The sequence below is a fragment of the Saccopteryx bilineata genome, chromosome 1 (assembly GCF_036850765.1).
Source record: "Saccopteryx bilineata isolate mSacBil1 chromosome 1, mSacBil1_pri_phased_curated, whole genome shotgun sequence".
In the NCBI taxonomy this organism is placed as follows: domain Eukaryota; kingdom Metazoa; phylum Chordata; class Mammalia; order Chiroptera; family Emballonuridae; genus Saccopteryx; species Saccopteryx bilineata.
The window spans coordinates 368,739,572-368,861,887 of NC_089490.1; the positions used below are offsets into that span (position 1 = coordinate 368,739,572).

A 122,316-nucleotide genomic window follows, 5' to 3' on the forward strand; every position below is an offset into this window, starting at 1 on the left:
ACATAGAACCTAGCAGAGTACCCAGAATAGAGAAAGAATATGAAACAAATTATGTTGTAAACATTTTATTAGAATCAAACAATGATTAGTAATCAAAAGGTAAAAACCAAACACTTGCATTGTAACTAGTGATTTACTGTAATTACACGTTAAGTTCATTGCTTGACTCACATTACAAACACAATTCCAAAATGCATCAAATAAAAAAATTGCTTGTCTCAAATCACATGACCAGAATTGATATATTCCTAGAGGTTTAATCAAGTACAGTTAGCAAGATGTAGAAATACAAAAGTGATTTCCAATTCGACAGTTAACCATAACCTTCACCAAAACACTTCTCTCTAGGCCTTTTTTCATCTGTAAATGGTAATTCTTAGTTCTAAAAAGTCAATAGAAAGGGGAAAAAATTGAATAGCATTTAAAAAAAAAAAAGGTCATGTCTTCCTTGGTCATCTTCTCCTTAGTCTGAAATCATCCCATCCCTGCCCCAAACTCAAAATCACACCATTCTCAGTTCTCTCAAGTCCCAATGCTCTCCAGCTCGCACCTCTGCTTTACCGAGTTCGTCATCTGTAATGCACCTTTCACCCATTATTAGACAGTAACTCTTCCTATCTCCCAATTATTGTGGAGCTGGCAGCTGTTAGGATCTCAGCAACGGAGACCGAATTCAGAGGAGCCTGTGAAGAGTGGGACCACTCAGTCTGCTGAGGCCAAAGTGCTCAAGGCTCAGAGAGACTCGGAAGTGGAGCAGGGCTCAAAGTTATGTGGGTTAGTTTTAACAACAGCTAAATTTTTAACGCGTTATGCCAGTACTCTACACTGTAGTCCTCACAACATTCCTAGGAGATGGGTACTGTTACCGTTCTCACTTTAAAGATGAGTAAACCGAAACTTATATAATTTGGCCGATGCTACCTACCTTTCAGGGGCAGAGGCTGAATTCGAACTCAAGCCAAAAATGTATGACGTGCCCCCAACCTTATTAGACAGAGATCCGTTTCCCCATTCAGGAAGCCGGCCCTGCTAAAAGCCAAGTTAATGCCCACGCGGGATGCAAGAGGGAAGTCTGCTCGAATCTTGGAAAGTGCTGGTCTTAAGGGGAAGGGTCCCCTTAAGAAGGGCGGGGGGCTTTTCCCACCCGACAAAAAATCACTCCCCAACTGGGAGGGGGTTCCCTCCGAGTGCCAACGCTGCAGGCGGAAGGTTAGGCAGATGGATGAGGAGCAGCTGGCGGGTGGGCGGGGACCCGAGGAGGAGGACTGGGAGGGAGGGAAGGCGGGAGCCCTCGAGAACCAGGAGTCCTGGACGTGGGCCAGCCCGGTGGAATGGGACGAGCAAGGCCTGCTGAGAATGGAGTTGACGGGCCAAGCGAGTCGAGAGGCGGCGGGCCCCGAGGGGGGACAGGAGGCAGAGGGTCCCCGGGAGGGAGGGGAAGAGGCGCGGCCGGAGCGGACGGCGGAGCCGGGGCCGACGGCCGGGGACAGCGCGGGCGGAGAGGAGGGGGCGGACACCCGGCCCGCGGGGCCGGGCGGCGGGGAGGGGGCGGCCCCTGAGGGCGGGGCGAGGGCGGGCCTTGAACTTGGGCGGAGGAGAGACGGTCGGGGACAGAGGGTGGGAGCGGGCCGGCCGCCGGAGGGGCCCGGGGGGACTGGGGGCGCGGCCCCGGGGAACGTCGAGGGCGAGGAGAGGGAGCCGGAGGAGCCGCTTTCCGGCTTGTTCCTGGAGAAGCAGTGGGAGGGCCCCCAGGAGCGCTGCCGGGAGAGGGCGGTGAGGCGGAGGGACAAGGGCTCGGAGCGGGCGGGGCTCAAGTATTCACAGAAGACCCAGCGGCTGGGGGTCCCGGGGGCGGAGGAAACGTCGGAGCCCGAGGTCTCCCGAAAGGGGCTGAAGGGAACCCTAGCCGAGCGTTCTCCGGGGCGGCTACTCCGCGGGTCCTCGGTCAGAATCAGCATCCGCCCGGGAGCTGGCCAGCAGTCGCTGCATCCTGCCGCCTCCGTCAGTGTCATTAACGAGCTGGCGAAAATGGGCGACCCGAACGTCCTGGAAATGGTGCAGGAGGAAGGTAAGCAACGGCCGCGCGGTGCGGGAGGAGGGTCGGGCTCCGCGCGCAGACCCAGTCGTCGCAGGCGCAGGGATCCCGGGGGACGTTGGCGGCCCTGCGGCCTGGAGCCCGGGGACGTTCGCCGAGTCGCCGGCGCTGTGCGGGACGTGGATTGCAAGACGAATAGACTGAGCCCCGGGTGGGTGGGTGTCAGCGCCCCTTGGTTTCCTCCGCTGTTCTGGAAGCGCTGGACCTTGGTTCCGAGACCGCCCTCCTTTGCTCCGCGGAGCGGTGGGAAAATGCTGGGAGGCGAGGTGAGCGCGCTGGGCGTGGGGGCTTAGGGGTCCAGGCACCGGATACAAAGTCGCCTACGACAGCCACAGCTTAGGGTGCATGACAGGGGGCCCATGTGTGGGGAGCTGGCCCTTGAGTGCTTTTGCTTCTTTCTCTTTATGCCAATTACTGCTCGAGTTTTGCAATCTTGATTAATTTGGGAGAGGCAGAGGCTAAGGGTTGAGATTCTCTCGCACTTGGGAACGCTGCTTTACTACCAGCTTTCATTGAATCTTAAGTTGAGAAATGTTCCTCATTGTTTTCTAAGGCCTTTGCACAGACCTACAGGCTGTGGACCTATTTTAGTACACACCTTTTCCTAAAAATGCAGCTGTTCTTCTGGGGCTATCTCCAGGACCCTCAGTGATGCTCAGTTCCCTTGCTGACACTGTTTTCTTGTCTTGTTTAGTATTAGATCTAAAGATGAAAACAATTCTTTTAAGTGCTAAAATATCTAAGCAGTTTTACTATTTAGTCTTCAAAGGTACCAAGAAATGTAATGCATTATTGCATCCATCACCACTCTCTTAACAGTTTTATTGATATGATTTACATAGTATATAAGTCACTCATTTAGAGTGTATGATTCAGTGGCTTTTGGTATACTTACAGAGTTTTGCAATCATCACCCTAATTTTAGAACATTTTCATCACCCCAAATAGAAACCTCTTAGTAGTCACTCCCCATCCCCTTTTATCCTATTTTTTCCTCCCAGTTACTATATGAATTTACCTATTCTGGACACTTCGTGTAAACAGACTCAGATAATATGGGGTCATTTGTAACTGTCTTCTTTGCCTTAGCTTGATTTTGAAGTTCACCAATGTCGTAACTTATATCAGTGCATTATTTTTGATTGCCACATAATATTCCACACTTTATCCTTTTATCAGTTGGTGGACATTTAAGTTGTTTCCACTTTTTCTGCTAACTTAATGAATACTGCTAGGAATGTTCATGTGCAAGTTTTTGTATGGAATTATGTTTTTAATTTTTTGAGTATAGACCTAGGAGTGGAACTGCTGGATCATGTAGTATCTCTATAGTGAAAATTTTGAGAAACTGTCAAACTGTTTTTCAAGTATCTGTATCATTTTATAGTCCCACTAGCAATATTTAAGAGTTTCTATTTTTTTACATCCTCCTTAACATTTATCTGCCTTAATTGTCACCATTCTAGTGGTTTTGGAATGGTATTGCAGTGTGGTTTTGATTTGCATTTTCCCAGTAAATAATGTGTCACATATTTTTCCCAATGCTTATTAGCCATTCACATATCTTCTTTGGAGAAATGTTTATTCATATCCTCTGCCCACTTTAAAAAATTGAGTTATTTGTCATTTTATTTGCATTGTAAAAGTTTTTTATATATTCCATATATATATGATTTGCAAATCTTTTCTCAAATTCTCTGCAAAGCAACTGATCCTTTTTTAAGTCAAAAAATAATTTAAGGATAGAGGGAAATAAAATTATTGAAAAATTTCAGCTTTGACTAATGGCTTTGCTAAATGATGCAGTAAATTTGGTAAGGGAAATGATTGGAGTTCAGTGATGCAAAAGAAATCAAGTGACTTTTGAATGTATAAAATTAGAAGTCCTTTTCTATACTTATTTAATGGTTTCCTCCTTTGCTGAGAATTATTTTTGTTGTCATTTCAGTAATTCGAAGGTCTTAATAGGTATATTTTAATTTAAAGCATTTAATAATTCCTTATAGTCAGTCCTCCTGAAGTAAAGCTATGAGAAGGTACAGAAATATATCCTTCATTGAAAGAAGAGTGCAGGAAAAAATGTGAAGCATATAACTATCTATGTGTATTGAAAAAGAATCAACATGGCTTTGCAGAGATTGACCATTATTTTCTTTCAGATGTTAGAAGTGTGATCTAATTTAGCCTCGGGATAATCTTGCTTACTAGAATGTATCCTTAAATTAGTATTACTTCAGTGTGTATCATGTTGCATCTTGAGTTCTTCCCAGGAAAGTTTTAGAACTTTTCCCAAAAGAATTTCAGTTTTCCCTTTTCTTGGCAAAGGCCTTTGTAATTTAATTATAATCTCTTTCATTGTGATTGAAGCTTTGCTGCCAAATTGGGTGGAGATAGGAGAAAAGGATATTGATGTGGAATACCATATGTATTTGATGGTTGGTTCTGATGACTGCATTTGGCTAAACTACTGTTGCCTGTTTTGTTCACAGATCCAGAATCCAAGCACAGCAGGGTGGTGTGGATTGGAGAGCAGGGTCTAAGGAGCAGGGTGGTCCAGGCCGCTCAGATAACACTTATTTTTCTAAATGTTTTTCTTTCCCCTTTTTTTCTTAAATGAGAAGCGAGGAGACAGAGAGACAGGCTCCCTCATGCACCCCAACTGGGATTCACGGTGCAAACTTCCTAGGAGGCGATGCTCTGCTCATCTGGGGTGGTTGCTCTGTTGCTCGGCAACCGAGCTACTTTAGTGCCTGAGGCAAGGCCATGGAGGCATCCAACTTGCTCCAACTGAGTCATGGCTAGAGGAAGGGAAGAGAGAGAGAAAGAAAAGATAGAGGGAGAGGGGTGGAGAAGCAGATGGTCATTTCTCTTGTGTGCCCTGACTGGTGATTGAACCCGGGATATCCATATGCTGGGCTAGCACATTACTACTAAGCCAAACAGTCTGGGCCTAAATGTTTTTCTTTTTCTTTCTTTTTTTTTTTTTTGGTGTGTGATAGAGAAAGAGAGAGACTGAGAGAGGGACAGATATGGACAGACAGGCAGGAAGGGAAAGAGATGAGAAGCATCAATTCTTTGTTGCAGCACCTTAGTTGTTTGTTGATTGCTTTCTCATATGTGCCTTGGGGCTACAGGAGACTGAATGACCCCTTGCTCAATCCAGTGACCTTGGGCTCAAGCTGGTGAACCTTGCTCAAACCAGATGAGCCCACACTCAAGCTGGTGACCTCAGGTTTTCGAACCTGGATACTCCTCATCCCAGTCCAATGGTTTATCCACTGTGCCACCGCTGGTCAGGCTAAATGTTTTTCAATATGTCAATTATTTTCCTAGATTGATTTTACTGCCCATTATTAAGACCTCTGTTATTGCTAGGGTTGTATGAAAAGTGCATTGCAGTAAGGATGTCTATTTTTTTTTATTACAGTTTACATTCAATATTATTTTGTATTAGTTTTAGATTTACAACATAGACGATCATATACTTTACAGTGTTCCCTCTAGCATTTCTGGAATCCATCTGGCACCATACATAGTCATTACAGTATTATTCAGTATATTGTCTATGCTGTACCTTATATCCCATGACTATTTTGTAACTACCAATCTGTGCTTCTCAGTCCCTTCACTTTTTTCACCCAGTCTCATAACCTTCCTTTCTTCTGGCAACCATAGTTTGTTCTTTGTATCTATGTGACTTTTCCTATTTTGTTTGTTCTTAAGATTACTTATATAAGTGAAAACACAATATTTGTCTTTCTCTTACTTATTTCACTTGGCATAATACCCTCTAGGTCCATCCATGTTGTCTCAGATGGTAAGATTTCATTCTAATTTATGACTGAGTAATAATCCATTGTGTATATGTACTACCACTTTTTTTTTTAATAATTTTTCTGAAGTGAGAAGTGGGGAGGCAGAGAGACAGATTCCCACATGCAACTGACCAGGACCCACCCGGCATGCCCACTGGGGAGCAATGCTTTGCCCATTTGAGGCGTTGCTTTATTGCAACTGGAGCTATTCTAGCTCCTGAGGCAGAGGCCATGGAGCCATCCTCAGTGCCTGGGCCAACTTTGCTCTAGTGGAGCCTCGGCTGTAGGAGGAGAAGAGAGAGATAGAGAGAAAGGAGAGGGGGAAGGGTGGAGAAGCAGATGAGCGCTTCTCCTGTGTGCACTAGCCGGGAATCGAACCTAGGATTTCCACATGCCAGGCTGACGTTCTGCCACTAAGCCAATCAGGCAGGGCCTGTACCACCACTTTTTTACCCACTTGTGTATTGATGGGCAGTTGGGTTGCTTCTGTATCATGGCTATTGTAAATAAAGATGCAGTGAACATAGGAGTGCATATAGTCTTTTGAAGTAGTGTTCTTGAGTTTCTTCAGATGTATTCCCAGAAGTGGAATCACTGGGTCATAAGGCAGTTCCATTTTTAATTCTTTGAGGAATTGCCATACTGTTTTCTGTAGTGTATGGGTGCACCAATCTGCATTCCCACCAACTGTGCACAAGGGTTCCCTTTGCGGGTTGCAACACCTTAGTTGCTCATTGATTACTTTCTTTTTTTTTTTTTTTTTTTTTTACAGAGGCAGAGATAGACAGGGACAGACAGACAGGAACGGAGAGAGATGAGAAGCATCAATCATCAGTTTCTCGTTGCGCGTTGTGACTTCCTAGTTGCTCATTGATTGCTTTCTCACATGTGCCTTGACCGCGGGCCTTCAGCCGACCGAGTAACCCCCTGCTGGAGCCAGCGACCCTGTGTCTAAGCTGGTGAGCTCTTTGCTCAAGCCAGATGAGCCCGCGCTCAAGCTGGCGACCTCAGGGTCTCGAACCTGGGTCCTTCCGCATCCCAGTCTGACGCTCCATCCACTGCGCCACCACCTGGTCAGGCTGATTACTTTCTCATATGTGCCTTGACTGTGGGCCTTCAGCAGATCAAGTAACCCCTTGCTCGAGCCAGCAACCTTGGGCTCAAGCTGGTGAGCTTTTGTTCAAACCAGATGAGCCCGCGCTCAAGCTGGCGACCTCAGGGTCTCGAACCTGGGTCTTCCACATCCCAGTCAGATGCTCTATCCACTGTGCCACCGCCTGCGTCAGGCAGGGCTCCCTTTTTTTTCCACATCCTTACCAGCACTTGTTTGTTGATTTATTTATTTATTTAGGAGAAAAAGGGGAGAGAGAGAGAAGCATCAACTTGTTGTTGTTCCGAGTTATATACCTATTGATTGTTTCTCAAATGTGCTCTGACCAGAGCTTGAACTGGCAATCTCAGGGTTAAGCTGGTACTTTTGGGATAGAGCAGACCCTGGGATTAAGCCTGCGACTTCGGTGTTCCTGGATAAGGCTCTCTCCATTGCATCACCAGCCAGAGCACTTGATTGTTGGTTTATTAATGATAGCCATTCTGACAGGTGTGAGGTGATACCTCACTGTGGTTTTAATTTGTATTTCTCTGATGATTAGTAATGTTGAACATCATTTTTTGTTTGTTTGTTTAGGAAGAGATACATAGAGGGACAGATAGGGATAGACAGACAGGAAGGGAGAGATATGAGAAGCATCAGTTCTTTGTTGCAGTACCTTAGTTGTTCATTGATTGCTCTCTCATATGTGCCTTGATGGGGGAGGGGGTTCCAGGTATGCCAATGACCCTTTGCTCAAGCCAGCAACCTTGGGCTCAAGCCAGCAACCTTAGGCTTCAAGCTAGTGATCTTTGGGCTCAAGCCGGTGACTTTGGGGTCATGTCTATGATCCCATGCTCAAGCCAGATGAGCCTGCACTCCAGTCAGTGACCTTGGGGTTTCGAACCTGGCTCCTCTGCATCCCAGGTTGAGGCCTTATCCACTGCTCTACCACCTGGTCAGGCTGAACATCTTTTGATATGTCCTTTGGCCATCTCTATGTCCCCTTTGGAAAAGTGTCTGTTCAGGTCCTTTGCCTATTTTTAAATTTGTTTGTTTTGTTTGTTTGTTTGTTTTTGGTGTTGTATGCATTCTTTCTAAAGTTTGGGTATTAACTTCTAATCAGATGTATTGTTCTCCCATTCAGTGGATTGTCTTTTCATTTTTTTGGTTTTCTTTGCTGTGCAAAAACATTTTAGTTTTATATAGTCCTATTTTTTTTCTTTTGTTTTTCATGCCGAAGGAGATATATCAGAAAAAATATTACTAAGAGAAATGCCTGAGATTCTACTACCTATGTTTTCTTATAAGAGTTTTATGGTTTCAAGCCTTACATTTAAGTCTTTAATCCATTTTGAACTATTCTCAAAACGTTTTTAGAATTGATAAATTCAGTAAATAGCAGGATACAAAAAAATATCCAAAAATTAGTTGCATTAGTATATGCCAGTAGTAAATTATTAGCAAAGGAAACTAAGAAAACAGTTCATTTACAACTGCATCCAAAAAAATGCCTAGGAATAAATTTAACCAAGGAGGGCGTATTTTTTTTTAACGTCGACAATTCAGTAGATTTTTGGAAACTTGGCTCTAAGTATATGTTTCTTCCTGGAGTTTAATGACACAGTTATGAAAACAAAAATGTTGGTTGAAGAAGGCTGAGAAAGACTACTTTTACTTCTGGTATTTTAAAATATAAACAGGTTTCTTAGAGTAAATTTAATGAAACAGTTAAGCCTAGATCTTATATATTACGTATTTCCTAAAGCATCTTTAAAAAGTAAATATGAGAATGATAAACAATTGACTTACATGTAGTAGGCTTTCTTCCCAGAGAGAGAATGTTAACATTTTGCCTTTAGACATGACAGTTAATATTTCTTGGATATGTTACATTTTCTCAGTTTATTTTCTTGACAGTTGAATACATTAGTAATCAGTGATCTCCAATTAGCTGTTTTCCCACTAAAATTTTTTTTAATGTTTATTTCAGAGATTTTAGAGAGAGGAAAGCAGAGAGCAGTAGAGAAACAGGAATATTGATCTCTTCCTATATGTGCCCTGACCAGTGATTGAACCAGCAACCTCTGAGCTTCAAGAAGATGCTCTAACCAACCAAGTTATCTGACCAGGGCCCCCACTAATAATTTTTAAAATGAAATTCCAAGGGAAAATGTCATAGAACACTTAAATAGTTATGTAAATAAATACTGCTAGTAAAATATCAGTGTCGGTGGAGTTGAACTATTAACTGGTTGACATAAGAATGATGTTCTGATTTGAAATATTAATTCTTCGGCTGATTTATGATACATCTAGCATTGGAAAGGACAGTTTAAGGGTTTAACAACAGGAAAGGCAGTTTCAAAGTTGAATGTAAAGTTGTTTACATCTTTATAGCCACGTTAAATATTATATTTAATCAACCACCTGTTCTTTGGTAATGTGAATATTTGATGACATATATAATTGGTCTTTAAACCACACAGCATCTGCGTGGGTCCACGTATACGTATGTGTTTTTTCAATACATATTGCCAATGAGTATTCCTTAGGATTTTCCTAATAACTTTTTTTTTGGTTTTTTACTTTATCATAAGAACACAGTATGCACTACCAATAACACACAAAATGTGTGTTAATCAACTGTGTATATTATCTATAAGGCTTTCTGTCAACAGTAGGCTTTTAATAGTTGAGTTTTTGGAGAGTCAAAAGTTATATGAAGAGTTTTGACTATAGGAGGCAGGTGTCAGTTCCCCTAATCCTTGTGTTGTTCAGGGGTCAAGTGTGTTTTCATTTTATGCAGCTGGAAGGAGTGTAAACTGAGAAGAACATTTGGTAAATGCAAGGTCTATTTTTGGGCTCTGGGTTTGCAGGAGTGTGTATTCTTAGTAATGTGCTTTCAGTGAGAACTTGAAGCTCATTCTTCAGGCTGACTTTACTATGGCATGTGTGAACATCTGATTTTGTGTGTCTATTCAGTGCACACAGCTCAGTTGTGAACTGTACATCTATATAGTACTCATGATGGGTACTATATAATGTTTTATACTATTTTTCAAATGTTTTACTTATATTTTTAATCTTAATAGATGAGAAAACCTACATTTGAAAAGGTTAAGTGTTTAGCTGTAGGCACAATCATTTCCCACTTTGCTTACGATAACTTTAACTTTTAACAAAAAGAACTGAATACGAAAGAAATTTTTTTATCTTTATTTTGGCACTCGAAAACTTATCCTAAAGAAATTAAAAGCTTTGAAAATGACCAAAAGACTAGATTACGTCCTGATAATAATAACAAGAATAACTAACACTGATTGACCTCCTCTGTGCCCGTGACTGCATGAAAGCACTTTACATGCATTATCTCATTTAAGGCAGGCATGAACCCTGTGAGGTAAACATCAATGCCACTTAAGCGATATTTGATAACTTGAAATTTATGCTGTATTCTTAACTGCAACCAATTTGGGTCAACTCCAGGAAAAGCTGCTGATAGAATGTTAAATCTCACATGGTAAGAACTAAGAGATAGCGATGGGCATCCCTGTTCGATGTTTTCTTCTCAGCAGTTTTGTGGTAATGTATTTAGTAACTGCATTTATCAGTTTAGTTTATTTCTCAGTTGGTACAGTTATATCCTACATATCAGTATTTGATGTTTTTCTCCACAATTATTGACAGTTTTTGGTACTGACTTCTTTTGGAGGCTATTTTGAACAACTTAACTCCCGGAAGATCTTGGGCATTTTCTTCCACTCCTTTTTTCTTTGAACTTTTTGGTTTGAATTTTAAATTTCTATTTTCTCTAGGTGCAGACTCTTAACATATTCTGATAAATTGGCCATTTTAACATGTTTGGTTTTTTTTCTTAATTTAGAAAGAAGAATCAGTAGGGAAGTAGACTACACTTTTAACACAAGTGAGGTAAGTTTAATATATATATATATTAGCATCCTGTAAGTCAAAACAAAAAATCGAGACTAGGTTAGAAATGTACTTCATATGAATACTTAGGTCTTTGTACTTCAGTTATTTACTTACACTATATTCTTTTTATTTTGTCCTCTAACATATTCATTTTTAGTAAGTAAAGCAAATTTCATGTTCATGCAGATTTAATATTGGGTCTCTCTAGATGTGTGGGAGCAGACACGAGCTTGGACTGTTTTCAGGCTCCCTGTGACATAAACTCAGAATGCCAAGTCTTCATACGCAAGATAATAGTATTTGGCTGAACACTTTGTTAGAGATAATGCAGTATAATACCTGACAGGTTTTTATTTGTTGTTGCAGTTATTAGTATGTGTTTAATTGTTATTGATGACTCTGCCAGGGTTCAAGTGATTCAGCCTAAGTAAACATATTAAATAACAGAATAAATAATAAAAATCAAATACTACCTGGAAAAATACAAATTTTTCTTAACCAAAGGCCTCTTATTTTATTTCTATAAACTTGCAAAAAGATACCAACAATTAGGAATTTTTGTCTATAGAATATAAGCATTCTGAAGGTATTTTAGATAAAGTAATCTTTCTGGTGGGCTCTGTTTGACCCAGAGGAATAGTGTCAGAGGTACATGTCCCTGAACTGGGAAAGGGGTGTCCAGCAAGATAAAAAAAAAATCTTTAAAAATAGCTTTTTAGGAATGACTGAAATTCCCACCCTGGGAAAGAAAACCTACCAGAGTAGGTTGGCTGTGTGCTAGTTAGCTGGATAAACTGGCTGGACAAGCCGGTTGACTTAAGAGTCCTAGAAGTTCTGTGATTCCTTTAAAAGCTCAGTTACCAAAATGCTGAGAGAAAAAGAATAGGAAAACTGACAGGACTATCAAAAATCATATAGTCCAGTAATTTTTACAGTGTAATTTGTACACCATCTGAATAAGAATTACATGGAAAATTTTCTTAAAATGCACACTCTTGGGGCCAACCTCAGATTACTCATCATGTAGCATTCAGGATAAAGTTAAGAAGTCATGATTTTTAAAAAAAAGCACCTAGGTGATTCTTGTTGCCATTAAAATTTGAAAAGCACTGTCATAAAGTAGTCTCCACAACTAAAGTGATGTAATGTGACGCAGAGAACATATTTTTTTTTTAAATAAATTTTTATTAATGGTAATGGGATGACATTAATAAATCAGGGTACATATATTCAAAGAAAACATGTCTAGGTTATTTTGTCATCAAATTATGTTGCAAACCCCTCGCCCAAAGTCAGATTGTCCTCCGTCACCCTCTATCTAGTTCTCTGTGCCCCTCCCCCTCCCCCTAACTCTCTCCCTCCCTCCCTCCCATGTCCTCCCTCCCCCCCCACCCTTGGTAACCACCACACTCTTGTCCATGTCTCTTAGTCTCATTTTTATGTTCCACCAATGTATGGAATCATGTAGTTCTTGTTTTTTGCAGAGAACATATTTATTGAGTCGACGATTATGTAGAAAATTAAGAACATGAACAACTTAAGTTTTCATGTCTTTAGAGCAGACTGAGACAGGTTTATGTTATGAGATTGAACCAATTTAAATGATGATAAGTATAGTATTGTCCTTTTCACTTTGGTCATATTAACATAATACACTTTTCACAGATCTTTATATATATTTTCCAAGTTAACTTCAATTATAGTTCACATTCTTTGCTTTTGTTTGTCTTTCATATTTATATATACTCCAGACTTAAACTTCTATAACAGAAATTTAAAACAGGAGTTGCTGAAATCAAATGTTGACTGGTTGACATGCTAAGGGTATTCTGATTTGAAATAGTCATTGTTTAGCTGAATTACAATACAATCAGTATTGGAAAAGACAGTTAAGGGTTTGGCAATGGAAAAGGTAGGTCCTATGACAATGTGTCCCTCCTGCATACTAATCTACAGGGAATCAGTGGAGAACACAAGTAGGTAGACTTTCACTCTCACCAGTAGTAGCAAGGTGCTCAGTTCTTTTCTGCTGCATTGTCATTGTGGTCAGAAGTAGCCTGGAGGGAAGCCAGAAGTTTCACTACTGTCTTGAAATAGAGAAGCCACGGCCATACCACTCCCTGCTGTGGTGACAATGGAGGCCAAGTAGGCAGCAATAAGAGGGCACCCATTGCCTTTCCAGCCTAGCTGAGATCATTGAAGGCCTAATGGTGAGCCTGACCTTCTACCACTACTCCACAGTAATGAGAAACCCCCCAGCACCCACCACCTCTTTATATCCACAGAGGCTGAGTGGAGAACTTGGGATTCTATCTCCACCAGGTTGTAAGGCATCATTTTACTTACCCCACCAGAGTGATGTCAGAGGAGACTTAACAAATATTCCTTTTTAGTAAAACAAAAAACTTAAATTAAACATAGAGTTTTAAAACACAACACCCTAGAAGTTTAGATTTCTATGGAAAAATCACATATAATACCAAGAACCCGAAGGATATCAACTTGAATGAGAAAAGACAATCAGCAGATACTAATGCTGAGGCTACACAGATGGTAGAATTATCTGATTAAGATTTTAAAGCAATTCTTATACAAATGCTTCAATGAGCAATTGTGAACATGTTTGAAGCATAAAAAATAGTCTCAGCAAAAATATAACAAGTTTTAAAGAAAAATATTGAAAATCTTAGAAATGAAAAATAGAATAACAACAACAAAAAAAACCCACAACTCAATAGCAGGTGAAATGGATAGAGGAAAGGATCACTGAATTGGGAGTTAGAATAGAAACGACCCAGTCAGGGGTCCTTGGGTTATGACACAGTTCTGTTTCTACAACAGTGACGTAACCTGAATTTTGGTGTAAGTCAAAAGACACCCCAGCCTAAGTCACTTACCTATCCTAACACAGTTATAAAATCATAATGTAGAACATAAAAATACAACTAAGCCACAGAAAAAGAAAAAGGACATAAATATACTGAACTGTAGTAACAAAAAAAATGAGTGTAAAAAAAAGTTCCTTACCTTGATTCCTGTGGTTGGCTTGCACACTGGAGGGGGCATTACAAGGTGGGAGAGAGTAACTTATTGGGAGGAGGAAGCTGGAGAGGCAGGAGAACCTGCAGAAGGTGCTGGAGATACTGGGTCAGGTGAATCAGAATTGCCTAAGGAACATGCAAGAGATGCTGAAGATGATTCTACCTGACTACAGATGTTTCATCTTGGGAAGCAGCTGATATAGAGGGTGCAGGATCTGTTGCAGGCCTTTCTGCCTTAGAGAATTGTTCCAGGCTAGTCTGGAACTACTTTGCTTATGTAGTCTGAAAGTACGACACTAACAGTGTAAGCCAAAACTCATGTCTCAATTGTTTTAAGTTTTTATGGGAGTGAGCGTCGTAAACTCCAGACGTCATCTGTCGAGTCTGTCGTAACCCAAGGACCCCTTGTATAAACCAAAGAGAGAAGATGAAGAAAGAAAAGAACAGAGCCTCAGGCGCCTGTGGGACTATTACAGAAGATCTTGTATTTATGTTATTGAAGTCCTGAGCTAGGAGGCAGTGGGCTAAGAAAATGCTTGAAGGGATAATAAATAGCTGGAAATATAGCAATTTGTCAGAATACATAAACCCACAGATTCTGAAGCTGAGGGAATGGCAAACAGGATGAACCCAAAGAAGTTTGCATCAACTAAGTTAAAACTAGTTCAGAAAACTAAAGACAAGAAAGAATACTTTGAAAGCGGGGAGAGATGAAAAATACTTTAACTATCAGGGAAAAGTAATTAAAGTGACAGTAGCTTTCTCATCAGAAACCTGGGCAAGTCTTACACTTGTTTGAAGTGCCCAAAATGGCAATCCAGAATTCTACAGCCTGTGGAAATAGTTTTCGGGAATGAACAGAAAATCAGGACATTCTCAAATAAAGAAAGACCAAAAATAGTTCTACCAGCACATCTACTCATCAGTTAAAAAACTATACTTTGAAATATACTCAAAAACTGTTTAGATGTATAAAAATTGAATTATTAAGAGTTCTAATAACCCACAGAAGTTATGAAAAAAAATAGAGAAGCATAATAGAGAACAAACAGAAAACAAAACAGATAATAACATGGCAGAATTCATTCTTTTTTTTTTTGTATTTTTCCGAAGCCAGAAACGGGGAGGAAGTCAGACAGACTCCCACATGTGCCCGACCGGGATCCACCCGGCGTGCCCACCAGGGGGTGATGCTCTGCCCATCTAGGGCGTTGCTCTGCTGCAACCAGAGCCACTCTAGCGCCTGAGACAGAGGCCACAGAGCCATCCTCAGCACCCGGGCAAACTTTGCTCCAATAGAGCCTCGGCTGCGGGAGGGGAAGAGAGAGACACAGAGGAAGGAGAGGGGGAGGGGTGGAGAAGCAGATGAGTACTTCTCCTGTGTGCCCTGGCCGGGAATTGAACCCGGGACTCATGCACGCCAGGCCGACGCTGTACCACTGAGCCAACTGGTCAGGGCCAAAATTAATTCTTAATACATCAATAATGATATGAAAGAATATGTAAATAGTTTAAATACATCAATTAAATGACAGATTTGCAAAGTGAATTAAAAACATGAAAGTAAAAGGATGAAAAGTACATAGGATGGCTGAAAATATATACAAACATTAATAGGAAACAGGAGTATTAAGTTAATATAAAAGTACCACTTTGTACGAAGAAAATTACCATGGCCAGAGCAGAACATTATATAATGATTAAAACTGTTCATCCAACATTAAGTTGTATCAATATTTAAGTTGCAGGTACCAAGTAAATAGCATTATGGTATGTGAAACAAAAAAGTAGATATAATGGAAAGGAGTAATGCACAAATCTATAGTTACACGGGAGAATTCACTTCTTTTTCAATGATAGATAGTAGAACTAAAGAGAAAAGCAGTAAGAATATAGATTAATACAGCAACCAACAGGATATAATTGACATTTATAGACTACTTTACTTGACAACAAGAGAAAACACATTGATTTCAAGTACTTATGGAACGAACATTTGCCAAGATAGACCATATCCTGGGCCTGGGCCATTAAACACATCTCAACGAAATAGAAATAATGGAAATCACAGAGTGTGTTCTTTGATTGTAATGAATCAATCTAATTAGTAATAGAATAACAGGAACATCAACAATTGAAAACTAAACAACATACTTCTAAATAGTCCATGGGTGAAAGAAAATCTCAAGGAAAAACAAAAAAAAATTGAACTGAATAAAAGTGAAAATGTAACATTAACATTTGAGGGTTGTAGACAAAACAATGCAGAAAGGGAAATTAGTACCACTAAATGTTTATGTTAATGAAAAGAAAATGTCTCAAATCAAGAATAATCTTTCATCTCAAGAAATAAGAGCAAAATAAAAATAAAGATGACAGTAGAAATCAATTAACTAAAGAAAATTATTGAAACAAAAAGCTTGTTTTTTGAAAAAGGTAATAAAATTGACAAACTTTAAGGTAGACCAAAAAAAAAAAAAAAAAGGTGTATGTGAGAGAAAGAGAGACAGAGAAAGAAAGAGAGAGGACACATATAACCAATATCAGGAGTAAAACAAGGCATATCACTATAGACTATAGCTATAAAAAGATAAAGGAATACTAAGAATAACTCTCTCTATATATGTGACAACTTAGATGAAATGAAAAAATTACTCAAAAGGCACAAACTACCACAACCCATTCAATATGAAATCAGTTTGAATAGTCCTATAATTATTAAGAAAATCAAATGTATAATTAAAATTTTTTCAAATTTTTTCCCCCAAAGAAATCTTTAAGCCAAAATCACTTCACTGGAGAATTCTACCAGATTTTTTTTTTTAGATTTTATTTATTCATTTTTATTAGAGAGAGAGAGGGAGAGATAGAGAAAGAACAGGGGGAGCAGGAAGCATCAACTCCTATATGTGTCTTGACCAGGCAAGCCCAGGGTTTTGAACTGGCGACCTCAGCATTCCAGGTCGACACTTTATCCACTGCGCCACCACAGGTCAGGCTCTACCAAATGTTTAAAGAATAACTAACACCAGTCTTATAGAGTATCTTCCAGAAAATAGAATAGGAATAAATAATTTTCAATTCATTTTAGAGGTTTGCATTACCTTGGTACTACAGCAAACAAAGAAAGTACAGAAAAAGAATACTGCATACAGCTAGCAGTCAGGACCATAGATACACAAATCCTTAATAAAATATCAACAAATAGCATATGAAAATAATTTAGTAACATGACCAAGTAGAATTTATTCCAATGATGAAAGGCTCATTTGTTATTCAAAAATCAGTGAGGTACTTCATCATTTTTATTTATTTATTTATTTATTTATTTTTACAGAGACAGTGAGTGAATCAGAGAGAGGGATAGACAGGGACAGACAGACAGGAACGGAGAGAGATGAGAAGCATCAATCATTAGTTTTTCATTGCGCGTTGCAACACCTTAGTTGTTCATTGATTGCTTTCTCATATGTGCCTTGACTGCGGGCCTTCAGCAGACCGAGTAACCCCTTGCTTGAGCTAGCGACCTTGGGTCCAAGCTGGTGAGCTTTGCTCAAACCAGATGAGTCTGCATTCAAGCTGGCGACCTCGGGGTCTCGAACCTGGGTCCTTCCACATCCCAGTCCGACGCTCTATCCACTGCACCACCTCCTAGTCAGGCTTTAAAAGGCTAAAAAATAAAAATTACATGGTTTTATCTATTTCTTCAGAAAAAATACACTTATCTAAATTAAATGCTTATATATATAATCTCAGAAAAGTAGGAATAGAAAGGAACTTCCTTACCTGATAAAGAACATCTACAAAACACCTACAGTAGCATCATATTTAACAGTGAAAGACGATGCTTTGCCCCATGATCAGGAAAACAGCAAGGCTGTCTTCACTTACCACTTCTAAACATAGTACTGAAAGTCTTGCAGTAAGGCAAGAACATAAAAGGATTATGACTCCAAAAAGAATAAATTAAACTTTCCTATTTGTGGACAAACTGATGTTCTAAATAGAAAATCCCAAGAAATCTACAAAAAAACCCAAACCCCCAAAGCAAAATAATAATAAAAACAACAAAACCAAAATTCTGGCTCTCATAAAACTAAGAAATGAATTTCATACAGAAATTAATTGCATTTCTATTTATGAGCAGTGAACATGTGGAAGCTCCAACTGGTATATAGCTTACAGCAATTCCCATCAAAACCTCAACAAGACTTTGTAGTTAGAGATGAAATGTTTCTAAGATGTATATGGAACTGCAGTGGAAGTAGAAGGGCTAAAACAATTTTCAAAAAAGAAGAAAGTGGAAGGCATCAGTCTATTCAATTTAAAGACTTTTTAACTGCATTCTTTTTTAGATTTATTTTTCAATTGCAGTTTACATTTAATATTTTTCTTTTTAGTTTCAGGTATATAGCTTCTGACAGATGTGAGGTAATATCTCATTTAACTTACATTTCTTTAATCAAGATTGTGGTATTTTCAGAGAGAGGTTCATAGATTAAGGATCAGAATAGAGACTGAAGTTAGAGCCTCACACAAGTACAGGCAAATGATTTTTAAATAAATGTGCAAAAAGCAATTCAATGGAGAAAAGAGTCTCTTTAGCAAATGGTGCTGGAGCACTTGAATACCCATAGTCAGAATCATGAACTTCAACCTAAACCTCACTTCTTGTATAAAAAATAATGCAATGTTGATCACAGATTAAAACTATAAAACTTTCAAGGAAAAATAGAAGAAAATATTTAGAAACTAGGTCTAGGTGAAGAATTATTAGACATGACACCCCCCAAAAATGGACTTTATCAAACATAAGAACTTCTGTTCTGTGAAAGATCCTGTTAAGAATATACAAGCTACAGACTGGGGAAAACAAAAATATATATATATGTGGGCATCATATATCTGATAAAGAACTCGTATCTATTGTGTATAAAGAAACAGCAAAACCTGCCTTGGCCGATTGGCTCAGTGGTAGAGCGTTGGCCAGGCATGTGGATGTCCCAGGTTCCATTTCTCGTCAGGGCACATAGGAGAAGTGCCCTTCTGCTTCTCCATCTTTCCTTCTCTCCTTTCTCTCTCTCTCTTTCCTTCCTTCAGCCAAGGCTCCATGGTAGCAAAGTTGGCCCGGGTGCTGAGGATGGCTCCATTGCCTCCACCTCAGGTGCTAGAATGGCTCCAGTTGCAACAAAACAACACCCCAGGTGGGCAGAGCATTGCCCCCTAGTGGGCTTGCTGTGTGGATTCCAGTTGAGCACATGTGAGAGTCTGCCTTTCTACTTCCCTGCCTCTCACTTCAGAAAAATACAAAAAAAATTAAAAAAGAAAGAAACAGCTAAACCCAATATTGTTAAAAAACAAAACAGAAAAGAAACCAACCCGCCTGACCAGGCGGTGTCACAGTGGATAGAGTGTCGAACTGGGATGCGGAAGGACCCAGGTTTGAGACCCTGAGATCGCCAGCTTGAGCGCAGGCTCATCTGGCTTGAGCAAAAAGCTCACCAACTTGAACCCAAGGTTGCTGGCTTGAGGAAGGGGTTACTCGTTCTGCTGAAGGCCCGTGGTCAAGGCACATATGAGAAAGCAATCAATGAACAACTAAGGTGTTGCAATGAAAAACTGATGATTGATGCTTCTCATCTCGCTCTGTTCTGGTTTGTCTGTCCTTGTTTATCCCTCTCTCTGATTCTCTCTCTGTCCCTGTAAAAAAGAAAAAAGAAAAGAAACCAACCCAAGTGAGCAAGGTGCACAATGAGGTATTTCTCTAAAAAGGACATATGGATGGCAAATAAACTCATGACAAGATGTTCAGTATCACTAGCCATTAGGGAATTGCAAAATTAGACCAAAGTGAGATATCAGTATACTCCCCTTTAGAAGAGCTGAAATGGAAAATAGTGACACCACCAAATACTGAAGAGGATGCAGAGACACTGGATCTCTTATAAATTGCTGGTGGAATGTAAAATGGTACAGTTGCTCTGGAAAACTGTTGGACAGCCTGACCAGGTGGTGGTGCAGTGAATAGAGTGTTGGACTGGGACGTGGAGGACCCAGGTTTGAAACCCCGAGCTCACCGGTTTGAGTGCAGGCTCATTTGGTTTGAGCTCACCAGTTTGAGCCCAAAGTTACTAGCTTGAGCAAGGAATCACACGGTCTACTGTAGTGCTCCCCCCCAACCCCCCATCAAGGCACATATGAGAAAGCAATCAATGAACAACTAAGGAGCCACAGTGAAGAATTGATGCTTCTCATCTTTCTCCCTTCCTGTCTGTCTGTCCCTGTCACTCTCTCTGTCTCTGTCACAAAAACAACAACAAAACAGAAACTGTTGGACAGTTTCTTTAGAAACTAAGGATACACTTACACTATAACTTAGTAACTAATCTCTTGGGCATTTATCACACAGAAATGAAAACTTATATTCACACAAAACCTATGCACAAATGTTGATAACAGTTTTATTTGTAGTAGCCCGAAGTGGAAACCACCCAAATGTTCTGACGTAGGTTGACTGGTTAAACAAATTGGCACCACACCGTGAAATACTACCCACCAATAAAAAAGAACAACCTAGCTGAATACAGTGAGTTGGAGAAAGATCACTTACTGTATAATTCTATATTTATGGCCCTCTTGAAATACAGAGATGGAGAACAAATTAGTGGTTGGTTGGGGTTATGATGTTGAAGGGGAGGAAAGCAGACTACTTTAAATGGGTAGCACACGGAAGATCTTTATGATGGAACAGCTCTTTTTTTGTTTTGTTTTGTCATTTTAATTTTTTAAATTGATATTAGAGAGAGAAGAAGGGAGAGAGAGAAAGTGACACAGGAACATTAATCTGTTCCTGTATGTGCCCTGATCAGGGATTGAACTGACAACCTCTGCACTCTGGGACGAAACTCTAACCAACTGAGGCTATTCAGCCGGGGCGGAGCAGCTCTCTATCTTGATCTTACTTGAATATATATGTGATACAATGATTGATCTGTACACATACATTGTACTCATGTCGGTTTCTTGGTTTTGACATTGTACTATAGTTAGTAAAGGTAAACATTTGGGGAAACTGAGTGGAGAGTTCATAGAATCTCTCTACTACCTTGTAGATTCCTGTAAATCTATAATTATTTTAAATTGAAAAATAAAAAAAATTGGATATAACATTAACATTCTTCAATGTCATCTTGATTTTCTTTTACACTCAATTGTTGAAATAAAAACCACGTTGCAGTCAGTTTTTTTAAAAAGACATTGATAACAGAATATTCATTCAAGCTTTTGATTGAGGATGAGATGACTAGAATTATTTATTAGTTCATTAGCGAATTTATAGTTATGATGAATGTTTGGGCCTTCTTATAAGACAGAAGAATATGTAGAAATTCCAGGCTCAGTATTTTAAAATTGTTTTATATTTGCAAGTGATATTTGCACTTTTATGATTGCTTAAACTTGAAAAGAACTAAATTTGAGTGTTATCTCTGACATATAATTAATGTAGGTCATCATTGAACATTGTTATAATCTTTAGAGGTCCACAAAATGAAAAAAATGTGAAATAACATGTCATGATAAATATACTTATGATATGATCACTAGAAATTTAGCAAAAATTTACTTTGAAAAGCTAATATTTATTGAGAACTTCCCATGTGCCATCTTACTGAATCTAATTGTACAGAAATTGTGGCATAGAGAGGCTAACTTGCTCAAGTTTACATATAAAGTAATTGACTTTACATAACTGTAGGAAAAGGTTATGAGAAGTCTACAAAGAGAGACTATATGAATTGGCTGTTGTTACAGCCACAGAATGTTGGCATTGCCATTTTGAACCCAGGCAATCTTATTCTAGAGCTTGCCCTCTTAACCACTTTACCGTATTACTTCTTAAAGAATACTCTTTAAAGAACCCTGTCTAGAAATAATTTTTTTCTGAATTTTAATCTCCAAATCATTGCTTCATGTGTTTAGAATATTCAGGTTGGCTACGCAGATTCTGTGATGAATCGTAGATTTTCTGAATATTGCCACATTTTGTTGCTATAGGAAGTTTGTGTCATCCGTTTACTCATTTCATTCCATTTTGTACCATTTCATTCAACCCCTTAATGGTTGAGGTCAGGGAAAGAGGCAGCCTGACCCATGGCCACTGAAGAGGGAAATGTCGAATTGAGAAAAGCATAAATTTTCCTTTTGCCTGAGACTTAGGTCAATGAGAAATGAGACAATGAAATACTCAGCAAAAAGTGTCAAGGAACCTGTTATTCTATTTAACATTTTGCAAACAGAAGATAAAACTACAGCTTTTGATTGGAAAATCACAGCAAACTAATTTATCTTCAAGTGAGAGATTGTAAGTGCCTAGCCTGATTGCTTTTGGAACATTTAATATATGGGTTTTTCTGTACCCTCCTATAAGTAAAACACCTGACTGTTTTCTAGTATAATTGAAAACATGACATTAGAAGGAGTCAATATAATAAGAAGCTATAATAAATTCATATATTGTCTTAAAGGTAGAAATGTAGGTGCACAATTTATTATCAGAGGCTGCTATTTCATAAATGAATGGTCACTATATTCATCAGTTTTATTTGATAGTTGACTCTTTTAAGTGAGTTAATGGAATTTATTCAAGGTCCACAGGCAGAAGCACATATTAGTGAAATGGAATTTTGAGCATTCATTTATTCATAGACTCAGTTTTCCCACATCTCTTCCCCCTGTTCCAGTTTAACTTTAATGTCATCAAATGTTTGAAAGCCCTAAAAGAGCCCATTAATTCTGTCCTTTGTTTTAGTCCTACTGAAGATTCAACATCACTGAAAGAATGGCGATCCTTCCTATTTCTCTGTAATACAGTGGTTCTTAACTGTTTCTTGTGCCTCAAATTGTTCTTAATGTTTTGGTAACGTTACTTCCAAAATTATCATTCTCTCATGCTCTCTCTTCACAAACACATATGCACGCATATACACCTACAACTGCATGAATAAACAGGCACATGTATGCACATGTATTACACACACAGTTTTGCATTTTATTTCAGGTATTTCATAGCTCCCCTGCATTGCGGGGTTAGTATTTGCATAGAGAAACTAGAGTGTTTGTTGTTGAAGGTTATGTGCTCTGCACTTGCATTATTATTAACAGCATTGTATCTTCCTCATGGTGCTATTAGCAGAGCCTGAGCAGCAGAGAGACCAGCTTTCTCATCAACGAAGAGCCAGTGGTAAGCAGCGATCAGTACTGTACTTTTTTTTTATTATCAGATTTATTGGGGTACCATTGGTTAATAAGATTATGTAGGTTTCAAGCGTACATTTCTGATACCATATATTGCATTGTGTGCCCACCTCCCAAAGTCAGATCATCTTCCATCACCTTTTGTTTGGCTTCCCTTACCCTTTACTGCACCAACCCCCTATTTCCTCTCCAGTAATCACCATACTGTTGTCTGTGTCTACGAGTTTCAGTTTTAATAGCTCACATACGAGTGCAATCATATGTTTCTTAGTTTTTTCTGGCTGGCTTATTTCACTTAGCATAATATTCTCAAGGTTCATCCATGTTTTGTAAATGGCAGATTTCATCTTTTCTGAGGCTTGAGTAGTAGTATATTATAGTATATATATATGTATCACATCTTTATCCAATCATCTATCAAAGGACACTTTAGTACTATACTTTTTTTTTTAAAACAGGGACAAAAAGAGAGTCAGAGAGAGTCAGAGAGTGGGATAGATAGGGACAGACAGACAGGAACAGAGAGATATGAGAAGCATCAATCATCAGTTTTTCTTTGCGACACCTTAGTTGCTCATTGATTGCTTTCTCATATGTGCCTTGACCGTGGGCCTTCAGCAGACCGAGTAACCCCTTGCTCGAGCCAGCGACCTTGGGTCCAAGCTGGTGAGCTTTTGCTCAAACCAGATGAGCCCGCACTTACGCTGGCAACCCAGGTCTTGAACCTGGGTCCTTGGCATCCTAGTCCAAGCTCCATCCACTGTGCCACCGCCTGGTCAGGCCCTATGCTTTCGTACATGGAGTATTTTTTGTGTTATGTCAACAATATTGATGCTCTCTTTCTCAGTTTGTGGTTATTTTTTAGGTCCTCACTGATGATTTTAGAGAATTTATTACTGTGGAAAAAAATCAGCTTTGTAGGGAGAAAAATGTGACGTCAGACATATTGATGAGGATGACACATAAAACATAGCACTTTGCTTACAATTTAATTTTTGTTTTGCAAATAAAAAATGGTGGGTCTGAGATGTTTGTTTTCACCAATATTTTCACCATATGAAATATGTTTAAGGGGAGATCCTGGACTAGAACTCAAGTTTCTGAGGCCTAGTTCAGCATTCTTTCTTCATACATTGTTTTTCTTCCTGTAAAATGCCTGAGAATAATCATGAAGAAGTACACTTTATTTGAGAATCAAATTTGAATATTAGGCCCTGGCAGGTTGACTTAGTGGTAGAGTGGTGGCCCAGTGTGTGGATTTCCCAGGTTTAATCCCTGGTCAGGGCACACAGGAGAGGCAACCATCTACTGCTCCACCCCTCCCCTTCGCCTTCTCTCTCTCTCTCTCCCTCCTGCAGCCATGGCTAGATTGGTTTGAGCACACTGGACCAGGTGCTAAGGATAGCTCCATGGAGCCACCACATCAGGTGTTAAAAATAGCTTGGTTGTGAGCATAGCACCAGATAGGCAGAGCATCGGCAGCAAACGGGGCTTGCCGGGTGGATCCTGGTCAGAGCATGTGCAGGAGTCTGTCTCTCTGTCTCCTCTCCTCTGACGTAAAAAAGAAAAGAACTTTTTTTTGAATATTAATTAAGAGGTTAGTAAAGGGATTCAAAATTTTTCATTAGTTACTTGGTAAATAGAAGATACAGTTTGGGAAGATGGGAAGAGTTATATCTTATACTGACAATTTTAACATAGACAATGTCTTCCTTTCGCTAGCACCCTGATCTAGTGTTCCAGAATGAAGATACTGGGATTGATTAAATTGTAATAACTTGGAATTTCACTGGTTTGGTTTTTAAATTTGTTTTTATTTTCAATTATGTAAAAGATTTACATGATTCCAGAATTAAAAACTAGATCAAATAAGGTTTAGTGGAGCCAAAAGCTTGGTGTCATTCTTTAAGGAGAATAATGAGACAATATCTTGCTTGAAACATTTTACAAAAATATTTTCAAATAAGAGGCCTGAAGCTTAGATTCTATTTTTTTTAATATTTATTTGTTTTAGAGAAGAGAGAGAGGGATAGAGAGAGAAGGGGGAGGAGCAGGAAGCATCAACTCCCAATGTGCCTTGACCAGGCAGGCCCAAGGTTTCGAACTGGTGACTTCAGCGTTTCCAGATCGATGCTTTTTCCACTGCACCACCACAGGTCAGGCCCTGAGGCTCAGATTCTATTAACTTGAAGGTAGTCTATCTCAGGTTGAAATTATGAAACCAGTCATTTTCAGAGAAAACTTTCTTCCCTCTTTTTCTTCTTAGTATAGTTTAAAATGTGCTTTCTACAATGACCAACAGCTATCGTGTATCTCTTATTTTATTATTTATTTTGTTATTTATTTGGAGAGAGAGACACACACACACCACACACACAGAAAGGGAGAGAGATGAGAAGTGTCAGTTCTTTGTTGTGGCTCCTTAGTTGTTCATTGATTGCTTTCTCATATGTTCCTTGACCAGGGGAATATAGCAGAGCAAGTGACCCCTTGCTCAAGCCAGTGACGTTGGCCTCAGGCCAGCGATCTTGGGCCTCAAGCCAATGATGACCTTTGGGCTCAAGCCAGCAACCATGGGGTCATGTTTATGATCCCATGCTCCAGCCAGTGACCCTGTGCTCAAGCTGGTGACCTCGGGGTTTTGAACCTGGGTCCTCACCATCCCAAGTCAATGTTCTATCCACTGTGCCACCACCTGGTCAGGCCTGTTATGTTTTTAAATAACAGCAATGTTAACTTGCCTATATGTAGTGGGCTCATCACCTTACAGAGCGGAGATTTCCACTCCCAATAGTTACCAGTTGCTTAGGTCTAGCCTATTCCAGGAACACAACATTGTAAGCAAAATTTTGCATGTCAAGACTGAAACTATTGATAATTTTATTAGATTATTTATTATTTTCATAGAAGATAGAATACACCCAACACTTGCTTTTCTGTGGCCATAGGTTTGATTTTCTCTTTATTATTATTGATTATTCCAGATATTTTTAGGTAATTGTCTTGGTGTTTTAAAAATAATGACCATAGTAATTGAAAATTGAAGACAACTCCATGTTTAAATAATGAATGACTTTTTATTTTCTTCTTCAGTGTTTTGAAAAGCTATGAAATATTTTACACTATTGGGTAAACTTTCAATACCATATATCGTCTAAGTATTATATAAATGTACTGATTTTGCCTTCTTTACCAGATACATATGAGGCACACTTAACAGAATACCTTTTTAACTTTACCATTATTTCTGTTTTCCTTTACCTTTGTTTTATCACTCTCCTTCTTTAATTCATTTCCATCAATATATATTATTTAATGTTCCTATATAAAGGACTTAGGGATTTACTTTGAAGTCATCTCTTTTTCCTTTCCTTATTCTTTATTGTTTTCTTTCTGTTTTTATTTTTTGTTTTTCTTCTTTTCCAAGTGAGGGGAGGGGAGATGGACAGACTTCTTCACACGCCTGGACCAGTATCTACCCAGTATCTCCCATCTGGGGCCGATGCTCTGCCCATCTGGGGCCATGCTAACAACTGAGCTATTTTTAGCACCTGAGGCAGAGGCTCCACAGGATCATCCTCAGTGCCCCAGACAATGTGCTCGAACCAATCAAGCCATGGCTGTAGGAGGGGAAGAGAGAGAGAGAGAAGGGGGGGTGGAGAAGCAGATCATTGCTTCTCCTGTGTGCCCTGGCTGGGAATTGAACCTAGGACATCCACATGCCGGACCAATGCTCTACCACTGAGCTAACCTGCCAAGCTTATTTTCTTTTTTCTAACTTCTCCTACCCTCCAACTTTAAATATCACATCCACATTCACCTGAGTGATCATATTGAGAATTTATTTGTGTGTCTGAAAAAAAGAAAAAGAAAAAAAACCTTATCTTTTTTTATTCTTTGATCCTTCAACTTAAACATTTCATAGCATCGAGGATGAAGAAAGGCAGAATATTATTGCTAGAGAGTCTACATTTAGACCAAATTTGTATTTGTAGTGTCAGTATAGCAACTGAGGGGAAAATGTTAGCATGCTATTAGACTTTTTCTTTCAAAAAAATTTATTGGGATAATACTGTTTAATAAAATTATCTAAGTTTCAAGTGTATAATTCTATAGTACATCACCTGTACAATTCTATAATACAACATCCATGATGTTGGAAATCTTTTCTTTAATCCTGAGCAGGATTTCCTAACTCTCCATTGATTGCTTCACAGCCTGCAAAGAGATACAATTTGTTCCTGAGGCGACGTCTTATGGTAAAAGTAGTGGTGAATGATGCTGCTATGCTCTGGTTGGCTGCAGTAATAGTCTGAGTCATTTTTATCCCAATGAATAGTATTGATTTTAGGGGGAGGTCTTTGTTTCTGATTCCTATTCCCCACGCAGTTGAGATTTTAGAGTGGAAATGCTTAATGTCTTTTAGATCTGATTAAAGCTATGGAACCTCTTCCTAAAAAAGTATGTGTTTATGTATATCATGCAGATATTTACATATATAAACACGCACATACAAGTTCAGAGGCTTATGAAGCCCTATCAGGAATCTAACTCTGTGAACTTCAGAATACCTCATTCAAAGAAAAGGCATCCAGATGTTTGCCTCATTATATAGAGGCATTTATAAGAGCAAATCAGATATAAACACAAACTCATACTCGTACACACAAGGCAGAGGTTTTAATAGTATTTGGCTATATGTAACAAAATTGTCAGGTTTTTCCGCCCTAGTTAGTGGCTTCAACCAATTTTTGTTGACAGTCCTGACATATCCCTCATGGTGATTTACAAGGTTACAAGTGATTTTTTCTGTGTTTTAAAATTTTTTACATTTTACAGTTAGGGCACAACATAATGACAGAAATTAGGGTTTTCCTGTATAGCCTTTGGCTTTCAGGAAAAGGGAAGTATGTATATGCTCATTTTGATTGAACCCTCAGATGGGAAAGCATTGGAGTCATTCTTCTAGCTACTTTGTTTACTCCTTAATAGTCAGATACTCTGAGTATGAGTTTTGTTGATTTCTGTGTGCACCTCTGTTACCAGAATTCGCTGTGGACCTAGATTTAGATTATCCAAACAGAGCACTTGTGAATATGTTTTTTGTTGTTGTTTTTATAAAACACCATACAAAATATAGCTGTCACAGACTTAGAGCAAAAGGATTATTGGTTTTTTTCCTCTGATTTATTGCTTTGAGTATATTTAGTCTAATTAATACCTTTTTTTTCTGCCCCAGTTGGCTTTCACAAGTATAGTGAATTTCCTATGTTAATACTATGATGATTTACAAGAGAGCTCAGATGATTAGTTTTGTTTACTATTACTTTTTTAGTGATTTATAATCAAGGTATAAGATAACAGTTTGAGTTTTCTCAGGTTATTTTACATTCTTTTGGGGGAAAAAAGATGAGTATGTAATCCTTTGGATACAGAGAACTTAAGTCATAACATTTGAGTTACTAAATTTTGATATGTAATCTTTAGACCCCTAAATACTTTTTTTTCCTTAATCTGTTTTCCACTCATTTTCTTCTGTGCATCAGGGGCTACGTCCTTCTCAGATACATTGACTCTGAGTTCATATAGATAAAATGCAGTTACTCTGCTCATAGACCACAGATCATACATGAGATTTTTGTCTTATTTATACATGAATGATCTACATTAATTCCTTTTTATGGTAGGACTGCCTGGGCTGACTTGGTGAAAAACAGCATAGAGTACCATAAAAGAAATTTATAAACTAATATAAATACTAGTTATGAAAATTTAAAAAAATCTAGTTCTTCATTCAGAGATTAGATACAGGAACTGCAAAGTTGTCTATATTATCTCTGCATCACAAAGTTAGAGAGGTCACTGACATCCACTGCCTATCTGTTTGCATCATCTAAATATTATATGGGGGCTATTCCAAGTATTTGTTATTATAATATATATGACATATAAACTATGAAGAAGACTAAATCAATCAAACATAAAATCCCTTTGTCCTGAAGCTCTCTAGTGTTTTTGCACTAATGAATTATATAATATGTGAAAGTTGAATTTGAAAGTTTGATTACTACACTGAGAGAATTGATAACACAAATTTAAACTAAGGATTGATTTTGGCTCATCTAAGAAATTAATGATGAAAAGAGATGTGCATGAACCTTTACTTGTAGTGAAGCCAGCAAGCTACTTGCTTCCTAATTTTTAACTGCACCTTGATTTTATCTTAACCCTTCAAAAGTTCAATTAGAAAGTGGCAACTTTATAAAAACAATGTAGACATTAATTATAAGTATATTTTTATAGTGAGATTCTTTAATTGGTTTATAATGAATTACCCCTAAAATAGTGTGTGACCATTAATTATTTGTTGAACTAATTAGCATGTTGTTTAATGAAGATAACAAGTCTCTGTGAATATGCATTTTTGAGATCAGTGAATACATAATATTCATTTTATATTTGGGTATAATTTCATCTTTTTGTTGTATGTGCATGCTGTTAATATATTTACTTCATCTTGAGTCTTTGTTGTTTAATATATATCTCCTTTATGGAACTTTATTTTCTAAAACAAGCACAATTTTCTGTTGATGGAAACTCTTGTTATTTGTCATCTGTTATTTCAGAACTGAGAAAAATTAGATGATGACCAGATTTTTAGCTTATAAAGATACCATGTTTTTGCCATTTGAACATAAAACTATAATTTAAAGTCCTGTTATTCATGTCTCCTGCAGTTTGATAAAGATAAACAAAGCAAAGACTCTATCTTTTTCCGAGATGGGATTAGGCAGATTGATTTTGTGCTTTCCTATGTGGATGATGTAAGGAAAGATGGAGAAACAAAGGCGGTAAGTACTTATGTGAATGGAATGGGAATAATAAAACAAAGCACATTCTGTCCTTGGACAGGGAGGTTGCCAATGAGTTCTATCATAAAAGTCAGAGGTCTCTGAAGTGTTACTGAAAGCTGAAACTGATTAAGAAAACGACAAAGCAGGCAGCCTAAGAAATGATATATAAAGTCAATTTTATGTTTTGGACATTTTGGACACTTCTTTTTCTTCTTCTAAGTTACTGATATGTTTTTATATAGTTTGCTTTAAGTATTAAATGTGACCTCTAAAATTTGAATTATATGTCTAAATATAATATATATCTTTTGTACGCAATTTTTGTTTCAATTTTTATTAATCCACTATATCTGAAATAGCCTTTAGATTATGCTCTGTTCCTTACCTTATTTTCTTTGTATTATAACATTTTTTGTTTCTGAACTTATTTTATTTTTTTACTTGTTTACTGTGGCAAACACCATAAATTAAGTTCAGAAGACCAAGGACATTGTCTTATTCATTGCTGTATACCCTTGCCTAGAACAATGTTGGAGCATATTGGATGCTTTGATAATTATTATATATTTCAAATAATGAATTAATACATTAATTCATATGTGTAAGTTATATACATATTTACTGGAATGCATAAGAAATGTCATATAAAAATAAAAACCTATAGATATTATCCCCATATAACCCTGTTCATACCCATTTCTGTCCCTTTCATCTTTTTTCTAGAAACTCTCCTACCAGGTCTCTGAAATTTATTTACTGTCATCATTTTCACCTTTTCTCTGAATGGTCCCTTCACACCCGGCTCTTCGTTGAGATGCTTACCTTCCCCAACAGTCCTCTCAAGCAGTGGTTGTGTCTTCTGTATAGAGTCTTTCTCTAGAGATGAATAAATGTCTGCCCTGCTTGTAGCTTATTCTTGATCACTTTTCATTCTCTCTCTTATCCCTAAAATTCCTGCACTTTAAAGCTCATCTGAGTTGTCACTACCGTGCCTTGTGCTGTCATTAATCTGTCCCTGGGTCTTCCATTTATTTCTCAACAATTTAGCTCCTGGTTTACTCTCTCCACCAATATATTTTTTTAAATTAATGATAATCTCAATGCATAGATTGATGATTATTTTGGCATCCTAACCTCTTTGTTCATTGAACTCCCTTTTCTAATTTTCTTAGTCTCTAACTCAGCGATTCACTCCCCTAGAACACATCACTGGTGATAACTGCAACTCTTGATAATCTCTCTGCAGACATTCAGCTGTTTGACCAACTCTTCGAATCTTTCTGACCAATAGCATTCTTTTTTCAGCTGTACCACATGAGATACAATGATCTTACCAGCTTTTTACTGTTTTTTCATATCTACCTCTTTACTTTACATCCCACTTAAATCTCATGTCAACAGATGTAATTTCTTTATTACTTAGTCCATCAAATCCCTTGCCCCTCTCAATTATATTTACTTGGCAAAACAACAACTTTAGATTATCCCAGTTTCCTACCAACTCTATGCCAGAAGCATGCAGAAAGAAAGACAAGCAAATTGCTTACTGATTTTACCTCATATTTGTGCCCTTGGACTTCATGTAGATCCTTAACACTTCGTGGCAATCATACTTTACTTCCTGACTCTATTTTGCTTTCCACTTTTCTGGATGACTTTTAAAATTTTTCTCTCTTGCCTGGCCTGTAGTAGTACAGTGGATAAAGCATTGACCTGGAACACTGATGTCATCACCAGTTCGAAACACTGGGCTTGCCTGGTAAAGACACATATGGCAGTTGATGCCTCCTGCTCCTCCCCCCTTCTCTCTCCCTTCTCTCACTCTCTTCTCTAAAATGAATAAATTAAATCTTTAAAAAGAAATTTGAAATGTAAAATCCTTAAAAAGAAATTTGAAATGTTTTCTCTCTTCTCACGCCTCCAATACCTCTTCCTCATTTTCAAGCTTAGCTGACACCACTTTTCTGCTTCCTTCGGATAACGGAAGTCAATAGGAAAGACATTCTAAATTTCCATCACCACATCTGTTCCTCCTTCCGCATCTTCACCTGTATAATCAGTCATTCTTCCTGTCACCATAGAAAAAAGTATTCTTCTACCTAAAGCCAGCACCTCCACTTGTGCCCTGGATCTATTTCTTTTTGCCTCCTATTCAGGAGTCACCAAGACCACCCCGAAGTTCGGTCATTTATTAGAAGGATTTACAGGACCCTGTGTATAGTCATACTCAATAGCTATGTTTTATTGCAGTGAAATAATACAGAGAAAATCAGCAAAGGGGAAGACGCATGGGGCAAAGTCCAGAGGAAACCAGGAGCAAGCTTACAAGAGTTTTCTTTGAGTGGAATCAGAGTGCACTTAATTCCTCTGATCGCATGGGAAGCGTTGTGTGCTAGGGAAGGTCATTAAGGGCTCAGTGGTCTAGGATTTTATTGGAGGCTGATACACATTCTGCCTAGCACATAACAGTGTGTCAGTCTCAGAAGGAAAGCAGATGTTTAACATAAACTACATTGTTTGTACGAACAGTTAAGGTAAAGTGAGTGACTTTTATCACTCATGGGAGTGGTGGGAACCATCTGAAAACCAAATTCGCAGACACCGGCCTCACCCTTGCAGGCAGGCCTTTCGAAGGATTGCAGTTTCAAGTCTGTCATGCTAACTCTTCTCTGGACCCACACTTGGGAATATTGCTCAAGTCTTTCCTCTCTCTCTTAACTTATATTTTGTGTTGTTCTTTCCTGGACCATTTCTTTGAACAAACAAATGTGCTGTTAATTCTTCCATATTAAAAGAAAAAAATGCAGGAACAAAAACCACCCTTGATCTCAATTTCCCTGCCAGCTCATTTCTTAAATTTCTTTCTGACCAATCTTCTCTTAAAATCATTTTTATCAGGCCTTCCACTCAGTGACTGCTGATCTTCATATAAATGAATCCAGTGGTTAAGTCAGAGCCCTCATCCTACTGACCTATGAGGAGCATTTGCTGCTTCTCTCTAGTGTGTGTTTTTCACTCCGTTTCCAAGACTCCACATTCTCTTCATGTTTCTATTTCACTGGTTGTTCCTTTTCAACCTTTTTTTCCTCCCTGACTCCTGTTGTGCCTCAGGGTCCAGTTCTTAATCTTATTTTCTCAAACTGCATTGATTACTTTGGTGACACACCCTGTCTCAGAGTTTTAAAACCATGTCTGTGCTAATTCCAAAGTTTAACTTTTGGTCCGTACTTCTCTTCCAGATATCTATCCCACATCTCTCCTTGCAAGTCTCGTTGACATCTCAGACTTGGCAGGTCTAAAGTGAATTCCTGAACTTCCCTCCAAAGCCTGATCTATCTGAAAGTCTTCCCCATCCATAATTATTCATCATCTATTTTAGTAGTTGCAAAGGATGTAATTTATGCTTTGTTATAAATGGTCCAGTTAAATCACTTTTTAGCATTTATCCATAGAAAGGAAGTGCCATGGACATTTCACACCTACCATCATTGATTTTTCCCCTTCACCTTAAATTTCTGTTACACTTTTTCCACATAAACTTTTCCTAATGTACATATTTTATTGTTGATAGGTTTCTTTCTTTCTTTCTTTCTTTCTTTCTTTCTTTCTTTCTTTCTTTCTTTCTTTCTTTCTTTTTTTAGCGAGACAGGGGAGACAAACAGGAAGGGAGAGAGATGAAAAGCATCAAGTCTTCGTTGAGGCACCTTAGTTGTTCATTGATTGCTTTCTCATATGTGCCTTGACCGGGGGTGGGGGTTCTAGGTGAGTCAGTGACCCCTTGCTCAAGCCAGTGACTTTGGGCTTTAAGCCAGCAACCTTTGGGCTCAAGCCAATGACCATTGCATCATGTCTGTGATCCCACGTTCAAGCCAGCAACACCATGCTCAAGCTGATGAGCTCTTGCTCAAGCCAGATGAGCCAGCGCTTAAGCTGGTGACCTTGTGGTTTTGAACCTGGATCCTCAGCATCCCAGATTAATGCACTATGCACTATACCACCTCCCGGTCAGGGTCTTTGATAGTCTTTTATTTTTGCTCAATCTTAAGTTCGCTACATTATATACATGTATTTACATTGAAATTATTTTCTTTAGCTATGACAATCTAAGCCTTAATCTTTTTTTATTACAATTATACAAGTATATAACAGTAAAACATCATAAACATATTATAAAATTTGGCAAGTATTATCAATCATGAAATGCATCATAAATGCATCAATTAATGAGATGGGCAGCAGGACTTGAATAAATATTTCTCCCATCACTTCTCGGTTGGCTAAGGTCAAGTGTAAAAAATATTTTCTTTTTCATAGATGAATGAGAATTATTCCTAGAATGAGATGGCTCAGCTACTACTGTTTTATTTTTATATTATGTATGTTAGTGTAAATTAAGCTTATTCAGATAAATAAGTATATTGGAATAAAAAGCATATTTTTAGCAGTTGTAATCTTTTTTAAAATTCTGAATTATACAAGTTACAAAGTGATTTATCATAAAACTAATCTTTAATGTTCTGTGTACGAACAATCATATTCTCCCTGCCTTTAATTTTGTTGAACTCTAAGAATTGGTGACTATATGACTTACAAAAACATTTGTTACTGCAATGAGAGAAGAGTTACTCACTTTTTCAATACTGATGAAATATTTTTAAACCCCTCCCCCATTTTTGGTTTCCTCTGCCTTATTTCGGTAACATGGGAGAAGCACAGCTATGAAAGGGTAGCTGGAATAGGAGAATTTACATCAATATCACAGGCCTGTTCTCAGATGCAGCAAACATGTAGTAAACATTGGAAAGGACACATTAAAAATAGAACGCATTAAAATTATCTTTTATTCCTTGTAGAGTTTGAAATATTTGAAGGAGGACATACCCATTTGAAGATGAATGTCCTCTAACTATTCTAATGAAGCCTTTTAAAATTTCATTTATTATGAAAATTTTCACCATTAAATCATAAAGCCAAAAGTTTTTTTAGAAATCTGTGCATAGTTTTGAAGCTCATAAGTAATGATTATTTGCATTTAATTTGACTTTACTTTTTTTAATGTACCTTTTATTTTAAATTATTTTTAAATTTTTTCAATTATAGTTGACATACCTTATTATATTCATTTCATGTGTACACCTGGGTGATTAGACATTATATCACTTACTAAATGATCATCCTGATAAATCTTGCACCCATCTGACACAATACATTGTTAGTAGAATATTATTGACTATACTCCCTATACCAGGGGTCCCCAAACTTTTTACACAGGGGGCCAGTTCACTGTCCCTCAGACCCTTGGAGGGCCAGACTATAAAAAAAACTATGAACAAATTCCTATACACACTGCACATATCTTATTTTAAAGTAAAAAAACCAAAATGGGAACAAATACAATATTTAAAATAAATAACAAGTAAATTTAAATCAACAAACTGACCAGTATTTCAATGGGAAATATGGGCCTGCTTTTGGCTAATGAGATGGTCAATGTGCTCCTCTCACTGACCACCAATGAAAGAGATGCCCCTTCCAGAAGTGCGGTGGGGGCCGGATAAATGGCCTCAGGGGGCCGCATGCAGCCCGCAGGCAGTAGTTTGGGAACCCCTGCCCTATACTATACTTGACATCCCCATGACTGTCCTGTAACTACCAATTTGTACTTCTTAATCCCTTCACCTTTTTCACTCATTCTCCAACCTCCCTTTCATCTGGCAACTGTTAAAATGTTCTTTGTATCTATGAGAATGTTTTTGTTCTACTTGTTTGTTTATTTCATTTTTTGTAGCTTTACTTTTTCTAAGTGAAGCTATTATAGTTTTCAAAATTAAAAGTTGTAATGATGTTCTGACTTAAAATTGCATTAAGTATCTCATTTATTTGAAGGGTACTGCTATTTTTGTAATACTATGTCTTCCCAGAAAGGAGCATGATCTGTTTCCCTGTTTATTAAGGTTTTATGTGTTATTTTGGTAAGTTGTATGTATTTTTTCAGATTGAGATCATGCACATTTCCTGGAGATTATATCTAGATATGTTGGATTTTTCTAGTTATATAGTGAATTATAGTCCAGGTGAGAATGATAGTGCACATGGTACTAAGATGGGGGTAATATATACTGTTATACGAAACCATGGAGGGGCAGAGGACAATCGGAGGCGTAGTCTCGATGTGACAAGTCTATTTATTACTGTGTAAATAAACGTGTTCTGCATAATGCTATTGGTTTGTTTTTGCATAGGAAAGAAGAAAAGAGTTTGAAGAAAATCTCAGAAAAACAGGTCTTGAATTGGAAATTGAAGACAAAATGGTAAAAGTAGTTAATTATTCCAGAATCTTGGTATTTTAAGTGCTTTTATTTCTTCTCTTCTGGGCTTTGCCTAGATTAACTTTATGCTTGGGGGTAATACAATAGTTTTTTTGGCTACAGATGTGTTCCCTGGGAATGGTAATGAATGTGCTTGTTCAGGTGAGTTGGTCTTGCTCTATGAGATAACGAGTGGAACATTTTAAAAATAGACATAAATATGCCTGACTGGTGGTGGTACAGTGTGTAGAGTGTCGACCTGGGACACTAAGGTTCCAGGTTCAAAACCTCAAGATTGCCGGCTTGAGCGCAAGCTCATCTAGTTTGAGCACAAGCTCACCAGCTTGAGTGTAGGATAATCAGCGTGATCCCATGGTCACTGACTTGAGCCCAAAGGTCACTGGCTTGAAGCCCGAAGTCACTGGCTTGAGCCCAAAGGTCGCTAGCTCAGCAGGAACTCCCCAGTTAAGGCAGGAATGAGAAGTAATCACTGAACAACTAAAGTGAGGCAACTACGAGTTGATGCTTCACATCTCTCTCCCTTCCTGTTTGCCTCTCTCTCTTTCTCTCTCTTTCTGTTTCACTAAGGGAAAAAAAATAGATGTTGTAAATAGTTCTATTCAGGATACAAAGAAAGTGAAGACATGGTTTTTGTTTCATTATCTGTTTCATTGTGAAGTCTGCCTGTAATCTGGCACCTGATCTAGTTAACGGCTGATTTGTAACATAACTAATATTTAAGCCAAGGAACATTTTCTACTCATGTATCTAACAAAGTGTTTCTTTTAAAACTCCCCTACCATTTACTGGTTTTCTAGAATTTCCTTCAAAACTGTTTGTAAAGACATATTTAAGATTCTACTGTGTCTATTAAACTCTAATACTCTCTAGTTCTAAATTAATACTCTGTAGTTCTTATTTATCCCTGTTTTTACTGAACTAGTAAGTATGTATTATACCACACAACCTATAACATAATTATTTTCTTGTTTAATGAACTCTTATTATCTGAAGTTCTTCCTCTAGGTATAGGTTATACATGGAAGCTAGGTAAAAAGTGAGAGCACCTTATACTTTGTGTGTGTATCCTGCATACACCTTAAGCACAATTTTGAGTGCATGGCTAATTGCTAAACACTTAAGCAATTACCTAGACACATCTCTGGCTATTGATCCTAAAATATATCTTAAAAATATTATCTTTGTATCTCACTCTCTCTCTCTCTCTCTCTCTCACACACACACACACACACACACACACACAACATATACATACATGTATATGTAAACGTAATATAGAGTATATAACTGTTTTGAGCATTTGCTCTTCTGAAAGTTTTGCTGAAAAATTTCAATCAGTTGAAAATTCTAGGACATGTTTAATTTGTTTATGATATTATACAGTTTCGTTTCTTTTTCTTAATTAGCTCCATAACAGACAGATCAGTGCACATTCTGTTATTTTGCCTCCTTACACAGAACTCTGAAGATGGAAGAACTTACTTTGTCAAGATCCATGCCCCTTGGGAGGTGTTAGTTACTTACGCTGAAGTGCTGGGAATCAAGATGCCTATTAAGGAGAGTGATATTCCCCGACCGGAGACGATCCCCTTCAGCTTTCTACTTGGGCCTCTGAAGCTCGCCAGGAATGTGAAGCATCCTCACCCTGAGTATTTCACCGCCCAGTTCAGCCGCTATCGCCAGGAACTCTTCCTCATTGAAGACAAGTCAAGCTTCTTTCCGTCCTCATCAAGAAACAGAATTGTAGGTTGAGAAGACCTTTGGGCACATCCCTTCAAGTCAGGGAGGCTTGCCTGTGTTTTCTTTGATATGTGTGCATGGGCAGTACAATGTCTGCAAGATGTTTCTGAGTAAATTTTGATAATTTATTTAGTGACATCGGTCAAGTTTGAAAGTCTACTTGTTCCACTTAGATGTGTTGACTTCCGTACTCATCTAACTGTTGTTTAAAAATGAATGGTTGACATTGTGGACATAGCAATGAAAAAGGTATCAGGCAGAGCTGATGAAAACATTTAAATGGGAGACAGGACTTTTATTTTATAAGATCTTTGTGTGATGGTTTAATGATCTTAGAGTTTAGTTTTGTAAATTCAGTGCATCCGTAGGAGGAATATTGCTCATTTCAATTGGAAATGGAATGCTTTAATTGCCGTGTGTGTGTGTGTGTGTGTGTGTGTGTGTGTGTGTGTGTAGCATTTGAGAAACCTCAGTACTTTTTTTTTTCATTTAAAACCATTTTCAGTCTTTTGAATAATAATATTTCCTCTCCATTTATAGTCCAAGGTAACAAATCACAGTTTCTGTGCCATAGTATTTTTGTGTTAAGATAGGAATTATATCTACCTCATAGGTTACCCTGAGAATTCATTAGTTTAGGTATGAAAGGCTTCGAACAGTTTCTGGGACATACTCAGCGCTCAGTAGTGTTAGATATTATTATTGATGTGATTTTAGAGGAAAAAAAAATTCAGGTTCTTTGTTGCTCTTACCTCTGCTATTCGTTGCCTATTAACATAGTGAGTTTTTTCATGCTTGCTGACCCCCTGGAGTGAGTTTATTTTCAAAAAATGAAATTAGTTCCAGTTCCAGTTTTATTAACTTAAAATTATGTTTGTTTGATAACCAATTTATGGAAATAAGAAGAACATACATTTGCCTTTTTTTAATGTTGCCTTACACTTTTTTTTTTACAGAGACAAAGTCAGAGAGAGGGATAGATAGGGACAGACAGGAACGGAGAGAGATGAGAAGCATCAATCATCAGTTTTTTGTTGCGACACCTTAGTTGTTCATTGATTGCTTTCTCATATGTGCCTTGACCGTGGGCCTTCAGCAGACTGAGTAACCCCTTGCTCAAGCCAGCGACCTTGGGTCCAAGCTGGTGAGCTTTGCTTAAACCAGATGAGCCTGTGTTCAAGCTGGCGACCTCGGGGTCTTGAACCTGGGTTCTCCACATCCCAGTCCGATGCTCTATCCACTGTGCCACAGCCTGGTCAGGCGACTTACACATTTTTTTGAATTATTTTTATTTATTTATTCATTTTAAAGGAGACAGAGAGAGAGAGAGAGAGAGAGAGAGAATGGGGGGAGGAGCAGGAAGTATCAACTCCCATATGTGCCTTGACCGGGTAAGCCCAGGGATTTGAACCGGCGACCTCAGCATTCCAGGTCGAAGCTTGATCCACTGCGCCACCACAACTTACACATTTTTAAAATAAAAATTTTTATTATCTGGGTGGTCAGGAGGCACGAGGACATACATGAAGACTTCTACTACTCAAAGGGTTATTGTCATTACCAGGGTTCTAGCAATCACTGGCCCTTCCCCTTGGTTTTACTTCCTCTGTTTGCCTGAACAATTAGAGACTTCATTCCCTTTAGGTTCAGTACTCTTAAGTGTCTAAGGAGGATTTTGAAATAATCATTTTTTCTAGTTCCTACATCTATTATATAAAAATTTACTGACAGGAATATTAAAATGTAATGCCTCGAATTAATGTATAAAAGTGTGAATCCACAAACTAAAAATTATCTCCCCTTTCTTACCAGGATTAAAAAACAACAGCAAACCTAGGAGACAACCAAAAATGCAAATTCATAAAAGTTCATTTTTATGAATCCTGTAAGGGAATAAAGAGCACATGACTTGGAATCAGAATTCCTCATTTCAAGTCAGAACTCTGCTACTTTCTAAATAAGATAACCTGTCTTAAAATGGAGATGATAATACTGTAATTATTGGGAAAATGACATGAAAGAATGTATATGAGACACTCTGCAAACTGTAAAGTACTTCAGATATCTTTGTTACTAACCAGTGAACCTGTAGGAACAAATTAGGAATCTGATCAGAAATAGAAATGTCAGCATTAATTTATCTTTACTTGTTCTTAGTAAAGTATGTCAACACCTTTGCTTGATTTAGCATTAAAGCACAATTTCCCTTCCTAGAGCAATACTATTCTTGCTCTATCAAGGAAGTTGTTTGGGAAGTTAATGTATAAAAGTCCTTTCCTTGCTATCCTTATCCAGAACATCATAGTTTATGTATGTACAAATTGAACAGTATTACAAGAGCATTTTACATTGGTATAGAATTTCCTACTTTTCAGGGTATCTTCGCAACCATTATGACATATTCCCTTCACAATATGTATTTTGTAACATCTTATGTAGATATAATTTTATTAAACATTTCCACTTCTGACGGCTATTGAGTTTGTTTCCAACTCTTATGATATTATATACAAACAGTTCTGCAGTTTTCAATCTAGTACTTACATATTTCAGCATATCTGTAAATTTTTCTACAAAATGGATATCACATGTAAAACTTCTGGATCTAAAGGCATGCACATTTGAAGTTTGATTTATATTGCACTGTCATACTTTATAAAAAGAGGTACTAATTTAGAGTTCTGGTAGCATAAATAGAGACAGACCCACAAGTCGTAAGTGTACATACACCTCACTGAATTATCACAATATGTACAGCCATGTAACTAGCACTCACATCAAAAGGGAAAATCGAATCTAGCACCCCAGAAGCCTGAGTGCCTTCTCCCAATCACTATTCCTGTTCTCCTCAGCAGAGGTCAGCTCTAACTTCTTATAGCAGAGATCAGTTTATCCTGTTTTTAAATTAAAAAAGAAAATTCACATAGCATTTGGCTCAGCATTTATCTGGGTGATTAACCTAGCTTTGCAAGAGCTTGTGTCCATTCATTTGTATTGCTTTGTATGGCAATTTATTTGTGCATGTGTGGTTATGGTTTTAATTTGCATTTCTCTGATAGACATGAGGATGATCTCCGTGTATATGTTTATTGGGCATTTCATGTGCACTTTTATGAAATCTCCGCCAAAGTCTCTTATTGGTTTTTCAACTAGGTTATCCTTTATTGACTTGTAAGAACTGTTCATATATTTTTATATGAGCCTTTTATTCACTATATATTTTACTGAATTTTTCCTACTTGGTGCTTTCCTTTTTTCCTTTTAATGGTTTCTTTTGATAAACAGATGTTTTTAATTTTAATGTAGTCCACTTTCTCAATCCTTCATGGATAATGCTCTTAAAATTTACCACTTAAAATCATGAAGTTAATTTTCTTTATTATCTTCTAGGAGTTGTTTTATTTTACTTTTGAAATTGAGAGCTACAACCCACCTGGAATTAATTTTTGTGCATGGTGCGAGATGAAGTCCATTTCCCCCAATATGTATAGTCATTTAATTTGCACCAATTACTAAAGCATTCAATAATTTTTAATAATATTTTACAATTCTACCTTTGTCATAACTTAAGTATCTATATAGTGATGGTTCTACAAATGGGCTTGATTCTACATTTGACCTCTATTTTTTGTATCAAGACTGACATGTTGAACTTGACCTGAGTTTTGTAGTTCTGGAAAACAGAGACGGTTAAAGAAATGCCCCCCCACTTCTTATTCTGGGTTACTGCTTACTATAGAGAACCACCCTTCCCCAAGTAACTTAAAGAATATTCATAGATACCCTTCCCCCGTTCCCAGTCTGACTTGGCAGAACCATTTGCCACATTGTTCATCCTAAATTCACCTGGTAATTGAAGTGCTCATCTGGGATAGTTGTCTTTATCCAAAAAATAAAACTTCTCATAGCTCTCTGTCAAGCAGATAGTTACACCTGGTAGGCAGGGGCCCAGGATATATGCTCCCATAGACATGGGAAGACTGAGACGCTATGTTTCTTGATGTTTACATTTAAAAGAGACAGCTCCTAGGAAACTCACTCCTGGCCTGAGACTTAATTAGCTTTTAAAAACACGTAGATCAAAGAGAGAAAGATTTGATAATTACAGGCATTCTGTAGGAAATGCTCCAAGAAAAGGGAGTAGGAGGAAGTCTCAATTCCTTTTGGCACCAGAGAAATTTCTGTTCTTGTACACCTATAGTTACTCTCATGATTTTTCCCCTTGATTATATCTTTCTAGTAATGAGTGTCATACTTGGGCTCTTTACATTCCTACTCTTTATTTCATGAAAGTTTAGCTGAATTATTTATCATCATTGATTCCTAAAAACAAAGTGCTTGTTAGCTGAATTGACCAAACTTCAATTAAACTCCTTTCTTTCCCATAGGGCCCTAAACTTTGACTTACCTTCAACCTGAGCTGATGTTGACATATAGCCTTTCCTTAACACAAAGAAAGAGCCTCCCTGAACCTGGCTTCTTTCTCCCTGTGAAAGAGAACCCCGTTCTTGCCTAACTTTGCAGATGTGCACAGATCTCCCCACTGCCATAGTCTACCTTAGAATAATCTTTTTAAGTAAAAGCTTTTCCTTTTCTAAGTCTGGATTTGTTTTTATTTGACAATACCTAGCTGAATTTATTTCCATAGTTTTATAATGCCTTCCTGTCTGGTAGAGTTCCCTGGCTGGTTGGCTCAGTGGTAAAGCATCAGCCTGGAGTGTGGAAGTCCAGGGTTCGATTCCCGGCCAGGGCACACAGGAGAGGCGCCCATCTGCTTCTCCACCCCCCCCTCCTTCCTCTCTGTCTCTCTCTTCCCCTCCCACAGCCAAGGCTCCATTGGAGCAAAGTTGGCCCAGGCACTGAGGATGGCTCTATGGCCTCTGCCTCAGGCACTAGAATGGCTCCCATTGCAGCAGAGCAACGCCCAGGGGCCCAAGCATCACCCCCTGGTGGGCATGCCAGGTGGATCTCGGTCAAGTGCATGTGGGAGTCTGTTCCCCCCCCCCCACTTCGAAAAAAAAAATCTGGTAGAGTAAAAATTTTCATTTTATTAACAACATAAGACAGAGTTCTTATTTTGGTGAATCTTTCCTAAGTTAATATTTCTCACATTATTTATAGAAATTAAAACTACCTTACATAAATTATGATTTATTTACCAAGGTGGAACATTAAGTTTGCCCTTAAAGTGAATAACCAGATTAGATAATGGTGATTTAGGGACAGCAACTATTCCAATCAACACTTTCTTAAATGATGAAATATAAAAAATAGGGAGAAGGAAAATATAGTATTGTACATCTAAAACAGTACTAACAAATTCAATAATCAAAAAAGAAATTCTGAAAAGTTCCTAGAACACAAAAAGCAGGTAAAACTGAATTAAATACAAGAGCTGAGGGACATCAAAGCCCAAATTAAAAGGAGGAGAAAGCTGATCTAATGATATAAGTGATCTTAATAAATTGAGGTAGCTGGAAAACACCCTGAATAAATTAGCAGAGTAATTAATTGAAATATTCAGGATAGCTTGCACAAGCGTCAAATCTACTCCATATTCCCCCAATTGGATTCGTCTAGTGGGAGTGTTAGTAGTGAAGCCCTAATTATAGTGGGGATTCTGGCACAAGAGACTCCTAGAGGAGCTTGGGACAGTAGAAGCAAAATAAGTTCCGATTAATTCTCCGCTTTTCTCAAGGGAATAGAGGATCTCATATCCAGGACCTGAAATGCCTATAAACTCCACATAGCCCCTCACCCTCTGCAAACAACAAAGGGAAGGTTCCTTCAGAGTCCCTACCTATTTACATTCAGACAAAACAGACATTGTTAAATTATGGTTGAAAATTAAAAAACGTCAAGTTGTGTCTCTTTGTGCTTATGTTGTAGGTTTATTATATTCTCTCACGATGTCCTTTTGGCACTGAAGATGGGAAGAAAAGGTTTGGGATTGAAAGGCTGCTAAATTCTCACACTTACTCATCTGCCTATCCACTCCATGATGTAAGTATTAGCTGGGTTTTCGAATACTGAGCCTGTTATCCCTCTCCTACATTCAGAGGCTGCCTTGCTGGAAGAGAGAAACTTCTATCTGCTTTCTCTTTTTGATCGGTTGCTTAATTCTCTCGCATGTTAGGCACAACCCCGAAGGCTCCCTTGTTCCCAGCTGAGAGCTGTACCAGCAATGCTGAAACACATAGTATCTCTTCACACTGAGATTTTAATCGAAATAAATGCATTTTGAGGAAATTTTTTGCTCATGATTTTTCTTTAGGACCTATATTAAAAATAGCAGTTATGATAAAAGAATATTTTAGAACACAATATTTGGAATTTCAATCTGAATTCATCAGATCTTTTCTCATTTATAAAGTTTTAAAGTTGTAAAGAACTTAAATTACATCCATGCACTAAATGCATTTGTATATTCATTCTTCAAAGTCATAATTTGTTTTAATTATATATAAAACATTCTGTTAGGTATTACTGGAACACATCCATGAATCACTCACAGACTAGGCATTTCTGGGAAATAAAGCATGTGTACAGCTTCAGATCAAGAAAGACTCCAGTCCATAAAATGATTTAGACCAATAACTGAGATTCAGAAGAATGATTTCTTGAGGCTGTAGGATCATTTTACAAAACGATTGAGCTTTATAAGTTCAACGAAGAACTGACATGTTATATGATGCACCCATTCAACCAAACCTGAAAAGTTTGACCGCATAGTTTCTGGGGGTTTCTAAGGGAAACCTTTCCTTATAGATATTACAAGTCTAAATATCTCCACTATTGGCAGCGGACATCAATATGACTAAATATATATAAACTATTTTGAGATTATCCCTTAGAACTTTTGTTTCTTTATTTCTGTTTTATTCTTCTATACTTATAGAAGACTTTCTTACTTAATTTTTTAAAATAATTTTATTTAGACAATTTTAATGGGTTGACATTGGTCACCTAGAGCACATAGATTTGCAGGGGTCTCCAAACTTTTTTCACAGGGGGCCAGTTCACTGTCCCTCAGACCATTGGAGGGCTGCCAAATACAGTGGTCCTCTCACTGACCACCAATGAAAGAGGTGCCCCTTCCAGAAGTGCAGTGGGGGCTGGATAAATGGCCTCAGGGGGCCGCATTGCGGCCCGCGGGCCATAGTTTGGGGATGCCTGATAGAGAAAACATCTCCAGATCATTTTGACATTCGATTATGTTGTATACTCATCACCCAAAGTCAAATCGTCCTCCTTCACCCTTCATTTGGTTTTCTTTATGCCCCTCCCTTCCCACCATCCCCTCCATCTCTTCTCTTCCCTCCCCCTGGTAACCACTGCATTCTTATCTATGTCAATGAGTCTCAATTTTGTGTCCCACCTATGTATGAAATCATACAGTTCTTAGTTTTTTCTGATTTACTTATTTCATTATAATGTTACCATGTCTATCCATATTGTCATAAACGATCCTATGTCATTATTCCTTATGGCTGAGTAGTATTCCATAGTATATGTACCACATTTTCTTTATTCAATCTTTGTTGAAGGGCTTTTTGGTTATTTCCATGTCTTGGCCACTGTGAACAATGCTGCAGTGAACATGGGGCTGCATGTGTCTTTACGTACCAGTGTTTTTGAGTTTTGTGGGTATATACCCAGTAGAGGGATTGCTGGGTCATATGGTAGTTCTATTCTTAATTTTTTGAGGAACCACAATACTTTCTTCTGTAATGGTGGTACTACTTTACATTCCCACCAACAGTGAATGAAGGTTCCTTTTTCTCCACAGCCTCTCCAACATTTGTTATTACCTTTTTTTTTTTTTTTTTTACAGAGACAGAGAGAGTGAGAGGGATAGATAGGGACAGACAGACAGGAACAGAGAGAGATGAGAAGCATCAATCATCAGTTTTCTGTTGTGACACCTTAGTTGTTCATTGATTGCTTTCTCATATGTGCCTTGACTGTGGGGCTACAGCAGACCGAGTAACCCCTTGCTTGAGCCAGTGATCTTGGGTCCAAGCTGGTAAGCTTTTGCTCAAACCAGATGAGCCTGTGCTCAAGCTGGCGACCTCGGGGTCTCGAACCTGGATCCTCCACATCCCAGTCTGATGCTGTATTCACTGCGCCACCGCCTGGTCAGGCTGTTATTACCTGTCTCGTTGATAAAAGTTAATCTGACAGGTGTGAGATGGTATCTCTTTGTAGTTTTGATTTGCATTTCTCTAATAGCTAATGAAGATAAGCATCTTTTCATATATCTATTGGCCGTTTGTATTTCTTCTTGGGAGATGTGTCTGTTCATGTCCTCTTTCCATTTTTTTATTGGATTGTTTGCTTGTTTGTTTTTGAGTTTTGTGAGTTCTTCATATATTTTGGATATTAGCCCCTTAACTGAGCTGTTGTTCAAAAATATCTCCTATTTAGTTAGCTGTCTGTTTTGTTGTCAGTTTCTTTTGCTGTGCAAAAGCTTCCTAGTCTGATGTAGTCCCACTCATTTATCTTTACCTTCACTTCCCTTGCCTTTGGAGTCAAATTCATAAAAGGTTCTATATGGCCAAGGTCCATGAGTTTAGAACCTGTGTTTTCTTCTATGTATTTTATTGTTTCAGATTTTATATTTAGGTCTTGGATTCATTTTGAATTAATTTTGGTACAAGGAGACAAGCCATAGTCGAGTTTCATTCTTTTGCACGTGGCCTTCCAATTTTCCCAGCACCATTTATTGAAGAGGCTTTCTTTTCTCCATTGTGTGTTCTTGGCTCTTTTATCAAAGATGATTTGACCATATATATGTGGTTTTATTTCTGGGCTCTCTATTCTGTTCCATTCGTCTGAGTGTCTATTTTTCTGCCAATACCATGCTGTTTTCATTATCATGGCTCTGTAGTATAATTTGAAGTATTTTAATGTCCCCAGTTTCACTTTTTTTCCTTAGGATTACTTAGGCTATTTGGGGTTTTTTATGGTTCCATATAAATCTGATGATTTTTTGTTCCATTTCTTTAAAAAATGACATTGGAATTTTGATTGGAATTGCATTAAATTTGTATATTGCTTTGATTAATATGGTCATTTTAACTATATTTTTATAGAAGACTTTTTGATGACTAGTCTCTTTTTGAGAAACACATTTCTTAGGAATATAGAAGAACCAAGTATTTCTGTTTAAACAAGTGGCATCTAAATTATTGCTCATGTTTTTGAAGGTAATGTTGCTGTAGTAGTTTTCAAAAGCCCAAAGCCAAACTCTCCCTTTTCCAGAACTTAAACTATTGTGTCAGCTTTCCTCTGTCAGTATTTATTCCATGGTATGGTAATTGACTCTAGTCAGTTCAACACTGGTTAGTTGATTTTCATTGATATGTTTTGTATAAGGAATTTCCAAAATGAATTTTCTAAAATAAATAGCAGTTTTTAACAGGAGTGTCAGTGTAGGTGAAGCCATCATTCCAGTTCCTCCAACCCCTGCTCTTTTCCCCTCCACTATATTTTATCCCTGGGGTAAAAACAATTTCTAGAACATTATGAATTATAAAAAATGCCATGGGCATAAAATACTGAGATGTATCTTAATAAACATTGGCAATGCATTCTTTGTCAATATTTTTTCATTAAAGGACTCATTCTCCTTTGAAGATTTTGAGGATTGCTTGTTTTTAGAGCATTAATTCTCTTCTTCCTATCACCAGGTCAGAAAGCCAAACTAGAAAAGACCAAATATTCTCAGTCACCAAAAATTCCAATCCATATACCTACCCTTCCAGGAGAATCCTTCATACTTATTAGAAAATCAGTGTTAGTGGGCTGTTATTGGAGAGAGCTTTAACTTACTGTTAATTTTTCTTTCTTTTCCCCTAAATTCAAGTTTAAGTACTGGAATTTTCCTTATGTACTTTGAGGATTCATGTTTCCAGATTCATAGATAGGCTGCCCTTTTTCTTCCTTCCTATTTTAATTCTCAAGATTCAATAAGATTAGCTATAGAGGAAGAAAACTATTGGAATCTGGATACTATAAAATCTTATACCTTATCATATAGAGATTTTCACATGTACTTAATTTTAAATGAGATATTTACTTGTTCAGAGTTGCCTTCAGCAGTTCACTTGACTAGGTGAATGGTTAAAAAGAATGCTTTGGCCCTGGCCAGTTGGCTCAGTGGTAGAGCATTGGCCAGGTGTGTGAAAGCCCCGGGTTCAATTCCCAGCCAGGGCACACAGGAGAAGCACCCATCTGTTTCTCCACCCTTCCCCCTCTCCTTTCTCTCTATCTCTTTCTTCCTCTCCCTCAACCAAGGCTCCATTGGAGCAAAGTTGTCCCAGGCACTGAGGATGGCTCCATGGCCTCCATCTCAGGTGCTAGAATGGCTCTGGTTGCGGAGCAAAGCACCAGATGGGCCAAGCATCGCCCCCTGGTGGGCATGCTGGGTGGATCCCGGTCAGCTGCATGCAGGAGTCTGTCTCTCTGCCTCCCTGCTTCTCACTTCAGAAAAAAAATAATAATAAAAAGGACACCTTGAGCAGCTGTGTGTGGCCCAGGCTGCACTGGGCCTTGAGGGAATGTTAATAACCCTGGGCCACACCTGATGGTGGGGGAAGAACTTACGTATGAAACAATACTGAGTGCCAAAGTTTGTGGTATCTAGTTTACGTTCTTTGGGAAACAGATATCTGTGAGGACGAGACAGGTTCCCTAGGGGAGAGTCCTGTCATAGCAGTATCACTTTGGATCACTCATTTAACTTCCCTTGGGTTTATGTTTCAATCTCTGCCAGGAAAGTGTTAGCTTCTTTCTGAAGTCCCACCCAGTTCCATAGTGATACGAATCCCTGGGCTGTGATATGATGTTGGATTTGAGTAGAGAAGAAAGGGCGTTCCAGGCGAAAGGAACAGCTGAAGTAGAGCTAACGCTTCAGACTTTAAACTTGTATATTTACATAATTGGGTGTGAGAATTAAATAAATAAATTGGTGTTACTGTATTTTGTTACAGATTTTAGTAAATAATTTCACATCAGTGGAATATGAAAATCCAAGTCTAAAAGTAAAAAGAACATTCGCCTCATTCACTGGCCCCATACAAGCAGTGTGGGTTTACTTTTCACCCTTGTCTTTTGCTTTGTTACTCACATACTTTCTTCTTAACTATCTGTAGGGTCAATACTGGAAGCCATCAGAACCTCCTAATCCTGTCAATGAAAGGTATATACTTTTCAAGAATTGGGCTCGGTTTTCCTACTTTTACAAGGAGCAGCCTTTAGATTTGATTAGGTAAGTTTCTGCCATAGGATATCCCGATGGTTAAAATTTGTCATAATGTGATTTTATTTACAGTGGCATCATGTTCTGTTCTATACTGCTATTCTCACCCACTACATTTTACACTTTTCCAGTTTTGTATCTATACTATCATTTAGTCATTCTTTGTGAACACAATGCTGTTACCAAAATGCTCCTTTTTTTAGCGAGAGAGAGAGAGACATGGACAAACAGAAACAGACGGACAGTAAGGGAGAGAGATGAGAAGCATCAATTCTTTGTTGCAGTACCTTAGTTGTTCATTAATTGTTTTCTTATATGTGCCTTGCCAGGGAGGGGGGACTCCAGCAGAGCCAGCAACCCCTTGCTCAAGCCAGCAACCTTTGGGCTCAAGCCAGTGACCATGGTGTCATGTCTATGATCCCATGCTCAAGCCGGCAACCCTGCACTCAAGCTTCTGATCCCACACTCAAACTCAATGAGCCCGTGCTCAAGCTGGTGACCTCGAGGTTTCAAGCCTAAGTCCTCAGCATCCTAGGTCAACACTCTTATCTACTACACCACTGCCTGGTCAGACACCAGAATGCTCTTAAACACCCTTCAGAGATATCTTGGTGGTTCAGAGGCTTGGCAGTGTTATTTAGGTAGGCTGGGCTCAAATATAAGTTCTTCCTCTTAGAAGCTATCTAAACTTGGTCAAGTTACTTAACCTATGTGTGGCTCATCTGTAAAATGGGAATAACAATAGTACTTTCCTTATGGAGTTATTTGATTATTAATGAGATAAACTTTTTTTAGCACAGGAGCCAACATTTACTGCTTAATACATAATACTTTTGTTTTCCTCTCAGTCCAGGAATTTAGGAAATAGCAAAAAGGTTGTGTATGGATGTGTGTGTGTGGATCTCAGAAAACTGTGAAGATAATTGTTCTGTAACCTTAATTTTTTTTTCTTTCGTGTTTGGGCTCAGGCAGTTGACAAGCTTCGTGTCTGAGCTTATCTGAGTTCCATGCACTCAGACAATTTCTTAGACAGTTTTATTAGTTAAGCGAGAAGACTATGGCTGCCGGCTTCTGCTTTGAACCATTGCAAATAAATATAGATGTTAGGAGACCCTGCTATGATTTCAGTGAAGGAGTGATGAGATTAGCACAGTGCAGTGATGATTTCTGCTTGCCCGGCATCCTAGCATCATATAATTTTTATTTTGATATCACATATTTGAGAGACTTAATACTTACAAATAAAATTGATATACTAAACTATATAGCATATAGGTTAGAATAAATATATTTACAGTTAATATCAGATGGTGCTATTAAAATGCCAAGATAATGTAATAGCGAAGTTTCTCAGATGTCTATAAATGCACTGGAAAAATGAATCTCTTTACACTAAATGTTTGCATTTGTTCATTGATTTCTCAAGCCTGTATTCAGTTCAGTTCTGTCAGTTTTCTTTTGATTATTTGCTATGTCTCAGACTAAGAACCAAGTTCTGGGAATACAAAATTAGACCAATGCCTTTTCACAAAATCTCACAGCTGACATTAGTGAATGTCTTCTACCTATCAGATCCTATATTAGATTGTATGGAGCTTCATATGGTTGAAAGTCTAGTAAGTAAAATGAACATGTTAAGAAATACTATAGGTGTAGATAATATATACTGTATATACCATACAGTAAATATACTATATGCTATATTTTTCTAAAACATTAATTCTCAAAAGAAAGGGTTCTGTCTTTATGTTTGAGTTTTTATACAGTGTCTCATATTATTAGATTACTCTATTATAAATTATGAGATACTTTAAGTGAACTTTTTTTTTTTTTTTTTTTTTTACAGAGACAGGGAGAGCAACAGAGAGATGGACAGATAGGGACAGAAAGACAGGAAGGGAGGGAGAGTAGAAGCATCAGTTCTTGATTGCGGCACATTGATTACTTTTTCATATGTGTCTTGACCCGGGGGCTACAGCAGAGTGAGTGACCCCTTGCGCAAGCCAGTGACCTGGGCTAAGTCAGTGACCTTTTGAGCTCAAGCGAGCGACCAAGGGGTCATGTCTATGATCTCATGCTCAAGCCAGCAACCCTGTGCTCAAGCTGGGTGAGCCTGCACTTAAGCCTGTGATATCAGGGTTTCAAACCTTGGTCCTCCACATCCCAGTCTGACATTCTGCCCATTGCATCACTGCCTGGTTGGGCTAAGTTAACATGTTAATGTACAAATTTTTACAGTAATCCAAATCTAAGACATGGCTCTTGTTTCTTCTGATCTTAAAAAAATGGTTTCATTTTTAATTTATTATTGTTAAGCTCCCCAAGTCCAAAGTTTAGTAAAATGTTTTTCTAGGCCCAGGCTGGTTGACTCAGCAGTAGAGCATCAGCCCAGCATGTGGATGTCCTGGGTTCAATTCCTGGTCAAGGCACATAGGAGAAGCAACCATCTGCTTCTCCACCCCTTTCTATCTCTCTCTCTTTTCCCCTCTACAGCCATAGCTTGATTGGTTTGAGCACATTGGCCCTGGGTGCTGAGGATGGCTCTTTGGAGCCTCAGCCTCAGGTGCTAGAAATAGCTCAGTTGTGAGCATGGCCCTAGATGGGCAGAGCATCAGCCCCAGAGGGGGGCTGCTGGGTAGATCCCAGTTGGAGAACATGGTACAGTCTTTCTATCTCCCCTTCTCTCACTTGCAGAAGAAGAATTTTTTTTTCTCTAATTCCACATATAGTAAATGCTTATCTGAAAATTTCTGTTTTTAAAAATCTTTTTAATACCAATTAAAGGTGTATGGAGTTCTTGAGGACTCTTTTTTAATGCCTAAGGAATAAGATTTTTACTATTTTAAAGGGAAGGAAATGTAATTCTTTAAAAATAAGGTTGTTGAAATATCCAGTTTCTTTATGAGTTCTTGAAAATTTTTAAATTGATAGCAGTAATATTGATCTCTTTTCAAAAATTATTTATTCTACAATTTTTAAAATAGCAAATGGAAATAGACATGGTGAATAGTAAATTTCACAAAATATCTTTTTTCTTTTTTAACAAAATTTTGATGGAATGCAGTATTACAATAATTCCTATTTTTTCAGCAAAAAGAAAACAAGTTCACTCATCCTCAGTGTGAGTTGAACCTCGCAAAGTTGTGAATGGCAAGTTAACAGAGAATATGATAGAATTATAATTTAATTTCAAGTTTATAGTGATTTGAAGAGCAAAACAAGGAAAAACAACAATGCAAAAATATCACTGAAAAGAATGAGAAATGGTACAAACAGTAAGATGCTATTTAATTAGAAACAATTAGAATATTTGAAAACTAAAGAATGGAAGGTTAAATAAAATTAATACCAAACATGAGAAAAATATTTAAAAGTTTCCTTGTTGGGAAATTAAACTTACGCACTTTATGTTCAAAACTGCTTTCTTTTTGAAATTACACTTTTATATTATGCGTTGTAATAAATTTATATATAGCATACTATTAAGAAATTGTGGAATCAATTAATGGGTTTGGTGAGCTGACCTATGTTCTCTGATTTTTTGGGAGATTCCTTAAGGGAGGAGTACTTACTGGATTTAAAAAAAACAGCCACAAGGGAGGAGTACTTACTGGATTTAAAAAAACAGCCACAAGAAACACTTGGTTTAAGACTTGAACATTTATGCCAAGTAATGTTGTCACTTTCTACCTCTTTGTAAAACAATAGCTAAACTGTATGTTTTATGAAACTTGTACTAAGGAGTTACTTTTAATTCCTTAGTGTGCTGCCTACCTCACCATTCTGTAAGTATCCATCAGAGATCCAAAGCGAGAAGAAGATGGAGCTTTATACATACGACCACTCGCCTGATGTGGTCAGAGTTCCTTCTTCAGTTTTAGAGCGAGCAAACGAAAGTCTGTGCAGATTGTGCATGTAATTTTGATTTGTTAAATTAATTGCTAGACATGACATTATGTTCTCCAGTTTATTTCAAATATGTAAACTTTAAATTTAAAAATATTTCAAATTATTTCAAAATCAAAACTTACCTTTCATTCTGTATGCTTCCTATTTAGATGTGCTTTCTCTTTTAATCCTTAAGCCAGTTCTTTAGCTAAGGATCATCTGCGTTTTAGGGTGTGGAAACTAAAGTTGGGATAGGTTAGTAACTTTACCAAAATTATAGATCTAGAAAGCAGAGGCACCAGCATTAGAACACTGGTTTGTCTGGAGGCAAAACAAGGCTGCCTGCCCGGTACCTCTCTTCCAACCTCTGATCTGATCTTTGTCTTCTTTTATAGGAAGTATTATGGAGAAAAAATTGGCATATATTTTGTCTTTCTCGGATTTTACACAGAAATGCTGTTCCTTGCTGCGGTGGTTGGCCTAACTTGTTTTATTTATGGCTTATTATCAATGCATAATAGCTCAAGCAGGTAAGTGCAGCTGAGATACTTAAGTAGATAAAATGTCTTGATCTTCTGCTACTTGAAACTGGTGTTATTATTTTTCCTGGCATTTGTTTCAAAATATTTCTTTATGGCAGCAGATAATTGATATTTCTGAAAAGTACCCAAGCAGCTGCCCGTCATTCAGTGCTTTATGGGAAATCTGTTTTTATTAGTTCTAAAAATTGGATTCCTCCAAGCATGGCTTGACCTAGGACAAAAATTGCTGTTTCATTTTCCCTTCTGCCATACGTGAGAAGCAGGATATGCAGTTGTTCTGATAAGAGCAGCTTTGGACTCTTACCCAGACACATCATTTTAAAAATAACTCTGCTGTTTCCTTTACAGCATTGAAATCTGTGACCCTAATGTTGGAGGTCAGATTATCATGTGTCCTCTCTGTGATGTAGTGTGTGATTATTGGAGATTAAATAGTACCTGTTGGGCTTCAAAGGTATGTATGTATTTTAGTAGGTCAAAAAAAGTTTATTTTGCATTGCATTTGAAACTAGTCTTTGTGATGTTATTTTTGTTTTTACAGATTTCCCATTTATTTGATAATGAGTCAACGGTGTTCTTTGCAATATTCATGGGAATTTGGGGTGAGTATATAGGCACATATGGCCCATCTGTGTAACAAAGCAAAAGTGATTTTAAATCTTTGTGTTTACCTGGTCGGATGGCTCAGTAGAGCATCGGCCTGGCATGTGGAAGGCCTGGGTTCAATTTCCGGCCAGGGCACACAGGAGAAGCACCAATCTGTTCCTCTATACCCTTCCCCTTCTCCTTTCTCCCGTCTCTCTCTTCTCCTCCTGCAGCCAAGGCTCCACTGGAGCAAAGTTGGCCCAGGTGCTGAGGATGGCTCCATGGCCTCTGCCTTTGGTGCTAGAATGGCTCTGTTTGCAATGGAGCAATGGCCCAAATGGGCAGAGCATCTGTTCGAAACCCTGAGCTTGCCTAGTCAGCGTATATGGGAGTTGATGCTTTCTGCCCCTCCCCCCTTCTCTCTCTTCTCTAAAATGAATAAATAGAATCCTAAAAAAAAAAGAAAGAAAGAAAAGAAAAACTGAGCAAAAGGCAAGGGTAATTGATCCAGGCAAAAAGACAACAAAATCTGTTGGTGTGTTATGTGAAGCAGGGGAATTTAAGGGTTTATGTCATTCCTGCCTGGCCACTGTGGCCTAAAGGAAGCAGCTCAGTTTCAAAAAGAACAGAGGATAGGGAAATCTTACTAATGTTTCTCCAGCAACCCCAAGTTTGGTTAAGTTGGGGTGTGGACTCTCATCATTATGTGGCTGCCAAATCCTGCCTCTGTCATTAATTGGAATCAGATGTGAATGATAGGTACACAATTAAAACTATGTAGTAGTTTTCAGTTGTTTCCATTGATAAATATTATTCACCAACACCAGCCTTAAATTTCATCACAGAAGAGTGACCATATGTGGAACCCCCAGCAGCACTGTAACTATTTTGAGGCAGTGCTATCATCAGTTAGTTCTCTCAGAAAAGTTTATTGTAGCAGTGAATTGAGTTAGCTTTGTTTTTTGAGGATGTTGGTCAAATTCTATGAAAACAGAACTTTAAGGATATGTTTTAGTATAAAAATGAATCAACAATTGCACTCAATCAAAGTATGAGTTGGCAGAGTAGATGTGAAGAAATAACACTCGTCCAAGGGATTGAGACCTGAAAATAGTGTGCATACTGTGCTTTGTACTAAAGGGTAGGAAGACTTTTTTAAAAACTATTTTGGCATGTCTTTTTTTTATTTTATTTTAGTCAGAGAGAGAGAAGGAAAGAGGCAGACAGGGAGAGAGAGAGATGAGAAGCATCAACTCATTCTTGTGGCACCTAGTTTTTCATTGATTGCTTTCTCATATGTGCCTTAACCAGGGGGCTCCAGCCGAGTCAGTGACCCCTTGCTCAAGCCAGCAATCATGGGGTCAAGCAGGCAACCCCATGCACAAGCTAGTGAGCCTGCGCTCTAGCCAGGCTCGAATTGGCTACCTCAGGGTTTTGAACCTGGGTCTTTAGCATCCCAGGTCGATGCTCTACCCACTGCGCCACTGCCTGATCAGGCTTAGTTTGTTTATAATGAAAATATATTTCCATCTTAGGAAATTTAAGTAATATATTGAAACAAGAAGAAAATTATGTTAAAATCACCTGAAATAGAATTATTATCTTGGCTATGATTTTAAAAATTTTTTGTGACAGAGACAGAGAGAGGTACAGATAGGGACTGACAGACAGGAAGAGAGAGAGATGAGAAACATCAGTTCTGCATTGCAGCACCTTAGTTGTTCATTGATTGCTTTCTCATATGTGCCTTGACTGGGGGACTATAGCAGACTGAGTGACCCCTTGCTCAAGCCAGCAACCTTGGGCTTAAGCTGGAGACCTAGAGGTTTTGAACCTGGGTCCTCTGTGCCCCAGTCCAATGCTCTATCCATGCGCCACCTCCTGGTCAGGCTTGGCTATGATTTTTTAGATTCTTACTCTATGTGTGCTGACATGTGTGTTCATATAACTTTACATAAATGGTATAATATCATACATATATTTTAAAGCCTATTTTTTATAGAACAAACAGTGAATGATGGGGCTTCTTTCATAATGATAAATATCTATTGTGTGTGTATATACGTATTTATGAGTGAATAGAGTTGCCTTTTATGAATTTTTTTAAAGATTTTATTTATTGATTTTAGAGAGAAAGGCCAGGGGTAGGGTGGGGAGAGTGAGAAGCATCGACTTACAGTTGTTTCTGGTTTGTGCCTTTACCAGGCAAGTCCCGCGTTTCAAACCAGTGACTTCAGTATTTCAGGTCAAAGCTCTGTTCCCTGCACCACCACAGGTTAGGCTCGCCTTTATGAGTTTATTATAGTTCATCTAACCATTCTCTATTGTTGGACATTTATGTCACTTCCACTTTTCCCCCACAGTTTTACTGAAATATAACTGACGAACAATATTTTATTAGTTTAAATTAGTGTACAATATAAAAATTTGATACCTATATATATTATAAAATGATTACTACATTGAGTTAACATTTATCACCTCTCATAGTTAAAATTTTTTCTCATGATGAGAACATTTAAGATTCACTCTTAGTAACTTTCAAATATGCAACACAGTGTTAACTATAGTCAGCATGCTATGCATTACATCCCCAGAATTTAATCTTACAAGTGAGTATTTGAACCTTTTGACCACTTTCACTGATTTCTCCTACTCCCACTTCCACCTTCATCAACCACCAAACTGAACTTTGTTTCTGAGTGTTTTTTTGTTTAGATTCCAAATATAAGTGATATCATACAGTATTTATCTTTCTCTGTATAATTTATCTCACTTAGCATAATAACATCAAGGTCCATTCATGTTGTCTCAAATGGCTGGATTTTCCTTAAAAAAAAAAAAGTATTGATAGATTTTTTTAGAGAGAGTGGAAGGGAGAGAGACAGAAAGAGAAACATTGATTCATTTTTCCACTTATTCATGCTGTCATTGGTTGATTCCTGTATGTGCCCTAACTGGGGATCAAACCTACAACTTGGCAACCAACTGAGCTACATGGCCAGAGCTTCTCCTTTTTTAAATGGCTGAATAATATCCCATTGCGTGTATCAACAGCACTTTCTTTATCCATTCATCTATGAATGGACACTTAGATTGTTTTCATGGCATGCCTATGGTAAGTGAAGCTGCAGTGAACATGGAATATCCATTTAAGAAAGAGTGAGAATGTGCTGTGGAATGGCTCTGACGTTTTTCTTAACTTTTGCTAAAGTATATGCTTGAATGATTTCACTAAAAGATTGAATAACTTTAGTAAAAGATTGATTTTGCAAAAAAACTCTAGCTCTAGCTGTTAATAAAAAGTTAAGTTTACATAGTCCTTCAAATTATCTTATGAAGCGCTGGCTCAGTGATAGAGCATTGGCCCAGCATGTGGCTGTCCTGGGTTTGATTCCCATTCAGGGCACACAGGAGAAGCGACTATCTGCTTCTCCACCCCTCCCTCTGCCCTTTTTCTCTCTCTCTCCCTCTCTGTCCCTCTCTCTCTCTCTTTCCCCCTTCCCACAGCCATGGACTCGGTGCTAAAAAATACCTTGGTTGCCAAGCAATGGAGCAATGCCCCAGGTGGGCAGAGCATCACCCCATCGAGGGCTTCCCTGGTGGATCCTGGTCGGGTGCGAGCGGAAATCTGTCTCTCTGCCTCCCCTGCTCTCACTTAATTTAAAAAAAAATTATCTTAATAAAGAGCGAGAGTAACGAACCTGGACTGCTGTTTAAGAAATTAACTCGGCCCTGGCCAGTTGGCTCAGCGGTAGAGCGTCGGCCTGGCATGCGGGGGACCCGGGTTCGATTCCTGGCCAGGGCACATAGGAGAAGCTCCCATTTGCTTCTCCACCCCCCCCCTTCCTCTCTGTCTCTCTCTTCCCCTCCCACAGCCAAGGCTCCATTGGAGCAAAGATGGGCCGGGCGCTGGGGATGGCTCCTTGGCCTCTGCCCCAGGCGCTAGGGTGGCTCTGGTTGCGGCAGAGCACCGCCCCCTGGTGGGCAGAGCCTCGCCCCTGGTGGGCGTGCCGGGTGGATCCCAGTCGGGCGCATGTGGGAGTCTGTCTGTCTCTCCCCGTTTCCAGCTTCAGAAAAATACCAAAAAAAAAAAAAAAAAAAAGAAATTAACTCAAAATTTTATACATGAGTTTTCAATATTATTACATACTTATGCTAATTCTTAATAATTTTATAATTTTATCATCAAACAATAGTGACAAAGGAACCATTGTACAACCAAATTGATATTTAAAAGTAGAGGTAAACTACTTGACTTAGGGTGTTGAACACACAATACAATATACAGTTACTGTATTATAGACTCATTCACCTGAAACCTATATAATTTTATTGACCAATGATGCCCCAATAAATTCAATAAAAATAGAGGAAAACTCAGTTATTTTCTCATGTACTTTATTTCTCCATCTCTTGATTGTTTTTATACATCTGTTTCCCTATAGTCACATTGTTTTTGGAGTTTTGGAAACAACGTCAAGCCAGACTGGAGTATGAGTGGGACCTGGTGGACTTTGAAGAGGAACAGCAGCAGCTTCAACTGAGACCTGAATTTGAAGCGATGTGTAAACATAGGAAAATGAACCCAGTGACTAAGGTAGATTAGGAAACTGAAAAGGGCAGCATATCTCAATGGACATACTGTATTGCTGTACCAGTGGTCGGCAAACCCATTAGTCAACAGAACCAAATATCAACAGTACACGATTGAAATTTCTTTTGAGAGCCAAATTTTTTAAACTTAAACTATATAGGTAGGTACACTCCTTATCGAGGTAGTGCCCATACATTGTATTTTGTGGAAGAGCCACACTCAAGGGGCCAAAGAGCCTCATGAGGCTCACTAGCGCAGTTTGCTGACCAGGACTAGGCTGTCTCTCAAATAACAATGTATATTTTAATTAGTCTTTAAAATATTCTCCAAGATATAAATCCTATAAACTTCTTTACTTACTGCTTTTTTCTTTTTAATTTATTGTGTTTACATAGATTCTAGTGTCCCCCCAAATACATCCTCCCCTCCCCCGTGTTCCCCAGTACATACCCCTGTCTCCCTCCCCGTAATGCCCTTCCCCCTTCCCTCCAGGATTTGCTTTTCTATTCTGGTCCTATCCTATCATCCAATCATCCCCTTTCCCTCTGTCTGCTTTACTTCTAGATCCTTTGATCCCACCTCTGTCTCTATTCTGTTCCTCAGTTCATACTGTTCCTCGGATTTCTCAAATGAGTGAGGTCATATGATATTTTTCTTTCTCTGCCTGGCTTATTTCACTTAACATAATAGTTTCCAGGTCCATCCATGATGTCGCAAAAAGTAAGATTTTCTTCTTTTTCATGGCTCCATAGTATCCCATTGTGTATATGTACCACTGCTTTTTAATACACTCGTCCACTGATGGACACTTTGGCTGTTTCTAGACCTTGGTGATTGTAAACAATGTTACCATAAACACGGGAATGCATTTCTTCTTTTGAATCAGTAATGTGGTGTTCTTGGGATATATTTCTAAAAGTGGGATGGCTGGGTCAAAAGGCAGTTCCATTTTTAACTTTTTGAAGAATCTCCATACTATTTTCCACAGTGGCTGCACCAGTCTGCATTCCCACCAGCAGTGCAGGAGGGTTCCCTTTTCTCCACATCCTCGCCATCACTTATTATATGCTATTTGTTAATAAGCGCCATTCTGACTGGTGTGAGGTGATATCTCATTATGGTTTTAATTTCCATTTCTCTAATGATTAGTGATGTTGAGCATTGTTTCATATGCCTATTGGCCATCTGTATGTCCTCTTTGGAGAAGTGTCTATTCATTTCTTTTGCCCATTTTTTGATTGGATTATCTTCCTGGTGTTGAATTTTACAAGTTATTTATAAATTTTGGTTATTAACCCCTTATTAGACGTACTGTTGAATATGTTCTCCCATTATTGTGTGGTTTGCCTTCTTATTTTGTTCATATTGTCTTTAGCTGTGCAAAAGCTTTTTAGTTTGATATAGTCCCATTTGTTTATCCTGTCCATTATTTCCCTTGCCCGCAAGATAAATCAGCAAATATTAATATATTGCTGCGAGTGATGTCAGAGAGCTTACTACCTATGTTTTCACGACTTACATTTAAGTCTTTTATCCATTTTGAGTTTATTTTCGTGAATGGTGTAAGTTGGTGGTCTAGTTTTATATTTTACAGGTAGCTGTCCAATTTTTCCAACACCATTTGTTAAAGAGACTGTCTTTACTCCATTGTATGCTATTATCACCCTTATCAAATATCAATTGTCCATAAAGGTGCGGGTTTATTTCTGTGTTTTCTTTTCTGTTCCATTGATCTATATGCTTGTTCTTATGCCAGTACCATGCTGTTTTGAGTACAGTGGCCTTATAGTATATCTTGACATCGGGAAGTTTGATACCACCGACTTTATTCTTCTTTTTCAAGATTGCTGAGGCTATTCATGTTCTTTTTTGGTTCCATATGAATTTTTGGAATATTTGTTCTATATCTTTGAAGTATGTTATTGATATTTTAAATAGGAATTGCATTGAATTTATAAATTGCTTTGGGTAATATATACATTTTAATGATGTTTATTCTTCCTAACCATGAACATGGTATATGCTTCCACTTGTTTGTATCCTCCTTGATTTCTTTTATCAATGTTTTATAATTTTCCAAGTACAAGTCTTTAACTTCCTTGGTTAAATTTACTCCTAGGTACTTTATTTTTTGTTGTTGTTGCAATAGTGAAGGGGATTGTTTTCTTAATTTCTCTTTCAGACAGATCATTATTGGTGTATAAAAATGCCTCTGATTTCTGAATATTAATTTTATATCCTGCTACCTTGCTGAATTCATTTATCAAGTCCAGTAGTTTTTTGACTGCGACTTTAGGGTTTTCTATATACAATATCATATCATCAGCGAATAATGATAGTTTTACTTCTTCTTTTCCAATTTGGATGCTTATTTCTTCTTGTCTGATTGCAGTGGATCAGAATTCCAGAACTATGTTGAATAAGAGTGGTGAAAGGGGGTACCCCTGCCTTGTTCCTGATCTGAAGGGGATTGCTTATAACTTTTGTCCATTGAGTATGATGTTGGCTGTGGGTTTGCCATAGATGGCCTTTATCATGTTGAGGTATGTTCCCTGTATTCCCACTTTGCTAAGAGTTTTGATCATAAATGGGTGCTGGATTTTATCAAATGCCTTTTCTGCATCTATTGACATTATCATGTGGTTTTTTCCTTTTTTTTGTTTATGTGATGAATCACATTCATTTATTTGTGAATATTGTACCAGCCTTGCCTCCCTAGAATAAATCCCACTTGATCATGATGTATGATTTTTTTTCATGTATTGCTGGATCTGATTTGCTAATATTTTGTTGAGAATTTTAGCATCTAAATTTATCAGGGATATTGGCCTATAGTTTTCTTTCTTTGTGTTGTCTTTGCCTGGTTTTGGAATCAGACTTATGCTTACCTCATAAAAGGAGTTTGGAAGTTTTCCCTCCTCTTTAATTTTTTGAAATAGCTTGAGAAGCATAGGAGTTAGTTCTTCTTTAAATATTTGGTAGAATTCACTTGTGAAGCCATCTGGCCCCGGGCTTTTGTTTGTTGGGAGTTTTTTAATGTTTTGATCTCATTTGTTGTAATTGGTCTGTTTAGGTTTTCTGATTCTTCCTGCTTGATTTTTAAAATATTATGTTTCAAGGAATTTGTCCATTTCACCTAGGTTGTTTAATTTTTTGGCGTACAGTTCTTCATAGTATTTTCTTACAATCCTTTGTATTTGTGCTGTGTCCGTTGTTACTTCTCTGCCCTCATTTCTTTTTTTTTTTTTTTTTTTTTAAATTTTTAAATCTTCATAGTATTTTATTTATTCATTTTTAGAGAGGAGAGAGAGAGGGAGAGAGAGATAGAGAGGGAGAGAGAGAGGAGGGGGGAGGAGCTGGAAGCATCAACTCCCATATGTGCCTTGACCAGGCAAGCCCAGGGTTTCGAACAGGTGACCTCAGCATTTCCAGGTCGACGCTTTATCCACTGCGCCACCACAGGTCAGGCTCTGCCCTCATTTCTAATTTTATTTGAGTCCTTTCTCTTCTTTTCTTGGTGAGTCTGCCTAAGGGTTCATCGATCTTTTTACCTTTTCAAAGAACCAGCTTTTGGTTTCATTGATCCTCTGTATTGTTTTTTTAGTCTCTATGTCATTTATTTCTGCTCTGATCTTTATTGTTTCCTTCCTTCTACTTTCTCTGTGCTTTACTTTCCTTTCTTTTTCTAGTTCTTTTACTTGCAGGGTTAAGTTCTTTATTTGAGCTTTTTTTAGCTCCTTAAGGTATGCCTGTAATACTATGAATTTCCCTCTCAGGACTACTTTTGCTGTGACCCACAGATTTTGAGTTGTTGTTTGCTCATTTTCATTTGTTTCAAGGAAATTTTTTATTTCTTCCTTGATCTCATTGTTGACCGATTTGTTATTTTATAATATGCTGTTTAGTTTCCAAGTATTTGAGTGTTTTTCAGTTTTTCTATTGTAGTTGATTTCCAGTTTCATGCCATTGTGGTCAGAGAAGATGTTTGATATGATTTCAATCTTATTAAATTTGTTGAGACTCATTTTATGCCCTAATATGTGGTATAACCTAGAGAATGTACCATGAGCACTTGAAAAGAATGTATATTCTGCTGCTTTTAGGGTGAAAGGTTCTGAAGATATCTATTAAATCGAGTTGATCTAGTGTGTCCTTTAAGTCTGCTTTTTCTTTCTTAATTTTCTTTCTTGAAGATCTATCCAGTGATGTTAGTGGGGTATTAAAATCCCTACTATGATAGTATTGCTATTGATCTCGCCCTTTATATCCATCAAAGTCTGCTTTATATATTTAGGTGCTCCTATATTAGGTGCATAGATATTTATAATAGTTATATCTTCCTGTTGGATTTCTTTCTTTATCATTATGTAGTGGCCTTCTTTATCTCTTACTGTATCCTTTGTTTTAAAGTCCATTTTGTCTGATATAAGTATGGCTACGCCAGCTTTTTTTTCATTTCCATTTGTATGAAATATTTTTTCCATCCTTTTCCCTCAGTCTATGTGTATCTTTTGTTATAAGGTGCATCTCTTGTAGACAGCATATGTACAGGTCCTGTTTTCTTATCCAAGCAGCTACCCTATGTCTTTTGATTGGATCATTTAATCAATTTACATTTAAGGTTATTATTAATATGTACTTGTTTATTGCCACTTTATTCTTTAATGCTGTACTCTTCTTTTGCTATATTCTTTTCCAACTCTGATCTGTTTATAACAGGCCCTTTAGCATTTCTTGCAGCCTTGGTTTGGTTGTAATGAATTCCTTGAGTTTTTTTTTTGTCTGGGAAGCTTTATGTACATATTTCTCCTTCAATTTTAAATGATAGTCTTGCTGGATAAAGTAGTCTTGGTTGTGGGTTCCTGTTCTGCATTACTTTGAATATTTCTTGACATTCCCTTCTGGCCTCAAGTGTTTTTGTTGAGAAGTCAGATGTCATCCTTATGGAGGCTTCTTTGTAGGCGATAGCCTTCTTTTCTCTAGCAGTTTTTAATATTTTCTCTTTATCGCTTAGCTTTGGTATTTTAATTGTGATATGTTGGTGTAGGTCTCTTTGGGTTTCTCTTTAATGGAGTTCTCTGTGCTTCTTGAACTTTTGAGACCCTTCCTTGCATCAATTTAGGGAAGTTTTCAGCTATAATTTGATTGAATAAAGTTTCTATTCCTTGTTCTTTCTCTTCTTCTTCAGGAACCCCTATGATGCAGATGTTATTTCTCTTCGGGTTGTCACAGAGCTCTCTCAGAGTTTCCTCAGACTTTTTGAAACTCTTTTCTTTTTTCTGCTCTGCTTCCATGCCTTTGTTCATCTTGTCCTCCAACTCGCTGATTCGATCCTCAGCTTCATCCATCTTGTTTTTAATTCCTTCCATTTTGGTCTTCATTTCTGATATTGTATTTGTCACCTCTGACTGATTCTTTTTTAATATTTCAATGTTCTTTTTTTATACTTGCTATCTCTTTAGGTGTTTGTAATGACCATCCATTGTTGTTCTAAGGTCCCTAAGCATCCTTACAATCATTATTCTAAACTCTGCATCTGACAGTTTGGTTTGGTTATTTCCATATTAGTCAGTTTCTTTTCTGGAGATCTCTCTTGTGGTTTCATTTGGATTGCCCTTCTCTGTCTTCTCATTATGTCTGTATGTTTGGGTGTGTTGTTTGTAGGGCTCTTTGAGTCTAGGTTTGGTGTTGTCTGCCTCCAATTTTCAGTTGTGTTATTTCTAGTCTTCTTGGCTTGGCATCAGCTGTTGTTTGTAATCCACTGCTAGGTTTGGCTTTTCTAGTAGAGCTGCTTTGAAGTCTTGATTGGTTTGTTTTCTCAGTTTTTTCGGTGGTAGTCTTGTTTACTGATCTCAGCTGGGGGCTTATTTGAAACTGTATCCGGCCCTGGCTGGTTGGCTCAGCGGTAGAGCGTCGGCCTGGCATGCGGGGGACCCGGGTTCGATTCCCGGCCAGGGCACATAGGAGAAGCGCCCATTTGCTTCTCCACCCCCAGCCCCTCCTTCCTCTCTGTCTCTCTCTTCCCCTCCCGCAGCCAAGGCTCCATTGGAGCAAAGATGGCCCGGGCGCTGGGGATGGCTCCTTGGTCTCTGCCCCAGGTGCTAGAGTGGCTCTGGTCGCAAAAGAGCGACGCCCCGGAGGGGCAGAGCATCGCCTCCTGGTGGGCGTGCCAGGTGGGTCCCGGTCGGGCGCATGCGGGAGTCTGTCTGACTGTCTCTCCCCGTTTCCAGCTTCAGAAAAATACAAAAAAAAAAAAAGAAAAAGAAAAAAAAAAGAAACTGTATCCAGGAATGTGGGGGGTGTAATATGAGACTCTGAAGGCCTGATCTGCCAGTTACTCTCTCTGGGGGCGGGGTGCTTTCTCTGCTTCAGTAGGGGGCGGTGTATCTCAGATCTCCATGTTAAATGATAGTCTTGTTGGATAAAGAAATCTTGGTTGTTGGTTCTTGTTCTGCATTACTTTGAATATTTCTTTACATTCCCTGCTGATCTCAAGTGTTTCTGTTGTCGTCCTTATGGGGGTTCCTTTGTATGTGATTGACTGTTTTTCTCTTACAGCTTTTAGTATTCTTTCTTTATCTTTTAGCTTTGATATTTTGATTATGATGCATCGTGGTTTGGGTTTTTTTGGGGTTCTTCTTTAATCGGGTTTTCTCTGCCTCTTGAACCTGTTTGACTCTTTCCTGCATCAATTTAATGAAGTTTTCAGCTATAATTTTTTCAAACAGGTTCTCTATTCCTTGTTCTTTCTGTTCTCTTTTAGGAACCCCTATTATGCGGATATTGTTTCTCTTCATGTTGTCACAGAGCTCTCTTAGAGTTTCCTCAGACTTTTGATCCTCTTTTTATTTTGCTGTTCTGCTTCCGTGCTTTCGCTTATCTTGTCCTCTAAGGCGGTGATTTGATCCTCGGCTTCATTCAGCCTGCTTTTCAGTTCTTCTAGTGTAGTCTTCATTTTTGATACTGTGTTTGTCATTTCTGTCTGGTTCTTCTTCATGATTTCCGTATCCTTTTTAAGATGCTTACTATTTCTTTATTGAGGTGTTCATTAAGTGCATCCATTGTAACTTTGAAATCCTTAAGCATCCTAACAATCATTATTTTAAACTCTATCTGGTAATTTGATTTCTTCCATTTCATCCAGATCTTTTTCTGAGGATTTGTCTTGTTGAACCATATGACTTATGTTTCTCTGTCTTCCCAGTGTTTCTTTGTGTGGCTTGCAGGCTTGTTTCAGTTGTGTTCTCCTTACCTCATAGAGCTGCTTTGAAGTCTTGATTTGTTTGTTTTCAGTTTACTTAACTCAGTGGTAGGCTTGTTTTCTGATCTCAGCAGGGGGCTTATTTGAAACTGTATACAGGAACTGGTGGGTTTGACCTCTGAGAATCTGAAGGTGGGTTCTGCCAGTTGTTCTTCAGGGGCAGGGTGTTTTCTTAGCTTCAGTAGGGGAAGGTGTATCTCATATCTCCCTAGATACTTAGTTATTGCCCCTCTATCCCACTTCCTGCTTTCAGCTGTGTCTTTCGTGCTGATTGGAGCTGGAGAGCTTTCTGAAGGTGGGTCACCAGGAACCACTTTAGGCTTGTGGTGTGTGGAGGGATCCACCCCTCCCCCAGCTATGGCTGCCTCAGCACTGGAGGAGTCAGCTTCTCAGGTCATCCCAGACATTCTTCTGCTCATCACTGTCTCTCTCACTCTCCCCACTTTCCTTGTGGAAGACAAATCAGTCTTCTCAGCCTTCTTTGCCCCCAGGGCCCAAGGCAAGTGGCTGTGAGTGATATTTTCTGCTCTTTCCCTTTAAGACACCCCTACTGCTTCCCACACACAGAGCTTTGCTCTTCTCTCCTCTCAGTGCTTTCCTTCTGTTTCCTCCAGTCCCTGGATTTCAAGGCTGGATCTCCAGTTCTGAGACTGAGGGCCCCCGTCTCTTAGGGTCTCTCTCCTTGTAATAGAGCCCTTCTGGGCTCTCAGCCTCAGCCTCCCTTTGCTCCTGGAATCAGGGGAGCTCCCGCCGTGCCCCCACACTCCCTACCAGGATCAGTGTGGATTCATCTTTGCTCCTTGGTTTTTGAGACCTGTTCTTTTAGTCCAAAGTTGATTTTTCACAATGATTGTTCCTAAACTAGTTTTTAATCCAGTTTGGTGGTGTGAACTGGGAGTCTATGCGTCTGCCTACTCCTCTGCTACCTTCTCGTCTTCCTTCTTTACTTACTTTTATGATGTATTTTAAACACATGCAAAAGTACATAGAAAAGTATAATGAACTCTGCCCAGCTTTAATTAATATTAATTCATAGACAATCTTGTTTTATTTGTACACCTACCTCTCCCTGCCTCTAATTTATTTTGAAATAAATCCAAGGCATGGTATCATGAAATACATCATTTTAATAATAAGTCAAATAAAATAAAATTGGAAAATAGTGTGTATGCTTTGAGCTTTAAGTATGTATATTGTAAAATCAGAGGCTGCAGCCACCATCACAGCCACCTGGCCTGTGCAGGTTTACATTAGATTTGGACAGACGGTAATGAAACAATGGAGCCAAGAACTGGTAGGCCATTATCTTTAATCCTAGCTTGTACCCGGCGGGCAAGTAAATACACACACTGGGCTCCAAAACCCACTCATTCAGTGCTCACAAAGCTACTGACTTATCTGAGTTTCCTAGAATCAAAGGTTTCTAGCTCAGTAGCCTTATTCACCTCTGTTCTCCATCTCCTTCTCTCTGCACAAACTCTGCACAAACTGGCTTCTCTTTCAGCACTCCACCATCTTAGCTGCCTCTCCTCTCCTCCACATGGCCTTTCTCTGCTCTCTTCTCTAATTCTCTCAGGAACAGAGAGAGGAAGCTCCTGGTCTGCCCCACTTTATAGTGTAGAAATCAAAACCTTTAATCCAATATACTAATAAGGAAGTCTTTGATACAAAGTCATTTAGAGTGGGGAAGGCTTAGTCTTAAAACTGAGCCTTAAGGTATAACAACCCTGCCTGCTTACAGCCTATCCCCCACATCCAATGCAAACTATAAGCGAGCAAACATATATATCATATTTACAAACTTATTTGTCCAACATATACCAATATGTATACACAGAAATGAAATTAATATGCAAAGATTAAATTAGTATTAAGATAGAGGACTTATGAGTGAATACTTTATTAGATCAAATTTTATTCAACTAGTCCTTTCTAACTGATTATAATGGGAAGATAATTACACTGCCATCTGGACTGAAAGTCTATATTTTGGTATCCATACTGGCAAACCATATCTATGGTGACTGAGTAATTTGATGTCTTGGTACGTCAGGTTTTATCATGTGAAAATGGAAGGTATTTTGCCATCAAACACCAGACTCTTGGCTGTATATTTTTAGAGTCCCTATGTTTCCATAATCTATAATCACTTTATATCCAGATGCTATTAGAGGGAAAATAGAACATGTCTCTAACACAGTCTCTTCAGTAGAATTCCCCACTCTTCATGGCACTATTCTTGAATATAATACTCAAAATTCTTTACACAGTGTAGGTATTCATTTAACATTTCTTAAATTGCTTGGAAACATTACAAAATTCTGTAGGTGAATAAAGAGGGGAAAACACTTGAGAGAATACATCAACAGTTTTGGTGAAATTAACAGTTTGAAATTACAAAATTAAAAGAGTGTCATGCTAATAACATTATGTGTATCCATTCTTATTTTATGGGTTAAAAAAAAGAAAAAAAAAAGCAGGACTGTTGGCTTTGCCAAAAATTATTGACATAAAAGCCATCTACACTGAATGATTACTTTTAAAATCCGTTGAAAAAAACCAGTATGTATTGATTATCTGTGAATCATCCATTTAGCAGTAATGGTTTTGAAATCATAGTGTTTTGTTTTGTCTTTTTTACTTATTTTCAGTGCTTTTATTAATGGTTAAGTACAACTAAAACTCTCACATTTGAGTCCATTTTGAGAACACACAGATCCATATGTGGACATGCACCATGTGGATACACAAGTATGTACGCAATACCTTATATACACACATATGCATATGTACATAATCACATCTGTGCACACATCCTGGTGTTGAGAGAGCTCTCAGACAGCCTGCTTTACCTGTGGGGTTCGGTTTCTACTCAGTCTGCCGTGAAAAGTCCACAAAATGTAAAATCTGTTATTTTACATAGAATTGTATGATTTAGATTTTTGGTCATAGCTATTTTTTTTACTGTATGGCAGTGGTCTTTTGGGTAAAATCTAACTCCTTATGTAGCTAAGAATGCCAGTTCATATAATTAATATCTTCCATTAATGACTTAAAAAAGCATGAGAATGCAAAAGTCTGGGCCCCTCCTGAACTGTATGGAAAAATGCAATCAATCCTATAGACACAAAGATGTTTAATATCATGCATAACAGTGCAATTCAACTCAGTTGAGTTAGAATGAAATGAAACATCATTAAAGCATGTCTACTTAAGCAACTGCCCTCAGGTTTTGACTTTTATTTCCTATCTACCAGACCCTGAATAGCACTCTAATTCAACATTCAGAAAAAAGCATGTACCCGTTATGTTTCATATCATGTGTAAAAATTTCTTATCTAAGAGCCCTAAAGGTTTCTAACTAGAGGGATGGGACTGTTGCTATATAAAGCAGATTTCCTTGAGCTATAGTGGACCCTTTTGAGAGGTTTCTAATGGGCTTTGTGATTTTGACTACTGCTTGGAGTCTCAACTTTGAGGGTAGATTTTGAATTTTGCTGTGATTTCTTCAAAATTATAGGAGATGGAACCTTACATGCCTCTATGTTCTCGGTTCCCATGGTACTTTGTGTCAGGAGCCACAGTGACATTATGGGTAAGCATTTTTTAAAAATAGTTATATCTCTTTGACATCATATTGGGATTATCTCAACAGTTTTATCTGAAATGGCTCTTGAGTCCCTTCCTTCCTTCTTTTGCCCTCCCAGTCTTTTTCTCTTGAATAGAGCTCCTATATAAAATAAACTGTAACTTACATGGGTGTGCCGTAATTGGAAAAATATGCTCTATGGAGGAAAAACAACTTGTTTACCTCATGTTCATTTCTTCAACAGGAGTTTTGAAAAATAGCTGGGCAGAAAGAGGTATTTTATCTTAGAGCCCCCCCCCCAACTCTTCATTGTTAGTTGATAACTTGAAGGCATTTATCTTTATCTCCACTTAAAATATCTGTACAAAGAGAAAAAAAAGAACCCTTATGCTGTTAATTTTCTTGCTGAAGTACACAGAAGAAAATGTTACCTCTTCTACTTGAATAATTATCATATCCCATTGTGAGAGTCCAGTTTTTGCCATGCTTTTTAGCTAATAGATGCCTCCATTATCTATTTCCTGCCCTCCCTTTTCCAAATATGTACCCTCTTATGGTTAGACTTTAATTAGGAAAAGAAGTATGATACCCTCTGAGACTCTAGCATGTTGACGTATAAAAAATTTGCAATTGTAGACTACAGCTTAACTTTACCAGTTCATATTGTCTCGTAATTTCTTATCTTTAACATTTCCTGTTAAAAGTATGGATTTTTTTATTTTAAATATGCTTTTTCTTAGATGATATAAAAGAAAGAGAATAGAATACTGAGGGTAACGATCAGTTTGAGACATTCCTTGAGAAATATCCTGGAATGTGATCCCAGAAAGATTATTCTCTTTTATTTATGGTATTCTTTCAATTTGATTCAGTTTCTAACTTTAAGAATAAAACACTCCAGTCATTGATATAAAGCCATCCCTGGATCTTTGTGTTTTTGCAATATGAAAGGTATATAAAATTTATACCAAATCTATACAAATATCTAAACTAGCTTTAATGTCAGGTCACAAATGGCAACATTCTGAAGGGAAATGAAATACAATCTTTAAAAATATTTTTCTTAGGAAATTAAGTCACCTTCATGCTACAAATTGAACCGCAATCTAGAATGTTAGAGTTGCAATTAAGCAAGACTCCTGGAGACAAAATACCTATCAAGGCAACTTTATTGTAATAACTTCTGCAGAGCGGCTGCTGCTGCTAGTGAAAGCCAGCCCGCATGCCCAGAGGCGGGGGTGGGTTCTGTTTTTATCCCTAATGCAGGCCCTAGGCTGGGTCCTGCCCCCTTGACTGGGGTGTTGAATGTACAATCTTACTTCTTCCTGATTGGCTAGTTTAACTGGCAGCTGGAAAGGAGAAGGGAGAGGTGGCAATAGAGAAACAGGATGAAGGGGGTTGGGAAAATTCCTGTTGAAGAAATGAACATGAGGTAAACAAGGTGTTTTTCCTCCATAGAGCAGAGGTGGGCAAACTTTTAGTAAAGAGGCCAAATATATTTTAGGCTTTTTGGGCCACAAACAGTCTCTGGCACGCAGTTATCTTTATTTTTCTTTACAGCCTTAAAAAAAACAAAACACATTCTTACCCCAAGGGCCATGCCAGAACTGCTGAGGCCCTAGGCAAGATTTGGCCTTCTGTTTAGTTTTCTTAACTCTTGCTAGAGGATGGGCTATGAATACAGTTGTCCCTTGCCATATTGTGGTTCACTTTTCATGGTCTCACTGTATCGTGGATTTTAAAATGGTATATATGTAATTTTGTATCGTGGAGTTTTGCTATATCATGGGATTTTATGGTATATAGGTATTTTTATATATTTATTTTAATTATTTTTGAGGTAAAATAAGCAAAATAAGTGTGGGAAATGTTAATAACAGTGTGGGAAAGGTTTATAAGAGTGTGGGAAGGGTTTATAAAGCCTTAAAATATATAGAAAATCAAATAAATACCAGGTTGCTACTTTGTGGATTTTTGCCTGTTGCAGGGGCTTCTGGAACCTAACCCCTTGTGATAGACAAGGGACCACTGTACTTTTTTATCTTAATTAGTCCTTGACCTTACCAGTGTTCATTTCCCTCTATCGCTGGTGAGAGAGACCGACTTGGTTTGCCTTCCATGTCAGAACTGGTAAACAGAATATAATGAGATGAAGGGAATAGTATGTTTCATATGCCTCTGCAACACAGAGAATACTGAGTGTTTCTTTCCAATTCTGCATTTTCCTTCCACAGATGACTCTCGTCATTGCGTGCATGGTAGCCGTGATTGTATATCGCCTGTCCGTTTTTGCGACGTTTGCCAGCATCATGGAAAGTGAAGCATCCTTAAAGCCAGTCAAAAGTGTCCTCACTCCTCAGATAACCACAGCACTCACAGGATCCTGCTTGAACTTTATTGTCATCTTGATCTTGAATTTCTTTTATGAAAAGATATCTGCCTGGATTACAAAGATGGGTAAGATGGCCAAATCACTAGTCTGGCTCTGAGAAAAGCTTCCTCCCAATGCTGTACATCTATTTTTGGATCATTCCCCAGGGAGTTAATTTTTTTTTTTAATTTTTATTTATTTATTTATTTATTTATTTTACAGAGACAGAGAGTGAGTCAGAGAGAGGGATAGATAGGGACAGACAGACAGGAACGGAGAGAGATGAGAAGCATCAATCATTAGTTTTTCATTGCACGTTGCAACACCTTAGTTATTCACTGATTACTTTCTCATACGTGCCTTGACCGCGGGCCTTCAGCAGAACGTGTAACTCCTTGCTGGAGCCAGCGACCTTGGGTTCAAGCTGGTGGGCTATTGCTCAAACCAGATGAGCCCGCGCTCAAGCTGGCGACCTCAGGGTCGAATCTGGGTCTTCCGCATCCCAGTCTGACGCCCTATCCACTGCGCCACTGCCTGGTCAGGCGGGAGTTAATTTTTTAGAGATGCATTTTAAGGTAGTTTTTCTCTATAGGTAGAACCATAGCCTGGTACTTCAGAACCCGGTCACAGCTACATTCAGGCCTTTATAGTGGAAGCAGGAGAAAGATCTAAAAAAAAATAGGAATTTGTAAGTCTTTTTGGATATTCTTACCTTAATTGTCCCTTGATGGGGCTAGTTGAATCCTAAATAAACTCTTTATTTTTCTGAAGGCACAGATAAGTTTTATTTCATGTGTATGATTTTTTATTTTTATTTTTAAATGATTTTCTTTATTGATTTTAGAGGGAGAAGGCGGGGGGAGAGGGAGAAAGAAAGGGGCGGGGAGGAACAGGAAGCATCAACTCATAGTAGTTGCTTCTGTGTGTACCCTGACCCAGCAATCGTGGGGTCTCGAACTGGTAGCGGCAGTGCTCCAGGTCAGCACTGTCCACTGTATGCCACCACAGGTCTGGCTTGTATATTTTTTTAAGAAGGTTTTTGGTTTTGAAAACCATCATGAGGAAAATAGAACAATCAGCTTCTCCTTAAGAAGTTTAAAATTTAGTGCCTCTCTTTTCAGTTGCAATGTCTTAGGACATAGATCATTTTCTTTTTAAGATGTTAAAAGTTCCCTGAAAGCCAAGAGGGAAGGTGAGGGTCCCAGGTGAAATGGAAAATTGAGCCAGGGAAAGGAGCACAGGGCAGACTTGCTGCTGGTCTTGCCCCCAGCAAGCTGGAAATAGATCAGAGGCGCAACTCAAGGCCTGAGCTTCTTCCCTGGGGCTCCGTCTCCAGGAGCCCCTGCTCCACACCTGGACCCTGACATGCCCAATGTGACCAAAGAGCATCCTTTTCACCCAGCACTGCAATAATTACTGGGAAACCACTTTCTTTAAATGTTGCCCTCCAATTTGGAGTTCTCTGAAGTCTACTTCTATTTTTCTGTTAGCAACAAAAACATCAGCACATAATACCTACTAGTGGCGTCCTTAAAAAATTGAAGCTTTCTTCATTGAGAAAAATCACTTGTGCTTACTTTTTGACTTTGCAGCTAAATTGTCCTTTTACTCTTTTATGCCTTGTGATGCTTTACAGAAGTGTGAAGGGAATGAAATATTCTCTTATCTTTGGAATTCATTAAATGATAGGTCATGAAAAGGAGAGCGAAAATGTGTACTCTTACTGCCATCATTTGCGTGACATGGTTTCAAAACTTATATAGCCACTTAATTCATGAGAGGAAAGTACAGTTTGGTTCGGAAATTGTCTTCTGCCCTGGTTATGAGTTTACTTTGTTTAAACCTAATTGAAAACAGATGAGAGAGAAAACCAGCATGTTTCCGGGATTATCTAGTGTGTGGGGATGAATGCAAGGCTCTTCAGTAAGAGGGGTGTGACTCCATATGCTGACTGTGACTCCTCTAAACGTAATACTGACTGCTTCTTAGGCTCCTCAGTGATAAGATTAATACAGAGTCTCAAGTAAGAAAGCCTAGTACAAATCGACAGTTAACTTAATACTGGTCTACTGTGACTAGAGTGAGAAACATTTCAGCAGGCTCTCAGAACAATGAGACTAGATATCCACTTGTCCCAGGGAGTGAACATTTTAAGAAGAAATGAGAAGATGCATTATTAAATGTTTGGTGTTTTTTTTACTCACCAGAAATTCCTCGGACTCACCAGGAGTATGAATCCAGTCTGACCTTGAAAATGTTCCTGTTTCAGTTTGTAAATTTTTACTCGTCCTGCTTCTATGTTGCTTTCTTTAAAGGGAAGTTTGTGGGCTATCCTGGAAAGTACACATATTTGTTTAATGTGTGGAGAAGCGAAGAGGTAAGAACTCTCCTGAGACGTGAGGTTGTGGTCTCAATAATTCAGTGTTAGCTAAGAGGTCTGTGGTTTCAATAACTCACCCTTAACTAAATACATTTTTTTGTGTGCTGAGCACAAACTTTCAAGTTATTCAAGTTGCAAAAAAAGTATAAGATACTGTGTCCACTGAGACTATTGGTCTTAGAATCCTGTCATCTGATAGTCCAGGTCCTTTTGGGCAACAAGTTATTTTGTGCTTATTGTTGTCAGCAAAATATGAGCTGTGAAATGGAATAAGTGATTTCTATGTTCCAGGAGGCTTCCTGCAAAGGAAGAATGATCTCTTTCTCTAAGTATAGTAGTAAGGGCTCCACCATGGATAAGTGTTAGACCAGATCAGTGGTTTCCAAATCTGACTGTGCATCCAAATCACACAGAGAAATAACCACTTCCAGCCCTAATCCAGACAAAGATGCAGAACTTTCTAAGAATGATATCCAGAAATCTTATATTAACACATTTCCACAGTTTAAACTAAGGCAGCTAGCCTGGTACTGGTTGTGATCATGCTTGGAGTATTGAACAAAATACCCCTTTATGTCCATTTCAACCCAATCTGCAGATTCTGATTTCTGGTTTAGGATTTCTTTTGTTGCAGAAGTCCCATCTTTTATCTTTCACATCTTTTTTCTCTCCTCGCTTCTGACTAGTGTGATCCCGGAGGCTGTCTAATAGAATTAACAACCCAGTTGACCATCATAATGACTGGGAAACAGATCTTTGGAAACATTCAAGAAGCCGTTTATCCGTATGTATGACTTAGAAGTTTTTGCTTGACTTAAGTTAACCATGAGAGATTTCCTCTGGAAGGAAATGAAATTCTTCAGTTATCATGGTGCCTTTGTTAGCAAATGTTTAAGTCAATAACAAAAAAAACCTTCATATTTAATCAACAGTCAAATTCATTAAGGTAACACAGGCTTTTAAATATGCTTCTCTATGCTTGAGTGAAGTTAAGAGAGAGGTAATATCCCCCTCTCCTGGGAAGATTTCACTAGGATATGTAAATAATTATATCCTCTGTATATTATTCTACATGTGGCATATTCTCAAGATAATACAAAAATTGAACTCTGTACAAGTATCCATTTTTTATAGATACATTTAGTACAAAAATTGGTTATGAATGGAATACTCATCCATAAAAGGTTTGTTCTCTGTTCTAAAAGTATAGCAATAATGAATACATTATAAAAAGAGAAAGCCAGAATGAAAGTTGAGCTCTAGTATCAGATGAAAAGAGAATCATAAACCCCTGTAATCTTGCAAGGCTCCTAGTTAAGATGTGACAGTGTCAGGTTTACTTAGCGCCTGTGGTCGAGTGGGATAAAGTGCGACATTAGGGACAGGTGACTGGCCAGTTTAACTACAGGGATTGGCAAAAGTAGGTTTACAATTGTCCATATAGAAAATAATACAATAATAAATAATAATACAAGAATAAACTGGTTTCATCTACTCACTACTATAAGCCTATATTTGCACACCCATGTATATTTTAACGGAGGGACTAGGTTTGTTTTCACTTATTCATGAAAGAAGGTTGAAAACACCCTCTCCTTTGCCCCCCTACCCATTTCCATATTGTTCCTGGGGTTTCTTTCATGTACTGACAAAGGAGGAGCACAGGCTTATCTTTTCAAATAGTATTTGATAGTGGCATTCCTAATATTACCACAGAGAAATAATTCCAAACTGTTATTTTTAAGTCCTAGCTCTAGATTGAGAACCTGGAGGGCATAATAGAGATATCCCCTAAACCAAACACAACAGGGAGAATCAATACACACAGAGAAGAGAGACAGACAGGCGAGTAAAAGAAAAAAAAAAGTAAAATTAAGCTTACAAACCAAAATTCTGAAACTTATGGTGAGAGGTAATGCTACCAACCAAGGCTGCTAACAAAATCAGTTTTTAGAAAGTGAACTCACATTAGCTAGAAGATTCTGGCAAAGACTTTAGTTGAATTAGAAAATTTTCACATTGTATAGTGTAACAGACAACAGGACTAAAGAAATGAAAGTGACAGGAGGTATTAATACTGTTCTGAAGAAGAAGAAATGTCATCTATACTGTCAACATATTTCTTGCTAAATAGCATTAGATACAAATGATTTTAATTTATTGTGTTTACATAGATTCTAGTGTTGCCCCGAATGCATCCCCCTCCTCCATATTCCCTTCAACATCTCCCTTGACCCCCTCCCCATTAGCGCCCTCCCCCCTTCCCTTCAGGTTTAATGAAAATAATGTTTACCTTAGCTTTCTAGAACCAGTTTATTGTATAAAGTGCAGATGAAACTATGGCATTTTAAAGGTAAAAGAAATGAGTTTACATTGAACCTCATTCCAGTGAGTCCTGAACCTCATTGGGATTGGAAGAATATTGAAAGATGTAATGTAATTGAGCAAGAAGAGAACACAAAATCAAAGTGTGGGATGCAAGGAACATTGGTCAGTAGAAAAACCATTAGTTCCAGAAGAATGAAGTATTGTGGTATGAACCTAAAATATATGCTGAACACTATAAATCTTGATGGGAAAAAAATGTTGTCCTTATAAATGGAGAGAAACATTATGTTCATAGACTGGAAGACTCAGCATAGTAAAGATGAAAAATATCCCCCAAATTGATATATAGATTTGTTATTCCAATCACAATAGCAAGATTTTGTAGATATGGACAAGCAGATTCTAAAATTTATAAGGAAGGCAAAGGAGCTAGAACAGCCAAAACAATTCTCATAAAGAATAAAATTGGAAAAATTATACTACTTGATTTTAAAAGTTATGGGATTGGTGAAGGGATATATATAATATATATGTCAGTGAAACAACGCAGAGACTGTAGAGATAAATCCATACAAATATAGCCGTTCTGTTTTTGATAGAGGTGCAAGAACAATTTATTGAACAAAGAGCAGTCCTTTTAACTGGTGCTGGAACAATTGGATGTCCATATGCAAAATAATGCAACTTGATGTAAATCTTATACCTCATTCAAAAATTAACTCAAAACAGTCATGATGATAAACTATATTTAAGAAAGCAAGGAACTGATTATTATGAAGTTCAAGATAATGGTTACTGTGTGGGGACTGAGGAATTTATAATTGGAAAGAAGTCCATAGAAGCCCTTCTGGGAATCCTGGAAAAATTCTTTCTCTTGAACTGAGTGGCCTCCTTTTTTGTGTGACTTTAGTCCCATATATGTCCATCTGATATTGTCTCAGAATACTCAGTGTTCTGTTACCTTTTGAACATTCTCTTACCTGTTTGTGTTTTAGTTTGGATATAAACAGTATACAAGTGTTCCTTTTTAAAAATTTTATTTAGAAAATTAAATTTAATGAAATGACATTGATCAATAAGAGTAGATAGGTTTCAGGGAAACATTTCCATAGCATTTGAACTGTTGATTATGTTGTGTACCCATCACCTGAAGTCAAATCCTTCTCCATCACGGTATATCTGCCCCTCTTTATTCACTTCTCCCTACCCACTGCCCCCACAACCGCCTCACCCTGGTAACTACTTCACTTCTATCTATGTCTGTGAGTTTCATTTTCATATCCCACCTATGTGTGAAATCATATAGTTCTTAGCTTTTTCTGGTTTACTTATTTCACTCAGTATAATGTTCTCAAGGTCCATCCATGTTGTCATCAATGTCACTATGTCATCATTTATTATGGCTGAGTAGTATTCCATTGTATATATGTACCACATCTTCTTTATCCAATCCTCTATTGAGGGACACTGGTTGTTTTCATGTCTTGGCCACTGTGAATAGTGCTACAACGAACATGGGGGTGCATGTGTCTTTCTGTACCAATGTTTTTGAGTTTGGGGGTTATATATCCAGTAGAGGGATTGCCAGGTCATATGGTAATTCTATTCTTAATTTTTTGAGGAACCAACATACTTTCTTCCATAATGGTTGTACTAATTTGCATTCCTACCAACAGTGAATGAGGGTTCCTTTTTCTCTACAGCCTCTCCAACACATGTTATTACCTGTCTTCTGGATAACAGCCAATATAACAGCTGTGAAGTGGTATCTCATTGTAGTTTTGATTTGCATTTTGTGAATTGCTAGTGAAGATGAGCATCTTTTCATATATCTCTTGGCCATTTGTATGTTTTCTTGGGAGAAGTGTCTGTTCGGGTCTTCTGCTCATTTTTTAATTGGAATGTTTGCTTGTTTATTGCTGAACTTTGTGAGCTCTTTATATTTTTTGGATTTTTTTTTTAGGTGAGAGGAAGAGAGATAGTGAGTCAGACTTCCACATGCACCCCAACCGGGATCTATCCAGCAACCTTATCTGGGGCTGATACTTGAGTACTGAGCTATTTTTAGCACCTGAGGATGATAGACTCCAATGGAGCTATCCTCAGCATGTAGGGCCACACCTGAGCCAGTCAAACTACTGGCTGTGGGAGGGGAAGAGGAAGAGAAGGTGGAGAGGGAGAGGGTAAGGGAGAGGGAAAGAAACAGATGGTCTCTCTGCTTATATGCCCTGACTGGGAATCAAACTGAGAATGTCCATACACTGGGCTGACAGTCTATCCACTGAGCCACTGGCCAGGGCCTGTATTTTGGATAGTGACTCCTTATTGAAGGTGTTATTTTGTAAATAATATCTCCCATTTGGTTGGCTGCCCTTTGTTTTGTTATTGGTTTCTTTTACTGTGCAGAAGATTTTAGTTTGATATAGTCCCATTCATTTATTTTTTCCTGTACTTCCCTTGCCTTTGGGCTCAAATTCATAAAATACTCTCTATAGCCAAGGTCTGTAAGTTTAGTACCTATGTTTTCTTCTGTGTAATTTATTGTTTCAGATCTTATATTTAGGCCTTTGAGGCATCTTCTGTGTGTGTGTGTGTATTTCTCTGAGGTGAGAAGTGGGGGAGGCAGAGAGACAGACTCCCACATGAGCCCGACCAGGATCCACCCAGTATGCCCACTAGGAGGCGATGCTCTGCCCATCTGGGGTGTTGCTCCATTGCAACTGGAGTCATTCTAGCCTGAGGTGGAGGCCATGGAGCCATCCTTGGCGCCAGGGCCAACTTTGCTCCAGTGGAGCCTTGGCTGTAGGAGGGGAAGAGAGAAATAGAGAGGAAGGAGAAGGGGAAGGGTGGAGAAGCAGATGAGCAGTTCTCCTGTGTGCCCTGGCCAGTAATCGAACCCAGACTTACACACGCCGGGATGATGCTCTAGCACTGTGCCAAATGGCCAGGGCCAAGGCATCTTTTTTAAAATTATGTTTTATACCTGTGTTTTGTAGGTATATAGAAATAAAATATATTCATATACTCTACTAGTTAATTCTAATAATTTTTGTCTTAACTCCATTTGGATTTTCTATACAATCAAAACATTAATAATTATAGATTATGCCTTTGTTTTCCATTTCTTTGCCTTTTTTTTTTTTTTTTCATCTTACTGTGCTGGCTAAGATCTCCAGTAGAGTCTTGAATGTGATCATGTGCTCCCTTATTTTATTCTTGATTCTAAAGGGAATGCTTCTAACTTTCCCCTATTAAGAATAATATTCACCCACAACTTTGGTAGATGCTTTTGATCAGATTGAGGTAATTTTCTTCTTTTTCCACCTTCTGTCATAAATAGATGCTTTTAATATATCGGGTGTATTTTTCTGCAACAATTGACATGATTTTATGTTTTCCTCTTAAATCTGTTGATGTGTTCTAGTACATTGATTTTCTAATAAAATTTTAAAAACTGTTTCTTAAAGTAATCCAACCATATCATATTGTTATTTTTTATATACTATGGAATTTAGATAGGTAATATTTTGTTTAAGATTATTGCATTTATTTCCATGTGTTAGATAAGTCTGGGTTTTTTTTGTCATGCATTTTCTATTGTAACCAATTTCTCATTTCCTTGAGTGTCCTTAGTATCGTGACAACATACAGTTAGTGAATTAAAGAGAAACAACAGTTCTGTAGTAATCCTCTCCTCCACGTGCTCTTTAACAGAACTGTATCTGTGTAAAATATATTCCTATTGGGAGATTTAGAGTGTTCATATTTTCTTAATCACCCCAATAAATATTTTTTTACTTTGGCTTGTGTTATAAAAAGAACATCAGATTTTGTTTGTACTTTATCTCTCCTCGCTCTTTGGTCTTAAGTAACTTAACCTTTCTTACTGCCATTTTCTATATCTAACCCTCTGATTCTGTAACCCTTTTTAAAAACTCTATTTCATGTATTTATTTTTATCACTTCCACACTTCCAACAGCTTGGCTCTGAATTGGTGGAGACGCCGAAAAGCTCGAACCAACTCTGAAAAGCTGTATAGTCGATGGGAGCAGGATCATGACCTTGAAACTTTTGGAAATCTTGGACTATTCTATGAATACTTAGAAACAGGTAATATTCAACTACTTGCCATGAAACATGGAGTAAGGCTGAGTAAAATAAGTGTTTTTCCCAGCTCTTAGTATTTCTTCTTGGTTTGGACATAGTAGGTGTTCAATAAGTCATTGGACAGTAGATGAGAAGGTAGATGGATATATAGAGAAAAGACTGGTTCAAAATTGACTACCCATCAAATAGAATGTAGAATTAAGTTAGTTTCAAAACACCAATCTTATATTTTTCTATCATATGAATGTTAATATTGAGTGAAATAAAATAAGAATCACTTATTAATACCTGTCTCAAATTAGTGTACATAGCTATTTTCCTTTGTTTGCCTCAGTGACAGCTCAGAGAGAGAATAATTTGAAACCATTTCCAGCAACTGATGTATATTTAGTGTTTCCTTTATTTCATGCTTAGAAGGCTAAAAGCAGTTATTCAAGGGAAACCTAAATTGAGCATAATAAATGCATAAAATATTCTAAGCATTGACCAAAGAAGACATCTTAAGGTGAAATTTTAGGAGAGAGAATAGTGGTAGCTACTTGTATAGTCTACTCACAGTGTTTGCTTCTGGTGACATTTCTCTGCCCCTCTGGTGAAACTAGGACAATTTTTAAACTTATTCTTAAGGACCATTAAGTTATGGTGGAATGAATGAAATGGTCTGAAATTGTTACTGATTTGCCACTGTACTACATACCTATGCTACCTGGATTAAAGTAGATATATTTAAGACAAATAGAAGTCTTTTTGTATAACTGCCTATAAAATTAGGTAGCCCTTGCTTGATGCAGTGATAAGGCTGTAGTTTTTAGTTGTATAAGTTTCAGATGAATTTGTGTATAAATGTACTAGACTATCACTGAAATTAAAATATGAAATCAGGGTTTAAAAAGATCAACTACCATTTATTGAGACAGGACTACGTTAATTTATTCTGGATATTTTACATACATTACACTGGGGAACAAAATTTTTGTTGCATCCACAAAAACACTTGTTCTTACCTAATTCCAGTGTGCTGATCTCAAATCTGACATTAATTTTCTCTGTAAGCTACAGGGTTTTTGCAATTCAAGATCTTAAGTTTTTATCTTACTGTAAAATTTTCAACATTTAGTTTAACATAATGAAGTAGAATGTCTTCTTGGGCATCAGCTTTGTGAAAATATAATAATTTATATAATGCAGTAAATACACTAATACACTAAAAGATATGATTGCATCAGAATTTGTCTACAATTTCAAAACAACATATTAAAACACTTATTTTAATCATAATATTTGTACAGAACTTAAATTCTATTCAGGCAAAAATTTGCACTTGTAGCTCTTGCATTTGAGGACAATCACGTTTGATGCTCCAGCAACAGTCTGCTCATCACTGACAGCTCCAAGATTTTCAAAAAACTTATCAAGGTGACTGTGCAGGAAGTGACTCTTAACGCTCATGTTACATCCAATGTCGTGGAAACCAACAGCATCCTTTGAACCAAAAGTTCATAGTTTTCTGCTTTTTTGTTGCCAAGAAAGTTCTTTGTAACTGCCACAAAAGACTGCCATGCTGCTTTCTCCTCCTTATTCATCTTCCTGGCAAATTCTTCATCACGTATGAGGTTTTGAATTTGAGGTCCATTGAATACACCTGCTTTTATCTTTTCTCAAAAGACAAGGCAGGAAAAGCAGAAATAATATGTTGAAACATTCACTTTCTCTATTCAAAGTCTGAACAAACTGCTTTATTAAGCCAAGTGTGATGTGAAGTGGGGGAAAAATGATCCTATCTCGATTAACTACAGGTTCATTCACAATATTTTGCATCCTACTTCCAGAGCTTCACGTTTTGGCCACTCCTTCTGTGTCCACTGTTTCTCCCAAGCTCGGCTGTCCCACAAACACAGAAAACAAGGATACTTCGTGAAACTGCTCTGTTGTCCTAGCAGGAAATTTACCATTTTAAGATCCACACAAGTGATCTAGTTATGCTCTTCATACTTTAGAAAGTTGAGGACAATTTTTGTATCATTATAATCTTCTCACAGATTAGTTGAATAACCAATTGGAACCACTGCATAAACATGACCGTTTTGTAGAACACATTTCTGACTCTGTTTAGAACTGTCAAGAAATAGCCGCCATTCTCTTGTACTGTAAGTGGTAACACCTAGCTGGCTGAGAAGACTACTGATATCATGACAGTAAACAAAGTGTTTGTCTTTGGGAAAAAAGTCCACAAAAATTTGTTCACGCTTCCTGAAATGGGATATGTTAGCTCTCCAGTGAAGTACATTCTTTTCTTGAAGCCTGGAGGCTAATAACTCAGCTGCTTTCTTTGATAGGCCCAAATCTCTTACCAAGTCATTCAATTCAGGTTGGCTAAACTGCTGAGGGGCTAATAACTGCTTGGCATCAGAAGACCCTTTAGATTCTACAACCATTTCCTTATGCATCTTATCAAAATACACTTGATCACCATGTTCACTTTCTCCGTCCTTAGAAGAAATAAAGTCATTGAAAACTGGAACCGAGAGTGTCTCAGAGTGTGGGATAGGTCGTATTGGTGAAGGAATATTAGTATATGCGATCATATGCCTTTTTTTCTTGCCGATGTCTTTTGTACAGATCAGAAAGAAATAACAGTCACTGCTGTGGTCCTTAGGTTCACGCCAAACCATGGGAATACCAAAAGGCATTCCTTTGCATTTTCCTTTTGTCCAGTCATGAAGCATTTCCTCACAATTATGACACACAATATGAGGAGCCCAATTCTTGTCTTGATCACCAAGGGGAACTTGAAATAGGCAATAATGCATGAGTCACAAATGATGAAATATTGTACCTTTGATGTTGAAGTGTGTAACAGCCACATATATGACAGAAGGTGTCAGGACTATTCTTACATTTACACCTACTCGAAGAAGCCATGATTCAATCTTAAAACAAAATAAGAGGATGTTTTTATCAGATAATAATTTTTACATTTAAAAACAACTATAATTATGTAAAAGTGATGTTTAAAACATTAATTGCCTTGTGGTTATGTTCAATCCAAGAGTCGTTGCCCTTTAACTCCAATTTAAAAACCAATGCATGCCATTAACTGTAACAAAAAGAAATTAAAATTGCATAAAAACTAGAGCATGCACCAAAAAATGGATTTCAGATTTGGAAACAGCAATGCAGCAGTATATAGAAACAGTTCTAAAACCTCATGCAACAGAAAATGATAAAGTTGTTCCCCAGTGTTATCTCTAATCTTGAAACATTTATAGAGTAGTCACTATTCACTTCATTTTATTTTAGATGATACTGAAATGCGGGTAGGTTAGTTAACTTCCTATGAGTCTCAAAGATTTTAGGTGAAGATCTATAGAATTTGAGCATGGGAAATTTAAGCTGTTTCTACATACTACTTCCTCTTCATTTCTTATTGCTTGGGTTAATAGAGAAGGCAGGAAATGAGTCTATTTGTACTAGATGACAAGGCTGATTTTTTATGAGAAAATTTTAAAAGAAAAGTGGAAATCCAGAAATACTCAAGATTCACCTAAAAACAGAAGACTAGTGGAAGATTCTTTCCTTTTTTTTTGTTTAATGGAAAGCCATTGCCATATCTCCTATTATTTTTTTGTTTTCACTCAGGTGGGAAGCCCCATAAGACTGCCGGTTGCATGGATTATTTTATTCTAGGCATTGCTGGAAACAAACAAACAAAAAACAATACAAAAATGGGGAGAAAAGCCAGTTTACACAGGTGTTAAGTCTAAATGAAGAGAGTAGAATTTATTTAGAAAGATGTCAAGATATCACAAAGGATTAGGATTTTAACAAATACATACTTCATTCTAGAAAATGTATATTTCCTCTGCCCACATATAATTTATATATATTTGATGCTTTAGATCAGTGGTAGTCAACCTGGTCCCTACTGCCCACTAGTGGGCGTTCCACCTTTTATGGTGGGCAGTAGCGGAGCAACCAAAGTATAAATAAAAAGATAGATTTAACTATAGTAAGTTGTCTTAGAAAGATTTATTCTACAAAACTTAGTGAAAATCCGACATAAAGTACTTGATAAGTAATTATTATTGTATGCTTTAACTTGCTGTAACTCTACTTTATAAATTTTATAAATTAAAGTTACTTCCCTACCTTATAAATCACCATTATTGTGGAACCTGGGGCAGTTAGAAAATTTTACTACTAACAGAAGTGGGTGGTAGGTATAAAAAGGTTGACTACCCCTGCTTTAGATGATTCAGTTTCTGGTTTCTTCTCAAGTATCTTGTTTTTCACTGCCTACTTATCTATTAATCTAATCTTAAATAATGCATTCATTCATAAGGCTTATAGTTGAGTACTTTTATATACCCAGCTCATACTGGCTATTAGAAGCATTCACAATGAATCAGACATTATTCCTGATCTCAAAAAGTACTCAGATTAGCAGGACAAAAAACTTGATTACTGCAATACTGTGACAGTACCAGCATAATAAAGGCTAGATTAGCATAGATCTAAACATAGACTATAATAAAAGGCTATGTTTTAACAAGAATATTTTATCTAACAAGAAGAGATACTTTCTGTATGTATGCAGATCTCAAAAGAAACCGCAAGGACTGAAATGACCTATGCATGCTCTGTTTCTCCTTCCTGTTTTAGCAAGCAGAAAGTCACTATATTTCCGTGGGGAGGAAGTGGGCAAATGGAAAGAGACCTGGGCTATTTTGCAGGTGTAGATATTTCCAAAGTGCAGGAAGTGGACAGAGTGTTCCCTCTTTTCCCTTCTACAATAATGAGTTCACAATTTCTTTTTTTTCCTACAGTTATCCAATTTGGATTTGTTACATTATTTGTGGCCTCTTTTCCTTTGGCTCCTCTTCTTGCTTTGTTGAATAATATTTTAGAGATTCGAGTGGATGCCTGGAAACTTACCACTCAGTACAGGAGGCCTGTGGCTGCTAAAGCTCATTGCATAGGTGTTTGGCAAGACATTCTCTATGGAATGGCTGTCCTTTCTGTTGCAAGTAATGTAAGTGGACCCGTTTCAGTGGGGTGACTTTGTCTTTTGTTTTCTTGGAGATGGGGCAACATGAGTGATGCTTAACTCAATCTTTATTTGTGCTGACTTCATCATGGTGACAGTCCATTAAGATAAAATACTCCTCAGCTTTTATGCACTGAAAAACTTAGAGATTTCTGTGACATGGAAATATTTATTAAAAATACAAGGAAAGGTGTAAAATTACTCTTAGTAAAATACCACAGTACAGTTTCATATAGCATGTGACAAAGTAACATATTTCCCATGTATAAGACACACCTTTTTTTGAAAAATTTGGGATCTAAAAACTGGGTGTGCTTTATATAAAGGTTGTAGTTTTTCACTTGCATTTGACAGTGATGAGCAGTTGTATAAAATTTATGATGAATAAAACTTGAATTCAATAACTTTATGTAATACAATTTTTTTTTTTCAAATTTCAGGCCTCAAAATTAAGATGCGTCTTATACATGGGAAAATATAGTAGACAGGAAACAAATCATGGTATAAAGGATTTGAATAATACAATTAAATCTTGATTATACATAAAGTTATAAACTACAGCCAGAGAATGCACTCCATTCACACTGAGGAAAACTGTAGAGCTAATCAATATAAAGAAGTAAGAGAGTTATCAAAGCTATAAACTGGAATAATCAAATTAGAAAACAAACAAAAAGCAATGTAATTGGTAATAAATCAAGAATTAGCTTGTTTAAAAGACAAATATAAGCAAAACTCTGAAAATCTCAAATAAGAAAGAGTTACAACATGCAAGTGAGAAAATTGAGAGACGGTATGTACATCTCTATTTCAATAAATTTTAGAATCTATTGGAAATTATTACATTTTTAGAAAATGAGAACTGCCAAAATTTATTCAGTGATAGAAAACCTGAATGGACCAGTAACTGTCAAAGTAATATTCAAAAGTTTTTAAAAATCTGCCACTAAATTTGTAGCTGTCAGAGCCAGGTGGTTTTTTGGGGTTTTTTTTTTTTTTTTTTAAACATTTTTAAAATGGCATCAATGAGATTATCTTTTTTTTATTATTATTATTATTTATTCATTTTTTAGAGGAGAGAGAGAGAGAGAAGGGGGGAGGAGCAGGAAGCTTCAACTCCCATATGTGCCTTGACCGGGCAAGCCCAGGGTTTTTGAACCAGCGACCTCAGTATTCCAGATCGATGCTTTTATCCACTGTGCCACCACAGGCCAGGCTGGGTTTTTTTTCTGAAGTTGGAAACGGGGAGGCAGTCAGACAGACTCCTGCATGCGCCCAACCGGGATCCACCTGGCATGCCCACCAGGGGGCGATGTTCTGCCCATCTGGGACGTCACTCTGTTGCAACCGGAGCCATTCTAGCGCCTGAGGCAAAGGCCATGGAGCCATCCTCAGCACCTGGGCCAACTTTGCTCCAATGGAGCCTTGGCTGCGGGAGGGGAAGAGAGAGACAGAGAGGAAGGAGAGGGGGAGGGGTGGAGAAGCAGATGGGCGCTTCTCCTGTGTGCCCTGGTTGGGAATCGAACCCGGGACTCCTGCACGCCAGGCCGACGCTCTACCACTGAGCCAATCGGCCAGGGCCTGAGCCAGGTGATTTTAAATGGACTTACCTACTAGAAAGGAAACATGCTATTTATACTATTTAGTGCTTAGGAAAAGATGGGAAATACCATTTCTATGAAATAAAATACTGAAATTAATTGCACTAAACTGTGGGAGATTTACCAGCTCATGGACTTTTATCTCTTTATTCCCTCCCTCTTGACCTCCTACATACCTACACACACACACACAGACAGCACATGTAACAGAGTTATACAAATCAAAACAATTTTTTTTTCCTGAAGTAAGAAGTAGGAAGGCAGAGAGACCAACTCCTGCATGCACCCAACCCGGCATGCCTACTAGGGGGCAATGTTCTGTCCATCTGGGGTGTTGCTCCATTGCAATGGGAGCCATTCTAGCACGTAAGACCAAGGCCACGGAGCCATCCCCAGCACCGGGGCCAACTTTGCTCCAATGGAGCCTTGGCTGTGGGAGGGAAAGAGAGAGAGAGAAAGGAGAGAAGAAAAGGTAGAGAAGCAAATGGGTGCTTCTCCTCTGTGCCCTGGCCAGTAATTGAACCCAGGACTTCCACATGCCGGGCCAACATGCTACCACTGAGCCAACCAGCTAGGCCCCAAATCAGATATTTTTAAAACTAGATTGTTAGTTCATGATCTTCTTGCTTTGTCCTTTAGGCTTTTATTGTTGCATTTACATCGGACATCATTCCTCGTTTAGTTTACTACTATGCCTACTCAGTAAATGCCACTGAACCTTTGAAAGGATATGTCAATAACAGCCTGTCAACATTCCTGATAGCTGACTTACCAAACAACACTGCACCGATGGGAAAACGAGACTGGACCACTTGCAGGTTTCCTCTTTTTTCTTTGGCTTTAATTTAGCCCTTTAAATGTATTTCTTAAGTTCTGTATTTCCTTCATGCCTTACAATGTAAAGGGCTTACTTTACATTGCGGGACAAATGAAGTGTATCAATTCTAGAATTCACACAGTACACAATTCTGATTTGGAAATGTATAATGCCCCAAAGTAAGAGAATATTATGGATGAATATAATGTCCATTTTTAATTGCTTTTAATTTCCTGAATTTACTGGAAAGAATTCTCACCAACAAATGCCCCTTGATTCCAAGTTGTATTATCTATAGCTTATCCAGTGTAAGTATATTATATGTTATTTTAATCTACTTGAACTTAATTATATGTCCTCAAAAAAGACAGAGTGAAAAAGAAATAAAAATATGATTAATTTACCATTTATTTCACTTAAAGGCTTTCATGTAGTGAGTGTGAAATTGAATTCATAAACCTGTCCTTTCCACACTTAGTGTCTTATCTCATGTACTGTGAGGATCTTTTTGCTCTAGGATTTAAGTATATATAATCTGTATATAGTTATTTTCTTATATTTTAGTAAATAGATAGATAGACCATCAAGGTCCCTTAACTTAAATCTTAAACCAATTGCTTTATCTTGGATTTTTTTTTTCAGAGACAGAGAGAGAGATAGAGAGATAGACAGGGACAGACAAACAGGAACAGAGAGAGATGAGAAGCATCAATCATCAGTTTTTCATTGCGAGACCTTAGTTGTTCATTGGTTGCTTTCTCATATCTTCCTTGACCGTGGGGCTATAGCAGACCAAGTAACCCCTTGCTTGAGCCAGCAACCTTGAGTCCAAGCTAGTGAGCTTTTTTTGCTCAAACCAGATGAGCCTACATTCAAGCTGGCAACCTCGGGGTCTTGAACCTGGGTCCTCTGCATCTCAGTCTGACGCTCTATCCACTGCGCCACCACCTGGTCAGGCTTTATCTTGGATTTCAACAAAGAAACAGCAGCATGTTGTAACACAGAAGGACAGAAGCATTGTTATATTTTATATTTGCATCTAGAGGAATCCTAGCATGTCAAGAGCATGGATACTTGTGTCACGTTTCTTGATGCTATCACTGGATTTAACTTTGAAGGACATCTGTCTAGCAAATTTGTAGAAAACAATGAGTTTACACAGTTGAGCATTAAGAACACTCCAAAAGGACAGTGAGGAAGAAAGAAAAATAAAGGAGTGTCAGATAAGCCAAGAGAAAATAGAATTTCAAGAAAATAGAAATAGTCAACAATGTCAAGTTTTTTTCTTGAAAGATCAAAAAGGATAAGGATTAAAATGCTTTTTTAAGAATTTACTAGCAGGAGACAGTTGGTTTCACTCAGGTGATGGGCAGCACTAACTGTGTTAGGGTAGGAAGAAAGGGAGTGGAGATGGCAGAATCTGTCTTGAAAGGCAGGAGAGAAGCATCCCTTGTGTCTCCTGCTACATCCATACTGGACATAGGCGATATCAGGCCATGGTTTTTATTATATAAGGAAGATAAATGTTTCATGTCAGCAATGTTCTTACTGTGACTTTTGAGGTCAACTAAAAGGGTCTCTTAAGAGTAAACAGAATGTATGTTAGGTCCCTCTATTTGAAGCCATAGCTGATTTTTTGCATTTCTCTTTCAGGTATAAAGATTACAGATATCCTCCTGATCATGAACTTAAATACTTTCATAATATGCAGTTCTGGCATGTTCTTGCTGCCAAGATGACCTTCATCATAGTTATAGAGGTAAGCCTTTTTTAACATTCACTTCGGGTAATCAGTTTGCTCCTTTTAGTCATATATTTCTAAAGGTATCTGCTCAGCAGAAGATTAGCATTATCTAAATAAATTGTTTTTGATGTATTTGTTGTCATAAAAAGCAACTTAGGGATATTTTCAGTAAAATGATTGCCTATTATCCACTTACTGTTGTTGAAGATATTAAGGTTATAGAAAAGAAAAAAATATGACCACATCCCTTGAGGGTGAGGAAAAGGGTAGAGAACTCCCTGAACTTACTGTATACCTATTATGTATTGCTTCCAAGGGCTATAATAAGGCCTTATAAGTTATTCACCCTTGAAAAATTAATCTGAGACTTAGCAAAAGGTATTTGGTTAAAAGATAATCAGCTAATATTAAACCTGGGTTTTAATGAAGATGTCTAACTCCTAAGCCTCTATTTGTCCACCATATTATGTTACTCCCTTGTGGAATTTCTAGCACAATTATAGATGTAAGGCATGCCATAAAAAAAGAGCCAATACAGAGTTGTTACTTGACTAAGCTGTAAAATGAGTCCTACCAATCATAAGACGTGAAAGCCAGTAAAGGAGAGATGGATCAGTGTAAGGTATTTTCCCCTCTACAGTAAGCCCAATATGGAAGTCTAACACACACACAAAGTCTAATCAGTTTTTCATTATTTTATTTTTATCCATGTAAGTAATTTAAAAGTCATATAATTTTACATGCTCAAAAAAGAGAGCAGTCTTCTGTAATATTTCGCCACATGTTTTTCCTCTCTCTGTCTCCCTCAGTTCCTTATGAACTTATCACTTTCACCCCCACATTACATCACCTTTGCAGTCTGGTAAATTGCACCAGGAATCTTTTGATTTTTTTGTTTTTGTTTATTCATTATTATTGTCTTTTTTTAATCATCCTAGGCTCTGACTCACCATCTTTCTGGAACTTCTCTTCACCTTCTCTTGTATTAAATACTCTATTTTCTGCAATCTATATTTCTCCCATTTTGGGATTACTAGCTTCTTTTAATGAAGCACATCTTTCAGTAATTTGTCGAAGAAAATTATGGGCCATCAGTTTTTGAAAACTTGCATATTCAAAACTTATTTTCCTTTCTTATAGATGATTGATTGGCATGCAATTCAGGATTGAAAGTCATTTTTCCTGAAAATTTTCAGCCAACTTTATTTAGGTATTCCTGGAATTTTTGAAGACATTGCTCTATTTTCTGTCAGCTTCCAGTGTTGTCGTAAAATTCAGTGCCATTCTGATTCCCCAGTCCTGATGACCTTTTTATATGTCAGTAGCCTTTGAGAATTCTCTCAATAGTCCTTCTTTCATGAAATTTCACGAGACAGTTTTTTTATATTGGATCATATTTATGGTTCTGGACATTGACTATACCCTGTATTCAAGTTGAGAAAATTTCCTTGTCTTTTTTCTTTGATAATTTCCTTCTTTTCTCTGTTCTTTCTGGGACTTCTGTTCAGATGTTACATTTTCTGTTTTGAAATTTTTTTTTTGTTTTGTTTTGTTTTTGTATTTTTCTGAAGCTGGAAACGGGGAGAGACAGTCAGACTCCCGCATGTGCCTGACCGGGATCCACCCGGCACGCCCACCAGGGGTGAGGCTCTGCCCACCAGGGGGCGATGCTCTGCCCCTCCGGGGCGTCGCTCTGCCACGACCAGAGCCACTCTAGCACCTGGGGCAGAGGCCAAGGAGCCATCCCCAGCGCCTGGGCCATCTCTGCTCCAATGGAGCCTTGGCTGCGGGAGGGGAAGAGAGAGACAGAGAGGAAGGAGGGGGTGGGGGTGGAGAAGCAAATGGGCGCTTCTCCTATGTGCCCTGGCCGGAAATCGAACCCGGGTCCCCCCCGCACGCCAGGCCGACGCTCTACCGCTGAGCCAACCGGCCAGGGACTTCTGTTTTGAAATTTTACTTATCAATTTTTCTTTTCTATAAATAGATGGATTTATATCTTTGTATTTTTATCCTGCTATTCTTTTGCTCTGTTCATCATTCTGTTTCCTCTTAGTTCTTGTTTTTGTCTTTCAACCTTTCTCTTTTATGTTAGATACTTGCTTGCATATTTGGTGGTTCTTGATGATCTGCTCGTATTTCAGAGTGAAGCCAGGAGAGCTGACTATAAACTTTGTGTGCATACATGAGGGATGTCGCTTGGTGGATTGTGTGGTAATACAGGAAGGAGACCTTTCCGTTTGAGACCTACAAAGTTTTGATAGCTGTAGTTCTAATTTCATAGAGTTATTGTCCGCAGAGAAAAGTCCTCCAACCTGTCTGTGGAGCAGTTTCATGGCCACCTACATTCTGACAGCTGAGCAAGGCAGAAGGGACTAGGGATCTCAGAATTCAATATGTGGAATTTCACCTGTTTCCCTGTTTCCAGTGGCACCCTGTCATTATCTCTGGTGTCTCTCAGTCCACAGCTTTCTGTTTTCATTTCAGCTGCTTCCAAGGTGAGGTCAGAGAGAAGTAATACGTGGATATAGATGAGAAAGAGGTTCTGGAAATTCAACAGCTCCTTATACAAATTTTTAACTAAATCTGGTTTCCAACTCCTCCCACACTGATACCTTCAAAGGCCTTAGTACTTTCTTCCCTGAGCTTTTTTCATGAACTAAAACAAAACTGGCTTTTGTCTTACTGGTTCCTACCCTGACCATGTCACCAGTTCCAGGGTTAAGTGCCAGCTTTAATTACTCTGGAGCCTGTTATCTCTGTGCCCTCCCATTTTGTCTTTGTAAGTTATATCACTTTTTTAATTTATTTTAAAATATTCTATTAGGTTTTCAGGAAGGTGCATAGATAGAGCATATTCAGTAACCGTGTTAAACTTCAATTTCTGTATGACATATTTTAGAATATATTTATTTGTTTACTGTTGGCCTTTGTAGGAAGTTTCAGCACAGAAACGTTTTATTTTCCTTGTACTTCCTGAATTGAACACAGTTTATTGAATGAATGAATGATTGGTAAGAACTTCCTGCTGAACATTTGACGATTCTATCAGTATTTTGGATTTTTTTTTTCTGTTTTCTCTAGCACGTTGTGTTTTTAGTTAAATTTTTGTTGGCCTGGATGATCCCTGATGTTCCAAAAGATGTTGTGGAGAGAATCAAGCGAGAAAAGCTAATGACGGTGAAGATTCTCCATGACTTTGAGCTTAAAAAATTGAAAGAGGACTTAAGAATTGGTTCTACTGAATTTGCCAAGGAATTCATGATTCAGGAAAACAAAGTACAGCTGGCCAAATCCACAATCTAGTCAACAAAATGAGTAAGCAGCTGGTTGCCTGTCTAGCTTCACACTTTTCCTGGGTTAGAGCCAGAGGCCATGTGTTCATGTTACCCCTTCTTCTTCTTTCTCTCTTTTTTAAAAAAACTCCATGTAAAAGCACTTTTACATACTTTTATAGAGGCCAACTTTGTCTGCTCCACTGGCTGGGCTCTCCCTAGATATTTTTTTCCAGGACTCTGTAACTGCTTGTGAAAAGTACGTGTGAAATCAGAATATGGAAAATCATGGAATGTTGCAGTTGCTAATTAAACACTGGACTTGGGTTGTCCCATCACCTTCCAGTGTATCTGCACAATTTCACGGTCCTCTGCTTGATGGTTTGATATCTCTTTCCCATCAAGAAAATGTTGGGAAAAAAAGAGAAGAAGTTAAGGGGCCTAAGAGCCATGTTTATTGTGCCATTTTAGAATATGCAGATGAAAAACCAGAATCAGATGACATAAGAAAACTCACATATTAGATATATTGGGTAGATTTCATGGCAGGGGATTGTTTCTGAAATTGTCCTGTGTAAGTTAAGCTTCCATCAGAATCTCATATAGTCCTTTCAGGTAAATGCAAACATAAGTTTTCAAGAGATTGAACATTTGGGTTTCAACAAAAGACAACTCAGTTCTTTAAAGATAACAGTTTGGTAAAAGTTTTAAGACTGGATTGTCTTATCTGGAAAAGAACATTAAAAAGTTATTACATTGCTTCAGGTCTTCAAATAAATGAAAACTATTACAAAGCAGTAAATGTCTCTTCTTACCAGTTAAGGAGTGCAAGACAATGTATAATGATTAATTTTTTTACCTTAAAAAATCGTTGAATTATTTTTAAAAATTATTTGTCTTCTACAATGCCTTTTTTGCATCATGAAGTTTGGGCATTAGATATTTGTGTAAGTAGAAGCTGTTTATGAAATTTGATTTTTTTGTTTGAATCAATCTCAAATCTTTTAATGCATTTACGATCTTTTGTATTGATTCATCCCTTTATACAATGCTCAGTGCCTTGTCCCTATGCCTTTGACACGAAAATGGTATTATTGGCTGTTGATTTGATGTGATGTAACATCTCAAATGTGAACCTGCTTTGGAGAACTTACCAGGTTAACATCAGTCACAGAGTTTAACATGAAAAGTGGATCAACTAAATAAGAATGAGGTGATGGATTTGATAGCTGAGTTAAAAAAATGTTGTTGAATTATCTCTTTTGTACTTAGACCTATGATACATGTATGCTAGTTCTTATTTGTCTTTTCCTTAAAAATGCTTTGTGTGTGTAAGTATGTGTGTGTGTATGTGTATGTTTTAACATTACAGACTGAGAGATACAATTATATTATTTGACTCTCTAGTTTTAAATTATACTTCAATTTCAAAAAATAGTGTTTTTTAATTGCACACAAAAGAAGAAACTTTGTTGTAATTTTTTAAAGTAGTGTTTCATTATTTGATGCTAGTATATTTTTGTGGAATTGTCAGTATTAAGAATATGGCAGATAGTATTAACTAATGATCAATATTAAGCATTTAGATCTGAAGATTATGAATATATAAAACATGAGGCAGTTATCCCAATATTGGCAGTAATGATTTGTCATCCACTGGGTAGATTTTATGAACATTTTTTGTGTAATTTGTAACGATCTCATTATTGAAGCATTATTTCACATGTGGAGGAGTTATTCTATCTTGCTTGAGAAAACCAGTCAAGGTCACTACAAAGTAAGCCAGAGGTGCAGTATGTTTGACTTGTTAAATGAAACTCTGCATTAATATGATATTGTACACTGTGCACAGTTCATATTGCTTCCTTCCTGGGTGCTAATAAAAATAAGAATGTGGAAATTGGTTTCTTACAGCTTTTAATTTTTATGGCCTAACAGTATTTATAGAGTTAGATTGTAAGAAAATAAAGACATATTTATCTCACAAAGTAGCCTGTATATTTTAATTTTAAACCAACTCAAATGTTGGGTTACTTGGATGTATAGAGGACAAGAGAGGAAATAGTAATTTTTAAAACAAATTAATAGATTGTAGATATTTTTCTTTTAAGATATTATTGATAAATATTTTGTAATCACGTTTCAGTTTTCTACTAAGAAGTTTCTCCTAGTTTCACAGATTTTCAAATGAATAAAGTATCCATCATTTTCTTAAAAGCTTGCTAGCCCAAGTTCGAAGACTAGTCTATTCAAATAGATTTGTCTTATCTAATTAAACCTATTGTTTATTATGGGAGGGCTGAATTAAGAGCACCTGACTATCAAATGTAAGTTGGTATTTATCAGCATAGCAGATGTTGTTATCATCCAGTCAAACCCATAGTTACTTTTTCAGAAATGTTCCAGGACACATTTGAGATTTTATTTGAAATAATTTTAAGTGCAAAAGCTGAAAAATATGTAACTCTTTTCAAATGTCATCTGTAATCCTTGCCTTCTTCAGTTTTTCTTTGAACACAAGAAGCAAAATCCACTTCAAAACATTGATTTTAGAGTATTCCATCAGGAAGGGAATCTCTTAATTAAATAGAATGCTGTCTTATTTTTCTGTGTCTCATGACTCCTTCTGGATTTAACATTCTCCTTCTGTCTAAGCCATTAAGCAAGTTATCAAGGAGAAGAAGGACAGAATAAGAAGATGAAGAAGAGGAGAGGAGGGACAGAGGAAGGAGATGAAAGAGTGCCCTGCTGATGCACCTGTGCTCGTGTCCATGGGGAAAGCAGTGTCGTAAGGCGTCCTGGTGCAGCTGTAGGGGTGGTAAGAGGAAGGTCTCTTTCCTCAGCCATCTATTGAGGGGGAGAGAGAAACCAAGCAGATTTCAAGTTGGAAACTATTATATGTCAAAAGTCAAACTGACTTCAGGTGGTTCTGTAGTGTCAGAAGCAATGTGTAGCCCGCACCTTCGTTGAGTGACAACAGTGGAGGGTGAGGGATTTGCACTGCTCATTCAAAAGGGGAATCTATTGTTTTGAAAGAACTTCTCTAATAGTTGTTTTTAATCAGCAATAGTTGTTATCAAATAATGTTATTAAGGAAAATAGCATTGCAAGGAGTACCATTGGCCAGGCTTACAAGTCTGCTACCATGACTCACTATGTTTTATATTATTTTTTCTAAACAAATTACTAGTCTTCCTCTTTGTGTGTAATAATTTTAGATGTCAGTTATTCCAGCATTATGTAAAAATTTGTGGTAATAATAAAAAGTAGCATGGTTCAGTGTGCCTGAGGTAACTGCTTTCATCCCCCAATACATACAACTAGGTAATGTCTTCCTATGAGTAACTATATGCCATGCTGTTAGCCAAGAAAATAAGTCCTGCTTTCTCTCTCTTTCTTCCACTTTTTGTATGGTGTGTGCATGTACTCGTGAATGAGGAAACGGCATGCATGTATGCAGGGAAAGTTGCTCTTAAGAAAAACTCTTAGATTCACATTTCCTCAGTGAATAAAGTAGTACTTAATTTTAAACTATATTTTGACATGAACTAAGTTTGTTCTTACAAAAAATGGTGATGTAATCTTTTTAATTTGAATGTTCTAAGAGCATTTGAAGTCATTTTTTGGTTTAAGAACATTGATTTGAATTACATATAACATGTCTGTTTGCATAATTACATGTTATATTTAGAATGCAAATTCCTTGAAATAGCAGTTGGATGAAATTGGAGAAGGCGGTTGTTTTGCCTCTCTGTTTTTTCTATTTTGCTAGGTGATATAGGTGAAAAGAAAAGCCCAAAGACATCCATAGTAAGTTGAGATATTTTTTAAATTTTTTCTAGTCCTATCTTTTCCAAGAAGAAACCCACACCCGCCTTTGTTGGACTTACCTGGGCTGCTTGTGAGACAAGCATATCCCTCAGTCCTTCCTACATCTCTAGGCACAGAAAGAACCTGTGGGAGAGTAGCTTTAATAAAACATCTTCAGGGTTACCTTTTGGGGATATAAGACTGATGACAATTTTATAAATATGCCAAATTCCCTGGCCTCAAACATTTTTTGTAATAATGTCAAACGTTCATTTACCTTTCCAAGCCATTAGGGGAATATGGCAAGTCATGTAGACTCAGGATTTGCAAATTTATAGAAGTCCTCTAATCCTGCAGTGTACAGAAGTAATTGAAATCATACACCATAAGAGCCCTAGACCTGTAGTTTCTACTTATTTGAAAAGAAAAAAAAAGAAGATAAGATAAAATGTATTTTCTTTCATCAATATAGTCAAGAAAAGTGTGGCCCTGGCCAGTCCACTCAGTGGTAGAGCGTCGGCCTGGCATGTGGAAGTCCTGGTTCAATTCCTGGCTAGGGCACACAGGAGAAGTGCCCATATGCTTCTCTACCCTTCCCCTCTCCTTCCTCTCTCTCTTTCTCTCTTCCCCTCATGCAGCCCAGGTTCCATTGGAACAAAGTTGACCTGGGCACTGAGCATGGCTCCATGACCTCAGCCTCAGGCACTAGAATGGCTCCAGTTGCAACATAGCAATGGCCCAGATGGGCAGAGCATCGCCCCCTGGTGGGCATGAAGGTGGATCCTGGTTGGGCACATGCAGGAGTTTCTCTCCTTGCCTCCTTTCTTCTCATTTCAGAAAAAAATAAAATAAATAAATTTTAAAAAAGAAAAGTGCATACTAGCAAAAAGTTAAGGTTAATGCATCACATTCTAAATATTTGAAAGCACAGATTCAACAGATTATTATTTTTTTGTTTTGTATTTTTCTGAAGCTGGAAATAGGGAGGCAGTCAGACTCCCGCATGCACCTGACCAGGATCCACCTGGCATGCCCACCAGGGGGCAATGCTCTGCCCCTCTGGGGCGTTGCTCTGTTGCAACCAGAGCCATTCTAGCACCTGAGGTAGAGGCCATGGAGCCATCCTCAACACCTGGGCCAACTTTGCTCCAATGGAGCCTTGGCTGCGGGAGGGGAAGAGAGAGACAGAGAGGAGAGGGGGAGGGGTAGAGAAGCAGATGGGTGCTTCTCCTGTGTGCCCTGGCCGGAAATTGAACCTGGGACTCCTGCATGCCAGGCAAATGCTCTACCATTGAGCCAACCAGCCAGGGCGAAAGCACAGATTCTTAGACAAGATTTAATCAGGACAGTAAAACTACTATGAAGATTGTAGAATAAAGGATTTGTTATAGAAAAGAGGCCTTTTAACATTGTGGCAGGAACTGGGAAATGATGGTTGGAAGGGAAATGTGGAGGGTCAGAGGAAATACACCACTCAGCTCTCCTGAAACACTGCCATCCGAGGACAGAGTGAGCACACACAGATGTACAAGTGCTGACATGAGCCTGGAAAGAAAAGTCAGTGAAGAAGTCTGTGGAAAGCTGTTGTTGCTGTGTGGCCGCTACTTCTGTGAGTTTGAGCCACCCTTCACATACGGGTTCAGGACCACTGCTGGCCAGGAAGACCTGGACACGGAGTGGAAAAGAGTGAGAGGGAGTTAGAGCCCACTGGATGGTCCCCTTTCTGTGTGTCCTTTACCACATCCGGCCTCAAAGACCTTCCTAGAGAAATAGTCACTATTTCACTTCTGTCTTCCTCTTAGAAATCTAACCTGTCACCATATAAGGAAATAGACTACTGGGAAATGCAGCTCCAGCTTAACCAAGTTGGCACAGTATAACTACCATATAGACAGACGAACAACCAAAAAACTGTTGACTATTGGTCATTTGAACAACATGATTAAAAACTAGACTTAATTTGCCTTCTTAGAATGTTGTACTAAATAACTGAAGAATAGGGTTTCTTTTTAAGCACATTCTAAATATTTACAAAATCTGACCAAATACCAGACCATTAAAAAAAATCAAATTTCAAAGGAATGAAATCAGTCAGATCATGTTCTCTGACCACAATCAAATGAAACTAGAAAATAAAAAAGAAATAACTAGAAAAATTATGTAGCAAATTTTGAAATAAAAAATCAAAATGGAATTTCAAAAATGATTTTAATTACATGATATCAAATATACTGTGTAGCTCAAATTCTGTGGGTGCACTATTTCTTGTAGGCTTACAGGGGGTAATGTATAGCCTTTAATTAAGCTATTAAAAAGAACAACAACAAAAAAAAGCTGACTAAGCATCAAAAGAAGAGAACAACAATGAAAAGAAGCCCCGGCAAGTAGGTTCAGCCTACTTGCTGATGTCCCAAGTTCAATTCCCACTCAGGGCACAGAGGAGAAGCAACCATCTGCTTCATACCTGCCCCTCCCCCTTATCTCTTTCTATTCCCGCCCAGCAGCCATGGCTCGGCTGGTTTGAATGGATCGCCCTGGATGCTGAGAGTGGATCCATGGAGCCTCTGCTTCAGGCACTGAAAATAGCTCTTGTGAGCATGACCCCAGAGGGGCAGAGCATCAGCCCCAGATGGGGTTGTCAGGTGGATCCTGGTCAGGGCTCATGCAGGAGTCTGTCTCTTTTATCTCACCTCCTCTCACTTGGAAAAGAGGCGGGGGGGGGGGGTTAGAGAACAGCAATGTAAATTTTAAAAAAAAGGTAGGAAAAGCAAATCGAGGAGGAGAAATATCCATGGGAAGCACCAGAAAATGTTACTGTCAGAACATGTTAAACACATACCCTTTATAATCAGAAACAAGAAATTACAGTTCCAGTAATAATACCCTGAGCTTTGTTCAGACCACTGAGACCCTGTAAACAACTAGAAAGGTTGGCTAAAATGTTTTTAAAAATGATTGAAAGTATCAAAAAAATATTATAAGGCGCAGGAAAACTTATGGCCATACAGAAACAATATCTAAGAAAGAAGAGAAAAAACGGAGGTAAGCCTGTGTTTGTGGCTGACACCTAATTAACACTTGAAAATGTACTCAATGATATGTAATCTGGGAAATGTTAATTAAGGGAGGGAGGGAAGGAGGGAGGGAGGGAGGGAGGAAGAGGAGAAAGGAAAAGATGGATGAAAAAATTTAGAGAACCAGAAAGCATCTAAATCTGTGTTGGTCTCTATGGTAGAATCTGTGATTCTCAAAGTAGCAATTTGGTGATGACAATGCCATAAAATTGGTGCTACAAGAAACAAAGTCTGCTCTTTCTTCTACACGTCACCCAAGGAAAACAACTCTCATGGTTCAGGAGACAATTACATGGCTGCATCCATAAACCTTCATGCACCAGCATTTATCTAATTATCATTTGTTGTGTGTTTACCACTAAATACCACATTTCATCCTTATATCATTCTTAGATTATCCTGTTGAACTAATGAGGAAATTTAGTCACAGAAGTGAACTAACTAACCTATCTAGGTATTACTAATAGATGGCAGGAAAAGGATTTTTTTGAAAATATATTTTTATTTAACAAAAAGATCAAAATATTAGCAAAAATGATATATAATGCCACTTACAACCATGCCAGTCATACCCCATTACTGCGTTATTTTTGTATCTTTAATAATGAACAATGGGTTCACCATATTTTCATTGTTGATTTACTGTATCACACAAATACTTGGAAATAAGTCTACAGTTGACTGTTGAACAATACAGGTTTGATCTGTGCAGGTCTGCTTATACATAGGTGTTTTTCAATAAATGTACAGTTGACATTCCATATTTCCCGGTCAGGAATAGGATTTAGATTCAGGGTTAAGTAAGACTGGTTCTTAATTACTATGCTATATTTTCCCCAATGTGCTCACTTTCATGTATTTGTATTGGAGGAATTTCTGAAAAATAAAATTTAGAGATAAAGTTCCAACATTATCTTCTGATAGATCAGAGTGTTTTACTGGACGGCACCTCCTATCCCTGGAAACTTTCTCTGTCCCGAGCTAAGACACTTTGAGTTTTTTGTTGCTCCTCTATTTGTCACATTTTTTTTCTTATAGTGCCTTTATTCAAAATAGCAGTTGCATTCAAAATGCTACTTCACTCCCACAACCAGAGTCATTCCAGAAAGATTGCAAATTTTAGAAAACAATCTATAATCTCTAATAATAGCTTCTTCAATATAGTATTTTCCAAATGAATACCATATGTGTTCTTCTCATTTCACTCCCAACACAAATACCCTGATTGCGCAGTTCTAGTTATAACAGCATAGACTTTGGTTCTGTATAAAGCTTATTTAGTCACACCATATCCAGTGCTTACCAATTGCCAATCGTGATTATGTTTTTCAATAAATCATATAGCTCTGAAGACTGTGTTAACTGGTAAAATCATTTATGAAAAGAATAGCCGATGCATAAAGCAGGATGGGGAAGTTCAAGGAAAAACTGGTTTCTTACCAATGTTTTAAACCAGGGATCCCCAAACTACAGCCCACGGGCCACATGCGGCCCCCTGAGGCCATTTATCCGGCCCCCGCCGCACTTCTGGAAGGGGCACCTCTTTCATTGGTGGTCAGGGAGAGGAGCATAGTTCCCATTGAAATACTGGTCAGTTGGTTGATTTAAATTTACTTGTTCTTTATTTTAAATATTGTATTTGTTCCCATTTTGGTTTTTTTACTTTAAAATAAGATCTGTGCAGTATGCATAGGGATTTGTTCATAGTTTTTTTTATAGTCTGGCCCTCCAATGGTCTGAGGGACAGTGAACTGGCCCCCTGTGTAAAAAGTTTGGGGACCCCTGTTTTAAACTGTGTGTGTGTGTGTGCGTGTGCACGTGCACTTTGAGATAGGAAGTATAAGTACATAGGCTCTGCATGTGTTTTTATACACATTATATTTAGCACTTATACATGCATACTGCTTATGCAAACATCAATAAGAAATAAGAAATAAAGAATAATATGAATTTCAAGACATTAAAAACGCTGGACTATATATTTCAATAAGGGGCAATACTTCTGTCCATGTTCACAAAGTAATAAATTGCATCCTAAAATAAAAAACAAACAAATTTAAACAAACAACATGCATAACCTCTCTCAAAGAACTTATAATCCATCAGAAGAAGCAAATATGTGTAAAAACAGTTATGGAAGGCATATTTCCCTCTCTGCTCTGCTTGTTTTAAGTCTCAAAGCCGAAGCTGGGTCTGTTGGGAGGAAACAGGCAGGATTGGAGGGCTTGGGCTTCACCCTTGGCTTCAGGATATTTCCATTTTACTTAAAATTCTTTACTTTTTAATTATTATTTCTAAATGTTTCTATGAAGTATCTTAATCCTTTTTAAATCAAGATATAAAATCAAGACAAAATTTGGGGGACACGGCCCTGGCCGGTTGGCTCAGCGGTGGAGCATCGGCCTGGCGTGCGGGGGACCCAGGTTCAATTCCGACCAGGGCACATGGGAGAAGTGCCCATTTGCTTCTCCACCCCCCCCTTCCTCTCTGTCTCTCTCTTCCCCTCCCGCAGCCAAAGCTCCATTGGAGCAAAGGATGGCCCGGGCGCTGGGGATGGCTCCTTGGCCTCTGCCCCAGGCGCTAGAGTGGCTCTGGCTCTGGTCGCGGCAGAGCGTCGCCCCTGGTGGGCTTGCCGGGTGGATCCCGGTCGGGCACATGCGGGAGTCTGTCTGACTGTCTCTCCCAGTTTCCAGAAAAAACAAAACAAAACAAAAAAATTAAAAAAAAATTTGGGGGACACTATTAAATATAAAACTTACATAATTGAAATTCTGTTTTAGGAGATAATTCTGACAGCATTGAGAAATGTGGATTGGAGAAGGTAGCTGGGAGACATTTGAAATGTTGTTATGTCCAGATGAAAGACAATAAGGACCTAAATGTGGTCATGATCAATGAAACTAGAGGAGAAGGGACACATTGAAGAGAAATTTAAGAAATTTCTACAGGGCTTGCTGACATTTGCACATAAGATATAAGAGAGAAGAAAAAGATTGTCACAAAATTTTTAAGATACATCTTCTAGATCCACTCCTGTATGCTGGCAAAACCTAGCCTTTCTTAGAAACCTCAGTGGTGCTAGGATAGTGGGGATCAGAGGGAGAAATAGGCACTTGATATGTGCTGGGCTCTATGTTAAGCCCTCTACATGTTATATACTATTTATCAATATTTGTCCACACAATTTTGTGATATAGGGATTGCTATCTTTATATCATGTGTAAAGAAACAGGCTCAGAGGGACAATTTCTCAAATATGTAACAAAGGAGCCAATGTTTTTTGTTTTTTTAAACCTTCTCAAAAGTGAAATCAGACTGACCAGGCAGTGGTGCAGTGAATAGACCGCTGGACTAGGATGCAGAGGACCCAGGTTTGAAACCCCGAGGTCTCTGGCTTGAGTGTGGGCTCACCAGCTTGAGTGCGGGGTTGCTGGCTTGAGCATGGGATCATAGACATGACCCCATGGTCACTGGCTTGAGCAAGAGGTCACTCGCTCAGCTGTGCCCCCCCGTCAAGGGTGGCTCATTGACAAGAGAAAGCAGTCAATGAGCAACAACTAAGGTGCCACAAAAAAGAATTGATGCTTCTCATCTCTCTCCCTTCCAGTCTGTCTGTCCCTATCTGTCCCTCTGTCTGTCTCTGTTGCTGTCATCAAAAAAAAAAAAAAAAAGGCAAAATGAATTAGCTATCTGCTGAAGATAAGTAGTTTACATAGTTGCAACACAATTTGTGAAGTCTGCCTTGGAAGATTTATGATACAGGTTGACATACTGGGTCAGAAATGATTAATTTCTATTCTCACAAACAATGAAAACAAGAAGCAGGATGCTAGATAAAGCAAGTTAAGGAGAAGCAAAGATACTAACAGGCTATATGGTAAGGGTGTCTTCAGGTTCTGGATACTAAGAGACTGAACTCCAATATGTCAGCAGCACGTGGCTTTGGTGAGACTGCTGGACCTTGGGTCCTGAGAGAACAGGGCTTGGGATGTGGGGACGAGATGACTGCATCACCTGTGTCCTCACAGTAGATTCCAGGGAGAAGGGAGAAGTGGGCTGCAGGCGCTGCGCTTGCTGCAGTTCCTTGTCTTGGCAAAATGTTTCTTCTGGGAAGACTAGAGGTCACCCTGCTTCTTATGGAATCACTAACATATTGAAGGGAAATAAAAATTACAAGGGTTAGCTGAAAGAGTTTTAAAATAAGATGACAAATGGGATTTCACCTAAAAACAAGTCAGGTAATGTGTGTTCTTAATCATTTGCTTTTCATACTAGCCCTTCAATTTAGATTAGTCTTTTCTGTCTGATATCCTTCATTATTTTTGTTCCTTTATTTTCCCCTGTGTCTTTTCTTCTTTCTTCCCTTTCCTTCTCTTCCTCCTTTTTTTCCTTTCTACCTTTACTAATCATCTGTTCAGAGCAACCCAGTGATACTTCTCAGCACTGAGAACTGTTTCATTCCATATTTGGAAGAAATATAAGATGTACTAACCTATCTCTCCTAGGACCAATTCTGCAGAGTCAGGAAATAAAGTTTTGAAAGAACAAAAAAGACATGACACAATTCCTTAGTTGCACAGAAATCTGTGCTGTGGCAGAAATGAGCAGAAACCACCCACCAGCGTTTACATGGCAATTTTTTAACTATTTAAAACTATTTTATATCTATGGTTTATCAATATATTTAAATAAAACAACATTTTTAGTTTCATACTTTATTACAATTTTAACACGCAACTGGAATGAGAAAGAATCACTATATATATATATATATATATATATATATATATATATATATATATCATAAAACAATTCAAAATACAGATGCATAAGGCTTTATGGGAAAAGGGGACAAGACACCAGAGGAAATTTAAGGCTTACCATCACCATAAATACTGTTAATCGACATTCTTGGCAGAGAAATATGAAGTCACCTACTATTGAGTGAGAAAAAAGCAGGTTACATAAATAGCATGGTTAACATGAGCCTATATCAGTTAAAATAGCTACTTAACTGGGGTATAAGACCTAAGACTATTTATTAACTCGGGTACAAGACGTCTTTATAGATAGGCAGTTCCAGGGCTTGCTCACTGCTGTAACTATGCCAGCACAAACACCAGCTCACTCTCTCCTTCCACTCTGTCATTCTTCACTGTTGGTTTCTATCCTCATTTTCATCATTTCATGTTCTCAGAGGGCTACTGTGTCTCTAGTTGTCATGGAGGTATTTGAGGCAGGAAGAGAGTGTGTTAGGGACCTTAGTTGAAAACAATAAATTCACTCATGCTGGTTTAAGCTTAAAAATAATTGGCATTGCATTCTGCAGCTCATGAAGCCATTGGAAGGTGGAGGGGAAAGTCCCTCACGTCAGCTTCTAGGGGAATATTTCAAAATCTGACTGCAAAACAGCACAAACTTCAGCCAGGGCCACTGCTTAGCACTAAATTCCAGAAACATGGTTCGCTGAAACTTGCGTTGACTACTATGCCTGCATTGACAGTGTCACCCTAGCCAGTTGGGTAACCAAAAGTCCAGGTTTGCCTGGTAGTGAGCAGGTTCCTAAGGACACAGGCTTTTAGTGGCAAACTGAAAGTCCTGGGCAAATTGCCACTAAAAAATGAGCATTATTGCCACGGATGATAACCAAAATCTGGTTCCTTAAACATCTACCATAACAAATGGAAACGCCACACACACCATGTGTCCCAACACTGTTTCCCTTCAGATCGTTCTCATGACAGTGCTGGGTAGATGGGGCTCAGGTTGCCTGTCCAGTTACAAGAGCCTCTCGTCTATATCAGACAGTTCAGTAGACAACGAGCAGTCCCAAGTACAGTTAATGTCCACATCAAAAGGTGAGTGGGCAGTGGCAGTGCCACCAACGGCAGTGGAGGAGTCAGCTAGCCATGCCTGCCACAGGACACAAGGAGGTCTGTACCTTTTCCTATGTTGACACCAAATTGCTGCAACAGCAATTTTCTTGCTATTGCTTAGGTTTTTTCTTAAAGGTAAAGTCTGTAGATCATCAGCATCAGAATGGCCCCGGATTTTCAAAACTTCCTGACATTTTAAATTTAGAAGCCTTGACTTACTCTGGAAGTAAACGTCACAGTCCCTGAGAGTTGATGCCTGAAGGGAATCTGTCAGTCCCCCAAAAGCAGATTTCAAACCTACAGTGTGACTCATGACTCACTTTAGAAAGGCAGTAACATTTCCATCAGTGGTTTAAACCGGGTCAGGCTGATGGAGAACATGCGCCTCTAAATTGTCACTACCACCGGAAAGGCAATGCGGAAATAAACACTGCCTGCTCTTCAATGGGTATATTTGTTTCAGATCGCCAATTTTTTTTTCAGAACACCAAATTTATTCTTAGGGTAGTGAATCATTTTCTTTTCCATTTTAAAGCTATCCTTTTATGTTCGTGTGACATTGTTTTTCCCCCTGAAACTGTAGAGATGCTCTTTAAAAGCTACAGAGTCCCGGTCGTGAGTGTCTAGCTCTCCTCACGCTAAGGCACCGTCGCCTGAAGTCACCCTTCACCATTAAGGAGCAGACTCGCTCAACCCCATCACTTTCACTGCCCTCTCCCTCCCAGAGCCTTAGTCCATCGCCAAGAGAACCCCTCTAGCACTAGGAACAAATTGAATTCTCAGAAACATTTTCTTTTTTTTTTTTTTAAATCTGGTTCGAAATATGAGTGTAAAGGTTATAATAGAGGAAATTATCTGGGGTCAGTGGTGTTAGGCAGCTCATTCATTGGGCTGTCTAGCTCCTTTGGTTAGAGAGAATCTCTAATGAGAACAAGGTCACGATCCTACTGAGTTGGACACTATTCTGTGGCACAGATCACATTCCTGAATTTGGCCAATAACCTGGTTCATTCATTCACTTACCCTGTTAAATGCCAGAGACCAAAAAAATATATTAATGCTAATTAGTTTTTTTTTTTTTTTGCCAGAGACAGAGAGATTCAGAGAGAGGGACAGATAGACAGATAGACAGGAAGGGAGAGAGACGAGAAATATCAAGTCTTTGTTGCGGCTCCTTAGTTGTTCACTGACTGCTCTCTCACATGTACCTTGACCGCGGGCCTTCAGTAGACCGAGCAACCCCTTGCTTGAGCCAGCGACCTATGCTCAAGCTGGTGAGCTTTGCTCAAACCAGATGAGCCCACGCTCAAGCCGGAGACCTCGGGGTCTCGAACCCGGGTCCTCCACATCCCAGCCAGACACTCCATCCACCACGCCACCGCCCTGTCAGGCTAATTAGCTATTTTTAAGCACTTAGGATGTGCCCGGCACTGTGAGCTATGTGTTTTACATACAGGACCACATTTAATCCTCCCAACATTTGCTTGAGGTAAGTAATGCTATTATAAGCATTTCACATGAGAAAACTAAGACTTGAGCAGATTAAGAAACTCATCCGAAGAGTATTCAATCCCAGGCAACCCGCTTCCTTATCATACTAAAGAGAATTCTTGCCCTACAGAATGTATAACTCCACAGGGAGCCAGACATTAAATGTTAATTAGCTAAAATGCATTTGATTATTATCTGATGACAATAACTGACCATTATACAATACAATGTGATAAGGACTGAAACGAGGGACTGAGGAGTTTTGGGATTTCTTGAGGTTGCCTCACTGAGGAAGTGACACCTAAACTGAGAAGCAAATGTTTAGAAGAACTTTAACCCATACAGAAACTCTCTAAGATAAAGTTATTATAATCTGCATTTCACTAAGTAGTGAATGTAACCAAATCCACACCTCCAATAAGAGTAGGGCAGGGTCCGGATCTATGCAGTCTAGTTGTAAAATTTATATTCTTCATTAAAAACTTTTATAAGTAGGAAGGAGCCTTAAAGATACTTGTAGTATGGGTTAAGTAGCATCTTTCCAAACATTGTGTGAACCCAGAACCTCAGAAGATGACCTTATATGGGCCTTGAGGTGAAATGTGGGTCTTGAGATATTGTCGTCCCAAAGTTAGGGAGGACCCCAAATCCAGTGACTACTGGCCTTGTAAGAGAGGACACAGAGACTCAGAGAAGAAAGCAATGTGAAGACAGAGGCAGAGATCTGAGGGATGCATCTATGAACCAAGGAGATATGGGGATTGTTCCCAACCACCAAAACCTAGGAGAGAATTATGGGATTGTTTCTCCTTCACAGAATGGACCAATCCTGCTAACTTCTTAATGATTTGGGCCTTCTAGATTCTTAAAATGTCAAAGAATAAATTTCTGTTACTTTAATGTGGTGATTTGTTCTAGCAGCCCTAGGAAACTAATACAATGCCCTTTGCCAAAAGGGGAACCTAGTAAAAAAATGAGGAGGATTGATTTATTCAGCCCTGTTCACTGTTTATAATGTTTGTCAGTTATTATGTCAAGAGCTACAGAAAATGCATGGGATGCACAAGTGGACTCCATTTTCAAAGACTGAACAGTAGAAAGTGACAAGTGTCATCACATAAGAGGTTTAGATTAATAACCATCACTATAAGAATTGCTTTTATATATTAAGTATTTATGTGTCAGGCACTGTGAATGGTGGCTGACATGCATTATTTAATTTATTCTGCTAATGGTAGCTATTATAACATCCCATTTAAAAGATAAGAAACTGAGGCAAATGAAGTTTAATTACATTACCCATGGTTGTACCTTTCTTCCAGTGACAGGGCTGGATTTCAATTTCCAGTGAGGGGATAAAAGAAAAATCTCCATTAAAAAGATTGCATTTGCTCTGGGTCCTAAATGGTGAGCAATGTAACACCAGTGAATGGAGGGGTAGGGCCATGGCATTAGGATGAGAGGGATGGTGAGCATAAAGGCAGAAGAGCAGGGAATGGGCTTCTGTGAGTTACAGAGTGCTCTCATTCACTAAGTGTATATAGAACCTTAAAAGGAGGGAAATGAACTTGGAATGGTAGCTTCAGAACACTTGTTAACCGATGAGCAGGTGTCAGAAAGAACTGGCAAACTCTTTATAATATCAAATATTATAGAAAATATTTTAGAGGCTTTAAAGAAGCTAATACTTTCAGTCTTTTTAATATGTTACCCTTATATGACCTTACCCTTTTTCCAGTGTTCTTAATTTATATTCTAAATCTTGAGTCTGTCCATTTTTGTTTCATTCCTACATTTAGCCATTCAAATACATTGAAGGTGACATAGCAAGATTCTCTCTATTGCAAGTAAGAAAACCCCAGCTCATATTTGCTTAAAATATTAGTTGACTCAAAATCTGGAAAGTCAGTCTACTTATAGAACAGATTTCAAATGTGGTTTGATAGATCTCTGACTCAGTTTCTCCACAATAAATGACTGAAGGAAAAGGCACTGAATATCCAGAGGCTCAGTGAATGACCATACCCTCTCCATTTCACACAATAATACCTACTACCCACTGTGCTTTTCACCATAGTATGATGATGCCTTTTCCATTATCACAATCCCACCAGCAGGCATGAAAACTTGTGAAAGTTGTGACACAATTTTTTGTGCATGCCTTCATGTTGGCTTTTGTATACTTATTTATTTATTTATTCATTTTAGAGAGAGAGAGAGAGGGGGAAGGGGGGGAGGAGCAGGAAGCATCAACTCCCATATGTGCTTTGACCAGGTAAGCCTAGGATTTCAAACTAGCAACCTCAGCATTCCAGGTCGACTCTTTATCCACTGTGCCACCACAGACCAGGCAATGACACAATTTTTAAATACCAATTTATCTGACGTTTTATTTTTTATGCTAGTAAAGAAGTCACACATTTAATATGAATATCATTTGAAACATGTTTATCTGTTTACCTTTTAAAAAATTAAATTCAATGGGGTGACATTGGTCCATAAGAACACATAGGTTTCAAGTAAACATCTCTGTGGCATTTGAACTGTTGATTGTGTTGGGTGCCTATCACTCCAAGTCAAATCATTTTCTGTCACCATATTCAAACAATTTAAGTCAACTTGCTTTAGGTCAGTTTTTTCCATGAAATCTTTTCTTTTTATGATCACTAGAGGGCAGCAGTTAGAAAATACATACGGTTGCCACTTATTTCATTCTTTTTTGGTTATTGTTTTTGCTTCTCCAAAATTATAATTAAAGTATCCTTATAGAGGCAAAATATTCTGTATTTTAAATATTCTATTCTATTACCCAACTATGTTTTCAGATTTTTACTTTGGAACATGCCACTGTCAATATTCTTGAAATGAAATCTGCACCACCCCCCAATCTTCTGCCTCTGACAGTTTAAGTAACTTAGAAAATAGTGTGAAGAAGTTAAACAGAAAATCTCCAGGTGTTTGCAGTGAAGCTGAAGATTTCAATAATGTTAGATGTTTTCCTTCAAGGAAGGTATTATTTCACAATCTGGGAAGAAAAACATATGGGACCCAAGAGGAAGGAGTCAGTAACCCAAGATGATGAAAGCAAGCTAGGATTTTATAGGACCCAGAAAGAGAGAGATATTTCAACCAGGCATGATTTCATCAGTCTCCTGCCCCCTTCAATATACTGCTCACAAAAATTAGGGGATAATTCAAAATGAATATGAAGCAATAAAAAAAGGGAAGATTTGATTTTTTTTTATTAAACAAGAACATCAGAAAAGCAAACAAGTCAAAGAAAGTTGTTTGATTATGCAAATGAGATGCAAAACAAGTTTTACTTCATTGGTGAAAATGCACTATACAAAAGGCTGAAAGTAATGGAGTATCTGCACGTTCCCTAAACCCCTAATTTTTGTGTATATGCTATTTGTCATTTGATCTATTTTTCTGTAAAACACCTTTAATCACAATGATTTGGTCTTCTTTGTATTGAAATATGTAGTATTTCTTCTATTCTCTTTACAACTTGTGTGTCTTTTCTATTTTTAATTTTCTCAAATATTCCTTTATGCATAAAACCTTTTCCTTTAGGAAAATAGTTTTGGGACCTTAAAGACACTAATGCTTTCAAAGTCCTCTAATTTATTACATTATTCTATGTACATAGTGTGGGATTCAAAAATAAAAGAACTTATCTGGGCCCTGGCTGGTTGGCTCAGTGGTAGAGCATTGGCCTGGCGTGGAGAGGTCCCGGGTTCGATTCCCGGCCAGGGCACACAGGAGAAGCGGCCATCTGCTTCTCCACCCCTCCCCCTCTCCTTCCTCTCTGTCTCTCTCTTCCCCTCCCACAGTCGAGGCTCCATTGGAGCAGAGATGGCCGGGCGCTGGGGATGGCTCCTTGGCCTCTGCCCCAGGCACTAGAGTGGCTCTGGTCGCAACAGAGCTACCCCCCCGGAGGGGCAGAGCATCGCCCCCTGGTGGGCAGACCGTCACCCCCTGGTGGGCATGCCGGGTGGATTCCGGTAGGGCACATGAGGGAGTCTGTCTGACTGTCTCTCCCCGTTTCCAGCTTCGGAAAAATACAAAAAAAAAAATTATCTGACACTAAACAGTATTTGGTGCCTGACCTGTGGTGGCACAGTGGATAAAGAGTCAACCTGGAACACTGAGGTCACTGGTTCAAAACCCTGCACTTGTCTGGTCAAGGCACATATGGGATTTGATGCTTCCTGCTTCTCCCCCCCCTTTCTCTCTCTCTCTCTCTCTCTCTCTCTCTCTTTTACTCTCTCTCCTTTCTAAAATAAATAAACAAATAAATAAATAATTAACCAGTATTTGGTCTCCATTCCCTTTAAAATTTGGATTTTCCCAAGGCAAAATGGTGTATAGTGAATAGGGTTTTTTCTTTGAGTACAGAAATAAAAATTGGAGTTAAACATATAAATCTTTCTAATGATAAACTATAAAGTAAGATGCACACAAATGGGACACGTTGCATATATGATTATATACATACACTTTGGAAAGTTAAATATATATACTTTGGATAACAATGTATGTTTATTTAAAACTTTCTGCTTCCAGTTTTTTAATCAGACATCACAGAGAAACAAGAAGATATTTGATACTATGCTATAAAATATAGCAGTGCAGAGTAATAGGTGTTATATACACAGACGTGGGTAAGACAAACTAAATTACATCTTCTATCTCTGAGCCTCAAGAAACTACACTGATCATTTCCTGGGAATATCTCTGAGAATAACCCTGCAAAGTAAAGTCAAGTAAAGCTGAACCTAAAGCTGTCTCCTTAAAAACTCTTGATAAGAAAATAGTCACAGATGAATCTTAGAGCTTGTTTGTATAGACTCAGGCTGAAAGAAGTGTATGATTATTAGCATGTACACTGATTAAGGAATTGAAAGTCAAGTAAAGCTATATTGATTGAATTAATTGGTTTACTATAAAGGACCAAACCCACATTAGATGCAAATATCTGTTGAATAAATATTTGTTTAAATAATAAATAGAAAATGTTGCATTCAAAATAGACTCAGAATTAGACACCTTGAAATATTTTTTGAAATAAATTTTTCTTAAAAACAACTTAGCAATAATTTAGAAATTGCATTAAATAGGATGTTTAATATATGTATATATGTATATACTACACACACTTAATGATAGAAAAGGATACTTATCAAATATATTACTATTTTGAAATATTCATAAAATTGTCACAGTTCATTCTATTACAATTAGAACCTTTAACCAATATTTTTCATAACTCATTACCTTGCCATTTCTAAATCTTAATGAAGTGAAGTTTTTTATAATAAATAACTCTTTAGTTAACTGAGAGAGTCTCATAAAAAGAAGTTATTTCTAAAAGATATTTAATACTTGGCCAGGTAATACCAAATATATTGTTCACAAGATACTTTAAATATTTAGGTATAGATTTTAATTTAACAAGTATAAAAAAGGAGGAGGAGGGGAGCAGAAAATAGGAAAAGGGGGAAGAGTTGGTGGAAGATGAGGAGGTGAAAGAAAAAAGAAAGAAAACAGTACAGTAGCTTTTTTAAAAAAAATTATTGTGTTTACATAGATTCTAGTGTTCCCCCCGAATGCATCCCCCTCAGCCGTGTTCTCTACAACATCCCCCTTTCCTGCCTCCTTGCCCATCCACTTTCCCTCCAGAATTAGCTTTTCTGCTCTCCATAATGCTGTGTTATATGTGTATAATCTCACTAATCTCTTTCCCTTTTCTGATCCCTTCCTATCATCCCCTTTCCCTCTGTCCTCTTTCCCTCTGATCCCTTTGATCTCACCTCTGTCTCTATTCTGTTCCTCAGTGTTCATTGAATTCCTCAAATGAGTGAGGTCATAAGATATTTTTCTTTCTCTGCCTGGCTTATTTCACTTAACGTAATAGTTTCCAGGTCCATCCATGTTGTCACAAAAGGTAAGATTTCCTTCTTTTTCATGGCCCCATAGTATTCCATTGTGTATATGTACCACTGCTTTTTAATCCACTGATCCACTGATGGACACTTGGGCTGTTTCCATATCTTGGCTATTGTAAACAACATTGCCGTAAATACGGGGGTGCATTTCTTCTTTTGAATCAGTGATATGGTGTTCTTGGGATATATTCCTAAAAGTGGGATGGCTGGGTCAAAAGGCAGTTCCATTTTTAATTTTTTGAGGACTCTCCATATTGTTTTCCACAGTGGCTGCACCAGTCTGCATTCCCACCAGCAATGCAGGAGGATTCCATTTTCTCCACATCCTCGCCAGCACTTATTACAAATATTGATCAACTTACAACCTATGCAACTTATGGCCATTCGACTTTAGGACCACAATTGCTAGCCACAACTGCTCTGCGTCTGGCAGCGCAAGCATTGCCCAGCTGGGCTTACGACAGTGCTGACCAGCTTCCAGCAGCATTACCATATCCACGTGCACCATTTCAACTGTTATCCCAGACTCAGTACAGCAATTTGTGTTTTGTGTCTTGGATATTTTTCATCAAACTCCTCCCAAGATGTCTACCAAGAGGAAATTGTCTTTGCAAATATTAAACCAGTTGTACTGGTAATGCAGTGTTTTACTTAAATCAGACGAAGGTAAAAATAAGAAACAAAATGGTGTAGAGATGACACAAATGGCATAAAATGAACAAAGAAAATTATGATATATAACAATAATGAAAGAAAATTATGATAAAATATGACATAAAGATTTTTACAACATCATTTCACAGTACTGTACATATAGCCTACTCAACTTAAGACCAAATTATGTTATGACCAGTCTGTCGGAACCAATCATGGTCGTAAGTCGAGCACTAGCTGTATGTGTTTTTTTGTTAATGAGAGTCATTCTGACCGGTGTGAGGTGATATCTCATGGTGGTTTTAATTTGCATTTCTGTAATGATTAGTGATGTTGAGCATTTTTTCATATGCCTATTGGCCATCTGTATGTCTCTTTGGAGAAGTATCTATTCAATTCTTTTGCCCATGTTTTGATTTGATTGTTTATCTTCCTGGTGTTGAGTTTTACAAGTTCTTTATAAATTTTGGTTATTAACCCCTTATCAGATGTATTGTCAAATATGTTTTCCCATTGTGTGGTTTGTCTCTTTATTTTGTTCATATTGTCTTTAGCTGTGCAAAGCTTTTTAGTTTGATACAGTCCCATTTGTTTATCCTGTCCTTTATTTCCCTTGTGCATGGAGATAAATCAGCAAATATATTGCTGCAAGTGATGTCGGAGAGCTTATTGCCTATGTTTTCTTCTAGGATGCTTATGGTTTCACAGCTTACATTTAAGTCGTTTATCCATTTTGAGTTTATTTTTGTGAATGGTGTAAGTTGGTGGTCTAGTTTCATCTTTTTGTAGGTAGCTGTCCAGTTTTTCCAACACCGTTTGTTAAAGAAACTGTCTTTACTCCACTTTATGCTATTGCTTTCTTTGTCAAATATCAATTGTCCATAAAGGAGCAGGTTTATTTCTGGGTTTCCTGTTCTGTTCCATTGATATATATGCTTGTTCTTATGCCAGTACCAAGCTGTTTTGAGTACAATTGCCTTGTAGTATAACTTGATATCAGGAAGTGTGATACCATCCACTTTATTCTTCCTTTTCAGGATTGTTGAGGCTATTTGTGTTCTTTTTTAGTTTCATATGAATTTTTGGAGTACTTTTTCTATATCTTTGAAGTGTGTCATTGGTATTTTAATAGGAATTGCATTGAATTTATAAATTGATTTGGGTAATATGGACATATTAATGATGTTTATTCTTCTTAACTATGAACATGACATATATTTCCACTTGTTTGTATCAATGTTTTATAATTTTCCAAGTACAAGTCTTTAACCTCCTTGTTAAATTTACTCCTAGGTATTTTATTTCTTTTTGTTGCAATAATGAAGGGGATTGTTTTCTTAATTTCTCTTTCAGACAGATCATTGTTGATTTATAAAAATGCCTCTGATTTCTGAGTATTAATTTTATACCTGCTACCTTGCTGAATTCACTTATCAGGTCCAGTCGTTTTTTGACTGTGACTTTAGGGTTTTCTATGTACAGTATCATATCATCAGAAAATAATGATAGTTTTACTTCTTCTTTTCCAATTTGGATGCCTTTTATTTCTTCTTCTTGTCTGATTGCTGTGGGTAGGACTTCCAGAACTATGTTGAATAAGAGTGGTGAAAGGGGCCACCCCTGCCTTGTTCCTGATCTTAAAAGATTGCTTTTAACTTTTGTCCATTGAGTATGATGTTGGCTGTGGGTTTGTCATAGATGGCCTTTATCATGTTGAGGTGTGTTCCCTGTATTCCCACTTCACTGAGAGTTTTTATCATAAATGGGCGCTGAATTTTATCAAATGCTTTTTCTGCATCTTTTGAAAGTATCATGTGGTTTTTCTCCTTCCTTTTGTTTATGTGATGAATCACATTGATTGATTTGCAAATATTATACCAGCCTTACCTCCCCAGAATAAATCCCACTTGATCGTGATGTATGATTTTTTTCATGTATTGCTGGATCTGGTTTGTTAATATTTTGTTAAGAATTTTAGCATCTAAATTTATCAAGATATTGACCTATAGTTTTCTTTCTTTGTATTGTCTTTGCCTGATTTTGGAATCAGAATTATGCTTGCCTCATAAGAGCAGCTTGGAAGTCTCCCCTCCTCCTGAATTTTTTTTTTTAACAGGGACAGAGAGAGAGTCAGAGAGAGGGATAGATAGGGACAGACAGACAGGAACAGAGAGAGATGAGAAGCATCAATTACCAGTTTTTCGTTGCGACAACTTAGTTGTTCATTGATTGCTTTCTCATATGTGCCTTGACCACGGGCCTTCAGCAGACTGAGTAACCCCTTCCTTGAGCCAGCAACCTTGGGTCAAAGCTGGTGAGCTTTGCTCAAACCAGATGAGCCCGCGTTCAAACTGGCAACCTCAGGGTCTCAAACCTGGGTCCTTCCGCATCCCAGTCCAATGCTCTATCCACTGCACCACCGCCTGGTCAGGGTCCTCCTGAATTTTTTGGAATAGCTTATAAAGGATAGGAGTTAGTTCTTCTTTGAATGTTCGGCATAATTCACCTGTTAAGCCATCTGGTCCAGGGCTTGTGTTTGTTGGGAGTTTTTTGATAACTGTTTCGACCTCATTTGTTCTGATTGGTCTATTTAGGTTTTCTGATTCTTCCAGATTGATTTTTGAGAGATTATATTTTTCAAGGAATTTGTCCATTTCACCCAGGTTGTCTAATTTTTTGGCATACAGCTCTTCATAGTATTTTATTACAATCTTTTGTATTTTTGCTATGTCCGTTGTTACTTCTCCACTCTCATTTCTAATTTTATTTGAGTCCTCTCTCTTTTTCTCTTGGTGACTCTGGTTAAGGTTCATCTATCTTGTTTACTTTTTCAAAGAACCAGCTCTTGGTTTCATTGATCTTCTGTATTTTTTTTTTTTAGCCTCTATGTCATTTATTTCGGCTCTGATCTTTATTAGTTCTTCCTTCTACTTCCTCTGGGATGTACTTGCTATTATTTTTCTAGTTCTTTTAGTTGCAGGGTTAAGTTGTTTATTTAAACTTTTTCTGGCTTCTTAAAGTATGCCTGTAATGCTATGAACTTCCTTCTCAGGACTGCTTTTGCTGTGTCCCATAAATTTTGAGTTGTTTTATGCTCATTTTCATTTGTTTCAAGAAAATTTTTAATTTCTTCCTAGATATCATTGTTGACTCATTCGTTATTTAATAACATGCTGTTTAGTTTCCAAGTGTTTGAGTGTTTTTCAGTTTTTCTATTGTATTTGCTTTCTAGTTTCATGCTATTGTGGTCAGAGAAGATGCTTGATATGATTTCAATCTTCTTAAATTTTTTGAGGCTCGTTTTATGCCCTAACATGTGGTCTATCCTAAAGAATGTACCATGAGCTTTTGAAAAGAATGTATATTCTGCTGCTTTAGGGTGAAAGGTTCTGAAGATATCTATTAAATCCAGTTGATCTAGTGTGTCCTTTAAGTGTGCTATTTCTTTGTTAATTTTTTTTCTTGAGGATCTATCCAGTGATGTTAGTGAGGTATTGAAATCCCCTACTATGATAGTATTGCTGTTGATCTTGCCCTTTATGTCTATCAAAGTCTGCTTTATGTATTTAGGTGCTCCTATATTAGGTGCATAGATATTTATAATGGTTATATCTTCCTGTTGGATTGCTCTCTTTATCATTATGTAGTGACCTTCTTTATCCCTTACAATAGCCTTTGTTTTAGTCTATTTTGTCTGACATAAGTATTACTACCCCAGCTTTTTTTAAATTTCTATTTGCATGAAATATTTTTTCCATCCTTTTACTTTCAGTCTATGTGTATCTTTTGTTTTGAGGTGAGTCTCTTGTAGACAGCATATGTATGGGTTTTGTTGTCTTATTTATTCTGATACCCTATGTCTTTTGATTGGAGCATTTAATCTATTTACATTTAAGGTTATTATTGATATGTATTTGTTTCTTGCCATTTTTTTCTTTAAATCTAAATTCTTTTTTTACTAGATTTTTCCCCCTGCTTTGTTCTGTTTACAGCAGACCCCTTAACATTTCTTGCAGCATTGGTTTGGTTGTGATAAATTCCTTGAGTTTTTTTTGTTTTTGTTTTTGTTTTTTTGTCTGGGAAGCTTTTTATTTCTCCTTCAATTTTAAATGATAGTCTTGCTGGATAAAGAAGTCTTGGTTGTAGGTTCTTGTTCTGCATTATTTTGAATATTTCTTGTCATTCCCTTCTGGCCTCAAGTGTTTCTGTTGAAAAATCAGATGTCGTCCTTATGGGGTTCCTTTGTAGATGATTGACTGTTTTTCTCTTACAGCTTTTAGTATTCTTTCTTTATCTCTTAGCTTTGGTATTTTGATTATGATGTGTCTTGTTGTAGGTTTCTTTGGGTTCTTTTTAAATGGGGTTCTCTCTGCTTCTTGAACCTGTATGACTCTTTCCTGCCACAATTTAGGGAAATTTTCAGCTATAATTTCTTCAATCAGGTTCTCTATCCCTTGTTCTTTCTTTTCTCCTTCAGGAATCCCTATTATGTGGGTATTGTTTCTCTTCGTGTTGTCACAGAGCTCTCTTAGTTTCCTCAGACTTTTTGATCCTCTTTTCTTTTTGCTGTTCTGCTTCTGTGTTTTCACTTATCTTGTCCTCTAAGTTGCTGATTCGATCCTCTGCTTCATCCAGCCTGCTTTTAATTTCTTCTATTGTAGTCTTCATTTCTGATATTGTGTTTGTCATTTCTGTCTGGTTCTTTTTTATGATTTCAAGGTCATTTTTGATGCTTACAATTTCTTTATTTAGGTGCTCATTAAGTCCATCCATTGTAGCTTTGAGATCTTTAAGCATCCTAATGATCATTATTTTAAACTCTGCATCTGGTAATTTGATTTCTTCCATTTCATCCAGAGCTTTTTCTGGAGATTTTTCTTGTTGATTCATAGGGCTTATGTTCCTCTGTCTTCCCATTGTTTCTGTTTCTGGTTTTCAGGCTTGTTCGAGTTGTGGTCTCCTTAACTAGTAGAGCCTCTTTCCATTTTCTATATCTTAACTTGGTCAGGTGTGAGGATCCCTTCCTTAAGATGTCACTCTAACAAGGGTTGTTAGGTCCTGAACTGATGCTCTCCATATCTGGCCTCTGGATGTGCTCTCCCTGTACCTTCTTGGCTGGAGCTTGGCACAGACCTCTGGAGCTGCTGCCTATGACTGGCCCTTATCTATCCTTTTGGAGCAACAAGCTATCCAGATCCTGTGGCTGCCTCTGCTGAGCCCAGGTGCTATTGTTAATATCAAGTTAGGCTGGCTTTTATCTACTTTTGGTCTGGAGGATGTTTGTTTAAATGTTCAGGTTCTCCTGAGATCTGCTTTCTGCCATCTCTTATTGGTGGCTACTTGTTGGGCTCAGTACTATTAATCAGTGCTTAGGTAAGGTATTGGATGTGGCTTGCCCCTTTGTCTCATATGTCGTTCTATCCAATCTTTTTTATTTTGTTCCATACTTTTTTTTCTTTTCAGCCCTCAGAAGGATGTGGCCACAGGAGTTGAATGGATGTGGCCTCTCTGTTTCTGAGGTGTGGTCTGCCTGCATGCCTGCCACTACCACTGCTGCCTCCTCAGGCATTCAGGCAATGGCCCACCTTCTGTGGTCACTGTGGTGGCCGCCTCACCTCCACTGTTGCTGCAGCTTCCGCCTCACCTTCGCGGGTAGGACTGTGTGTATGGGGCCGGTCTGCAAGCCCTGGCTAAACCCCACCCCCACAGGTGGGACTACTTTCATGTGTTCGGGCTGCAAGCCTTCGCAGACCCTTGCCTCTGCCCTGCCCCTGCCACGGGATTGCATTCATGAGTCTGAGCTGCAAGCCTTGGCCGCCCTCAGACTCCGCCTCATCCCCACGGGCGGGACTAGTTCCCACCCGTACAGGCGGAACTGTGTTAATGCGCTTGAGTCACAGCTACAGCCGCAGCCACAGCCGGCTTCCAGTTCTGTCCCTGCAGACAGGACCGTGCTCCTGCCTCTGGCCCTCAGGGAACACTCAGCAGTATGGGTGTGACATTGTAGCTCAGACCTTAGCACTCAATACTGTAACCTTGAGGGACTCCCTGCTTCTAAGCGACTATGCTCTGACTGTAGCAGGAGAGCTTCCGTTTTGCTGGTGACCTGCTTACCTTTGCTGGTACTGCTGGTTCCAGGAAAAATATTCACTTTAGATTTGGGGAGTGACTCAACCCAGGAATTAGGGTGGCTGTCCTTCAAAGTGTTTCTCCCTTTGTATCCTAGATTACACTCTCTTCCTGCTATTCCAGTCCTCTCAGCTCTCCCTGTCCCCGGAGTCCCAGGTGAGTGGTTGCGAAAGAGGTTTCCTGTGTGGTCCCTTTAAGATGAATCCTGGGTCTGAGAAATCTGTCTCTTTCTCACAAACAGTATGATGACTTGTTTCACAGCTAAATATTGTCCGTAAGCCTCTTCTAGGCTCTGGGGCTGCAGGTTGGGGTTTGGTCCTAGGGCCCAGGAACCTCCTTTCTCTGGTAAAACCCCACCACCACTTGATTCCCTTCAGGCCGCTGCTCACTCCTGGGAGCTGGGCAGCCATCTCCACGTTTCCACTTTTCCTACCAGTCTCAGTGTGGCTTCTTTGGTGATAGATTCCTCTTGGTTTAGCCCAAAGTTGTTTTTTCCAGATGATTGTTCTTAAAATTAAGTTGTAATCTAGTTTGGGTCTGGGAGGTGGAAGTTGGAACTTCTGCCTACTCCATCACCATCTTGCCCCCTTAGTTTTAGTTTTAAATAAATTTATTGAGGTAAATAAAATTATTGAGGTTAATAAAAATTACACAGGTTTCAGTTGTACCATTCCATAATGCATCATCTAAACATTACTGTAATTTGAATTATATAATTAAAGGACTACAATTGCTTCTAAAATAATTACATATCCTTCCACCAGAGGGCAACATTTGCAAGACATTTAAATGAGCTCTCAAAAGTATTTTCTCAAATAAGAATATAAGAAAATGAAAGTCCATCAGTGAGCTATCGGGTGATATCCATGTGAATTTCAAAGAATACTATGAAGCAATTATGTTAACAATTGCATATAAACCTTAACCTCTACTTATTGCAAAACAAGCAATAAATTTACTCTTCTTTAAATATATAAGAAGATAGAACTTTGAGAACTTTATTATTGGCATTTTTCTCAGTTTAGTTTCCATTTAGCTCATCTGCAATAGGAAATTCTTAGGGTAAAGGAAACAGAAAAGATTGTTTTACATCAATTAATAAATTAATGAGAAAGTAGAATTTTACAAGTGGAAGAGATGCTAGAGATCACTTACCACAAGCGTTAATTTGTATAAATTAGGAAACTGAAGTTTATTAAAGTTAAGTGATTGACTCAAAGCTATAAGGATGATAATCAGCAAAGTCAGGACCCAAACCCAGGTCAGTTGATTTCACATTTCATACTCTACACCACTGACATTCAAAGAGTGATGCATAGGCAAGAGGCCTTAGAAACTTCCTAGAACTGCTGAATCTTGAGCTCCTGTGTAGACCTGGTAAATCAGAATGTGTATATTAGCAAAATATTAAATGGTGAGAAATAGCTCTTAACACAGGCTGCTTCTTCATAGTTGGTTGCATGACCCTAGGCAATTCATTAAATCTCATTTTCCTCTTCAATAAAATTGGAATAAAATTAGTTTATTTCAAAGAATAATGATAAGAAATAACTAAAATCGTGTAAGTAAAAGTCATTTGTAAATATTAATATACTACACATATTAGTTACAGTCAGTGAAACCTTCTTTTACTTTTAAGAGTGCTTAGGAAGAGAGAATAATTCTCCTATAGAAACAAGTGTCTAATAACTCAATTTAAGACACGTTAAAATTAGACAGAAGATGTTGGGTATAAGGGAGAGTGCCCAGAGAAGGAAAGGCTTTTTCAATATCACTAAATTAA

At 38.1% G+C, this 122,316-nt stretch overlaps 1 protein-coding gene across 4 annotated transcripts; it reads left to right on the forward strand.

The window, feature by feature from the left end:
* The first annotated feature begins 1,879 nt into the window (after positions 1-1,879).
* ANO5 (anoctamin 5) lies at positions 1,880-96,827 on the forward strand. 4 transcript variants are annotated; one of them, XM_066251136.1, is made up of 22 exons: positions 1,880-2,068; positions 10,887-10,933; positions 23,168-23,218; positions 27,450-27,491; positions 29,970-30,083; positions 36,329-36,397; positions 37,874-38,158; positions 44,045-44,158; positions 49,312-49,427; positions 53,702-53,836; positions 54,197-54,302; positions 54,390-54,450; positions 58,882-59,033; positions 69,812-69,886; positions 72,115-72,337; positions 74,459-74,628; positions 75,318-75,415; positions 80,940-81,070; positions 85,894-86,099; positions 88,355-88,533; positions 90,186-90,291; positions 93,358-96,827. In XM_066251136.1, exons 1-22 carry the CDS (start codon positions 2,029-2,031, stop codon positions 93,577-93,579), a joined length of 2,742 nt encoding a protein of 913 aa, XP_066107233.1. In that variant the 5' UTR covers positions 1,880-2,028; the 3' UTR covers positions 93,580-96,827. The 4 variants fall into 4 exon arrangements, with proteins under 4 accessions (XP_066107233.1, XP_066107234.1, XP_066107235.1 ...); XM_066251137.1 differs by having other exon boundaries at positions 23,171-23,218; XM_066251138.1 differs by lacking the exon at positions 27,450-27,491.
* Positions 96,828-122,316: the final 25,489 nt, after the last annotated feature.

Bases quoted from the DNA above. Each gene is read 5' to 3' on its own strand.
- ANO5 (XM_066251136.1), top strand. From the start codon at position 2,029: ATGGGCGACCCGAACGTCCTGGAAATGGTGCAGGAGGAAG. The intron at 30,084-36,328 runs GTAAGTACTTAT...GTTTTTGCATAG, and splicing joins AAGATGGAGAAACAAAGGCG to GAAAGAAGAAAAGAGTTTGA. The intron at 86,100-88,354 runs GTAAGTGGACCC...TTTGTCCTTTAG, and splicing joins TCCTTTCTGTTGCAAGTAAT to GCTTTTATTGTTGCATTTAC.